At 42.4% G+C, this 116324-nt stretch overlaps 15 protein-coding genes, 4 long non-coding RNA genes and 1 other non-coding gene across 36 annotated transcripts in view; 8 read left to right on the top strand and 12 right to left on the bottom strand.

Annotated features, from left to right (window-relative positions):
* nagpa (N-acetylglucosamine-1-phosphodiester alpha-N-acetylglucosaminidase) overlaps window positions 1-447 on the bottom strand; it is a 6428-nt gene extending 5981 nt beyond the window's left edge. The window contains exon 1 of one of the 2 annotated variants that reach the window (XM_052066820.1): window positions 256-447. In XM_052066820.1, the coding sequence (XP_051922780.1) occupies window positions 256-344 (89 nt within the window). In that variant the 5' untranslated portion in view covers window positions 345-447. The remainder of the gene's footprint in view (window positions 1-255) is intronic. The other variant, XM_052066821.1, reaches the window with a different exon arrangement.
* A 626-nt stretch (window positions 448-1073) lies between these two features.
* On the top strand, window positions 1074-7031 carry ndufaf6 (NADH:ubiquinone oxidoreductase complex assembly factor 6). 4 transcript variants are annotated; one of them, XM_052064540.1, is made up of 10 exons: window positions 1074-1214; window positions 1295-1416; window positions 2102-2201; window positions 2456-2578; window positions 3063-3119; window positions 3367-3469; window positions 3548-3681; window positions 4101-4202; window positions 5448-5504; window positions 6505-7031. In XM_052064540.1, the coding sequence occupies exons 4-10, from the start codon at window positions 2492-2494 to the stop codon at window positions 6631-6633; spliced, it is 669 nt and encodes a 222-aa protein (XP_051920500.1). In that variant the 5' UTR covers window positions 1074-1214; window positions 1295-1416; window positions 2102-2201; window positions 2456-2491; the 3' UTR covers window positions 6634-7031. The 4 variants fall into 4 exon arrangements, with proteins under 4 accessions (XP_051920500.1, XP_051920501.1, XP_051920499.1 ...); XM_052064541.1 differs by lacking the exon at window positions 2102-2201; XM_052064539.1 differs by having other exon boundaries at window positions 1074-1416.
* On the bottom strand, window positions 4659-5441 carry LOC127600223 (uncharacterized). The gene is made up of 2 exons (XR_007962294.1): window positions 5041-5441; window positions 4659-4756 (listed from the first exon to the last, which is right to left on the bottom strand). It is a non-coding gene; the product is annotated as an uncharacterized LOC127600223 (long non-coding RNA).
* A 2992-nt stretch (window positions 7032-10023) lies between the features above and the next one.
* On the bottom strand, window positions 10024-15121 carry LOC127600220 (beta-2 adrenergic receptor). Its single transcript, XM_052064538.1, has 2 exons — window positions 15050-15121; window positions 10024-11394 (listed from the first exon to the last, which is right to left on the bottom strand). The coding sequence occupies exon 2, from the start codon at window positions 11358-11360 to the stop codon at window positions 10326-10328; it is 1035 nt and encodes a 344-aa protein (XP_051920498.1). The 5' UTR covers window positions 11361-11394; window positions 15050-15121; the 3' UTR covers window positions 10024-10325.
* A 5109-nt stretch (window positions 15122-20230) lies between these two features.
* Window positions 20231-24285, top strand: plekhf2 (pleckstrin homology domain containing, family F (with FYVE domain) member 2). Its single transcript, XM_052066371.1, has 2 exons — window positions 20231-20422; window positions 23193-24285. Exon 2 carries the CDS (start codon window positions 23204-23206, stop codon window positions 23930-23932), a length of 729 nt encoding a protein of 242 aa, XP_051922331.1. The 5' UTR covers window positions 20231-20422; window positions 23193-23203; the 3' UTR covers window positions 23933-24285.
* Window positions 24286-26608: 2323 nt separating this feature from the next.
* Window positions 26609-32719, bottom strand: LOC127601254 (WD repeat-containing protein 73-like). 3 transcript variants are annotated; one of them, XM_052066362.1, is made up of 8 exons: window positions 32577-32719; window positions 31928-31995; window positions 28859-28947; window positions 28607-28695; window positions 28457-28524; window positions 28199-28360; window positions 27745-28092; window positions 26609-27259 (listed from the first exon to the last, which is right to left on the bottom strand). In XM_052066362.1, the coding sequence occupies exons 1-8, from the start codon at window positions 32633-32635 to the stop codon at window positions 27024-27026; spliced, it is 1119 nt and encodes a 372-aa protein (XP_051922322.1). In that variant the 5' UTR covers window positions 32636-32719; the 3' UTR covers window positions 26609-27023. The 3 variants fall into 3 exon arrangements, 2 of the variants coding, with proteins under 2 accessions (XP_051922322.1, XP_051922321.1); XR_007962513.1 differs by lacking the exons at window positions 26609-27259; window positions 27745-28092; window positions 28199-28360; ... (1 more) ...; window positions 28607-28695; window positions 28859-28947 and adding an exon at window positions 29519-29634 and having other exon boundaries at window positions 29667-31995; window positions 32577-32673; XM_052066361.1 differs by lacking the exons at window positions 26609-27259; window positions 27745-28092; window positions 28199-28360; ... (1 more) ...; window positions 28607-28695; window positions 28859-28947 and having other exon boundaries at window positions 29519-31995; window positions 32577-32673.
* A 1740-nt stretch (window positions 32720-34459) lies between these two features.
* Window positions 34460-45342, bottom strand: LOC127601213 (uncharacterized). Its single transcript, XM_052066276.1, has 12 exons — window positions 45265-45342; window positions 45075-45199; window positions 43683-43920; window positions 42490-42611; window positions 41813-41876; window positions 40465-40619; window positions 35932-36095; window positions 35686-35779; window positions 35344-35405; window positions 35194-35259; window positions 35014-35109; window positions 34460-34679 (listed from the first exon to the last, which is right to left on the bottom strand). Exons 1-12 carry the CDS (start codon window positions 45302-45304, stop codon window positions 34520-34522), a joined length of 1386 nt encoding a protein of 461 aa, XP_051922236.1. The 5' UTR covers window positions 45305-45342; the 3' UTR covers window positions 34460-34519.
* trnas-aga (transfer RNA serine (anticodon AGA)) lies at window positions 36693-36774 on the bottom strand. Its single transcript has one exon. It is a non-coding gene; the product is annotated as a tRNA-Ser (tRNA).
* LOC127601263 (uncharacterized) lies at window positions 38622-39463 on the bottom strand. Its single transcript, XR_007962517.1, has 2 exons — window positions 39356-39463; window positions 38622-39231 (listed from the first exon to the last, which is right to left on the bottom strand). It is a non-coding gene; the product is annotated as an uncharacterized LOC127601263 (long non-coding RNA).
* Window positions 39181-39763, top strand: LOC127601261 (uncharacterized). The gene is made up of 2 exons (XR_007962515.1): window positions 39181-39319; window positions 39734-39763. It is a non-coding gene; the product is annotated as an uncharacterized LOC127601261 (long non-coding RNA).
* Window positions 45343-45831: 489 nt separating the features above from the next.
* Window positions 45832-60747, bottom strand: zgc:113232 (uncharacterized protein LOC541546 homolog). Of its 2 annotated transcripts, none has more exons than XM_052066347.1 (27): window positions 60647-60747; window positions 59543-59830; window positions 57828-57912; window positions 57676-57741; window positions 57039-57202; window positions 55718-55855; window positions 55584-55637; window positions 55439-55492; window positions 55165-55218; window positions 54980-55033; window positions 53831-53884; window positions 53697-53750; window positions 52876-52929; window positions 52703-52756; window positions 52429-52473; window positions 50735-50788; window positions 50351-50404; window positions 50223-50276; window positions 49887-49958; window positions 49750-49785; window positions 49481-49525; window positions 49373-49405; window positions 48668-48814; window positions 48338-48514; window positions 47370-47460; window positions 47201-47278; window positions 45832-46912 (listed from the first exon to the last, which is right to left on the bottom strand). In XM_052066347.1, exons 2-27 carry the CDS (start codon window positions 59561-59563, stop codon window positions 46713-46715), a joined length of 1992 nt encoding a protein of 663 aa, XP_051922307.1. In that variant the 5' UTR covers window positions 59564-59830; window positions 60647-60747; the 3' UTR covers window positions 45832-46712. The 2 variants fall into 2 exon arrangements, with proteins under 2 accessions (XP_051922307.1, XP_051922308.1); XM_052066348.1 differs by having other exon boundaries at window positions 55718-55843.
* Window positions 48397-48896, top strand: LOC127601262 (uncharacterized). Its single transcript, XR_007962516.1, has 2 exons — window positions 48397-48535; window positions 48661-48896. It is a non-coding gene; the product is annotated as an uncharacterized LOC127601262 (long non-coding RNA).
* On the bottom strand, window positions 60647-66011 carry snrnp48 (small nuclear ribonucleoprotein 48 (U11/U12)). 5 transcript variants are annotated; one of them, XM_052066364.1, is made up of 9 exons: window positions 65695-66011; window positions 65082-65195; window positions 64950-65010; window positions 64791-64871; window positions 63575-63757; window positions 62492-62613; window positions 62105-62421; window positions 61916-62016; window positions 60647-60747 (listed from the first exon to the last, which is right to left on the bottom strand). In XM_052066364.1, the coding sequence occupies exons 1-8, from the start codon at window positions 65836-65838 to the stop codon at window positions 61929-61931; spliced, it is 1110 nt and encodes a 369-aa protein (XP_051922324.1). In that variant the 5' UTR covers window positions 65839-66011; the 3' UTR covers window positions 60647-60747; window positions 61916-61928. The 5 variants fall into 5 exon arrangements, 4 of the variants coding, with proteins under 4 accessions (XP_051922324.1, XP_051922326.1, XP_051922325.1 ...); XR_007962514.1 differs by lacking the exon at window positions 60647-60747 and adding an exon at window positions 60772-61727 and having other exon boundaries at window positions 61841-62016; XM_052066366.1 differs by lacking the exon at window positions 60647-60747 and having other exon boundaries at window positions 60772-62016; window positions 62105-62221; window positions 62300-62421.
* A 55-nt stretch (window positions 66012-66066) lies between these two features.
* On the top strand, window positions 66067-69579 carry sri (sorcin). The gene is made up of 8 exons (XM_052066372.1): window positions 66067-66393; window positions 67190-67234; window positions 67310-67379; window positions 67734-67777; window positions 67854-68001; window positions 68266-68379; window positions 68468-68526; window positions 68801-69579. The coding sequence occupies exons 1-8, from the start codon at window positions 66355-66357 to the stop codon at window positions 68825-68827; spliced, it is 546 nt and encodes a 181-aa protein (XP_051922332.1). The 5' UTR covers window positions 66067-66354; the 3' UTR covers window positions 68828-69579.
* On the bottom strand, window positions 69417-76506 carry LOC127601248 (atrial natriuretic peptide-converting enzyme-like). Of its 2 annotated transcripts, XM_052066346.1 has the most exons (11): window positions 76234-76371; window positions 75978-76126; window positions 74849-75220; window positions 73602-73970; window positions 73085-73438; window positions 72380-72397; window positions 71941-72004; window positions 71824-71867; window positions 71552-71702; window positions 70651-70764; window positions 69417-70418 (listed from the first exon to the last, which is right to left on the bottom strand). In XM_052066346.1, exons 3-11 carry the CDS (start codon window positions 75119-75121, stop codon window positions 70210-70212), a joined length of 1596 nt encoding a protein of 531 aa, XP_051922306.1. In that variant the 5' UTR covers window positions 75122-75220; window positions 75978-76126; window positions 76234-76371; the 3' UTR covers window positions 69417-70209. The 2 variants fall into 2 exon arrangements, with proteins under 2 accessions (XP_051922306.1, XP_051922305.1); XM_052066345.1 differs by having other exon boundaries at window positions 75978-76506.
* A 243-nt stretch (window positions 76507-76749) lies between these two features.
* mettl25b (methyltransferase like 25B) lies at window positions 76750-81050 on the bottom strand. Of its 2 annotated transcripts, none has more exons than XM_052066359.1 (8): window positions 80557-81050; window positions 80350-80468; window positions 79685-79832; window positions 79537-79599; window positions 79302-79442; window positions 78523-79175; window positions 77041-77225; window positions 76750-76973 (listed from the first exon to the last, which is right to left on the bottom strand). In XM_052066359.1, the coding sequence occupies exons 1-8, from the start codon at window positions 80665-80667 to the stop codon at window positions 76888-76890; spliced, it is 1506 nt and encodes a 501-aa protein (XP_051922319.1). In that variant the 5' UTR covers window positions 80668-81050; the 3' UTR covers window positions 76750-76887. The 2 variants fall into 2 exon arrangements, with proteins under 2 accessions (XP_051922319.1, XP_051922317.1); XM_052066357.1 differs by having other exon boundaries at window positions 76753-76973; window positions 79685-79901.
* Window positions 81051-81092: 42 nt separating this feature from the next.
* Window positions 81093-83917, top strand: isg20l2 (interferon stimulated exonuclease gene 20-like 2). 2 transcript variants are annotated; one of them, XM_052066368.1, is made up of 4 exons: window positions 81093-81233; window positions 81984-82592; window positions 83071-83271; window positions 83354-83917. In XM_052066368.1, the coding sequence occupies exons 2-4, from the start codon at window positions 82020-82022 to the stop codon at window positions 83501-83503; spliced, it is 924 nt and encodes a 307-aa protein (XP_051922328.1). In that variant the 5' UTR covers window positions 81093-81233; window positions 81984-82019; the 3' UTR covers window positions 83504-83917. The 2 variants fall into 2 exon arrangements, with proteins under 2 accessions (XP_051922328.1, XP_051922329.1); XM_052066369.1 differs by having other exon boundaries at window positions 81150-81233; window positions 81959-82592.
* A 381-nt stretch (window positions 83918-84298) lies between these two features.
* Window positions 84299-93997, top strand: bcan (brevican). Of its 3 annotated transcripts, XM_052066342.1 has the most exons (15): window positions 84299-84443; window positions 86418-86497; window positions 87653-87882; window positions 87961-88051; window positions 88128-88305; window positions 88753-88880; window positions 88964-89230; window positions 89471-89854; window positions 90103-90708; window positions 91077-91181; window positions 91244-91402; window positions 92596-92678; window positions 92751-92895; window positions 93407-93589; window positions 93690-93997. In XM_052066342.1, the coding sequence occupies exons 1-15, from the start codon at window positions 84379-84381 to the stop codon at window positions 93800-93802; spliced, it is 2817 nt and encodes a 938-aa protein (XP_051922302.1). In that variant the 5' UTR covers window positions 84299-84378; the 3' UTR covers window positions 93803-93997. The 3 variants fall into 3 exon arrangements, with proteins under 3 accessions (XP_051922302.1, XP_051922303.1, XP_051922301.1); XM_052066343.1 differs by having other exon boundaries at window positions 87653-88051; window positions 90220-90708; XM_052066341.1 differs by having other exon boundaries at window positions 87653-88051.
* Window positions 93998-94148: 151 nt separating this feature from the next.
* On the bottom strand, window positions 94149-98048 carry hapln2 (hyaluronan and proteoglycan link protein 2). The gene is made up of 6 exons (XM_052066367.1): window positions 97992-98048; window positions 97821-97899; window positions 97165-97548; window positions 96875-96991; window positions 95046-95228; window positions 94149-94758 (listed from the first exon to the last, which is right to left on the bottom strand). Exons 2-6 carry the CDS (start codon window positions 97879-97881, stop codon window positions 94481-94483), a joined length of 1023 nt encoding a protein of 340 aa, XP_051922327.1. The 5' UTR covers window positions 97882-97899; window positions 97992-98048; the 3' UTR covers window positions 94149-94480.
* Window positions 98049-104931: 6883 nt separating this feature from the next.
* Window positions 104932-115823, top strand: rhbg (Rh family B glycoprotein). The gene is made up of 10 exons (XM_052066360.1): window positions 104932-105271; window positions 108998-109184; window positions 109366-109516; window positions 109905-110052; window positions 110617-110783; window positions 111673-111810; window positions 112800-112933; window positions 113026-113147; window positions 113463-113536; window positions 115383-115823. The coding sequence occupies exons 1-10, from the start codon at window positions 105094-105096 to the stop codon at window positions 115458-115460; spliced, it is 1377 nt and encodes a 458-aa protein (XP_051922320.1). The 5' UTR covers window positions 104932-105093; the 3' UTR covers window positions 115461-115823.
* The last annotated feature ends 501 nt before the right edge of the window (window positions 115824-116324 follow it).

Raw genomic sequence — 116324 nt, 5'->3', positions numbered from 1 at the left:
GTCAAATATGTTGTAAAACAGTTCAAGTATTACGCAGAACTAAAAGACCACAAAAATGAGTCACGTGAGAGGAGTCGACCACGTGAAACTGGTTGAAAAATTCGGAAGTCGGCGACCGTCGAGAAAGATGAACAACAATTACGGAAATTCGTAGGGTGGTAATTCTTTTTTTAAGTACTCTATAGGACAGGATAACCAACAGGTGTTCTTTTAAACGCGAAAAAAATCCTTAGACTGGACAAGTAACTAACTTACCCGTCACCGGGACTTTGACTTGTCCACAGCGAGCCACAAAGAAACAAAAGTATCCCCAATAACCTTACGGATATCCGTCTGGATTCCATTAAGACTGAGGAGCTCCTCTCCTTAACTAAAGTGTCAGGGGGGGTTTCTCCTCTTGTCACGCAGCATTGCCACTTATTTTTTTTCCGAATCTAAAAGTAAATCGAGAGTAATCTTCCCGTGGTTTCCGGTCATGTCTTACAGAATAAAGTTGTATTGTGTCAGTGAACTGAATTATTATATTATTATTAATAATCATAATATGATAATTCCGTTAATAATAATAACATTATTATTATTGCTCTTTTTTCTCACGGTAATTGTTCTATTAGAAGAAGTGACCAAGGCACGTAATATTTTTCCATGAATACAGTGAATAAAATGTCTTATATTTTATAGCATTAAATTGTGTATTATTTTTTATGTACCGTACCAATCTCTTTGAAACTTAGCTTGTAGCCGACGTGTGCACGTTTTGAGCACGACGTCTCTTATCCACTGGATAAAGGACACTTTTGATTCTCTCCTCTTTCATCTCAAACTGCTTCAAACAACAATGCTGTGACGGAAAAGTGGTTAGGACTGCACGACTGTCTGTGTTTTATGTTATGTGTAGTGTTTATTATTTTACTTTATGTTAACTGTTTTGTTCAGCGCTTTGTTACATCTGCCGCTGTTGTATTGTATTGTATTGTACTGTAATACAATGTACTAAAATGTAATATAATATATATGTATATATACATAGTACACGACACTGTCACAGTTCAGTTCAGTATGCGTATGTTCAGTATGCGTATACATGTACGCCGAACACAACATGACATTACACAGTCTCGCCTTTGATGGCGGATAGCGGTATTGAGCTTACCAGTCATGTGCACCGACTGAAAAAAAACTTTTACTGAAGAAGAAAAGCCGGAAGTTAAAGGGTTAAAACATGGCAGCGAGCATCAGTTGTATAAAGCACAAAGTGTCGTGCGTTCAACCCTCGCTGATCTTCAACCTCCAGCGCAAGACGTCCCCGGCCAGTGCGTGTGCTCGACGGGTTGCGGAAATTCGGAGCGTGAGAGCCGCAGCGAGCGCCACTGCGGACATTCAACACAATGAGAGGTTCTGCTTGGAGCTGGTCAGGTGGGTTCACTCTCGGCTTGGGTGACAAGACAAGTTTGGGTGAAAGAGTTGGATACAAATACATACAGAAAAATCGGATGACATAAATGCCCCTTTTCGCGCTTTAATTTATTAAAAATGCTAAAACCAATTACCGCGCAACGTAAATATATGATATGAGGATTTTAAAAATGAATGGATGTATAAATATTTGGTTTAAAAAATAAAAGCCAGCGAGCCAATAGAACATACCTTGTTCTGAGCTGCAGCAGGAGAAAACTTGATCAACTGCTGCACTTAAACAAGAGCAATTTATTCTAAAGAAAGTACAATTAGAAAAAAAACGATTCACGCCGAATTATTTTGAGGCGGATTTTCTTGACTATTTTTATTTTAAATAGTAGGCCTGGCAAGATCAGTATATTTGGGCTGATCACCAATGAGCAGCTATTTAAATAACGGAGCAATGTTTCCATTTAAATATATACTGAGGCTTACTGTATTTACTTTTGATTTCTGTTTATAATCAACAAAACTCTTATTTTCCATTTTGGCCAATGTTTAATCATCTTTACAATGCTCCGACTGACCGAGATGCTAGGGTGAAACATCAATGACCTCTTTGCTTCCTTTTGTATCAATATTAATGCACTAGGCCCTCTTCTATCTCTCTCTATATATTTAACACGGCCTCCTCCCCCCTCAGGTCCAGGGACTACGAGGGCTTCGTGTGCTCCCTCCTCCTACCAGAGGCGGCGCGACGTTCCGCCTTGGCTTTGCGTGCCTTCAATGTGGAGCTAGCACAGGCAGGTCGTCCCATCAGCAAGAAAGGATGTTAGGGCAGTTTTGGGCTTGCTTTGGCACCATTGAGAATTGGGAACTCACTTTTCCCTGTTCGCCGCCATGTTGTTTGTGTAAACAGCGCGCATCAGCAAAGAAATACTTTGAACGATAGAAATTGTTACGTAGAAAAATTTGAAAATGAGGATTGTCCGTATCTTCGTGCAAATTAAATTACAAGATTTGTATATTTCATACGTGCATTTGTTTTCCTTACAAGGTGAAGGACTCCGTTTCCCAGAAATCTCTTGGTCTGATGCGGATGCAATTCTGGAAGACGGCCATTGAAGAAATCTACAGAGACAAACCACCCAACCAGCCAGTCAGCGTCGAGCTCTGGAGGGTAACTGGCGCAATCATTTGTCTTTTTAACATCTACTCCCGGGTCACTCGTGAAAGCACTTTGAGCATTTATTGGAAATCCATGTACTAGTATCCTCTTTGGTGTCGCTACTAAAACTATTTAACACACAAATAGAACAACTGTGTCTCACCAACAATGTATTTTTCTTCTACTCCTGCCAGTTACCACCTACTATCCTGCTCTAGTAACACTACTTGGCCAACTACTAGGCATATGTTCCGCACTAGTAGCCTGCTGAACCTTACCAATAGCACCAAAATACATACTCGTAGTCTTGCCTCACTAGAAACATGTACTTGACCTTCTAGTATGACCGACTCGTCTGCCTAAGTTGTCCTACTAGTATTCAGAACAGTCTCAGAATTTTATGAAATGACTTGTCCCATTTTTTTAAATACGATGCGTGTTCATATTTTAGTGCTTTTGAGATGCTGGTTGAGCCAGTGTGGATTCTGTTTTTCAGGCGGTGAAGAAACATAACCTGACCAAGAGATGGCTGACAAGGATCATAACAGAAAGAGTAAGGCTCCTTAGATCATACAAAAAAATATGTCATGGAACAAATGGGAGGCAGTAAGGTTTGTAATTCGAATCTTCCTGACTGGTGTGGAGGTTTCATGTTCTCCCTTTGCGCTGTTCTAAAGAATCTACCATATGGTGAGAGAAGGTGGGGGTGGAGTAGGGGGTGATCAGTGAACCACAATGCAACAGTGGAGCACCGCACGCAAAATGGATAGATTGGAATGAATTATGGCGTTCTATTTCAGGAAAAGGATCTGGATGACACGGGCTACCGAAATCTGCAGGAGCTGGAGTCATACGCCGAGAACACGCAGTCCTCACTCTTGTTTCTGCTACTTGAGTCTTTAGGTTAGAAGGTCCTCACAAGCACAACAAATAAGAGCTTTTTTTTTTTTAAATCATTTGCGCATTTGTTTCTTGCGGCAGGTGTGAAGGACGTCCACGCAGATCACGCGGCAAGTCACGTGGGCAAGGCGCACGGCATTGTGACGTGTCTGAGGGCGACCCCTCATCACAGCAGCCGGCGCAAAGTCTACTTGCCCATGGACATCTGCATGCTGGTGAGATACCTTGCTGGTGTGCTACTCCGTGCCTGGATTTGCACGAATGTACATCAGAGGTGGCAAAAAAAAGTACTTTTGCTCTGTACTTAAGTAGAAGTACAAATTCTCAAGTCTTAAGGGACCCTGGTCAAAGTAGGAGTGCTTGTGTTATTTCTGTTATTTTGACTTCAAAATGGCGCCGCGAGAGTGGCTGTCTTTCCAGCAGCTCCTATATTTTGTTGTTCTACTTCTTACTTTCATAACTTTGCTGCTGTGAATTGTGAATTTCTCCATTGTGAGACTAATAAAGGTTTTCTTGTTCTTCTTCTTCTGATACTGCCCTCTGTAATTAAAAAGTCAACCAAGTATATACTCTGAAATCTCCTCACAGTATAAAAAAAATGTTTTTGTTTTTTTGGGTCTTTCGTTATTTGCAGCACAGAGCATCCCAGGAGGACTTCATTCGCCGCAGCCAGGAGCAGAGCATACGGGACGTGGTGTACGACATCGCCAGTCAGGCTCACGTTCATCTGGAGCACGTCAGTGCACACTTGGCGCACAACGCAAGGCCACGCAACACAACAGAAACGAGCGGCTCGTCGTTTTGTGACGCTCATTCAAACTCCGTTTCATGAACGACCCAGGCTAAACTTGACTCCTCCCATACCTACAAAGCTTGTTTCTCAGTGGAGATGTATCACTTCAACATCCTTCCTTGACGCCAGTTACTATTTTCCTATTTAGCCTTTGCATTTGTTGCCATCTTGTCTTGTCTGAATGCGACAGCACAAAAAAAAAACATGAATACGCGAGAACACAAAGAGACGAATTTATAAAAAAGGAACCACTTTATGTATTTTTATCCCCATCGAGGAAGCATAACTTTGGTGCTGTGAATTGGGAATTTCTCCATTGCGAGACTATACTGTTATCGCTACGTGTTAAATACTATGAGTATGTTAACGCAGGTCAACAGCACGCCAGTCATTCATGCCTGCGCCAGGAAACTGAGCGTCTTGCTCCTTTATTTCGGTCTTCTTGACGGCGTACAGTGAACAACTGTGACATCAGCTCAATGAATTGTGGAGTGAAACTGAAATGAACAGATTTAAAACAAGCATTAATATTGTGTACACAAGTACAACACAAATCGTCAGGTGTTTAACAAAAGACATAAATACAGCTCACAATGTGACAAACAACGATAAACAATGCATTTTCGCAGCACCTTCGCATGCTAATTAGCTTGTTAGCACCGATTTAGCATCGTCGCTACGTCGTTAGCAGTACTCTGAGCTAGCGAGTTTCCAATAACAATTCAGGGAAAACAATCTCCGAAACACATTTCTAAATAACGATAAACACAAGCAGACTTACAGCCATTGCTTTCGAAGGTGAAACGAAAGGAATATAACTCAGGAGGACCAGTTGCGACGACCACGGTCAGGCTTTCTGTAATGACTCGTCTGATGAAACATGGCATCTGCTAACCACAATGCGCCGCGATAACTAAATGAATATTCTAAACAGAATTACTATTAATGAAATGGCCCGAAACTTTTACTGTGGGTAGAACAGAGACTAATAAAGGTTTTCTTATCTTATATTGCCTGACGTTCACGGGTCTTTTTGGAGGTGTGAACATTCTTCAGTAATTAGCAGCAGAGCATAAGCGTGAAGGTCATTCGAGTGGTCGCTTGCTGCTTCTGCAATCTCTCACACACATGATGAACAGAACAGCAGCTTGTGTTTTATTTTTGTTTCTGTCTCCCCCCGCCCGCCAGGCACGCTCGTTCGGCCCCAGCGTTCCGGCAGCTGCGACGCCGGCCTTCCTCCACACGGTAAGTTTTCTCACGGCAACTAATACACACATGAAACCTCCTCTCTCAGTTATGTGCTGAGATTCACTGCATCCGTCACAAGAGATCTTGGATCCGTGCAGGATGCGGAACAAACTTTAAAAATATATGCGCCAAACTTAAAATCTGACAAGACCACAGCATGCTATTCATTTCAAGGTCAAAAAGAGCACGTGTTTGTTTTTAATATGAGCAACAACAAAAAAAGGTCATGCTCGAGGGTTAATCAACCTCTTTGGTAGATGCCATAACAATAATCGTCGGGAGGGGGGGGGGGGTCTGTCTCATAGTTGTGAACTCAAACAATGTAACTCTATATAGCGGGGGTCCCTGATGGGTAGGCGGACACTTATGACACCCGAGTTTTTGTGCATGTACAAGCCATTTAATGGAATAGACTGTCCAACTATATTCAACAGCAAACAGCCGTTTCCTCGCTAAAGTGTTGATGCAGAGATGCAATCCCGTGCGGAATGCAGAAAGCGTGACTTCCTTTCTATTTGGCATGTAAAAAGCATGTGATTTTCACGCCGCAGTGGACCGCCGCATGTGGTTATTTTTTTGCATGTCCACGTGAGGAAACCTGCAAAGCGTGCGCTCTCAGCCTCTTAAAAAATTCATTTGGAATAATTGCGGGCTTGAGCGGGTGCCCTCCGAAGCATCAAGAAAATGCGTCAGAGTACAGAGAAATATGTGTACATTACACATGAAATGTTAAGAAAAAAATCGTGTCGCCGCTTCTCGGACAGAGTTGCAACGCTGGGAGTTTGACCGCCTCATCACCTGTTGCTAGGCAGAATTGGTAGAACTCGCTCATGGGGGATAAAGCGGTTGAGATGATGGATGGATAAACGTCCATGTGAAATTCTTTATTTTTACTAAGATTTGAATTTAATAGAGAGAGAAAAGGTGCTTAAAAAAGTCCTAAATACTTATTTATAAAACTGAAACTCTTCTTCTGTGGTGTATGCGTGCGATGCAGGTGGCGCTAGAGGACTTCCTACAGAGGCTGAGGAAGGCGAACTTTGACATCTTCCACCCGAGCCTGCAAAAAAGAAACCCCCTCCTCGCCATCCAACTCTACCTGCGCTCCTGGAAGAAGACCTACTGAAGGCCCTCGAAGGTCTTAATCGAGACTTTTGCGGAGGATCACAAACAGGAAGTTGACCTGGAGAAAGAGCAGACAGTTCGGGTGGATATAAAAAAGTATGCACACGCCTGTTCCAATGCCTGGTTTTTATGATGGAGTGGGCTTTTCCCGACAGTTTTTGTGAAGACGAGCGGAGTGAATATTTTGACTCTGAATGTGCGTCCCTAAATTTCAAGTTTGGGGCCACTGTGCTTCTAGTTTAAACAATGAAAAATAATCTTCTGGATCCCTGCTACAGTTCAGGATGGAGGTGTCACTTTGGGGCTGTGGAGAGAAATATGAGCAGTTTGAAATAACAAAACCTTCAGGCCTCTACTAGAAGGTACCAAAAAACACCCCCAATAAAAGCCGACAAGAACTGAGTTTTATCTGATTTGAGTGAGAGGGATTCAAGGCGGTGGCAGTTATTTGCTGACGCCCATTTAGCATGAATTTTAATGGGATTGGTTCATTCCGAACATGGCCACATCCCATTCGAAGCGGGCGTGCACACTTCAGGTTTTTTTTTTTTTTTTTAGCTTTCCTCCTGGAAAGAGCCGCAAAGTTGTAGTTCTCATTAATGGCAGAAAAAAAGGGGTTGGAAATGAAACTGGTCTCATGTTTTCAGATTCCAAAAACGTGGCATTTGAGCAATAAGGCATGTTGACTTTTTATATCCACGTCGGTAACAAAATATTGCTGCTTAGTTACTCTGGTTCAGACCTTATATAAAACAGTCGTCTGAGTCTTAAATTCAATTTTAGTCATTTGCATGGGCTGTCACCAGTGTTGTGTCCAAGGACCGGCAACCCGAGGCCAAGGCCAAGGACTTGACTCCGAGGCCAGAACAAAAAAGCATATGATATACAGTTAATTATGCTTTTAATTAATGTTTTAGTGCAGTAGTTTCTTAAATGTGAAGTAAATCAACACTCAACAGGCATGACATGGCACGGAAGACAAGTTGACTTTGCATAGAAGTCAATCACTGAGTGCAGAAAAAGCGGTAATCTCCGCAGTGATCATTTTACAGTTTACCGGCAGTGAGTCCCGTGGACCCGCCGATCAGAAAAGTATGAGTCCCATTATGCATTGAGAGAGTCCCAATTTCGAATTCTGAAATGGTCTACTTATTCAATTTCGTATGATAACACAAACAACAACATATACATACAATTATAAACAAATGTTGCAAAAATCTAAATAATTCAGGACCAGGCCTGAGGATTTCAGCTCTTTGAAGTGAACGATGAGTCGTTTTGAGCCGGAAAAAAAACGACCATGTATAGTAAGGCGTTTTTAGCTGAAAAAAAAACGACCGTGTTTAGTAAGGCGTTTTTAGCCGAAAAAAATTACCATGTATATAGTCACCCGTTTTTAGCCAAAAAACATGACCATTTGTAATAAGGCGTTTTTAGCCGGAAAAAAACAACCATGGATAGTAAGGCGTTTGAACCCCCAAAAAAGCCGACCATGTATAGTAAGGCGTTTTTCAACGAAAAAAATGACCATGTATAGTAAGGCGTTTTTAGCCGCAAAAAACGACCTTGTATAGCACGGCGTTTTTGGCCAAAAAAAACGACCATGGCCCGTCACTGTTTTGACTTCTTTACATCACTTTCCCCACTCTTATATGAAGTCAGCATGTGTTGCCGTGCGACTTGAATGACGTTATTCTTTCAGGATTCAGTAACTCCTTGAAAAGTGCAATGTCTGAGGAGGTATTCTTTTGTTTTATTGTTGTTTTTTTTAATCACAGACGAGAGCTGAGATGAAAGCTCATTAGTCCTAAAAGAATCCTTTTGCCTGCAGCATTTAGTATAATTGACACGATTGTTGTGAACACAGGCACACCAGCTGTGTGCTGCGCCTCACTGGCTGCGGCTCAGTTTTATTGACAGATGTCCTCTATAATGGCCAATTAAGCAACTTCTCACAGTTCACTGCTTGCCACTCCCACAAAGATTTTAATCAGGGAGGGTGAGTATCGATATCTAGCCAGTACTGGCCGAATTTCAAAGTTTTGGTTCATGGTGAAGTCTGCCGATACTACCCACCGATACTTAAGACAAACAATTGCAACATGGGCTGTGTCCAAATTCACAGGCTGCATTTTCGGCCGCATGAAGTCATTCTGGCAAGACTCGACCGCACGTGATGTCCAAATTCGCTAAGGTTTATGCGGTCCGCAAAAGGCTACATGAGGAGGAGCCTTCAAAGCCAACAAAGGACCCAGCGTGTGGATTGTCTTTCGAAAATTTAAAAACCACAAGCGGTCGAGTCATGCAGGAAGTGATGTCACGCGGCCGAAAAAAGCTGTAGTACTCAAGTACGGACTTGACACTTTTTGGGGGGTTGTCTCGGACTCCTTGACATTTCACATGAATGCACTGAATATTTATCAACTCAACGGAGTTCAACTATGATTTTTTTGAGAGCTTTTTTGTATTATTTTATGAAACTAAACATCCTCCTCCTTCAAAAAAAAAAACTTGAAATAAAGTTTGTCCGATTATATAGCCATCTGATTAGTTAACCTGACCGTGATCACCAAAGTCTTTTTCTTTCACTCATGTCAGCCAGCGGCAAGTTTATAAAATTTGGTTTGACGAACCATCAAGAACTGGCGTGAGCCAGAAGGTCTTCCAAAAACCGCGATATATTTATAAAATAGACGCACAAACCCACTGTGCCCCCATCGTCAGGTCTTCTTTTTCCATTTCACATTTTATCTGAAATGTGCAGCAAAAAAAACTGTCAAAGCAATTTTAACAAATATTTGTGAAATGATGACATTTAAAAAATGTCGGGAACTGTCAGGGTCAACCCGAAATCCTCGAAGAACTTGTCGGGTAAACTCAATTTGAAGTTTTTGAAAGCACATCTACTCGTCCAGTACTTTTTTTTAACTTGCAGTTCAATTCCAACCAACCAACAACTTTCTCAGTACTGCTTTCTGAGCACATGAGAAATTGATGTCAAAAGTTAGTTGGTGTGACACTTTTTATTGAGCTCAGATAAAGACCTTTTTCACAGACTTTCAGCACAGCTTCAACAGAGAACAAGACAAGGCTCCCTCCCACCCCCATAAAGGCTCATTTCATGCTCATATGAAAATGAACGTTCGGCGAATTAAACCTTTCCCCCCCAAAATGACTTTGACAGCAAACGTAGCGAAGCTGAAGGAAGTATAGAGCACTTTTGTTCTGAAGAAGGCTTAAGAGTCAGTTAGCATTCGGAAGGAACAGCGTTACGGGTTAGCGTCAAAGGTTGAGTCGCCGGGAATTGAGTAGGGTAAGGTGTGTTAGCTAAGGAAGCTACGAGCAGAGAATGATGCTAAATTTGAATAGCAACAACAATTTTAGCGTAGTCCGCAGGATATTGGTTAGGGTTAGCAAGGAATGGGGATGCTAGCTTGCGTTGGCGTTAGGAAAGGAGAAGGATAATGGGTTGGGTAAAAGTTCTTTCATTGAGGTAAAGGGGAGTTAAGTAATGGACCCAGGATAGGGCGAGGTTAGGTCAAAGAAAAGTTAAACCCAACCATCAACATATTTGCCGAACATCCAACAAACCGCTCAAAGCCACCATATGAAAAGCCGCACTTGTGTCATTTTCAAGACGTCACATTGAGCAGGCCACATGACAGACGAGTAGAAAATAAAAGAAAAAAAACCTCAAGTCTGTCTACAGCTGTTGTTGCCGTTTCTCAGCAGCAACTTCTGCGCGCACAGCCTGAACTTGTGATCACGCACGCTGTAAATGATTACGTTGCAGCAGCTATTGGTGGTCAAAATCCAGAAGGCAAAGAAGGAGAAGTTGCACCACTCGTTGCCCAGAACGTAACCCACCAGGAAGACCGCAATGGGTGTGAAGGAGGCGGTAAAGGCCACCGTCAGTGTCCCGATGGTCTTGGCCGCTTTGATGTCGGAGAAGGTGGGCTTGCTTGCTTTCTGGCATTCGGCCTCCGCCAGGTGCTTCCTGCGCTTGGAGTGCTGCCGAATGCTGGACAGCGAGATGATGTTGATGGCCACCGTGCCGCCCAGCAGGGTGAAGTCGAAGGCCGGGAAGATCAGCAGGATGTTCCAGGCCTGCGAAGGGAACTCGCCGATGGTTCCCAGCCCATAGTTGCACATGCGGCTGCAGGTGTTGTACTCCAGGACAATCTTTCGACTGAACACCAAGGGCGACACCGCTAGGAAGAAGCTCCCCAGCCAAGAGAGCACAATGAGGATGCTGGTCCGTTTGCGCGTGATCACCGAGTCCTTATGCAGTGGCCTCAGCACGGCGATGCTACGCTCTATCGTCATCAGGAAGATGGTGGTGATGGACACCAGCGTGCACCCCGCAAAGATGGGCCCGATGACGGAACAAGGGTGGAAACTCACCGACTGCGAGTTGTGAACTACCCACCGCGGCGCAGATTCGCCGGCCATGAGGTAGACTTCGGCGTAGACGGACACCGGCACCACGAAGGCACCCACCGCAAGGTCGGCCGCGGCCAGCGAGGCTTTCAGGTAGCCCTGCGGCGTGCGGAAGTGCTTGGTGCCCAAGATCACCGCCAGGGTCAGGAGGTTGCCGAAGAGGATGGCCAGGATCAGCAGCACCAGGAAGACCACCAAAAGGATTTTGTTCGCCATGGTGCAGCAGCACACGGTGCACTGCGCCTCCTCCCCACTGTCCGGCATGCTCGGCGGGCCGGGGTCGATCATTGGACAAACCCGGGCCAGATCTTCACATTAGCATCTGGAAGGTAAACACAAGGTATGGTCAACATTGTGGGTAAGGATGTCAGTTGGAATCAATATTTCTTACTAGTTTGGGTTCGAGTTATGGGTCCTCTTCAGTTTCTCATTTTTTGCTTAGGGACCCGGAAGTATTTGGAGGTAAGGTTGTTTGAGTTCTAAAACTGCTTAGGAGTAGTGCATCGGTGCGACCTTGAACCCACCGTTGGCATAGGTTGTGCCTGACCATCCTACACAAAAAGATGTTACCACTATTTCAGGTAGCAATATTTTAAGTAACGGGCTACTGACCAAATTTACTGACTCTTTGCAAAGAGATTACAGAACCAAATGATTGGAGAGTAAGTCCAGTTTAGGCTCCCAAGTAAAGTAACTAACTGTTGGTGACAACCGGATTGAAATTAAAAACGGACAATCAAAGCAACACCTTGTGTAGTCCTTCTTGGGAAGATAGTTCCACGCTCAAGAAAGTGCAATTGCATTTTTTATCTCTGAGACCAGATGACATTTTCCACAAAGGTTGAGGAAAAGTACGATGAAGAGATTTAGCTTTCTGAGTTTGGCCATAATTAATGTTAAGTTTCAAGTAGGGTTTCTGATTGGAGTTTAGATTTTGGGGTATAGTTTTACTGTTTACTGGCGAGGAAGATGGTGATGGGTTTGCGTTAGCGTTAGCAAGGAAGAGGTTTAGTATTTCGGTTCAGGGTAGCCTTACGGTTTAGGGTTTTTTTGGGGTGAGGGGAAGATGGTTATGGGTTTGCATTAGCAAGGAAGAGGTTTAGTATTTCGGTTCAGTGTAGCCTTACGGTTTAGGGTTTTTTTGGGGATGGGGGGAAGATGGTTATGGGTTTGCATTAGCGTTAGCAAGGAAGAGGTTTAGTACCGGTATTTCAGTTCAGTGTAGCCTTACGGTTTAGGGTTTTTTTAGGGGATGGGGGAAGATGGTTATGGGTTTGCATTAGTGTTAGCAAGGAAGAGGTTTAGTATTTCAGTTCAGGGTAGCCTTACAGTTTAGGGTTTTTTGGGGGGAGGAAGATGGTTATGTGTTTGCATTAGCGTTAGCAAGGAACACGTTTAGCATTTGGTTTCAGGGTAGCCTTACAGTTTCGTTTTTTTTTTCTTTTTTAGAAAGGGGAAGGGGGTAATGTGTTCAGGGATTACACAAAGAAGGGGAGAGAATTTGGAGGATTAGGGTTAGAAGTTACAGATGGGTTCAACCACATCAGTGATTTAGCCTACGATCTTAACTGATCCACGTTAGCAACATTTAGCCTAGAACAGAAAAACACGCTGACGACAACCACAACTTTTCCAGCTCATCAAACGTTGTTATTTGACATTGCAAAAGCATTTTGTTGAAAACCGAAGCTTTCAATATCAACAAAAGCAAAGTGATAAGGCTTCGGTATTGAAACAGATTGGGTTTATTTCTCTCTCCGGGGTGAATACGCCTTTCACTCTATCGAAGCAACACGCTTACAAGGTTGTCATTTGGTCATGGACAAGTAGCAGGCAGACAAGTAGGAGCTAAAAGAAAAAAAAAAATAATGAACCTCTTGTTTACTACAATGACCATGGCCAATGCTCAAAAGTAATTTTATTTAGCTTTCTGAAAATATTGAATTGTGGATCAAATTTTGACACTATGCTCTCATTTGATAGTATGAGGGGGAAAAAAATCTATTATTTAGAGTCGCCCATTTGTCTAGGGTACCTGCATGTCATTGGAGGTCATTTTGGTGAATTCCCTACCATAGAAGTTGGTCAAATTATGAGTCCTGGATTTTTATTTTTTTTTGCAATCATGTGGTAACGTCATGGGATTTTCTTTAAGTAAATAAGACTATTCTGTTGGCTCGTGTGAGACCAGAATAAAAGGGCTGGATGGATGGATGGATGATGATGTCACAATCTATGTGGCCAGCTGTAGTAGTAAACACAAGCCAGCTGACTGGGCCATTTTTTTTTTTTTAATCCGCACAGACATGAAGAAAAGAGGCATTGCGAAACCAGTATCACAGCCGTCAACATTTGACACCCCGGGCCACGGATAACGTTAGGTACACGTGTGCGATGTTATGATATCCTGCCACAGATTTATTTCGTTTTGTTTCATACAGTATTGTGGTTACCTTGGTGTCTGATATGCTCAATACAAATAAAATCGTGTTTTTTTTTTAATGTCCCCACTAACTAAAAATGTTAAATATAAAAATTTCCTTTGTAGATGTAACCAAAAAATAAAACTTGGGTTTGATTTTGCCTTGCTTTTGTGTATTGCTGGCATCAGGCCGAATCCTTCGATGTCACAATTTGGTATTTTTTTTCAAGATGTTTGTATCGCATCAACGACTACCAAGGATTACTTACTCCATGTCAGATTTTTTTTTTTTGTTGCTTTAAGTATTGGCAGTCTCAGGAGTAGCCAATAGCTAAAAATAAAGCTGGTATCGCCTATAGTATAGTAGCGTGACCTTAACGACCTCTTTCTTGTCTACAGTAGATGCTTCAAACTGTTCAAACTATACGAGAACCCCCCCACTCCCCCACCCCCGCTAGCCACCCTGTCATTGCTTATCTCTCAGTTTCACATTCATATCCTCAAGCGGCCAAGTATGGACACACACACAATCCCTGCGTCCATGTAACTCTTCATGCAGAAGGCTCGCTCATATCCAGCTAATCATCCTCCGCAGAGTGCCAGTGCAAATAGATGCATGGCAACAGTCGCACTCTTATGTTTGTTTACATGTGTGGCCCTACATTAACGATACTTACGGTTGATATAAAAAGTCTACACACCCCACTTCCAGGGCCAGGTTTTTCAAGGTACGAATGCAAGTTGAATCATTTCAAAACGTTTGACTCATAGCCATTAAATGAAGTGAAATGGTTGGTTGCATAAGTGTGCACACCCTCTCTTGACGGGGGATGTGGCCGTGTTCGGATTTAAAGGCATCAAATTCATAGTAAGCGGGAGTCAGTGCACACCTGCTACCATTTCAAGTGCCTCCAATTAACTCCAGATAAAGTTCAGCCGTTCTACGTTTTGACTGGTATTTGGATCTGTTCATAAATAAATAAATCAAACGGCACCCGCACTATTGTCGCATGGATGTCTCTGACAGTGTCGGCGCATCAGTTGAAATTGAGTGTTGATATTCGTAGACAGATTAAAAGGTTGCAAGAGTAATGGGTGCAAGACATTAAGATTTTCTCTTTTCAATTGTTTTTTTTTTTGCCTCTTTTTAAAACTGCTCAGAATTAAAAATAAATAAATCATATTCTATTGTACATTCCCGGTTTTGTTTTCTGTGTGCTTTTGTAAGGACAATAAGACATTTTGTGCAAAATTGTCTGAGAATAGTAAAAGAAATATTTCTTTTTAAAAATATTTATTATAATATTACATAAACTTGAATTTGTCACAGTTAAGGCCTTTTTTCTTTCATATTTATTTTACCAAGCCAAAATAGACACCAACATTTTACTATAAACATTAAAAATCACATACATGTGCAAGTAGTCCTGATGCGCAGGAATACAAAGCATCAGATAAGTGTACCAAAATATGATTCACTCCACCCGCCAATCCTCCTAAAAATATATCCATATAAAGAGAAAGAGCTGAGAAGTCCTTATAAATTATGCTCGACTTACTTTGTCAATTAGAGGAAGCCACTGGAAGCTGCTTCTTCTTGCCCCCAACGTAAAACCCCCCCCCACCCCCTGCACGCAGCCTCGCATGCACTCTCTCACTACATACACCCCCACTCCTAAAAAAAGAAATAAACACAACTCATCAGCTCACATCCATCTCGCTATTCTTGCACGCGGGCGAGGATGATGATGATGATGCATGATGCTCCGCTCGGCTTTATAGCGGTCTCCTCCTGCTCCTTCTATTGGTTGACTGTGAGGATGATGAGAGAGTAGCCCCTTCCCCCTGTCCTTCTCCAGCCCCCCCCCCCTCCGTCCATAGGAGGTCCACTGTACTGTCAACACTTTCCATTATGTTGACTCACACCGTTAAACAGTCCTGCAAGTCCATTGAGATGCATTAAGATGTTTACTCTGTCGTTATCCATTCATGGGAAGAAAAATTGCTCCTTCATTCAAATAATGTAGTGTGAGCGTGAGCCACCATGGAGAAATGAATTTCGATAAGACGAGTTGCGGTTCAGTCACAATAGGGTAAAAGTGGTAACATTTCAGCCAGAAATGGGTATACATAAGATATCCTTTTATTCGTCCCACACTGGGGAAATTTACAGCCTCCAGCAGCAAGAATGTATGAAGAAAGAAGAAAGAGAAAAAAAACAACAAACATCTTTCAATTAAATGCAATATGAACGCAAAATGGCTAAATCGCAGTACTATTTACAATTTTCCTTCACATCATTTAATTATTATTATTATCATGATTGTTATTTTTTATTCATCAGCCTGACAGCAGTCGGTAGGAACGAGCGTCGGTATCTCTCCTTCTTGCAGCGCGGGTGTAACAGTCTCTGGCTGAAGGAGCTACCAAGTGCTGTCAGGACGGCGGAAGTAAATCGTCTCGCGAAAATTACAATGGTACCCAAAAGTAAACCAAAACTTGAAATAGAAAAACCCAAGAATGTTGCACTGGCCATGATAAACTGGTACAGTACAAATGAAACTGTTCTACTCAGTGATAAATCTAGTGGAGAACATGTCATGACAGAGTTGGAGTTTCAATATAAAAGTAATCCAACAAAGGTAACACTGGAATGGAATACGTTCAGAGTCCAAATTGTCATAAAAAAAAGGGTAAAACTTCCATCCATCAATCCATTTTATTCTCACTAAGGTTGCGGGGCATGCTGGAGCCTATCCCAGCCGTCTTCGGACACCCTGAACCGGTTGCCAGCCAATCGCAGGGCACACAGAGACGAACAAACATCCGTGATCACACTCAAACCTGGGGGGGCAATTTTTTCAATTTCTATCAGACTGCCATGCATGTTTTTGTAATGTGGGAAGAAACCGGGGTACCCGGAGAAAACCCACGCAGGCACGTGGAGAACAACAACAACTGTCGTTCTCGTGGTATTAATTTAGTCACTGGTAGCCTTCCCATTTTAAGGCTAATGCCTGTCAATAAAATAGGTAGTGCATTTGGACCTGGCCGTTTTGTAAGGAGCACGCATGCTGAAAAAGTATGGCCACCGCTGTGGTAGTGTGTTAGTAAGAAGAAATTCAACAATGTTAGCGTGGTGTACTTTTACGACCGTTGTTGTTTTGGCAGCGATTCGCAAAGTGCGGTTCGGTGGCTCTCTCTCGTGGTACGCAAAGACACACCCATAGAAAGTTTCATTTTGTTTTATCTTCCTCTATGTAAAGATAAAACTGTGCCTAATGTTAGATTAGGTTTTTCAAGTCAAATTCAGTTGTATTTCATTTTGAACGACAATGCATTTGAATTGCAAAAATTGGCGAACCACCGTCACAGATGATGTCATCGACGCAAGAGTGTGTTGACAATCTTGGGAGTGAAAATTGAGCTTCAGCTGCTGACACGACACTTTAATCTGCATCCACTCACTCGTCAGCCTGCCGCCATGACTCCCGGATTAAGGATTACCCGGACGGCGCGCACTGGGAAACACGGGATTACACCCTGTGTGTGTGTGTGTGTGTGTGTGTGTGTGTGTGTGTGTGTGTGTGTCATTTCAATATACTTCATGCGTGAATCTAATTTTTTTCTAGAAAATAAATTGTACTTGTAAAAATGCAACTTTCTTCGAAGTAAAATTTTTTCTTCTAAGAACATATTTTTTTCTCTTAAATTCTTGAAAAAAAAATTCTGATTCTGTTATTCTGTTGGTGTGATCCGCCCCCCAACCCTTTTTTGTAATAGGACTACTCCTTTGTGTAGAAGCGCAAAAATCACAAGTGCCGTCATGTCTGTCCGCACTTTGTAATGAAGTACAAAAAAAATGGTCTTTCTTTGTCTTCTTCACAAGCCAAACAAACCCGTGGAGCTTGACAAAACCTTACAAATCACGATACTATACACACAAAGTTGGCTTGCAGCCTGACTTGTGACAATAGCGATGTCATTACCTGGAGCACACGACCCTTTAACAGGAAAATGTTGTAATTAAACTCACCAAAACTGTCACGTTGCGAGGTGATGGTAGACCCCAAAAAGCAGGCAGGAGGGGGGAGCAGGGTGTATTTGAAGAATTGTATTTAAAACAAAGAAAACTAAATCCAAAACACACAAAGTCCAAAGTATCAAACAAAAACCATGACTAAAGCTAAAACATAACAATGAACTAAAAATGACAGAAACCAAGAGCAAACAGCAACACAACTAATTACCAAATGACCAACAGGTGTGCAGCTGCCAGGGGAGCCCTACAGTGCCACCTGTTGGTCCCTAAACCGAATCATGACAAAAACGTGAAATTCATCTTATAATGAGTGAACCTCAACTGTAAATTAAATCGAATTAAAAGCAAAAATTAATTCAATCATTTATTTAACCCTTTCGGGTACAGCGGTTACTACATTTTAATTTTGATATGTAAAATATACCAAAAAACATTTTTTTAAATATTTGATTGAAAATATTCATTCATTCATTCCATCTTCCGAGCCGCTTGATCCTCACTAGGGTCGCGGGGGGTGCTGGAGCCTATCCCAGCTGTCTCTGGGCAGTAGGCGGGGGACACCCTGAATCGGTTGCCAGCCAATCGCAGGGCACACAGAAACGAACAACCATTCGCACTCACACTTACACCTAGGGACAATTTAGAGTGTTCAATCAGCCTGCCACGCATGTTTTTGGAATGTGGGAGGAAACCGGAGCACCCGGAGAAAACCCACGCAGGCCCGGGGAGAACATGCAAACTCCACACAGGAAGGCCAGAGCTGGAACCGAACCTCTGCACTGTGAAGCCGACGTGCTAACCACTGGACGACCGGGCCGCCCCAACTGTAAATTAAATCGAATTAAATGCAAAAATTAATTCAATCATTTATTTAACCCTGTCGGGTACAGCGATTACTACATTTTTATTTTGCTATGTAAAATATACCCAAAAACACTTTTAAAATATTTGATTGAAAATAAAAATTTCAAAATAAATATGCACAAAATTCATGTGCACATGCTGCTGCTGCTGATGGCGACAATGACATTGCTCCATTGCTTAGTTTGACTGTGGCGTGCTGATGGTGGAAAATATTGCAGCCCGGCCCGGCAACGGAGAGGAGCGGGGCGATGATGACACAGCGGCTTGCGTGGCACGAGCCGGCGTTCGATCACCGCACGCCACCCAAGAGCCTGGCGTTAATTCACTGTGACATCCTTTGCTTGTTGTCTGTGGGCCTCCCTCATCATCACCCCAGCTGGGTGAGTCCCTGGGGGGCCTGGGGGAGAGGTGGAGTGCGGCCAGGCTGGGGGAGCTGGACAGATGGGTGTGCGTGTGCGCGCGCGTGAGAGGCTCACGGTCCACTGGCTGGCCTCTGAGTCACGTTTGAGTGTGCAGTGATGTCATCTTTGTTTGGACTTGCGTGTCCAAGCAAGAAAGCTGGCGAGCGGAGGAGGGAGGGGGGAGTTGAATTGTGGGAGATGCTGCATCAGCTGCACATGTATGTGTCCATAAAGGCTGGATACATGATTAAAAAACACACACATAAACACACACACACATACTCCACACATACTCCTTAAAAACAAATCCGTTGTATGAAATTGTAACATTGATGAATAATGTTTTCAATGTGATTTCCATCATTTTTAACGCAGAATTTAATGCGCTTTGCAAAATTCAGGTGAGCTCGATTGGAATAGTTGCGCATTGCCATTGATTTCAATTTCATTGATTGGTTATGCATTATCTCTTGTGGTTTAAATCTGTTATCTTCGTCGAGCACGTGTTCTCTTTTAGCCCAGAAAAAGAAGGCAAGGGGAAAAGGGTTTGGTGAACGAGGAGACTAAAATCTTGCTAAATTTGACACAAGAACATAAAGCACCAAAGCTACCAGTTGTTGAAATATAACCCACCAAATTGTTGCACTGCTTTTCCATGCCGTGATAACGAGGTACTTGCTCAGCTATTGATCAATGTGTAAATCTAACTGTATTCATGGTCATCCATTAATTTCACTGGGGAATGATGAGGTGAGATACAAGTAGTCTGAGTTATGAGCCTGGTCACGGAACAAATTAAATTTGTATGTCAAGGCACCACTCGTATTTGGAATATCCATTCCTTTTGGATTATTTTCATGGAATGTGTGTTATTACAGGAAAAGTAAGGATTTGGGAAATTACGGAAATAATTCCCAATATATCCTAAATTAGATGAAAATTTTGAATTTTGAATGGTTTGGGTCGGTCCAAAAACGTAGAAGGAGTCGAAATTAGGAAAATAGCATCATAATTAAAAAGGCGTTTTGGGTGTTTGAAAACATTCATGCTTTTAAACACAATGAAATCTGAGTGTTATGCTTTCCGACCTTCAACTGTCACTTGAATGCGCCTGATGTAACTTGTATTCTGATTTCCGACCCTTGAGGGTCCATGAAGGCATCGCGTTGCTCGCCTGCTCTGTTGTTGTTGTTTTTTTTTCTAATCTTCCAGAAACATGAAAGGAGTCGATATTTGGAAAGTAGCATCATAATTAAAACAAATGTGGTTTTGGTGCTTAAAAACATATTCGTGCTGTTAACCACAGTAAAATTAGATTGCTATGCTTTCCGACCTTCAACTGTCACTTGAATGCGCCTGATCTAACTTGTAATTTGATTTCCGACCCTCGACAGCCCTTGAAGGCACCGCGTTGCTCGGCTGCTCGGTTGTTGTGTTGTTTTTTTGTAACCTTCCAAACAGGCGGCGGCTTGCTGTGATGCATTTGTGATTGCTCGGCTCCTCTTTTATTGACACTTTCTGATGGGACCCGTTGCCTTAATTGCTCCACCAGCCGCATACATTTCGTTTTAATTGTCATCGGATAACAACGAGACAGAGAGAGAGTGAAGAAGAGAGTCTGGTACGTACTTTGGAAAAAGTGTGACTTGAATGTAATGTTTACTAGCTTAGCCGATTAGCGTTGACTTTCTCACCCGAGAGCGAGTGTCAATGTATCCAACTTGTGAACTTTGAACGTTCGATAACTCTCCCGGAGGAAAACAAGAACGGATCGATAGATTTTAGGTTTGTGTTGAAAAGATAAAGTGGAAAAAAAAGTTTACTTCAAACCGCGATGGAATGGAAGAGCTAACTTTCTGTCGAAGCTAGGCTAGCCGAACGTTAGCAACAGTTGGTCTCATTTGGAATTAAACGTATTAAGTTAATTTTCGTTGAACAAATATGTCAGTTTAAATTAGAAAAGTTGCATTCGGGCTGGTTTAAGAGCGATTGTTGTGAAATACTGAATTGGAAGTTTAATCACAATTGAGGACAGCGTGGTACGCTAGTGGTTAGCGGGTCTGCCTCACGGCTTTCAGGATCGGGGTTCGAATCTCTGCTTCATGTGCGGAATCGGCTTCACGTAAGACTCTAAATTGTCCATTGGTGAAAATGCCAGTGTGAATATTTATGTTTATGTGGTCTGACAATTAGGGCTTATTTCAGACTCTATTTTGATGTCATACGTGAGTTAAGAGGCCATCGATTGGCTGGAGAACGGCCAAACTTCGTTTTTGATAAACCTCAAACGACTTCCTTTCTGGAATATTCTGTGTTTTATTGTTTAAAATATGAACATGCTTTAGGAGTGTAGCGAAAGTGTGATCGAGACGCCTCATGAGTCGTCTTCCTCTTTCAAAAGGGAAGTTAGTTGCATCTGATTGAGTTGCAAGAAAGAAAAGTTGTACCTCCCCCCAGGGAGCTTGGCTGGCTGACAGGCAGGGGCTGCTAAGCTACTTAGCACCCACAAACATGCCTCTTACAAAGAGCTTTACACTCAACACATCCTCTGCAATCGCCTTCTATTACTTCCCAACGAGTCGGCTTTTGACTTTTTCCGACGTCACAACCAGGAGTGACAAAATAAATATGATGGACTGAACAGCAGAGAGCGGGCAAACGCCCAACATGGCCTCTAGTTGGTTGATTGGCTGTCTCATAAGGGAGGCAGTGATGCTTGCTGTGTTCGGGCGCGGGGCAACAGTGCGTGTTTCCTCCTTTCTGTTCATCCGCAATAAAGTCATAAAAGAACCAAACACCATGAATGATTTTTTGTGATAAAGAAGTATATGTTGCAATGACAAGAGACAAATGAGAGTTGTTGAAATAAAGGTGGCTGCCTGTACACTTAGGGGAATGTGTTACCAAGGCCACAGTTAAGTTGCAGTTTCTGTACTATGGACGAAGGGTGACGCGCGCCATGTAATCTGCAGCCATTTATACACCCTGCCATATTGGATTATGATTACACAAGGAGCAGCGGTGCTGGAAAAAGGAAAAGGGAGTGTTGGGGGGTGGGGGGTGGCGGCAGATGATCAGGTCGATCATTGAAGCGCGCCTCGCCCTCCTCACCTGCGGTCCCGACACTTTCACAGCGCGTCGAGCTGACTTTCCCTCCGACTGTCTGGTGAACAAAAACTCATTGTTTTGCCGTTGTAAAACGACCTCGTTCGAATGATATCTTTTGTTAATTAAATGCCTTAATGCGGCTTTTTGTCACCGTCCTGGATTTATTCATATGAGTTTGAATACAGTGTGAAAGTATTCACAAAGCTTTTTTGGCATGTCGCATCGCAAAATTTGAAAAAATAAATAAATAAATCACGCCCTCAAAATTCGACATGCAACACACCCAATTTATCGGATGAACAAAACAGAAAAATTAAATTACTCATCCTGTGTGTGTGTGTGTGTGTGTGTGTGTGTGTGTGTGTGTGTGTGTGTGTGTGTGTGTGTGTGTGTGTGTGTGTGTGTGTGTGTGTGTGTGTGTGTGTGTGTGTGTGTGTGTGTGTGTGTGTGTGTGTGTGTGTGTGAGAACGTGTGAAAGAACCAGGGCAAAAGTGGTGCTTTTCCCTTCCTGTCATATTGAGGCACAGAAAAACAAGGGTGGATTTCAACGAGATCCTTGATTCAATCCGCAACGATCCGAAGACGTGTACGGACGTGCGTCGAACCAATCGGACAACTTGATTGTTGATCTGTGTTACAACTTGACGTGAATTAAAAGAAAGAGAGGGGAAGGGTGGAACGCTCACGGCCGTGAAGAAAAAGAAGACAAAATGGTTCGGCTGAAACATGCCTCGAATCTCAACGTTGATCGGTAGAGCGCATGAAAGTGATTTTCAGGCTCTTTTAAAAAGTTTGGTCAAGCTCCGTCTGTGGAGCTGATGGAGATTTGAGTTCTACGTCCGGGCGACGACGAAAACTCAGTTGCCTCATCATTCTTGCGAACCGCGTAAATGAGATTAACATTTCTTAGGAAGTGGACAAAATCTCAAAGAGGAGGTTCTCTTGCAATCACCCTAGAAAAATGCGACCAAAATGTTTGCTTCAAACCCAAAATGGCACAAATTGCCTTTTTGAGGTGTTGCTTCTTGTTTTTGTTTTTTTTGTTGGACGTGCCTGCCAAAAGTAATTTTGAGGGCTGAATTTTGGGCTCTCTGCCACCACCCTAGTCAAGCATGAACTTTCATCGGGAAAATTCCGTTCCCGAAGCCACATGAAAATGTTCAGGCCTGTTTATCATGAATTGAGCCACCCAAAAAAAATCTCAAAGACACACCAAGTGTGCCTTGACGGTTTGAAATCGCCAATTTTGCGTCATATCCTAACGTGATTTAATGTGGGCGCAGGCCGGGCCAAGATGGTGGACCGCCTGGCCAACAGCGAGGCCAACTCCAAGCGGATCTCGGTGGTGGAGGGCTGCTTCGGCGCGGCGGGCCAACCCCTGGCCATCCCGGGCCGCGTGCTGATCGGCGAGGGCGTACTCACCAAGCTGTGCCGCAAGAAACCCAAAGCGCGCCAGTTCTTCCTCTTCAACGACATCCTGGTCTACGGCAACATCGTGCTGCAGAAGAAGAAGTACAACAAGCAGCACATCATCCCGCTGGAGAGCATCACCATCGACACGGTGCCCGACGAGGGCGAGCTGCGCAACGGCTGGCTCATCAAGACGCCCACCAAATCCTTCGCCGTCTACGCCGCCACCGCCACCGAGAAATCCGAGTGGATGAATCACATCGGCAAGTGCGTCCAGGAGCTGCTCCAGAAGAGCGGCAAGGCGCCCGCCGGCGAGCACGCCGCCGTCTGGGTGCCCGACTCGGAGGCGGCCGTCTGCATGCGCTGCCAGAAGGTCAAGTTCACGCCCGTCAGCCGCCGCCACCACTGCCGCAAGTGCGGCTTCGTGGTGTGCGGGCCGTGTTCCGAGAAGAAGTACCTGCTGCCCAGCCAGTCATCCAAGCCCGTACGCGTCTGCCAATTCTGCTACGGCCAGCTGGTGGCCGGCGGACGCTCCGACACAGTCTGCGGCCGCGCCGGGGATTTCCGCGACGTCTCGGACGAGGACGACGACGATGACGACAGCAGCGACTGAGGATGGGGGGGGCGCCTCTCACCCCGCACTGACTCCGTTTTGAACTGAGACTCTTGCTTGCTCGCCATGTGCGGTTACCCCCGTCACGCGATGAGGAGGGTGAGGTCAAAGTCATATACTATGAGAATAAAGGAGAAAAAAGGAATTTGTTCAAGTCAAATGATTATTTTATTGGGCGGGGGGGGGGGGGGGGGGGGGTCCTGCATTTTGAGGAAAAATATATTGAATGTAAATTTTCCCAGAAAAAAAATTGCATTTCTTTCACGAAAGTCATTCTCGAGAGCAGCTATTTTTTCCCCTGAGAACTATTTTTTTTGGAGAATAATTAAGAAAAGAATAAAGTGAAGTATTTTCCCAAATTGGAAAAGTCATTTCATTTTTGTTGACCCAAAAGAATTTTAAAAAACATATTTTTTCAAGAGAGTTCTATATTTGAAAAGTTGCATTTCTATTCAGGAAAGCCGTTTTAAAATGGCTAACTCACTCAAAATATTTTTTTAAAATGTGAATGAAATATTTTGAATAAATATCTTTTTTGTCCCAAATCATTTTTTGGGGGGGGGGGGGTGACATTTTTCCAACTTTTTTTATGGACAGATTTTTTAAAAATCACGCTCTTTCGTCGAATAAAATTAAAAAAAAAACTCTTAAAATAATTATTTTCATGAAAATCATGTGTGTGTGTGTGGGAGGTGTTTTTCCTGAGCAAAAATATCTGATAAGTCAGTTTTGGGAAAAATTTGATTGTTCAAGATGTCCTCTTGATTTAAACTCTTTTCCCAACCCCCACCCAGCCCCCAAGTTTTTCAAGGGAAAAAAGATCTTTGACGATTGTTTTACGAGAAAATCTGTTTGTTTGTTTTTGGAATGAAAAAAAAAAACAGTATTGCAAAAACTCAAGCCGTGACCTGATTCTCAAAACAATAACTTTTCCTTGTAGTCAGTTTTTGCTTTTCAGTATTTCCTGTCTATTTTCTACAAGATGATGATGTCATGTGGTTGCTTAACTCGAGGGGCAAACACACATGTGCCTCCACCTTCGTGCCTCATCCAACACACTAAAATGCCCCCTCACTCAGAGGGGAAAAAAATGTGGTGCTCGCAAAACGTTGTCTGTAGCAACAGTTTCCATGGCGACACCCAGGGTTTTACAATGAACCCTTTTTTTTTTTGAACGCCAGCCAGCCAACGTGGCTGGTGACTCTCAAGTTACCCGCGAGTCCGAAACTTCTTCGAGTGGGCATAGGAGGCACCGTAACGGGACTTGACGGGCCAACCTCAAGTCTATTTGACTGACACAATTGCTTCGCGTATCACCAGCCGAGCGGGCCGCTCAGTTTTTATCGACACCGCCCAAAATGAGTTTGAAACCACGTTTGGCGGGTGTCAATTTTGAACCGTTTTTACTTGGGCACAAGCTGGTCTGTTTTTTTGTGGCTACTTCATGAATGACTAATCAAACGAATGTACGTAATTTGTGTGTGGTTATGCGTAGTGAATTTTTAATCACCCGTCTGTGTTATCAAGGAGTACCGGGGCCCCACTTAAAAAAAAAAAAATCGCACTACATATCGTAATCTTCTGAGGATTAAGTTAGCTGTTTCGCAGTCGTCTTTTACATTTTATATGTAACGCAATACGACAACACTTATATTGCTTTGTTTTTTTTTTCTTCACGATTTACAAAAAACACACTTTAGATTTGAATTTAAACTACATTTTAAAAAGGCGGTTTATTGTAAAATGTTGCCTTTTTTCATAGAAAAAAGACGAAAATCTAATTTGCTTTTTCTTTACAAGTCAGACTTTATACTTTTAAACTTCTTATTCTTTGGATTGGATTTTTTCCCCTTAAAACAGCTTTATTCGAATGAATTTACAACTTTTGTTGAGCAAAATCTCAGTTTTATTCCTTTAAAAGTCAGGAATTTCTAATAATGACATTTCCATATTCTACACTTAGCCCCCTCCAATGTTTTTTTTTAAATAGAACCTAATTTGCTCAAAATACTGACAATTGTCAGACTGGTTACTCTTAAAAATACGACCTCGATCTCAATTACTTTTTCCCAATGCGAGACTTTTTCTACATCAAATTGACGCTCTAAAAAAAGTAGATCTTAAAAAATATTTTCTTGAAATGTTGAGAAAAAAAATATTTTTGAAAAATCTTTAAAAAGAGTATTTTTGGAACTTTTTTTTCCCCTCAACAAATGTGGCTGTAATATGTTGCACTCAAACAAAATGAGAGATTTGAATACAGTTTAACAAGAAAAGATTTTTTTTTCAGTGATGAGATGCATCTTGTTGATACTTGGGTACTTATCACTCCTGTGTAAAAAAGTTGTCAATCTGTTACATGTTTTAAAGGGCCACGATAGCAATTCAAATCCACTTGTTAATGAGTGCTTTTATGTTGATCTTTTTTTGTTTGTGAGATGATGCATTGTCAAGTTGATACACTAACTGCTGGCGTGCTTCCTTGAATGCTGCACCAATGAAATTTCACGGAGCTTCAAAACATGGCTGATTTTACTTGGAATTGTTTTTGTTTTTCCGATCAGAATGTAAATTGAGATGAATGATCGATCACTACTAGTCTATTAATTCTTGTACGAGTGAGCGACAGTGCTATGGGCTCTCCTTGTGTAAAACAACAAAAAAATATGTAAAATCTCAATGTTGCTTGCTTGACTTTTATTGCAATTGTTTCATTACACTTGAATATAAAACCAATTTTGCCACTATTAGAAACTAATAATTATTTTTATTGGAATTAAAAAAAAAATCAACTCAGCACTTTTTACACATACAAGTTTTTTATAACAGTAAAATAATCTGGACTTGCAATGCTGCCTACTCGATGTGGCGAGAAGTGAAGCCACCGGCGGCCATCTTACATTGCCACGCATTAAGCTCGCCAAACTTGAATACATTGATTTTGCTGCGCCGTTTTCACATAATTTTTATTTTTTTTGTCTCTGTGGTGAAAATGTCCGTGTGTGGTCAAAGTTTGTACTAAAATAAGTCTGGGAGAATCTTAAAATCCACATCCGCAAGAGGCGACTGTCAGTCCAGGTTATGATATATATCACCTAGCGTCCGATCGATGGATCCAATCCCACACGTGCAGCGAAGCGTCGACCGCGGCCGACACGAGTGTCCTTGTCTCTTTGGGATGCCAAAGGAGACAATTGACAGCAACAGCGCCGCCCTCACCCCGCTGAGAACACACGGCGTGGCCGCGGTGCTCAAAAAGCGGATGGGAATCACGGGGTTCCGACTGCCACGAGGATGTGTCGTAGATTTGGACCGCACCGCTGAAACCTGAAAATAATCAAATAGACGGACGAGTTTTTACGGACGCTGATCATGTGACGTCACATTTGTATTCGGTTTTCTATATCATGACTTCGGACGACTGGTTCCAAACAGGGAGGGACGTTTGTCACACAACTAGACATCAGGACATCGATGACCGATAACACTAACTTTACTTCCTTTGGTCTTGGAATGCTGCATTCGAGGAAGGTGGGAAATTGGAATACTCTCCCTCAGATTGCCCCAGGTGCAACCTCAAAGCGTGCAAAGCGAGTAGAAAACAAAGATGGCCGATTCCAACAAATTTGTTTGTTGTTCTGGTTCATTGTAGAGCATTTTGACCTCCAGCAAACTTTCCTAACTCAGTTATAAACTAGGGACCCACATGATGCTTCACATGGTTATAGAATAGACATAAAAACACAAAGAAACGCAAGAATAAAAATAATAACGTTTAAAGGCACTTGATCCCCAGAGTGTTACGTGCTGACCTGACACAGCGACGATGTCGTCCAGCGCCGGCGCCCACAACACATTGACGTGATGTGGTTCGCGATGCGGCGCGCCCGCCGCTAGCCGAGCCTGACGCGCGATGCTCGCCGGGCTCCTCGGGTCTGACACCGCCGCCCACCCGGATGAGGACACGCGGATCAGCCCACCGCGCCCCGACACGTCCGTCCACCACATGTCAGAATCAGGCGTGGAGGGAGCGGGCGCCAGTTGAGGAGGAGACGATGTCCGGGTATCCACAGTGAGAATGTCGCCGTTGGCGCAGGCGGCCAAGAAGACGGCATTGCTCACAAAGTGCAAACTGGTGAGACGCTCCTCACAGGTTGACGCTGTTCGGACCAAAGTAAACAGAAAAGGATCACGGAGCGATTGCTATTGTCACAAAGAAAATAACACACACTCTCGACACAATTAACCAGCCTTCCAAAGGTTTACCGAGCTGGTAGAGCGTCTGTCCTGTGGTCAGTTGCGTCAGCCTGACGTCACCGCCCCGAGACCCGTGAAGAACCTCCGGCTGCGGTGAGATTCGGGCCGCCATCTTCACGCCACCCGGGCTTCCCGCCGAACCTTGGACGCTCGACACCTTTGTTATGATGTCTGACGCATGCAAAACCAGCGTCAGCTAACGGTTAACTCATGCTAACGGCTAAATCATGCTAACTCTGAAGAGTTTGGGGGACATAAGGTACGCACCGCTGTCATCACCCCCGAGGTTCCACACCTGAAGGTCTGAGGTCAGTTCGTCGTTGGTCACAATAAGCCTTTCAAAATAAAACGAGCAAAAAAAATGAGTTTTTTTTAAACTGAAGACAGGAAATGCTGAAGTTGGGACTTTTTGCTTACCTTGTTCCTGGGATGTGTTTGAGGACGCCGACTGGATCGGGGGAAAATCCACCGTGGAGCACTTTGAAATCCCGCTCGGCACAGAGACCCTGAACGCATCATCATACAAACACATGAATTAACACCACACACAAAAAAAACACGAAAATTAAAAGCAATTTTAGCAAAAAAGCAGAAACACCCTTTTTTTTTAAATTAAAAAAATACCCTACAGGTCACAGGCAGCATTCTAACTGCTATTGGTTTATTTACCTTTTTTTCTTCGGCAAAGAGCTTTTGGGGCAAAGAGAGCTCCAAAATTTCATTTTTTGAGGACTTGTTGTAACCTGTCACACAGATGGCTGTAGACAAAAAAAATGGACAATGTTGTTATAATTTGAATCATGTGGGTGGAGTTTGTATAAAACTATCACGTGAAGCCCCTGCAGGGGAAAATCAAAATCATTTCAGGTATAGAGCACCCCCGTGTGCCCCAATTTACCACTACAACAACAAATGGCTGGCGTCGGGCTAACCCTCATGTCAAAATTTGGTGAGTTTTATACTTATAATAATACATTTTATTTATAAGCGCATTTCAAGACACCCAAGGACACTTTACACTAAAAACAAAAACAGCTTATATATAAGTCTTTGTTTTGAGGGGAAAAAAAAAGATTCTTCCAGAAAAGTTAAGAAAAAAAGTGGAATAATTATGGTGAATCTTGCATAAATACAACTGGAGTAACACAAAATAAAAATAGAATTTTCCAGATCATCTTCTGATTTAAAAAATTATATATATATATATATACACACACACACACATATAGAAATTGTCCCAAAACGTTATCCTCCAGAACTTTAAATTTAAATAATCTTCTTGTGAATCTTCCCAATACAAGGACATTTGAAGAAAATAGTCTAAAAACGTCTGGTTAAAGAAAATTTTATTTTCTCTTTTTTGTTGTTTTGTTCGAAAGACAATACAAACAAAAACAGTAAGGCTATTCACGCATTGGGATTTCAAAAAGTAAGACGGTCATTTTCTGTAATCACAGGACTCGTGGTCCACATTAACTTTTTTTCACAAGGAGAATAATAGCACCAGAAATTTTAGGGTTGTGCATTCCACTCATTTCTATTATTTTATTGGACCTGGACGTTATAATCATTATCTTTTAAAAAAAAGCCAACATAAATAATCTGTTCCAGGGTCCCAAAACTTTTTTTATTCACTGTAGGAAAACATTTCAAATCACGTGTGGCACATTCCTAACTGTCATCCAGACATCAAAAATAAATTTGCCATCGGCTAACAAAATTAAAACAAATACAAACTACTCACCCTTTACAGACATGTAAATAAAAATGACATGTAATCATTTCTGTATGTTTATATTGTCTGTCTACAAGTTTTGCCTGTCCATTTGTGTTGGGCGAGTTGTGACTTAAAGGGTCCGAATGCCGCAACATGGATGTTATTCACCAGCTACCATGTTCTGCATTTACCTCACCATAAACCGATAGCATAATGCAAAACTGGTTTGGTTATTTTAAATATGCAATGTACATTTCTTTGTTTTGATACGAAACTTCAAACAGATGGTAGCATGAAGAGAGCTGATCAAATCAATCAATACATGATTTTGATAATCGATGAAATGTTTACAGTCCTTGTTTAATTTAAAGTTATCCAAATTCGGGCAATCCCATCCTAGAGTCAAAATACGACATTTGCAAACATCTGCTTTTACTTCGGAAAACAATGATCAATGTTTGTGCTTATTTTCTGACAGGTAACAAACCACACCAGTGAATCCGACAATTTTTTTTCCATGTGCTGCATTGTCACTTGGTAAATAAAGTCCTATTTTTCAACCAAATGATGGAAATTTGATTGATTGATGAATGATTTATGAAGACAATTGCTAGTTGCAGCCCTTGTGGTAAGCTGTGATGAAGTCACAACAAAACAGGAATTGGTTGTTCCTACTCCACCAGAGCAACTCCCCAAGCTGGGTCGGAGGGTGGCTGGGGCAGGATCCAGTCCGTCGGGATTGTCGTCCCGTCGCAATGATCATCCGGCACCAGGAAGACGTCCCATTGTTGCCGTACGTGAAGCAAAGCGTGGAGGGAAGACTCTGCGAGGCTGTAGTACTCTGTAAAGGGCCGCAGGGCGTCAGCAACAGGCGTCTCTTCGCCGAAAAGCATGGTGTCCATTTTGTGCTTTTGCCGCCTCTCCCTGTCCTTCCTGAGAGCCCGCCGCTCTTCCTCTTGCACGCTGTCCAGCATCACCGTCAGCGCCTTCTCCTCTGCCGTGTAGATATGCGTCCTGGCCTTGATGACGCGCCGCAACCCGTCCAGTTGGCGCTGGAACGCCACATCCTCGTCCCCCCCGGTGCTCACGCCCCTGCGGGAGGCGGCGTCCTTACGCAGACGCCGCAGTTTCTCCAGCGAGCGCAGGACGTCCTGCATGCGCTTGATGTCGCTCTGCTTCTTGCGCACCTCGCACAAGACCGAGTCGGCCGCCAGCTTCAGCTCGCGCTCCTTCTTCTCCTCCTCCGCCCGGTGGATTTGTCGCAGCCGCCACTTGTCCACGGCACTCTCCTTCTCAGCTCGCCGCATCTCCCGCTCGGCTCGGAAAAGCTCTGCTTTTTGCCTGCTTTTCAGCCGCCGCTCTTGCACCCGAGCCACATGCCGCTTTTTAGCTTCTAATCCATCGGCCAGACACGACAGTTTATCCTGGAGGTCTTGTTTTAGACGCATGGCGGCTTCGTAAGTGGTGGCCCAGGCGGCGCCGTCCTCATTGAGGTTGTTTGTGAGGTTTTGGCAGAACTCGGACATCCGGGAAACGAGACCAGCGGCATCGCTTAGAACGTCTCCGAAATCTGGATTAGATTGAGGCTGCTTCGTTTGAGCGTCTTCCTTAGTCTCGCTGGATCTTCTTTTTAAGAAATGACTAAGCCACTGTTCATCCTGCTTCCTTTGGAGAGTTTTTTCATCCACGGGAGACTCGGGACAAATCTCACTTGGTGCCTGGAAGTCAGTATTTGGCGGATGCCAGTGATAATTCTGCACTACTGGAGGATACGTCGGAAGCGGAGGTGGAATATTGGGGAAGTAGCCCAAAGGAGGAGGTTGCGGAGGTGGGAAAGCACAGGGGAATCCGGGAGGAAGATGACTGGAGGGTATTTCGTACCCATAGTTGCTTGGCATGCTTCCGCCGGTGGGGTAGTTGCCAGGATTTGGGTGATTCCCAGGCACACCGGAGCCATACGTCCAGTCCATTTTATTTTTCTAACAATGATCGAAAAGGCTTTCGCAAATGGATTTACTCACTTTTCCCTGACGTCCACTCGATGACTCGGGTGGGAAACTCCAGCTGATACACATAAAGGTCCCTGTACCTGCACAAAACAAACAGACAAGACAGGCTTTACATTTATACCGTCCATCAGATATATTCTTTCAAAAAGACAATTTCCCCACTGTGGCACGAATTAAAAACATCCAATTCAATGACATTTGCTTCGAGAGGCGACTTAAATTATTGCGTAAAGCAAATGGCATCGGCAAAGGCTGGCCAACATACGAAATAGATGCATTTAAAACACGAGTTGATCTTATAAGAAGTGTAATATAGAAGAAAATAGTCAGGATAAATAGAAGTTTCTCAAATTTAGAGTAATTCCGAATGGAGTTCAAGCTGTAAAGTCGCAGGCGTCCGCCAGGCTACGAATCGCTCACGAAAGAGGCAAGACACAAATAAGAAATGGATTAGGTTAGAATTTAGGGCGTCTTTAATTAAACGTGCTGAAACATAAGAAATCGTAGTGGTAGATCGATGCTTTCCCAGCAGAGTTCCGACAACGCCGCAGACGCCCTCATGCTAATTTCTTCGTATTTCCTAGCAGTGTTCGTTACTTAAGGTAAAAAAAAAACACGCTAGCTCTTAAAGGCCGGCAAGCAAACATTATAAATGACTTACGTTTTCAACGATTCGATAAACCAGTCATCTATAAGCTCATCAAATTCGTTATCTTCCATCTCTTTCCTCGTGTTAATTTTTGTTAACCTTTTTCCGGTTCGCCTTTACGTTACAGCGCCACCAAATGGACTGGAGGACGAACAAGAAAACGCACTGACTGAGGAATAAAAAACTGAAACCGAAACCCTTGGACATTGTACATATATAGAATAGAGCAGATTTTGTTAGGGGTAACATTTCGCTTCGTTTTTCCTAAAAGTATTTACTGACTGTCAATAATGTATCTTTATCCACCTGTCCATACCGGTTAGTGAAGTGTAGTGAAAGGCCGAAAATTTTAATCCTCTTCTACCAGATCTAAGAGCGGAGAGTTGAGTCTGCACTTGTTATTGTCATTCATACAACAGAAAAACGACATGGCATGTATATGATAAGTTATTTTATGAGTTAATTGAGTAGATATGGTTATTATTTTAATATACTGCATATACCTCCTGTAGCAATTTTGGCTCAATAAAGGTTGTAACACTGGAAAATTGATGTTCAATTTGTCACACAATGTATTTCACCTTCTCAGGAACCTATCCTGACAATATATGGCTCTATAAAGATAAAAATGTAATGTTCTTAATCATTTCAACAAGGCAAATTCAATGAGAATCTTGTGGGATCATTAAAAATGTCAAATGACAAAAAGATGGAATAATTATGACTTGTATTTTATGAAATGCATCTTATGTCACAGCTACTGTTTTATTGACAATATTGGGTTAGAGAAGCAGCACGATGGAGTTTGTCGACTCGGTCGACTGATTCAAGTGATTCAAGCTGGGATATGGAGCCCGAGTAGGCAGCCTTCGGCAAGTGCTCTTCAAGAGCCTTGCTTTTTTGTTCTTTTTTGCTGTTTTTGTCTTTTGTTTTGTCACATGTTGTTTGTTGTTTCATTGTGTGGACCTGATATGGACTGTTTTCAGCGCTTTTTGGCCACGACATTCGTCAAAGGAGCAGTATCTGTGCTTGGTGGTTGCGCCTTCTCGGCAGCACGCCTGTACCAGCACAGATTTTGATTGGGAGGAATGTCGGCGCCATTGACTGTCGGTGCTGGATAGACCTGGGGCGCTTGTGTTTTTTGCGCCAGTAATGGGCAGCATTTTTCACAACCCCGATTTGTTCAGTGGCTATGTCAGCGCTGTTGGACAGTTGGCGTTGGTGCGGCTGGATGGATGGCCGCTGAAGTTGAGGATGAGGAGAGAGGAGCGTTGGGGAAGAGCGCAGATGCGTATTTGGAACCGTGAGTTGCCGCTTGGAATTGAAATGGATTTCCATGGGACAGGAGAAGTGAACCAATCTCTTTTTTCGTCAATGGATGCTACAGCTTCTTGTTGACTTTGAAACTTAGCTTGTAGCCGACGTGTGCACATTTTGAGCATGACGTCTCTGATCCACTGGTTAAAGGACACTTTGATTCTCTCCTCTTTCATCTCAAACCGCTTCAAACAACAAAGAGTGTGACGGAAAAGTGGTTAGGACTGCACGACTGTCCGTGTTTTATGTTATGTGTTGTGTTTATTATTTTACTTTATGTTAACTGTTTTGTAAAGCGCTTTGTTACAGCTGCCGCTGTTGTGAAAGCGCTATATAAATCAGCATGTATTGTATTGTGTATTGTAAGTGTTTAGAAAGTGTTCATATTATACATTACAATATAACGTTTGCGAAACAGCATATCATAATAATCCGATCCGGACAGGACGTGTTGCCGTGTTGATAATAAACAACTCAACAAAAGTTAGGAAGAGTCACAAAAGGAAAAAAAAGTAGATGTTTTTGTATGTTCCCCCCAAAAGGTGAATTTTGCTGTTCAGATATTTGTTAGAGGACAGCAAGGTGTGTACATCTTTATTTATTTATTTATTTATTTGCGAGTAGTGTATGAAGACGGTTTAGTCCGGGTGTCTTGCGCACACCCATCTAAGATGTGGCTTCAGCAACACGTCCGTGGCGTCTGAGGCAGTAAACCAGCTACACTGGCAAGCGTACGCCCGGAGGCCTCTTCGCTTCCTCAGCTTAGCTCCCAATTTCCTGCAGTCGGGCATGTTGTTCCTGCATGCACATATGAAAAGTATATTGAATAATACTGCACACCACAGTATGTCAAGTTTGAACATTAACACTGGGGGGAAAAAAGTACTTCATGTTTTCAAGTAAAATGCATTGCAAATGCAAATTAAATAAATGTCATCATAATCAAATTATGCTTGTGTCTTTTCTGCACGGTTTTTGAATAAATAGATGGATTTTTTAAAATCATGGATTTAAAAAAAAATCTAATTCACTGATGAAATGAAAAAAAAATTACAGACAGATTAATACATTATTAAAATAGACGGTAGTTGCAGAGGCACCACTGTCGATGAAAAGTGTGGTTTAGACTCACCTGAAGAAAAGGTAATCGCATGACGAGTCCCACTCGCAGTTGTCAAACGTCAACACCCGGAAGTCGCAGGAGGTGCACCTCAGCTGGTCACACGACCTGCCCGCACACGTCCAGTGGTCATTGCAATGTGTTTTAAATTGCATTAAAGCTCGGTATTGAAGAAAAATTGAATTTTGGCACCTCTTGGATGCGGCCGTTCCCACTCCTTTTGCCACGGCACTTCCTCCAAGGTAAATAGGACAGCACCTGGATGAATGCATGGAGGGAGGGAAGGGCTGGGGCATTAAACCGGAGGAGTTTCAGAATATTTGGGCCGCTCATTTAGCTCACTTTCTTCCTCCAGGCTGAGAATGAATCTGGTCGTCCCGATGTCTTTTGGGAAGTGGCGCCGTCTGACATTAAACGAGCAAAAATAGATTAAACCAAGTCAATTAACATTCAGAATCTTAAAACTGACATTATTATGTTTTTGCTTTAGCCATAATACCCCAGGGATCGACAATTATAGATTTTTTTTACAGCGTGCAGTGGAGGATTTGCAAGGGATCGTGCAAATGAAAATATTTTTAAAAATACTGTGACATTTATAGAAACAAGATTATTTTACTCAAGTGTTCAGTTGAGTCGTGGCTCGGTCGTCTGATGGAAACATTTTAATCCCAAAGTATTCACCTTATCCTGAGGTGCATTACTGAGGTCTTCCTCCTGTAATTCCTCCAGGAGAGCATCAATGTCCTCAGTGATGCTGTTTTTATTCTGCCCACATCTGGTGGCACAAGGTATACTAATTCAGCTATGAAAGACTCGCCGTTATAAAATAACATCAATAAACTGAGCCACATAGGAAAGCTACACTTATAGAACGTCAGGAAAATGCCATCTCAGCTCATTAGCTTTAGCAACATTAACTTGGTATACCCAACATTCCGACGCTCGCCAGAGTCTTTACCGCACTTTCCCTCGTTCATGGAGCTCGCCAGGCTGACGGAAATGTTGCGACAAAACTTCTTTTCCACCTCGTCTAACAGCTCATCCAGATCGTCATCCATGGCGGCTTTAGCTCCATTAGCGCTACAAGCTAACTAAATCGCTCTTACGACAACATTTGATGTTGCTAAGTAACGTGGTGGTAAACCGGACATCCACAGGCAATCCTTCGAAGTAAATGATTTTACTATTCTTTTATTTTGACTAAAAAAATTCAAATTCAAACAACCCTCTTATCTTCAAATGATATATATTTTCAATTCATTAAAGGCTTATTTATTGGGTTTGTACTTGCGGTTTAAAGTACAACAATTTTACCGTTTTCATATACTTTGAAAATTCAAAAGAAAGTACAATCGTACCAGTTTAAGGACGACACTTTAAGTGCTTCATCACACTGCAGAAATGCGCAATCAACCCTTCAAGAAAAATAATGCCACTATTGTGATGTAACTTGTGTCAACTCATATGAAAACAATAAAAGAACTTAAGAAATGATCATTACCAATTTATTAATAGTTACTGTATGTTTTTTTGTATTAAACAGTACATTAACGGAAACAACAAATGACAATGGTTAAAATATCCGATTAATAATAAAACATTTTTGGAAAAAAACCTTACAAATAAATATGTAAGCGTAGGAAAAACAAATTAGAAACACAAAGTAATTGCGTAAAATACTAAATATGCGTTGTCGGCAGGATTCGAACCTGCGCGGGGAGACCCCAATGGATTTCTAGTCCATCGCCTTAACCACTCGGCCACGACAACATATAGATACACCAACTCATTATTTAGTTTATCTAATCATTTCCGTTGGCTTTGATTAACCAAAAAAAGTAAAATCGGAGGACGGGCAAATTCCACTACATTAAAATGATCCGTAAATTTAACATTTTCCACATCAATTTTTAATATAAGGTAAAATGACTTATGAGACATTTTAACCAGTGAAGTGAAACAAGGAAGTGAATGTCATAACGTTTTTCTGTTTCAATTTGAGCCATCGCAAAAAAACAAAGGGAACTATCAAAAACCACACCCTCGGTATGATTTTTTTTTTTTTTTGTAAATTATGTCTGAGAAACATGCCACCGATTAGTTTTGATATCTCGGAATAATAAATGACAACAAACAAAAGTGGAAAGAATAGAAAAAAAATCAATAAAATAAAAATGAGAATCTTAATTTTGCTCTTCGTCAATTAATTTCACACGTGAGATTTGGGGATTTATTTTACATGTCTTTATTGTTCTACAGAAGGAAGGAAGGTAGGATATTAATTATTTTACCAGATCCTGTTTCACAATACATAGTTACTAGAGCTGTCAAACGATTAAAATATTTAATCTAATTAAAAATGCAACTGTCATAATTAACTCAAATGAACTAAAAAAATTAATCTTGATTACTCACACATTTTTTATCGTTTCTGAATTTCCTTTTACATTTTTTGTCCTATTTTTCCCCATTTTAATGCTCTCAACTTGGAATCATGAATCAGTTTTCTATGTGCCAAATGCAAATATTTACTGAAATAACAATTTCAATTTTACATGAACATTTTTCACTTGGAGCAGTTGTTCACATAATCTCTCACACAATATTACTGTCCATCAACAACAGTGAAAAAAAAAATTAGTCACACAACAGCTGCGTTAACAGCTTTTTTAATGAAATCAAAACAGAGCAATATAACATTATAAAGTGCACATCTAAGGTACACTAGTACTCAGCCTATAGTGGAATTAAACCATGGTTGCATACTTCGTTTTTCTCAAGTTTGCTTTGAACACAGCAGTCTGTTTCTGTATGTTTGTTGGAGAATAACGAGACACCAGTGTTCGTTCTGTGCCGCTGTATTCAAAACTGCTGGCCGTACAAACAAGCGCAAGCACTTCCCCCGTGCTGCTGGGGCAACCATCATTCTGCTGGGGCAAACCATTCACTCCCCCTAACACAGTCAGGCTATGTTGATTATGTTGGTCCTTCTTGCGCGGAAGTCTCTCTACGGTTTTTGTGTCTACCTCATTTTGGATGACTACACTTGGTTCAATGACAACACTGGAGACGTTTGATTTTCGCTAGGTCGCTACTAGAGCAGCGCACTGTCACTGTCAGACAAACACAAGAGAAGCTCCACCCGCTCCATTTATATGGACACGGAAAGCTGTAACTTCAGTTACAACTTCAGTCACACGTACATATAGGCATAGTATGTTAATTATGTTAATTAGGGGCGGGCAGTCCTTCCCCTCATGTAAAAATCTGAAACAAAGAAAGTCAAGCAAAGTTCGATCTTGGCATTTTGACAAAGTACAGACAATATCTGCTGGTCCACAAATCTTGAGATTAGGGTTCCTCTTCGAAGGCACTTGACAGCCTTCAGGGACTTTTACGAGGTCAACAATGTTCTACTACTCCTTCTAGTAATAATTCCTTAACAATGATACACAGAGAGAGAAGAACAGGTAACTTTGGTCTTGTCAGTGGACCAATCTGGCAACTTTTTAAAAGTAAACTCTCCATTCATAAACTCTTTAAGTATCCGTTTTCGGCGTCTCGCGCTGCAATGGGTGGCAAAACAGACATGGGCGTGGACTTCTGCAGCGCACTTGTTGTTTTGTTTCTGGTGTATTTATAGAGCACCGTAACATCCGCTTGTGACGTGTGCCGCATTAATCTCGTGAGAAAAAAATTAATCTGTTAAAATTCATTTAAATTAATACAATACAATACATGCTGATTTATATAGCGCTTTCAAAACAGTGGCAGCTGTAACAAAGCGCTTAACAAATCAGTTAACAAAGTAAAATGCCAATAAAAAAAGCACTAAACCGACAGCTCTAATAGTTACCCATCCATTCTTCTATATTATGATGGACTTTATACAATACATGCTGATTTATATATATCCTCACAAGGGTCGCGGGGGGGTTGCTAGAGCCTATCCCAGCTGTCTTCGGACAATAGGCGGGTTACACCCTGAACCGGTTTCCTGACAAACACAGGGCACACATAGACGAACAAGCATTTGCGCTCACATCACCAAGAGCGCAATATAGAGTCTTCCACTAACCTGCCCTGCATATTTTTGGAACGTGGGAGGAAATCGAAGTACCTGGAGAAAACCCACGCAGGCATGGGGAGAACATGCAAACTCCACACAGGAAGGCAGACCCCCACATACTCGTAGTTTGACAACTGCAGAATCTCCCAGTCTCACATCTTTTTTTAAAATCAATTTTTTTGCGTTTTACTTTTTTTTTTGCAGGGGGAGCTAATCCTCATGTTTTGTGGAAAACACATATTGAAGGTGGACTCCCACATACTCGCAGTATCCCAATCGCACATCTTTTTTTTAAATATTTTTTTTAAATCCATTTTTTTGCGTTTTACTTTTTTTTTGCAGGTGGAGCTAATCCTCATGTTTTGTGGAAAACACATATTGAAGGTGGACTCCCACATACTCGCAGTATCCCAATCGCACATCTTTTTTTTTAAATATTTTTTTTAAACTATTTTTTTGCGTTTTACTTTTTTTTTTGCAGAGGGAGCTAATCCTCATGTTTTGTGGAAAACACATATTGAAGGTGGACTCCCACATACTCGCAGTTTGGCATGCACAGAATCACCGGTCATTTTTTAAATATTTTTTTTGTCTGTTTTTTTAACACTTTTTGGGGGGGGGGGGCTAATATTCGGGTTTCGTGGGAAACGTATATTGAAGGTGGACCCCCACATACTCGCAGTTTGGCATCCATGGAATCACCATTTTTTTTCCCAAAATTTTTTAAAATCTATTTTTTCTTGTTTTAGTGTTTTAAACATTTTTTTTTGCTAATCCTCATGTTTTGTGGTAAACAGATTTAAGGTGGACTTCCACATTATTGCAGTTTTAGCATTCATGGAATCACCAAGTCACATTTTTCTTTCAACACCTTTTTAATAAATGTTTTTTCTTTTTTGTTGCTTTTTTTTTTCCAGTGGGACCTCACCAGGAGGCATTCCTAATCAGATACCCGAGCCACCTCATCTGGCTCCTCGCAAAGATGGAGAGAAGCGGCTCAAGTCTGAGCCCCTCCCGGATGACCGAGCATCTCACCTTATTTTTAAGGCAGAGCCTGGACACCCTGCAGAGGAAACTCATTTTGGCCATTTATCTTGGCGATCTCTTTTTTTTTTTTCTTCTGTCTTCTTTCTACCTACATTCTTGCTGCTGGAGGCTCTAAATTTCCCCAGTGTGGGACAAATAAAAGATATCTTATCTTATCTTCTTTCAGTCACATATCTCGTGACCATAGGTGCGGATAGGAATGCGGATCGACCGTTAAAATTGAGAGCTTCGCCTTTTGGCCCAGCTCCTTCTTTACCACAACAAAATCAGCATCAACAGTAGACGCCGCACTGAACCGCCTATTCGATCTCCCGCTCCCTCCTGCCCTCACTCGTGAACAAGACCGCAAGATACTTGAATTCCTTCATCCTCGACCCCGCAGAGGGCATAGATTTGAAGGTGTTGATGATCATCCCAAACGCATCACACTCGGCTGCGAACTGCTCCAGTTCAAGTCGGGGATCCCGGCTCCAAGAAGCCAACAGTGCCACTTCATTGGCTAAAAGCAGAGAAGCAAGTGAGGCAACAAACCGAACCCCCTCAATGCCTCGGTTGCGCTGAGAAATTCTGTCCATAAAAGGTAATGTTTTTGGTGGTAAACGCACACTGGATGTTTATCACCACTTTTTGAGGAAGCCAGGGTGTTTTTAACCCTTTCATGCATCCTGTAACACTAGCTGTCCACTGTCGTAACCGCTGTCCCTGAAAGAGTTTAAAAAAGTATATTTTTTCTCATTTCACGCTTTTTGTTTTTCTTTTTGACACTTTAATGTCACTACATTCGGTCATCTATCTATTATACTTGATCCTCGTGTTCTCAACTCATTTTAATGGCATTTATAGAGCACTTTCAAGCACTTTGTTGCTTATTCTCTGTTGTTAAATTCATTTTAGTCACATAAGTCGTTTTCAGATCCGGGCCTCAGCCTTCCTGTGAAGTGTTTGCATATTTTATTCATGCCTGCGTGGGTTTTCTCCAGCTACTCTGGATTTCCTTCCACATTCCAAAAACATGTTTGGTAGGTTAATTGATTATTCTCGATCAGGGGTGCCCAACCTTTTTTGACCGACCTCCACGATCAACCCGTTACCTCACAGGCGTTCATACGCACGCACTTACACACGCATGCCCTGATGAGCGAAACAGAAAACTAAAGTCGACGCAAGAGTTTGTAGTTTTGTGAAAAGGACATCGCTGCCTACCTTCGTCGAAAGACTCGAAACCCGGCGCGGAAGCATGGGATGCACTGTTGCGGCATGTTCATTTTAACCCTGGAGAACAAACGGGGGCAAATTTGGCCCTAATCGTAAATTAGGATTAAAGCATTAAATGTGCAATAGCGAGACTGCTAATAACATGCAATAAAAAATATCATTAATAACACGCACATAGACATTCGACACCTTTTTTTTTTTCCCTCAACACCCCTCTCCAGTCCCTGAACTGCCATCCGTCGCGATCAACGTATTGGGCACCCCTGCTCTACATTGTCTCTCTCGGTGTGTTTGTGAGTGTGAATGGGTGTTTGTCTACATGTGACCTGCAATTGCCTGGCAACCCATTCAGGGTGCACCCCGCCTACTGCTCCGGGGCGGCTCCAGCACGCCTGCCGGGACCCTCTTGAGGATAAGCGGCCGGGAGAAGGGATGGATGCTTGGATGTTTCGGGACATGGGCAGACTCATGTGGGGCCCAGTCGCGCTTCGACAGCTTTCCAGCCTTTTTTTTGGTCCTGCCGGTGCTTTCTCAAAAGGCACTGTGGGGATAGGAAATAGTGTTCTTATTTCTTCATTAGAAATGCACATAAACATGAAAAACAACGAGAAGCTAGATGAGCCCGTAACAGTTGAAGATAGACTATACATAAAAAAAAAATACAAATAAATCAAAAAGCTTCACGACGCCCACACACTTTCAACACATTTTAACATATTAACTCGCACTGAAAATGACATCAACAAAAAACACTTTTTAAGGTATGAGCACCTGTTCGCTCTCACTCGCGAAATGGGAGACCATCTCACCTCTTTGAGGAAATGAAAAGACCCCATAAACGATGCCCGGTGTACGTGCTTCAACTTGTTTGCCCCTCATAGCTGAAGTTGACTGTAAAACCGACACATAGGACTCGAAGACGAGTACACGTTGTCTATTTCAACACTAAGATGTTCTCATTTTTTTTTTTAATGGATCTGCTTACAAATCATGTGAAACGCTACAGACGGGCCTGCGGAAATTAAAATAGATCAGAAAACAACTGCTACTGTGACACACACTAAGCAGCAACACATTATTGTCGAAATTCCTGGCGGTGTTTTTTTTTTGTGTGCGTGTGTGTGTTACGCATTTTTTGTGTGTGTGAGACTTACATAAGACAGCAGGGAGCAAAAGAGTGTCAGGGTCAGTAGTGCAGAAAGCAAAATGACCCATTCAATATTAATTTTCAGGAGTCCAATGGGTAATCCAATGGGTAATCTGGCTCCGGGGCAATCTGCAAATGGTCAAAAAAATAAGTGCAATGTTCAGTATTATAATAATAATATATAAATAAATATATATATATTATAAATAATATAATAATAGTAATAATACATTTTATTTATAAGCGCCTTTCAAGACACCCAAGGACACTTTACAATAACAAAAAAAACACAACAATACGGGTTGAGCAGCGGGAGCCAAAACGCGCCAGCGTTCACTCAACCCGAAGGTCAAAAAGAAAGCACAGGGGAGGGAGGAGGGAGGGAGGGAGAAAAAAACCCACACTCAAACTACCCTCATGTTGAGGATAATTTGAGTGAGGCAAAAAAAAACTCCAGCATAAGCATATGACAGTTACAACAGGTCACAAGACATAAACAATGAAGACGCTGAATCAAGGGAATGTATGAGGAAGCGGGTAATGGTGGTAATTCTCCGCTTCCTCCAAGGATCTCGGGTGTACCCAGCAGCAAAAGTCCCCGAGGGGCAAGTAGGTTCCCCACTGCCTGCTCTTCTCATGAAGAAAATGTTGTCGATGGCATCGAGAGACCAGCCAACCAATTCCATGTTTGTTTTTAGGATGAAAATACGACAGGAGGCTAGGAAAAGTCAGACATGAGACAGCACAAGGACTGAGTCGCAAGCAGGGAAGGGTGGGGTGGGGTGGGGTGGGGTGGGGTGGGAGGGACAGCGCAGAAAGCAAAAAGCGTCCGCCTTCGTCAAGAGCCAAGCAAGAATGAATATTCTCATGGATAGTCAAGTGACTTCTACGTGTTTTGATCATACATAAAGAAAAGCTACAGAAATTAATCTTTTTTTTTTTAGAGTTTGCCCAAAAGTTCCCCCCCCCCCCGCATGACACTCACGACGGAAACTGAAGCTGGGATTCCCCTGTTCATTTTTAGATTTTTTTTTGACTGTACAATTTTAATAAAGAGCTGACATGTGACTGTGGCTCCCCTTGCCCACTTGCAAGGGCATATCACAGTAATTGAATCGCTGCAGAAGTCGACCAAATGGCGACTTGTACATTCAAAATTAGGGACAGCGGTACAAGTCGAATGTTTCCAGTAAGTCGCACCTGACAGCTTGAGGACCACCTCTCCATCTAGATTTCTTTCCCCAACGGGTGCGTACAGGCGGCATTTGTACGCGACGTTGTCACGGCACGTGACGTTGGGCAGCAGGATGTCGTTGGTGTCGTTGTTGAGGATCACTTCCCGCGTCAGGCTCGCATAGCGCTCGACCGCGCCGTTGGGCAGATCGCGCAACACCAGGCCGCGGCGTTGCGGCGTGGGTGGGTTGCCGCGCAGCTCCATCTGTCACATCGACACAGTTCGGAGATTGATGTATACGTAGGCTAGGTTTTTTTTTTTTTTAAACAACAGCCCCCCTGACTGACATCCCACCCTGCTAATAGAAACGTGTGTCGCAGGCTATGACGCAAATATTCGTTGACGTTTAATATTTCGACACATTTTTAAAGCATCGGAAAACGTTGATAATGTTTGTCTTCTGACAGAAACCATACTAAACCAAAAATAATGTATTTCCTACACATATTTTTCCATTTTCAGACATTTTTGAAGAAGCTCTAGGGAGCCACAGGAGGGCTATGGGGTTTTGATTACATGATCAATACTACTGTCATATTTGTTGGATGAATGTAGCCATTTTCCACAAAAATTGGTGAATCTAAATGTATTCCTTTTTTTTTTCATTTTTATTCTTTGCGAAATATTGACTTCATTTTATGATTTTAGTCAACAATTTTACATTTAAGATTTTTAAGTGAGACAGACTCCAGCACGCCTGATTCAAACGAGCTGCTCATCAGCAAGCGCTGTTGAAGCCTGCAATGATCATGATCAATTGAATCAGGTGTGTCGGAATAGGGAAAGCTCTAAAACAGGCAGGACATGGCTCTTAGGGAACCGGACGTCCCTACCACTGTGCTAACAAGTTGCCCACGGTCCCGCCCAACAATACAATAATGTTTGGGAAATGTTTAATTTAGAGGGAACTTATTCAGGGTGTATCCCACCTTCTGTCCGAAGACAGCTGAGATAGGCTGGCCATCGTCCTGCCCGTTTTCGCTCCTGGCTGCAACACACCCTACTCAAATGATCAGCTCATCAGCCAGTTCTGAAGCAGCATTAGAACAATCCCGATTATTTGAATCAGGTGTGTTGCAACAGGGAGACTTGGAAAACATGCAGGGCAGAGGCCCTTCCAGGACCTGAGTTTGACACCTGTGCTTTAGGTTTAGCGGATTTGCGGATTTAAAAATGGGTGGATCCGACTGCGTCCAATGTTTGAACATAGGCAGCTGTTTTTTTTTTTAGACGCCCACTGGAGGCGATTTCCGGTAATAGCACACACACACACTGGAGAACCAAAGTGAAAGCAAAACAATGGTAAACAACGGAAATGAACATGAAAAATAGTCCAACAGTCAATACACGCCATTTACCTTGTGCCAGCTAACAGTCAAGTATTGTACCCCTGGTTTGACTTGGGCTGTGCACGGCAATGAGCAATCTTCACCCAAGACACCCTGAACAACGCGCACTTCCTCGCTCCGAACCCAGACGCCATCTAGTCGGAATAATACGTTACAGTCGTATATCAAACAAATTCGTATTGTATTTCAAAATACTCACTGAGTGACAGTAGGAGGAAGGACATTGGAATTGCGCACATTGTTGACGGTGAAGAGGGGCTATCTGACTGGTAGTGACGACACCGTAAGATTTCGACACGACACCAAATCGAACTCTTCTCTAACTCCTCCCCCTTCTCTAAACTGCAGCGTGTGTGTGTGCGTGTAACCCTCCCCTTCCGGCTCCCATTGAGGAGAGGTCGGCTCCCAATGAGGTGAGGCCGGCTCCCAAAGAGGTGAGGCCGGCTCCCAATGAGGTGAGAGCCGGCTCCCACCGTTCACTTCAAAGAGCCGAATCTCTCGGTGCCGGCTCGTTCGCGAACGACAAATCACTAGAGAAGAGACACACACACACAGCAGCACACGAAGCAGCACGCGAACAAGAACAACGAGACGAGAGAGCTACTTAGCGAAAAATACAACACGGTGGAAAGCGGAAAGGTGAGAAAATGGATAGGAAACGCAGTGAAATTTTGACTCATTTCAATTTAATTGATAGTTCAAAGGCAGCGTGTAGACTGTGTGTTCACCTCTTTCCATCTTAAGAAAGTCAAAATCCCCCAAAATATAATGTCTTGATGGTATTTATTTAAAAATGTATTTATTGTTTTTCAACCCAACCAACGGCTCTTGGTACATCTCAAAGCACGGAATTAGCAATAAACTTCACATTAAATGAAATTTTGAACAGTTTAAAAACACGGATGGTTGATTCCTTTGAATTTGTGTGAAAAAAACAACAACCATGTATGATGATCAATCAATGCTGTGACAAGAAAATGATAAGGACATGGACAAGACAAAACAGCAATTTATCTGAAACACTTCAGAGCACAGAATATGTATTTGAGATATTTTACATCATATTTACACGACATCCTTTATTTACGTACCGTGCATACAGAAAATATTCACAACACTTCCCCTTTTTCCACATTTTGTTATGTCCCAGCTCCAACCTGATTGAAGTATTAGAGAGCAAACTGGCCAAAGTGTGCCAGGCATGTAGCATCAAAATGTTTTGAAGCTGTAACTGCTAACAAAGATGCAACCGTGTTTTTTTTTTGTTTTGTTTTGTTTTTTACTTTGGGCACATTCACATATATTCATGAAAAAAATAGGTTGAGTATGTAGAGGTTTGTGTAATCCATTTTGGAATAAAGATGCAAAATAACAAAATGAGGATAAAGTTATGTCTTGTAAATACTTCCCAATGGCACTGAATGCTCATTTGCTTTAGTTTTTACAGATCAGAATCTAAAATTGAAACTGAACGAAACGTTTGAAGACCTTAGACCCAACTAAGAAAATGGAGACCAAACAGAATGTTCCTGGAGCAAAGTGTCCCTTGGGTCTGTACTCGGCCCACTGACGTTTTCATCAGCTTGAAGTTTAAATAATGCAAAATGATGGTGACAAAGTGACTCTCCCACTAAGGTAATGTTTAATTTAGGAGCTGCGAGGTCCCTTAACCAGACCCTGCTCTTTGCGCATCACTGGTGCGTGGATGCTGCAGTCCCGAGCCTCGCAGAAACCTGGAACCCCGGCGATTCCCATCATCCCGGTGATGCCCATTGGACCCGGGAATCCGCGCGCACCGCGCGGGCCCTCCATGCCGTTTTTGGCTACGCCAGGCTCACCAGGAAAACCTGAGGAAATAAGAACAATGGACATGAACTTCTGCAAAACAAACAAAACCTCTACTTTAAAGTGTTCAGCATATCTCTTGTTGATGTCACGGGACCAATTTTAATAACAAAAACATTTATTTAAATTGGAAAATAATTCATTTCATGTCAAAATAATTGGCATTGTATAATTTCCCAAAGCACACCTGATGATGTCTTACTAATGTGCCACAAGGCACACGGATTTATTCACAACCATGCTGCCCCTTACTGCTTCTGTTAGTCGGAACAATGAAAACGTGGTCTCACCAGGGGCTCCTTGTGGTCCATCAAGTCCCGGGAAGCCTTTTCCCGGATCACCCGAATTTCCTTTCGGACCCTTTTTGCCTGCTCAGAAAGGTCAACCCCATCAACTACCACACATCAATTAAAAATGTATTTTTAGAAAACGAGTAAAGAAAAAATACTGAGTGCAAACCTCGTTCACCCTGCGCTCCTTTCTCTCCCTCCAGGCCTTGGTCTCCCTGAACACCGCGGGCTCCCTTGGATCCAGCTCTGCCCGCTTTGCCCTATAAGAGATGGAGGGTGGGAAGTGCGTTAAACATGTAATATTTTTATAATGAAGACTGTAAGAAAAAGCAATACGTAATTCTTTGCAATCTAATATTACATGTAGTATTGTCCTAAAATGTATTTTCTTTTTATCATGGGTTTGTAATGGCCCCATTTTATGATACCTTTATGATACCAAGTATTTATTCATTCTATTTTTTTTCTTCTTAATTTTGTGCACTTTAATGGATGACATTTGCGGGGTAACTTCGATACGATCTCTGAGCCGCTCAAAATGCTAGTAGTGAATTTTGCGATCCATGTCAACTTTGAAATAAAACCTCATGCTAAATGCTCTCCTCTCAAATGCATTGGTTGTCAAAATACATACATCAAAAAAGAACTACAACCAAGATATACATTCATTCATTCATTCATCATCCGAGCCGCTTGATCCTCACTAGAGTCGCGGGGGGTGCTGGAGCCTATCCCAGCCGACTTCGGGCAGTAGGCGGGGGACACCCTGAATCGGTTGCCAGCCAATCACAGGGCACACAGAGACGGACAACCATCCACGCTCACACTCATACCTAGGGACAATTTAGAGTGTTCAATCAGCCTGCCATGCATGTTTTTGGGAATGTGGGAGGAAACCGGAGTACCCGGAGAAAACCCACGCAGGCCCGGGGAGAACATGCAAACTCCACACAGGGAGGCCGGAGCTGGAATCGAACCCGGTACCTCTGCACTGTGAAGCCGACGTGCTAACCACTGGACTACCGGGCCGCCCCCAAGATATACAATAAATGTATATCCATCCATCCATCCATCCATCCATCCATCCGTCCGTCATCCTGTATATGCCATGCAGAGCTCAAAGCCGGCCGGTCTCACCGTTTTGCCGGCTGGTCCCGCAGGTCCTTTGGCTCCGGGGGGTCCGATGAGTGTGCGGTTGTTGATGGGACATCCTTGCGTGCACTTAGCACGGATGGAGGGGGCGTACTGCGAGAGCTGAGCAGTGACCACACTGCGGCACAGCTGCAGCACCTGCTCGTCCGACAGCCCGGGACCCTGAAGGCAACATTTGGTCACGTATGCTAACCCCAAACCCCATTTTCCATCTTAATGATAATTCCCGTTTCCTATTTTTTTACCACCCAGAAATATTCTGGTCGCCTCTTATTTACGAGCATTCTGAAACAGTCGATATCAAACAGGACTCACGATGGGACCTTGAATTCCTTTGGATCCGGCTAGGCCTCTGGCGCCAGGGTCTCCGAGAGGGCCGCGGGTACCTCGGCTTCCCGGGATACCGGGAGGACCCGCGGGGCCGGGATTGCCGGCCCGACCGACCGCACCTTTGGGACCACGCTGGGCAGACGAAGGAGACAAAAGACAATTGTGCAGTGACAAAAATAAATGAATAAACGATACATATATTTTCCGCCAAAAAGCTCGTACAGGCTGGACGAGTCGAAGTTACTGTGATGCTTCAAAAAAAGCAACACTTGCCCTAAATAATCGAGTTGTGGGGAAGCCAACCCCGCAGATTTTCTTGACACAAATACGTTCAATGTGCCTCCAACACGGCATTTGGATTAATATCGCGTGAGGAGAGCAGTGGCAGAGGGCGGCACAATATAAAAACTTCGAGCAGCTTTTCGAACATGACATTCGTCGAAAAAAAAAAAAAGAAAAAAAGCAGAATGTCTTTGACTTCTTGTTTGGATTTTGTTGAACTTTGAAAAAAAAGCAGAATGTCTTTTACTTCTCATTTGGATTTTGTTGAACTTTAAAATGGGGACATCCTTTGTGGCATTAACAAAGGTCACTACAGTGGACAGCTTATCATGTTATCAGGTTACAGGGGGCGTGAAAGGATTTAGGGTTTTTTTTTCGTGCGCGTGTGTGTGTGTTTGACAAACACACCTCTCCTTTGTCTCCACGATCGGCAAGCGCACCCTGAATGGAGAAAACAAAGTCACTCAAGAGCGATATGTAAATACTGTATGTCAAACGCGCTGAAAAACGGGTTACCTTTTGTCCTTTCGGGCCCTTTATCCCTCTTCTACCCTTTGCACCCTTCCATGTGAAAATAAAAGGAAATACAGTCACTGAGGAAATAATAAGGAAGCAAAGCCAGCAGAATTTCCAGCAGGAAGTTGACATGCAAACAAGAATTATGAGAACATTGAACGCAAATGGGTGTTTTGAAAGGCGCTTATAAATAAAATGTATTCTTCTTCTTCTTCTTATTATTATTATTATTACTATAAATAGAACTTGATCGGACGGTCTGCTCTCACCATTTCACCATCCGGTCCGGTCTCGCCTTTGGGCCCCTACACACAATACAACACACATGCACAAGTGTACATACTTCATTGATAAGTTCTGTTGAGATTTGTGGTTGTCAGTGTTGTTGTGTGAAGTGAGCACTCACAAGGGGTCCCTGGAGTCCCATTGGTCCTGGCTTGCCGGGTATCCCGGCATCTCCTTGCTCACCTCTAGGACCCTGATCAAAGAAAGGACCATTTTTAAAAATTCATCTGTGAATATGATGACTAATGACCAAAAGTGAAAACAAAGTGAACATTTGGATCAAGCTGGTGCACCTACAAAAACTAAATGTTGAGTTAAAAATATTTGTGCACTAATCGGTAGGACAAATCGTATGAGAACTTTAACATGTACGAAATGATGCATCAATTCCATAAACGGTAAAGATGCGCTGACTTGGGCTCAGGAATCTAAAATGTGTGCCGCGGCGCTCACTCACCACAGGGCCCACTCTGCCTTGTGGTCCTCGAATGCCGCGCTCGCCTTTGCTGCCCTGCAACGGTCAAAAACAACCGCGTCAGCCTCGCGCTCAACCTCGGTGAGAGTGGCTAAAAATGGCGGTGTCACCTTGGCGCCGAAGGAACCTGGCTCTCCCATCAGGCCTGGGACACCTATGGGACCCTGAGGAGATCAACGTGAAGATTCAGATGAGAAGCTGATTGGGTAAATTGTACCAGGGTTGAACACATTTTTTTTAATGGGCTGGAAAATGTAAATGTAAATGGTTCATTTCACATTTTACGCAGACACGCATAGAATTAAAAATATATTTTAAAAAAATAAAAAACAGACAAAACACATTTGAATTAACTACTTTCAGAGTGAAAAAATAATAATCAGGTAACGCAATGCAAATTTGACAGCACTCTTGGTAATGGAAATGGCTGGCGGTCAGAATATAGAAGGGAGAGAGTTGTGCTTTGCCCGCCCTAAATTTAATGACACACTTACATCTTCTCCAGGGTCACCATCGCCGCCCGGAATGCCGCCAAGACCTTTGGTACCCTGCCAAAGAGATAATATCCTGTGTTTTCATTTGAAATTTTAATTATTGTACAGTCAGGGTCCCTCACTGCACTCAGGTCCCCATGGAGTTAATTATTTGATTCTGTGGGAACTATTTCAGCTTTTTTTCCAGGACCAAAAAGATACATCTAAGGGTTCAAAATATTTGAAGGTATCATCCCTCTAACCAGAGCGTTATATTTTTGTACATTTCAAGCGTGTCCAAAGTACATTTTGGGTGTGGTGGCAAAAAAGTTTGTTCAGTGAAGTCAACTGAAAAATTAAGTGAAAACAGAGGTGGAGACTATTTACAAGAAATTCTTCAGTCTGTCTCGGTATCATTTTCAACGTGATGTGAAACCAGCATTCAAAGATCTCAAATTCATTTGGGGAGTTTCTGGGTGGTGTGACTAAACAACAGTTTAGTCATGTCCTGACTAAGGATGAACGTGAAACCTCAACTGACACCAATGACAAGAAAACTAGAAAGAGATTGGCGGACTTCCAGTGTGGGCGAGTTTACAATAACTGTGGGCTGATGTCATGATGACTGAACCCAAACATGCTGGAAAATTGTTTTCTTTATCACTGGTATATTCAGAAAAATTCAAATACATGGACAGTGGTACCTCTAATTACAAAATTAATTGGTTCTGGAAGAAATGTCTTAACTTGAACATTTTGTAAATAGAATAAATGCCCAAATGTGTTCCAAGCCCCCCACCCTCCAAAAAAATCAGATATACCGGTAAATGTTTTCTAAAGCATCAATATATGGAACAAATACATGTTCCAATTAGATTATTGCACAATAATGTAAAAAATAAATAATACAAATGATGGTCATTTAACTTTTAAATGTCCTCATCGTTTTTTGCCCTCATGTTCTCTCTTAGAGGTGGGTTTTGCCTGGCATTTTGGAAAGAACTGATCCAAGGACGTTTGGTGTTGTCAGCTTTGAAAAAAAATCCTTCGAAAAAGTCCAAGGCAAACATCAGCAGAGTGAGCGATCACCCGACTGGTGAACATCTTTTCTGGGCGATTCACATTTTCGTAAAATTATCAGAAAACACCTCATGGCCCAACCAGGACGCTGCATAAACACAGATCTATGTACTGATTTAACTACACAAACAGACACAAACGGTAGAGGTCCCCTCTTAGCCAATGGGATGCCAGGATGATGCTCGATAATAGCCAATGGCAGAGCAGCTATGAGCATGTTGCGTTCACGAAACTCGGAGCTGCGAGTAGCAGGACAGATTGTATTTTTACCTTTCGTAAATTGAAATGTATTTAATAACAAGAAGCAATATTTTCCTGTTGAGGTGTTTCGTAACTTGAACATTTTGTATGAGGAGAGGTAAGTAAGTCATAAGTACAGTAGAGGTAACACTGTACAGGATAACATTTATTCATACATTTTAATACATACATAAATTCTATTGAACTGTGTACAGTTCTTTTGTGAAACATTTATTTTGTGTAATGAAACACTTTTTTGCTGCTGTAGACTGCAAATTTTCCCAGTGTGGGACAAATAAAAGTTATCTTATGTTATATTTGATATCATATCCTGTATTAAACAGTTTAAACATTAACAACATGCAATAAATGACAAGGACAAATGATAAATGTACCTTTGGTCCGCTTGGCCCGCGCCCACCCGGCTGGCCATGATAACCCTGATGGAGACAAACAAGGAATATTCAGACAGAAAAGTTTTTTAAAAAATTGACAGTAAGTTATTTAAATATATGCATACATTAAAAATAAAGAACTACAGTGGTGAGGAGGAGTCCGGTAAACGAAGCTGCTCGCAATTTTGTAGCTGTATCTGATTCTATACAAGTGGTTTAAATGCGGGTGAAATTAGACATGGTATAAACAGAGGACATGTGCGAGGTGTCCTACATTGTATCCTCTGTCGCCAATGTCTCCTGGGAATCCAGGTGCTCCAGTCTGACCCTGCGGGATGAGACAAGACGTTGAGAACTCAACACCGATATCTCCTGGCCAAGAGCTTTTACATGCCGCTTCATCATACTTCCTCTGACATAAACTTCAATCGTTCATTTTCCAATTACCTTGTGTCCATCTGGTCCTTGAACTCCCACTTTGCCCTCTTCACCCACGGACCCCTGGTTAGAGAAACAAAAACAAAACACACATGATATCATGCATGACAAGTCAAGGTTGAGTTTGCAGTTTTCAAGCTGTTAGCAAGGTTTGAATGCAGCCTCACTTTATTTCCCGCCTTTGCAGCCCTGCGCACATGCCCTGACATTTTTTCCCCATTGAACACAATCTATTCTAATTTTAAACAAAATAATGTGGAATTTTTTTCCCCACATTATTTGGTAAGAAGAAACATGTACTATGTCCTGTTTCAATAAATAAATGTTGAAATTCTTTTCGGTTTTAATTCTTGAACAGACCCGTGGGCTATTCATTTGTCCTTGGGGCTAACGATTACCCGTTGGCCCAGTTTTTTTTTGGGGGGGGGGGGGGGGATGGGCAATGCACACTAATCAGCAAAACGCATCACTGCCTCCTCCACTCATACTGAAACGAACTTGCTCTCTGCTGGCTCAGAAGGAGAAAAAAAAAGTAAATTGAAGGCAATTCATTTCAAATAGGTGGCTTGTTTACTCAACTCTGCAAGCAGCCAGTCATACCTTGTCTTACTTAGAAGTCCCCTCAAAAAAAGAGAAGAGCTCATTACCCAGGACAGCTAGTAGACTCATGGGAGTTCAGGGTTCAAAACAAAATGGGTGAAACCGCAACTAGTGGTTATTGAAAGCTTGACTTTTTAAAACCACGGTAAACCGTCAAAGCAATAATTGGCCCGCGCCTAGTTGGCAGGTTGCCTTATTTACGTTTGGAAAGTTCTACATCAGATTTTTACCTTGGGACCTTGACCTCCTCTAGATCCCGGCGAGCCAGCATCACCGCGAGAACCCTAAGAAAACAAAATAACAACCTTTGACTTTGGATTTTAAAATCAAATTGATTGATTTTTTTTGGACTGTGTTTCCGTACAGTGTTACCGGTCCCTCCGACTCCTCCTCGCGGTCCCTCCATGCCGGAATCGCCCTACAAACAGGAAGCCTCATGTCACCATGTGAGCCCAGACGGTCAAAATTGTGATGCTGTCGTTTGTCCAGCGTTCGTGTAGCGCTCCGGCACTTTAAGAAACCCTTCAGGCGATTTTAGTCTGCGTTTCTTTTCGAAAGTAACACAGAATGATGCACAGTGAACATTTTCGGGGGGTTCAGGTGCCCTTGAATGGACCTTGTGCTTTTTAGCCCGTTACAATTTGCCAGTAACTAAACCACCACATGTAACTGTTGTTCTTTCACATGTTGAACCCTTTCAGGGACAGCGGTTACTACAGTGGACAGCTTATCATGTTATCAGATTACAGTGTAAAAGGGTTCAAATGAGTCACCGTACTGCCCAAATAAATAAACTATACTGTAAAAATATTCAGAGTTCCTTCTTTGAGTCGTCCTCATATCTTGATTTGGATTTGGGAAGGAGTCCTATTGGGGATTCCCTCTTTTGATTTTCTAGTCAATGGCAGTTACACCTTGGAAGGGCGTGACAGCCACCCCAACTGAAACTCGAGACGTTCTTGGCTTTTGAACTTCAGCACTTGCGAAAATAACGAACATCTCGAAAAACGGTTGGACTTCCCCCACCCGCTCGACCAGAGAGTGGGCGTTTGGAAATGTCAATCAAGAAACAAAGCGGTGCTATCACGGCTCAATCAGCAGGAAGCCAAACCCTGCCAGCCTTACATGCTGAAAGAGAAAAGCGTGTTGTAATTTCCTTGAAGCCTGTTCTAGTTGTGATTCCCTTTTTTTTTTTCTTTTTGTGGAACCTAACTCAGTTATTTGAGAAAAAAAATCCTACTTTTTGCATACATTTGCGTTCTTTATGTAACATTTTGTATTTGAAGCTCATATACATATATAAGATTGATAGAAGCAATTCGATTTTGGATGGGCGTCGTATTTTTTTTTTTTTTCACAATTCACAGCGAGGCTTGGTCTGTTCACGCTGGGGACAAAACACAAAATGGCCGTGGAAGTGAAGTTTGTCCAAGTGAAGTTGACATACTTCCGCTGCAGGTTGAATAGCTCTATGAGCTTTTTGCGTAACCTCATCAAGATCAATGAGTTTTACCTTCAGACCCGGATCTCCGCGCTCACCCCGGTCGCCTATAAGTCCTGGTTCTCCCTAGTAAAAAAAACAAAAACAAAAACAAAAGAAAAAAACAAGAACAATGTCAACATTAATTAATTAATCTATTGTATGATTTACTCTCTCATATTTGATCACAAACCGGTCTCTTCCGACTCTTTACTCACCATACCGCCCAAGAAACCCGAACCTCCATCTTCGCCTTCGGGTCCGGGATCACCCTGAAATCAAAAGTCAAACACAGATACAAACAAACAAATCTCCAAATTTTGCTGTTTTAATTACAAAAAAAAAAAAAAGAAGAAGAAAGGCAAGATGAACTGATTTTGTTTTTGAATGTAATTCAACTTATCACTTGACTTTCCAATCCATTCATTATCAGGTATGGTTGTCATGGCAATATCATCTTTACGTCTCCATCAGTCATTTTGAGTCCCTCACCACAGGGCCAGCGTCTCCTCTTCGGCCTTGTACTCCTTTTGTTCCTTTATAACCCTAAAAACACAAGTCGGTGGTTTATTTTTCCATGTTTTGTTTCCTTTAGAACGTCATTTGGAATTTGTCATTGGTATGTTGATGATGTCACCTCTCTGCCTTGCTGCCCTGGCGCTCCCATTTTACCCTGCATGCCTCGCAAGCCCTGACGGGAAGTGAGGGGACCCGGTAAGTTGTTTGACAGAAGAAGAAGGCTCTATCAGGACCGTTTTGACTCGTGGGTACCTTGGGTCCAGCGAACCCGGCGAATCCCGGCTCTCCGGGTTCACAGTCACACTCGGTGGGACCCTCCTCGCCGAGGGCCGTGTCGCCACCAGACTCCTCTGAGGATCCGCCGTCAGGTCCCCGGTGCTTGAACGGAACCTGAAACGGTGACATGATTGAGACATCTGACATCTTTTTTATTGACTACGTCGACTGACCTTGTGTGTGACTATTGACAATGTATGACGACGGCTATCTTGTCTATGTCTGCTGATATTTCATCCATCCGTCCATCCATTAATTTTCTGATTCAATTATCCTCCCAATGTGTGCTGGAGCCTATCCCAGCTGTCTTCGGACAGTGGTCGGGGTACACCCTGAACTCGTTGCTAGTCAATCACAGGGCACACATAGACAAACCACCATCCGCGCCCACACTCATACCTCGGAACAATTTCGAGTGTTCAATCAGCCTGCCATGCATGTTTTTGGAATGTGGGAGGAAACCAGAGCACCCGGAGAAAACCCACGCAGGCCCGAGGAGAACACGGAAACTCCACACAGGATGGCCGGAGTAATCGAACTCTGCACCTCTGCTGATATTTCTTTTTAAAATTATGAATCGATTGTGGGGATATAGATACCGGTCTCTAGTTTACTTATCAACATGTATTTTTTTAATAAATCTTGGTACTGTATCAAGAGCATATCCACCTCTATTTTACTTGCCAACAAGTTTTAAATATTGCTATTGACAATACCAGTCTCGAGTTCAACTCTCAACGTATGATTCATAAAAATATTGGTATAAGCCATAAGAGCTTCTAATTTTCTCATCTCATCTCATCTTCCGTACCGCTTGATCCTCACTAGGGTCGCGGGGGGTGCTGGAGCCTATCCCAGCCGTCTTCGGGCAGTAGGCGGGGGACACCCTGAATCGGTTGCCAGCCAATCGCAGGGCACACAGAGACAAACAACCATCCACACCCACACTCACACCTAGGGACAATTTAGAGTAATTTTCTTTTTTTTTTAATTGGAAGCAATGCCGATATCACCGATACTGGCCTTTATTTTATTTGTTCATTTATTTATTTAGTTAGTGATTAATGTTGGTAGCTGCTTACATCAGCCTCTATTTTAATACGCAAAAGGTTGTTCAAAATATTGGGATCGATATCGTCAACGGCAGCAGCCTCCGCTTTGAGAATCAACACATTTTCAGGAAAAAAAAAAGTTGTTTAGTCGGGTGCTAGGGGCATGAAATTTAATTCCCGATCCATATTCTGTATCTGGTTCTGCTGGCCCTACAAGCTACACCACTGCCTTGATGCGCACCCACCTTCCTCCGACCCAGCTTGTCCTCCTTGGCGTAGTGTGACTCCGTGGGGGTGACGTAAGGGTAAGCGTCCTCGGTGATCATGGTGACCTGGGTGGGGGCGGGCCCGTAAGGGTCGTAGTCATCCTCCTCGGGATTCTGGTCCTCGTCGTAGCCATGGGAAGACTCTAGTGGAAATGACGATGTTTGTTAGTGTGAAGTTTCACTCACCAGTGGCAACTCTGCTGCTGCCCCGTTCACACAGAAGACCTGCAAAATAGCCGCGTCAAAGCCATAACAGAAGATTCGGCATTGAACCGCCTTTGCCCATTTAGAACCCAGAGAAACATCCTACTGAGGCGCGATTTTTTAATTCTGCCTAGCAACAGGCATCAAGAGGCATAACGAGGAAAAATAATGATAGGAATTCTGTTCATCAGTTTTCAGGAGTCAGCTGTATGAAAAAAAAATGTAATTTATGTTTCACAAAGCATTATTACTAGTGCTACATTATGGCTTTTGAAAGTGAAATGTGTTCAAAAAAGCCAGGCTTATCCTCTAAGGGCGGGAAATAATATTTGGTCTAATTTCACATCAATTCCTCTTTCGTATCGTCAAAACACATATGACTTTGGTCCATCTTAAAAGTCATGGAACCGACCTGGCTGCGGGGGCCTCAAGTGGTCATAGGGGTCCAGGATCGAGCCCTCAAAGGTGTGATCCTCACCTGCACATTTAAGCCACATATACATGATGAGTTGATTCATCGCACGTATCCAAAACGTGATATCCATCAAAGGCATTGGCCCAGACCCGAGTGGTTTCCGGAATATTCCTCCTGGCAGAGAGCGCAGGCGGCGCACAGCATTAGGACAAGCAGCGTCCGGGGCCAGGATGCCTGGAAACAAATGCATGTCAAAACAACAAATTATCCCTTATGATTAACCCTGCATTGCAGTAGACAGTTTATCAGGTTACATGGCTCACGAAAGGGTTCATGTACCAAATATGGTCTAAGTTACTGTGAGAAACATTGGGCAAGACCAAGAGTTGCCTTTCGAATTGATTCAAGGTAAGGAAGATGAAGATTTGAAAACTGGAAAACGTGGGGACAAACAAGTCCAGCAAGGCAACCTACTATCGTAGAATCGCCATCTTGCGATTTATTTTTTAGGTGAGTGTTATTGTTACTAAATTCTAAAAAAAAAAAATCTGAATTCTTTTCGTATCAATAATTTCACCCATTAATTTTACTGAGCTCTTTCCTTCTTTTTCCTTGTAGGCTATCCTACAAGCGGCTCACGTGAGGAGCTGGCTGTTCAACGAATCACATCCAGTAAAGGGGCGGGGCTAGTTTGCATGCGAGTGCAAAATGGCAATAAATAAATAAAAATTGCCACTTCGTTCATCACTTCAGCCAGAGACTGTTACACCCGCGCTGCAAGAAGGAGAGATACCGACGCTCGTTCCTACCGACTGCTGTCAGGCTGATGAATAAAAAATAACAATCATAATAATAATAATAATTAAAGTATGTGAAGGAAAATTGTAAATAGTACTGAGATTTATCCATTGTGTTCATATTGTATTTAATTGAAAGATGTTTGTTGTTTTTTTTTTCTCTTTCTCCTTTCTTCTTTCTACATACATTCTTGCTGCTGGAGGCTGTAAATTTCCCCAGTGTGGGACGAATAAAGGATATCTTATCTTATCTGTTGTTTCGTCAAACGTGTGTCTGATTTGTCTTTTTTTTGTCGTCTTTAAACATTTTTAAAAACTGCATTATAACTCGGTTGATTTTCTTTTTTTTTTAATCCGTGATGCAGAACGTTTCCGTATTCTTGAACATTTAATTACTGATGGGAGGAAGCACAAGTTAAAAGGCAAGAGATTCACCTTCAATCTTTGTTATTTAAAAAAAAATAATAATAATTCTAAATATAAGCATAAAAACATTTTTTGGATGTTGAAGAGTGATTTGGAACCGACACAGATGACCCGACTGGACCCCAAGGCCTGCGAGGTGACAGCATTAAGCAGTCTTCTTGTTTTCTTTTCCATCAAACTTTTGAGATGATGGAATCAGCCCATTTTACTTTGGGTTTTGCATTTTTTTTTCAACCTGAAAATGTTGTTCAAACCACATTCTTTAGCCTACTTTAGCAGCGATTCTCCACCTGTAGCATATCTGATATTTAATGTATAAACACATGTTGGCAGGCAGAGAAATAAGCGAACGATCTGATTCTGATGTTATAGTTTGCTTTTATGAGCCCATTTTCATACCACAGATTGTTCCTCTTAGAGTACCAAAAAAAGTGCTCAGAAATTATGGTAAAGAAGATTTTGCTTGTTTTTCAACTATACATGGGTCTGGAAAAAAATGAGCCCATTAAAAATTTGTATCACTTCAAGAAAGAACAATCCAAACGATCCCTTTGTGATCTTTCGCAACCCCATTCGACCCTTCCTCTCTTCTCCTCTTTGATGTCCGCCGGGCCATGGCAAGGCCGGATCATCACGCTCACCTTGTCACTGGAGGCTCCCATGGTGCTGCGCCGATTAAGTCCTCTCGTAACACTCCACACCGCCGACAGGAACAAAACACCCAAAACAAAGCAGCGACGATGTCCGGCTCGGTTGGTCCTCACAGCATGGTTCGCCCGGGACGGTTGCCCTCCTGGATGCTCGAGTCTCTGGCTCTCTGCAGGAGCCCGTCAGGTTCCCAGGAGGCTGGCGGGACCCTCACTGGCCATTCTCATCCAATACGTCTTCTTCTCAACAGGGTGAGAAATACCTGACGCAGAGTCCAGCATCTGCAAAGTAGGAGAGGACGGGGGGGGGGGAAGCTTGAGGTCATGCGGGCATACGCAGCCAGAAGGATAGATCGAGAATAAATACGTCATTGGGACTGTGGGCATATTTTGCAAATGAAAATTTGCAGGTAAATTGAAACGTTTTCAACCAAATCATGCAGAAAATGACCATAAAAATAACTCATTTTAACCCTTTCATGCATCCTGTAAACCAGGTGTGTCAAAATCATTTCACATTGTGGTCCACATACGGACTCGGTAGATGTCAAGTGGGCCGAACCATTAACATTATACCATACTGTGCTATGAATCACCAAAATATCATCTCTTTCCTTTGTTTTGGTCTCAAGATGCATTGATTGGCGCTTTCATATCATTTGGTCTATCTCAGTGCCAGTCTGAGACTGCTGTTTTCTTCCCCCGATCAAAACAATGTTGTCATCTACTGGGATAATCCACGAATTGCATTTTATTTAAAATATTCATTCTGTGTCTTTAATACTTTTTTCACTTTTAAATTATCCTGCGGGCCGGATTGAACCTCCTTGGGGGCCGGTTCTGGCCCGCAGGCCGTATGTTTGATACCATGCTGTAAACTGATAACATGATAAGGTGTCCACTGTAGTAACTGCTGTGCCTGAAAGGGTTAATACAATATAGAATGCCATATTCTTGCACTGCATCATTTGCAGCTCTCAGAACTGTCCCAAATGTTTCGCATGTATTTATTTTAGCTGTATGAAAAGTGGTGTATCGTTTATTTTATAAATGTCAAGACGCAATTAGAAAGGGAGTGAAATAAAAGAGTAGGGTGACCTTTGGGCCTTCTCTGGTGTTGCAAGCTCGTCCAACATTCCGTGGCTTGAGTCGACAAAATCCTGCCAGCCAATAAGGAGGTGAGGAGGGCTGAGTCGACCCTGACAAACAGAAAGAGAGAGCAGCAGTGTTCACATTTGTATTTTCCTTTTCAGTTCTGTACGCACATGAAAATTATTTAAAAGATAAATTAGGCTTTGAAATGTGATTCGACCCCCACAAATTACTTTGTGTGTGTGCATTTCCACTTTTTGGGTGGGAGGGGAAATATAATATGACTACCAGGCAATCCAATTTACAAACTCTGCATAGATATTCATTCATCTTCCGAGCCGCTTGATCCTCACTAGTGTCGCGGGGGTGCTGGAGCCTATCCCAGCTGCCACCCTGAATCGGTTGCTAGCCAATCGCAGGGCACACAGAAACGAACAACCATTCGCACTCACACTCACACCTTGGGACAATTTAGAGTGTTCAATCAGCCTACCACGCATGTTTTTGGAATGTGGGAGGAAACCGGAGCACCCGGAGAAAACCCACGCAGGCCCGGGGAGAGCATGCAAACTCCACACAGGGAGGCCGGAGCTGGAATCGAACCCGGTACCTCTGCACTGTGAAGCCGACGTGCTAACGACTGGACTACCGGGCCGCCCTGCATAGATATGCAACAATAAATACATTTTATGAAGATGGAAAAAAAAATAAGAATAAAAAAAGTAAAAGATTACTCATTCACATTTAAAAATTCACAATATAAAATATCCACGAGTTACTCTTTATTTCTGAATGAATAGTAATTATCGGTGTACATTTCTACACTAGACTGACATTTCCTGTAAAAAAATATATATATATATTGGGATTTAATTTTGAGATTTACATTCATAAATGTGAAACTTTCCAAACAAAACATACAAATGAATGCACAATTTTTGTCTTTTGATTAAAAAAAAAAAAAGTCTCCCCCCCCCCATCAAATCTAATCCTCCTTGTTTTTTTGTATATAGTTTGAGTCCATTCCAAAATGCAGCACTCATGAATTACATTTTCAAGTTTGGTGTTCCAAAAAGAGCACTAAGAGGGGTTCGATAGGAACAACACATTGAACTCACACAAATGACATTCGCAAACATAACCTGACGTAGTACCGGCACTAACCCAAATTTATTTGCTATTTACAAGTACTTAGAATAAACTTCAAATATCACAAATAAATGGTTACAGTTGAGCAAAAAAAGTGCCATATTTATGTTGCACAACTTTATTGACATGAGTTATCTGGTCAGGTACTGTCACTCCTCCCTCTCTCATCTTTCCTTTTCTTTTTCTTCTTCTTGCTGTCATGGTGTTTGTCCGGGGAGCGGGAAACCCTGCGCAGATTCAGACGGTTAGGATTCATCAAAAACGACTCGGAACTCTCACGTAATGCTAACTCGCAGGAAAACAAACAAACGTCACCTTTTCCTTTTCTTCTTCTTGCTTTCTCTCTCACGGCTCTTCTCGCGGCTACGGCGGTGTCTGGTATGCGATCGGCGGGACTCCGAGGACAAGGATCGCCGTTCATCCAGCCGACGTCTGCCGGACGCAAATACCCGAGGCACAAAATGAAAACGCGGAGCATCACCTTTAGCGTGAAAAGAAGATGAGTAGAACCTTTGGGATGTTCTTTCTCTGGCCTCATCCTGGTCTTCTTTTTCCTTGTCCTCCTCTTCATGCTCATCCTTCCACTGTCTGGCCAGCTCCTCTGAGTGGACCTGGATGACTTCTCGGATAACCTGTGAGGCGATGCGATTGTTATAGCCTCATGAAAACAACTTCCGACTGCACCCCCTTGGGCGCTCGTACTTCGGTGTAGGACTTCTTGGTGATGTGGACGTTCTTGGCGCGGTAGGACTGCCGCCGCCTCTTGTAGTCCCGCATCTCCGCCATTAGCTCCAGATGTGTCTTTGGCTCATTCTGTTCGTCGGCTGCACACAAACATAGTTATTTTGGACAAGGATTCAACCTCTTACGGAATGACTCATTTCCACAGATGGCAAAAGTACTCACAATGGACTTAAGTAGTAGAAGTACGGACATTTGGTAAAAGTAAAAGTACTGATTCGCCACAAAGTTAAAAAAAACAACAATTTTTTTTTGGAAACGTACTTAAGTATATTTCAATAACACAACATGGAGCTCCTCATTTCATTCCAACACAGTTCCTAGGGACCACAATGGTCTAAAGCGGTACTTTGGTATAAGTAAAGCTCATCAACTCATTTCAATTTAGTTCTTTGGCACGAAGATGGCAGGAAACTACGGCTGTTGTCTAAATAAAGGTCCTTAACTCACATCGTGAGGGGGCGTGGTATTTTTTTTAGCAAACGATGGGTGATAAGTTAAAAAATATATATATCTGAATCGAAGAAAATCTTCATCCTTCTCCCATTTACACTGAAGATTTTTGAACACCAAGAGCCGTTGCTTTGCAGGCTGGCACAAGGCCACGCATTCAGCACAAAACATTGTTGGAGTCAACAACATGAACATTTCTTTTAAATACTCAAATTCATGAAAAATATCTTGCCACATCGAATGCATTTCATCATTGTGAATGTTGGCAAAGTGATTCAAGTTCATGTCGCCACTGTCCCCATATTTCTCTCCGTTTTAAGTCCCCAATAACTCAATTGGTTCATCAAATTCTATACTGGGGTTGACCTGAAGTCTCTCTATTCACATCTTAATGTTGCGTCGCCATCAATGGATGTTAAAAAAGTAACAAGCCAATTTTGGAAAGTAAGGAGTAGAATGGACCTGTTTCCAAATGCCGGTTGGTAATTTTTTTTTCTAATGTGTTCAGGCAAGTAACCATTCAAGTATAGACACCCGAAAAATCGACTTACGTGCAATAACTAAGTATTTGTATTTCAGCTTCTGTCTCACCCTTTTTCAGCTTGGACACCAGATCTACATAAAGCTCCTCGTTGCCCGAGGCGGCGACGGCCTTCTCTTGGTTGAGGACGCCGATCACGTGGTCGTAAAGCGCCAGCCGGTCGGCCACGGTGAGGTCGCACACGGCTCGCTTGTGATTCTGCGGCACGTCCACGGGCTGGTAGGAGTAATGACCTGATGGATCACCAGAGATCAATTACACAATCACACACACACACACACACACACAGATTTTCTCATGGCACACATCTTTCATGGGCGAATAATGTGCAACAGGAAAGTGGGTGGGAATCCCTGGACTTGGTGAAGTGCTGACTCCCTGAGTGAAAATCCAATTTTTATGACTACTCACTTTAAGGTGGGAGAATTATGGTTAAATGAGCCAGAGTTGAGTTGAGTAGTGGCTTTAAGCAGGCTCTGTTCATTTGCAGAGTCTGCATATTTCTTCAATAAGACCACATAAGGTGGCTAAAATTGCAGCGAATAGATTATTATTATTATTATTTTTAAAGCAGTCGCGAAAGGGGCCGGAAGAGTCACTAGGTTGGCAACATTGAGTAGTAAGTATCCCTTGCTTCATTGCTCATCGGTGGTTAGAAAGGATATGATTTTGATATAATAATGCACACACAAATGACTGTACCCGGGGATGCGGATTGAACAAAGTGGATGACACACAAGCATAAAAAAAAGTTGTAAGATGTATATGAGCGTTACTTCATCACCAGCATTTTAAGTGCTCTGCTGCCCTCGTGTGGTCACTGGTGGCAAAACAAAGGAGTCCCCTTGGTAGGGATTTCAAGGTCGGCCGACGGTCAAGGTTTGATAGGTCCATTGATCCGATGACTGACTAGCAGTTAATTTATCAAAAAAATGAATGCTTTTCAATGTAAAAAAAAAATATTCACGAGGATACTAAAGTAAAAGTCTTTGGGTAATTGAGGCTCGCCCGAAGCTTTTTATAATTGCCTTCGAATTCCACAAGATGGTGGCAAAGCACTGCTTCGAGATTGGACAGATCTATGGGCTCACTGAATAAACCTCCTTCCTTCACTCACTACAAAATCAATCCTTGTCACCAAAGCTATACTTTATTTACTGAGCCAGCCTTCTAAAAGAGGCGACCTGCGCTGGTTGGTGGAATCAAGAGTGAAACTATGCTTTTAATAACCAAGAGGTCCAATTTTGAACAAAACAAGGTCAGTACCTTGCCAGAAGACGCCCTCCATCTTCATGAGCGGGGCAGCAGCTCTGGCCTGAAGGATCACCTGATTCTGAAGGCTTTTGTCTGCGGGAAGACAACGGCTCATGATAATTACGTCACAAACACCATTAATATGATCTCCTTCGGGAAGTCATCACTCACCCATTGTAAAGCTACGGATACTGGTGTTGGTGTAAGATGGGGAAGGGTCACACATCTCTGCCTGTAAGACAGCAAATGTTCTTTTCCTGCACGGAAACACAAGTGAAAGTCGAACGACTAAAATGGCGTCACCTGCTCTTCTGAAGAATAGCCCATCTTGGTAAGATAACATGAAGCTTTGTGTCTCTCCATGCTGCGCACAGGGACACGATGGCCGGGATCGTAGGGACACAGTTCCATTGGCTCCTGGTTTTAAAAAAAAAATAGAAATTACATCACATGAAAAAATAACATCTAAGAAAATTATTGCTTTCTGGCTAGTTATTCCTCTTAGTTGTATCCCCATGGCTGAATTTAGCATGATAGAATCATCCCCTGGCATCTGGATTTTGGCCTGTTTAGTGTTTTTTCCCCTCACATCTTCCCTCCTGCTCTTTTTTTTGGGGGGTGCGGGGGGAGTGGCGGTGAATGTAGTTTTGGTTGCTGTGGTGGTAGAGGATTCAACATCCACCGAAAGGTCCAAAGGAGAACCATTTCCGTTGAGGTGTTTTACCTGTTTTCATTACATTTTCGATCATCCTGATTAAATTACCATTGTACATTTCTATGTGTTTTTGGTGGGCGGATGAAGTGTTTAGACCAGAAGATGCCTTTGATATTTATTAACTATTGCTTCCTTTGAGGCTTTATAAATCACCTGATGTCTCTTTTGTCGATTTGGCTGATTCTGTTATGTTAAGATTACCTTGTGCTGTTCGTTGTCCTGCGACCATCCCAGTGCGTCGTACATGTCTTGTATCTGCTTCTGGCAATTTTCAGTAAACTCTACTAATTCCTGTAAGCGATCCATTCGCTCCTGCATGGGTGTAATTTTCAAAGACTGCGACATTTCAGTGGCTGTAGGTCCAGATATACGCAATCAAAATCATCGATGTTTCGTTCCTACTGCTTTACTACGAACTCCATATTTCCCAGGAATGACGTCAGAATTTCTTCGTTGTGGGTTTTACAATCATACCGGATTGTTCAGCACGCCCTCTACAGGAAAGTTCCTCAATTATATGTCAGGTGGTCAGTCTCGGCCAATCAGAATGCCACAGAGTGGATAGGCGATCTTCCAATAAATTGTTATTTTTTTCTGTCTTTCGAGACACCTCTTGTCTACCGATTAACATTTTCGACCTTCAAAACTGTTTGGACATTTTATCGGAGTTGTTAATCAATTGTTTCACCGTGATTCTCTGCTGACACGCCCTCGAATACGAAAAGGCACGCTAGTTTATGATTGGTGGGCACTTGCGCGCTGACAAAACAGGAAACTAGTTTAAGAGGAGATAAACTGGTCGAATAACCTTTGTACACTTACGATTGTCTGCATTTGAAATCGTCTTCGACAAGGTAAAAAATGGCTTACGCGGGATATGGCGCCGCCCCGGGAGGAATGGTAAGAAGGGCGAGGATTCAAATAAGCGTTGCCCAGAAAAATGCTTCGGCCCCGGGGCTTGTACGAGTCCTGTGCAACAGGGGCACGGAAGGGGAGCGAGATTCGATTGATGAAAAAAAACAATGTACAAATTACAACGTTACTGCACAACTGACTTAATCGATATTTTACCGTAATCAATCATCTAAATGGCTAGACATGAGCACGAGTCATGCTAGTCTCTACGGAAGTGTAGTATTAATGTTTTAGAAATGTTTTTTTCAGAGGTTTTGCACCCATTTTCACATAACATAGTTTTACCACATAACAAATGGTTAATGATTGTAAATTTACTTCCAGCAAGGCGTCAAATTAACTCTTTGATCTTTGGTTTTGTTAAGTGTGGGTTTTTCTTTCCTCCCCATGGATTGAAATGTATATAGGCTACAGGAGTAACGATACTGTACCTACAAAGTCTTTAAATAAACTTTAAGACTTTTTCAGTATTTGTATTTATATCTCATTCAATCAACCTTAAAGCATTTTTAAGATCCTATTTTTTATTTTATTTTTTTGTAATTGTAGAAACCGTAAAATGTTCCCCCCACTAGTATCTGTTTTGATTTGTATTTATTTCTTGAACGAACACAAATTTTTTTGTGGTATCTTTTTTTCAACAAACCTCAAAAATGTTTTCCCCTATTTATTATATTTTGATTCACTGTAAAAATGTGTTCTCAGTATTTAGAATACCACTTTACATGTTTCAGCATTACACTGTAAAGTTTTTCAAATATAATGTTTTGCCACTCTGCAGCAGCAGGATCCTCTCTATGGATACTTTGTGGCTGTCGCAGGGCAGGTGAGTGTAAATTCAAATTAATCACAAGAGGATATATGTCAAAGAGATCATGTCCCCCATGTGTGGTTTTGATAGGACGGCCAGATCTCCTCTGATGAGCTGCAACGATGCCTCACTCAGTCCGGCATCTCTGGCACTTATCAACGTAAGAAAAATTTAGAAATGGGCACCATTTTTGTCTGATACTGTATCATAGACATGAGGTTCGCATGTTTGCATTAAACAGATCTTAGGTTCTGCTTTCTAATCTTCGCTCCGGCCATCCTGTGCGGAGTTTGCACGCTCATGCACATTCCCGACAAAAGCATGTTAGATTAAATTACGTCCATTTATTAGTGTGAAGGCTCGTTTGTCTACATGTGCCCTGACATTGACTGGCAACCACTCCATTGTTTGTCTATCACTCCAAGTTAGCTCCTTGCAATCCTAATGAATGATAAGCCCTCTCGAAAACAAATGGATGAATTAGTTCTTTTTTTTTTTTTTTTGTTTAACCCAGCCTTCAACATAGACACCTGCAGACTGATGATCAACATGCTGGACGTATCCTTACTAAGTGAAACACTTTTTCCTGAGCTAAAAGGAACTGTGGCAGGGGTCCTTGACAGGCGCGTGTCAGCGAGATATGTCAGGTACCATGGGCTTCGCTGAGTTCAAAGACCTGTGGCAGGCGCTCAATGCCTGGAAGAACATTTTCATGTCCTTTGATCGCGACCGCAGTGGTACGGTGGAGGCTCAGGAAATGCAACAAGCCATTAAATCTCTGGGTACGTGACACATTGAGAACAATGATAGCAGCTGTTTGTTTTTTTTTGTTTTTTGTTTTTTTGTGGCCAGCGGGGGCTTGCGAATAAATGAGATCAACACTATACAGTACTTACAAAAATGTTAGAAGCTTTTCTGCCCCCTATGCCAAAATATGTAAAGAATGTAATACAATGTAACAAATACAAGGAAAAAAATACTCAATGTTGAGTTGTACATAATATATCATTTACTCTGTCCCTTGTTAATATTTACTGTGTGTGTAGGTTACAATTTGAGCCCTAACGCTCTGAACATGATAATGAAGCGCTACAGTGTCAACGGAAGAATCCCCTTTGATGATTTTGTGAGCTGTTGTGTTCGACTCCGTGGGTTGACCGGTGAGTGCAAAAATAATAATAATAATAATTGGATCGTATTTGAATTCCTTGGATACAAAACTGGCCTGAATATTTGTTTATTCTCCAGATCATTTCCAACGCCGTGACACATCTCGAAATGGCAGCGCCAACTTCCATTATGACGACGTAAGTGCGCCGTTTTGTCATTTGAACGTGGGCTGGATTTCCATTGCAGCTTCAAATTGTAAAACACCTGCTGAAAATATGAACTACAGCAACATAATAAGAATATGTGATAGAACTGGGGGTGGGGGGGGGTGATCCTTTAAAATTGTTTCAATATTGTAGATTTCCATTGTAGACTTGGGTGATGTAAATGTGATCAACGGAGCATACAGAACATCCAATGTTTAAATACTTGCCCCTATGAAGAATGACGGCAACCTTTGTCTCTGTCCAGTTTATCCAGGTGACCATGAGCATGTGAGGAAGGACTTGTGGAGGGGGATGCCTTTTTTATATACATTTTTTTTATTCTGATGTATTTTGTTTCAACAGTGGAACCTTCAAATTCTGTAATTCTGCCTTTTTCTAACTTGACAACTTCATTACATTCCCAGAATGACCAAAAACAACCAGTAGCAGTGGCTTTGTGCACAAACTGCACATTTTAAAACCACATTTTAGGCAAGTCGTCATCATGACAGTACTTCCTGGTTTTATATACATTTAACTTTATGAGACGGTTTGACTCTGGCATAGTTTAAGTCAACATATATTCTTTCCCTGCATATTTGCAATACTGGAATTCACAGGTTTTTAGGGGAAACTATTTTTCACTGATATCACTCACTGACTTTGTGTCCGGTCAAGGCCACGTCTCATGCAAAAGTAGTGCTTCAGCTCCACCTCATGACATCAAATCGCAATTCTAAATCTCATTTTAATGGATTTTGAATTGTGAGAAATTATATAAATTCTGACTGGGATATGATGTACAATGAAACATGTTTGATTTAAGAGGTTCCGCTGTGTAATCAATATTTGTGTAACACCACTATTTTTTTCACTCACGATTAACATTAACGCATTACTGAGCACCATCAATGTATTTTTACATTGTTTATCAAGATTTACACTCATTTATGTATTAAATTGTAATGTAGAAAAGGTGCTATGAAACTTGTCGGTTCAAGTTGGTCCTCAGACGACAGCAGATTTCATGAACTGGAAGGCAAATTAAATAGATTGATATAAAAACAAATACTTGTAACATGGAGTATTACAAGTCAGAGTGATGCATGAAAAAAAGAACATTTGTTTAACTGATGCATTGGCTAGTTGAGGGAAACATTAGGTTACAAACACACTACATCAGGTACACAATCGAATTTGATCCGCGTGCGTGCTAACTCAAAATCTGCACCTGTAAAGATGTTGTTTCATGAATACGTCTCAAAGTCCACATATAGAACAGAAATGTCAATTAATATTTAAGCTAAAGTTAGAGGTAACTACGAGAGCTAACAGTGGTCTTAAAGTTTTAACGATAAGTAGCGATAGAAGCTAACATTGGAAGGTATTATTTGAAGTAATGTTGGATGCTAACTACGGAAGTTACCTTTGGAAGCTTCATTTATGGGGATCTTTGGAAGCTAATTTAAGATTGTAATGCCAGAAACAACATTGGAAGAGAATCTCTGAGAATAATATTTGAAGCTATAGTTAATTGTAATGTTGAAGTGTTGGAATCTAATGTTGAAGCCAACCTTGGAATCTAAAACTGAAAACTTGCATTACATTGGAAGCCAACTTTGGAATCTGTCGGAAGCTTTCATTCGAAGCCAACATTGAAAGCTAACATCGGTGCTAACTTTGGTCTCGCCGAGCGCTAACGTAGCGGTAACATTGGAAGCTAACATCAGAAGTGGACATATCAAGTGAAGACGATCTTTGGAAAGGATCTTTGACTTGTGTATCTAATGCGGTGTCTTGTGAGAGTAAACACACCTGTTTGAAAGAGAAGCTGGCCACTTGGCAGTCACATGGCAAACTGAGGAGGTGCGTTTGGAAACGACCTGTTGGAATATTAAAAACGTACATCAATATATAATTGTAAAAGTGTATTAAATTTTAGCAATAAATGTGATGAACCCCTCGCTGTATCTTGTGTATGCATGTTGTGTAAGAAATAAAATGTTAACCAGGGATTTCCCTGTGTTCAGAATTGTGTGGCAGCCTTGTGACGTAACATTGAACTTGTGTCAGTTTATGTTGAATTCTTTTCAAGTAAAAAAGTCACTCTGTTACCTTTCAGGATTTGCATTCGCGTGAGCAAAGCAATGAAGCTGTCATAGTCCAGTGACCCTTGGGTGTTGTACTCCAACCACAGTGTCCTTAAGCTGTCCTTATCCAACTCGAACCCTGCATTAAATGCAGAAACGGGGTACTCCATTGTTTAGATTGGTGTCTCGCAAGGGTCACAACTTGAGCTTCTCTTGTTTTAAAACAAAGCTGTGTAAGTGGCTGTTGCAAAGTTTCAAAAAATTTATAGTCCTACTGGACATAAAAAAAAAAGGTTTGAACAATTTGCCTTGTGAATACTACGGTGTCCCTGAAAGTGACAACACCGCAAAATAGATTTTTTTCAAAATTATTTTTTTAATTAAAAATGTAAACATATAATTCACATACATTACATACATGCACTGAAATTGTACATTTACTCAACCTAAAGTATTTTATTCAATTAACAGAATAACATTATTTTTACTTTCTTAAATACCGTATTTTCAAAGAAACCAACTTATATAAATGGGTCTAAATGTAGTTTTTTAAAAACATTTTGTACTTCAACACAAACAAGTGAAAATACATTTACGTTTAAATAAACATTTTAAGATTAAGAATTGTTTTTTATATTTCACAGAAACAATGGCATTTTATAATTCAGATAAATGCATTGATATATTTTAGATTTTATTTTTCAAAAGTACAAATATAATGTAGATGTTTTTTGTATTTCAAATCAATGCATTTCTAAATGTATATCCATTTCTATTAAAATTTTTTGAGTAAATCCAGATGAATGTATTTCTAATATGCTTTACATTTTGATTTGTTTATTTATTTACCGAAAGGCAACACGATGAAAAACTCATTCGTAACTAATGAATCATTGGTTTGTGCATATCTAAATAAAAAGCATTACCCCGCAAGGTAAGGGCCTCGTTCATGTTCACTTGAGTGAAAGAAGGCGGCTGCCTCTTCTCGTAGCTGTCCAGGAAGTCCCGTCTGGCGGCTGCCACATAGTGGTCCAGCTGGAAGAACTCAGCGACGTCCAGATCACCAGATTTGTCTGCCTGAGATGCTCGGTTCAGGAACGTCAGGGCGCACACTTAGACAGACATTACCACAAACGCACGACCACACACTTGAAGGATTACACACGCACATCCAGACACACACACTTGAGAAGGATACATCTGCCAGTGTCACGAGCAAGCGCGCAGTCCTGAGGGTCAGCGCTATGTTTGGGAAGATAAACACCACCATGAGTGTAAAAAGAAAGCAATGTTAAAGTAGAAAATCTGAACTGACATTTTCCGCGAACCGAGTGGCCTCCAGCCTGCAGCCTGGCCACCAGGCCCTCAGCATTCAACATCTGTTGTGATCACACACAGAAATTGATGAGAAATATGATCAACCTTCTTTCACCTCACCGCGGGTGACCCTCAACATTGCAAATTATGTACTAAATCATGCTGACAGATGTTTCTAACAATAATTATGCTAAGTGCCCCATTAATTTTGAAGAACATTTTTGTCCCAATACTTTTGTCCAAACTCCTCATTCCTTCAATTTGGTGTTTCAACACTTCTGTCCAAACGTAGATTTTCGCTTTTAACTTTCTGTAGGTGTCCTTTAACTTTTGCCTGATCACCACATTTGTTCTCTATCTCTCCCAATAAAACTTGAGTCACAACTGTGTGTACCAAATGTTTTGCTTGTGTGTATTTGACGTGTGTTTGTGTTTACCTCTGACCTGTTGTCCTCCTGCCAAAGAGAGAGAAGAAAACGATTAAGAATCATATCATTATCATAAATAAGAGCGATATTATTTGGAGCGTTGTGTAATCAGCCCACGTCAGTTCTGTTGTATGATTTCGGTGCAATTTTTAAAAATCTATTTATGGTACTCATTATGGTGCCGCAAGGAGAAGTTTAACAATAGGTGATTAATAATCGATGACATTGACAGAAATGAGACCATACAGTAATATCGTAATTCAATAGAATGTAAGGAATTCAAAGACTTTTTACATCAAAATGTCATGCTTTAATTCAATAAACATTAGGCGTTATGTGTCTTGGCCACAAGAGGGCAGTATAACACACAGGGTCCTCCCCAAAAGTATTAGAACGGCAAGGTCCATTCATTTGTTTTTGTAGTACTGTACACTGAATCCAAGTTTCAGATCAATAAAATCATTTGATCTCAAACCCACATTTCTGCAGTCTGCAGCACATAAAGGAATTGATCTTGCCGTTCCAATACTTTTGGAGGAGATTGTACAAAAAAAAAATACGTTGGTTAAAGGTTTATAACTAGAGTAATGTGGCTGACAGTTTCATGAACACATCTTTGGCCTTTGTCTTTATGTGTTAGCATTAACTCCTAAAAGCTAGGGTACTCATAAGTCTGGGTACCACTGTATAAAATATAATGACACATATACATACGCTGACACAGGCATGTAGCGGGAAGGCGTCACAGTGCAGCTCTTGGGGCCAGGAGACTCCGTACCGTCCCAAGCGCGATTCGCAGCTGTCGCGGGCCTTCTGGCAGAAGCTGCGGCAGGGGCGGCGGACCTGGCCGTACGAGCACCGCGGGGCGTAAGCGGCGCACAGGAAGGGGCGGATGTTGGCCGAGCAGGCGGTCTGCGCGACGGAGTGGAAGAAGGACATCTTGGCGGCGGCGTCGCGCTGGCTGGCGTGGCCCAGCTGGTTGGGAGTCAGGGTCTGGTTGTAGGATAGGCCTTGACACATGGGGATGGTGAGGGGCTCGCAGATACCGCCGCCCTCACCCACGCCAAACTGCAAAGAACGTGCAAAATATATCATTCATGTCTTGTGCTGGGTATGTTACCGTTCATTTTAAGCTTGTCTTCTAAATTTGACACACAGACAATGTGTTTAGAAACAAAATCCTTGTTTAGACGCTTCAGAAGAAAGAAAAAGCCCAACTTCTGTTTCTTACGTGCTGGCATGACGCAGTGGTGAAAGCATCGCATTTGAGCGAATCGGGCCAAACGTAGCCAAATTCTCTGAGCAGCGGCTCGCAGCTGGAGCGGACGAGCTCGCACAAGGTCCTGCAAGGCAACCGGGCTTTTCCCGACTTGCATTCAGGGGTCAGGACAGAGCACAGGAAGGTCTTGAGGTGGGGTGAGCATCCCAGGTTGACCAAGCTGTAGTAAGCGTTGACCTGCACGCTGACGTCCTCCTGTGTCTTGTGACCCAGAATATTGGGCATGATGGTCTCTGTGTACGGGAGATCTTTGCACAGAGGCTCCCTGATGCTCTCGCACGTTCCTGTCGTCGGCATCGTCTCAGGAATGGTGTCGGGTTCCTGCATGGAGGTATTCACATGCCCATTTTATTGGGAACAGGTTGTCTATGTATGCCGTTGTTTTATGCTCTGTTTGTATCTGTTGTTGCTCCAAGTTTATTAATACAGCAGGTTTGTAGGTATATAATTAACGGAAAACCTATGCTAATTCCCGTTAGCCCGGTTATGGTGTATCTAATTAAATATTAGCAGACGTGTGCACATTTTCAGCATGATGTCTCTGATCCACTGGTGAAAGGACACTTTGATCCTCTCCTCTTTCATCTATAACTGCTTCAGACAACAAAGTGTATGCAGAAATGTGGTGAAGATTGCACGACTGTCTCTGTCCTATGTGTTGTCTTGTGTTATTTTTGTTATTTTGACTTCAAAATGGCGCCGCGAGAGTGGCTGCCTTTCCAGCAGCTCCTATTTTTTTGTTGTTCTACTTCTTCCTTTCATAACTTTGCTGCTGTGAATCTGGAATTTCTCCATTGCGAGACTAATAAAGGTTTTCTTAATCTTAATCTTAATCTTATGATAGCAAACTTTATCTTAGATGACAAAAAAAACATGGCCTAGTGAAATGAACATTTTTGGGGTTTAAATATACAATGTTCAATTCTGTTTTTGTAATGTCAACTGACAGTGACGATAAAACAGCTCATTCGTCAGTACAGTGAAAACTCATTTACTGCAGATGCGGTCCCCACCCATGGCTGGTGAAATATTTGCAATATCGAGAGACCATAAAAAATACACTCTTCAATTTAGTTAGCATAGTCGCAATATAGAGGCGCAGCATGCTCATACAATGAAGTTGTGCAACTTTAAACTTTGACTTTTTGAGTGGATGAAAGGCAGTTCAGCCGCGACCCAACTACTCCGTTTCTCCTTACCTGCTCACAGGAATATGTCGAAAATTTTTCACAATTCAGACTTTCCGGCCAGAGGAAGCCAAACTTGTTCATCAGGGATTCGCATCCGGCGCGGGCCTGCTCGCACTGAGTTCTGCACGGAGGCCAAGGATTTCCCGCCCTGCACTCGGGAACGTAGACGGAGCACAGGAAGGACTTGAGCTGTGGCGAGCACTGGACCTTGACCAGAGGGAAGAACTGGTGCGCCTCCAGGCCTGCTTCATCCTGTGTGGCATGACCCAATGCGTTGGGCATGATCGTCTGGCTGTACCGTAGGTTTTTGCACAAAGGAACTGTGATGGTCTGACATGCTCTGGCTGGATCGGCAAGAGAGGACGATGGTTGTTGTTGAGTCTGAAAGCGTACAAACATCGTTTGGATTGCTGCCCACTTTTAAATTGAGACAATAGCACTCTTGGTGAAATTTAGGGGAAAAAAAAACGAGTGTCACAAATCGAGGTCAGAGAAGATGGACTTCTCTATATAACAGGACGCAGAATCGGTCTCAAGGATCCGTGCGCTAAATTGAACAGGAAGTTGGGAATTTTGGTTGGAAGCAGCCAAATCAGCTGCTTCCAACCAAAATTCAGGTGCACCATCCCGTAAAGTAAAAACGAATACATATAAATATATATTTTTTTCTTTTACCTGTCACCAGCTTTATTCGTAGCGTGAAATTGGGTGGAGACATCGATCACAACAGGTCACATGAAAAACTCTGGGTGAAATTCAGAGTTTGTACTTTTGACAAACGCCTATGAGGGAATTCACCTGTTGGAGTTGCAAATAATTTTGTAAATCTGACTCGCCACCCCAAAAAAAAAAAAAGTTACATCATGGTCCTGATAAAAGTTACAAAAGGTGAGTTACCCATAGCAGTTTCACCACACAAAATAAAATTGGGTGGACACAACATGACACACACAAGACAAATTTCCTTGGTGGATTATTTGATAAAATCTTCAATAAAATGCAGAATCGTTAAAGCACCAAGGCTCGAAATTACTCGAGTCATTTCCTGCACAGAAGTGGATCTGTGCACGTGGCCCATGTAACACATCTAAAAGCAATGAAGTGCGACAACTGTAACTAAATAATATTGGTGACTAACCTGCACACAGTTGGATTCAGGCAAAGCATCACACTGCAGCTTGCTCGGCCAGGCCAGCCGTTTGGCTCTGAGGGTGGCATCACACTCGCTCTTCACCTTGTGGCACAAGGCCCTGCACGGCTTCGCGCGGGCGTCGTCATCCGAGCATTCTGGGAAGGCCACGCGGCACAGGAGAACGGCGGCGTTTGGTGAGCAGCCCGACTCCACGATCTGACTCAATTGCTGTACGCTAAAGCCCTGCACGCCGGCCGGGTACCGGCTGGTGCCGTAGCCCACGTTTCGGCAGAAAGAGGCGGTCAGCGGCCGGCAGCTGAGATGATCGTCCTTGGCGCCGAACGTCCTGCATAGAGAGGGTAGAACCAACGTCACTAGGAACAAACGCAACATGGTTGTCGTCCTTGATGGTCAGCTCGAAAAATACAAAGTCAACGCAAATGTTGTTCAACACTAGAACATAATTACTCTGTTGGTGGACTTCAACCCGCTTGCAACATCGACTTAGCATCGCGCGCCTGTGTTTGTATTGGGGGGCTAAAGGTGGTAGTGGTTGGGGGGAGGTAGGGGTTTTCACCAATGAACGTAAAACAACCCATGACAGATTCACAACCCCAAACTTGTTTTTTTTTTTTTTTTTTTGTTGCTTGGACGACAGCAGCCATGCTTAAGCTCGACACGACAGGAAGTCTGTCAAGTTTTACCATGTAAATAAAATCTGTTGGTCTATTCTGTTTTAGGTCAGTAATGAAGCTTTGTAATGAATCACAAGTTTTCCGTCTGTGTGATTTATTTACATCCATTGCAAGATTAAAAAAAAAAAGTCCACAGCCCACAGTCTTATGTCGTTTAAAAACCTCCAAAAAGTGAGGCTATTAGCTTGAAGTCCTCATCCTGTACAGTCCTTTGAAGACTTTTATTCCGGAGTCTTCTGAGCCACGAGCACAAAATTCCTCGGAGAAAATTTTGGGTCGAAAAGAGGAACCAACTGACTGTGCAACCCTGCGGAGACAGAACCATTAGTCGGAACTTGATTGTCGACAGACCCGTTTAGGCGGCTGCGGCTCACCGTTCTCCTGCAGGTAGATGATGCGGTCCAACAGCACCAGCGTCTCCACCACGGGGGCCAGCAACAGCGCCAGGCTGAAGAAAACCACCACCCGGCGCTCCTGTGCTAGCATTGCGTCCAAGCGCCCCTTGTCCAAAAGCAGGGAAGGGGGCAGGCCCACCCGGGCCAGACCTAAGTGGGCATACCTGGAAAAACATTGTTGTAATTATATTCATTCATTCATTCATTCATTCATTCATTCATCTTCCTAACCGCTTGATCCTCACTAGGGTCGCGGGGGGTGCTGGAGCCTATCCCAGCTGTCTCCGGGCAGTAGGCGGGGTACACCCTGAATCGGTTGCCAGCCAATTGCAGGGCACACAGAAACGAACAACCATTCGCACTCACACTCACACCTAGGGACAATTTAGAGTGTTCAATCAGCCTGCCATGCATATTTTTGGAATGTGGGAGGAAACCGGAGCACCCGGAGAAAACCCACGCAGGCCCGGGGGAGAACATGCAAACTCCACACAGGGAGGCCGGAGCTGGAATCGAACCCGGTACCTCTGCACTGTGAAGCCGACGTGCTAACCACTGGACTACCGGGCCGCCCTGTAATTATATTTAAGAGCTTTATTTCAATCAAATTAACATTGGTGTTAATTTAAAAGATTGTGATGTATCATTCATTACATTTTTATTAAATTCAGGGTGGCACGGTGTCCACTGGTTAGCACGTCCGCCTCATAGTGAAGAGGCGCACGGTTCGATTCTAGGCCCCGGCTTTCCTGTGGGGAGTTTGCGTATTCTACTCGAGCCTGCATGGGTTTTCTCCTGGTACTCCAGTTTCCTCCCACATTCCCAAAACATGCATGGTAGGGTAACAGAACACTGTAAATTGTCCTTAGGTGTGAGTGTGAGCATGAATGGTTGTTTGTCTATGTGTGCTCTGTGAATGGCTGGCAACCAGTACTGCCCGAAGACAGCTGGGATAGGTTCCATCTGGATGGATAATTAAATTCCAAATTCTTTGTGCGTCAGATTGATGGGATAGGCTCCAGCATGTCCACGACCCTCATGAGGATAAATGGTTCAGATGGATGTTGGGAGTGTACCAAATGTTTGTACAGTGATCCCTCGCTACTTCGCGGTTCGTTTATCGGGTATTTTTTCAAACATATTAAAAAATATGTATTAAATATATATTTTTTTTACATATACATGGAGTTGAGTAGTGTATATGTTGCTCTATGTGACTTGCTGTTGTTTTGCAGTTTCTCGCGGACCGTTTGTGGACTTTAACAAGATTTTTTTTTACCTGTTTATGCTAATTGGACGCTACTTCGCGGATTTTCATTTATCGTAGGTGGTTTTGGTCCCCATTAACTCATTCAGTACCAGCCAATTATGGAACAAGTCTGAAATGACGTTTAAAAACGTCTTTGGGAGTGATTGAGTTAACCGTGATAAACGAAAGATTACTGTCGATGGTCGACTCACTCATTGAAGGTCAGCAAGTGGGCTTTTTTCAGCGTCTGTATTCCCGCCCTGCGCAGATCGGGCCTGCTGTCCGTGATGAAGACTTCCAGTGCGGCGCGGTAGCAATGTGTCCTCAGCAGCGCGCTTTCCTCGCGCAGCCTCACCACGTAGTCCTCCATGGCGTGACAGGCCCCCTCCCGTGCCTTGTAGGACAGCTGGTGTCCAGGCAGCCCTCGCACGTGCACGCTCATCGGGTAGCCAAAATCCCGGACACGGGGTTCGGGGTCTAACTGTGACGTATTGGGGTGTCTGAGCACGCCTGGAGGGGCGGGCTGTTCTTTGGTGGTGAGCTTCATGTAGCAGCACGACACAGACGTGATGGCGCGTATGTGAGGACATTGGACGAAATGGCGGAGGAGAGTGGGGCTGAGGTCCCCACACGCATGCAGACTAGTGAGGACCATTTCTCGCTGGACGTCTCCCTCGAGGACTGCTGCATCTGCAGTGTGCTCAGGGGACCGGAGTCTCTTTTTACAAGGCGCAAACGAATCTTCGCCATCAGCGGGGTCTATGCCCAGCTGCTGCATGAAGACCTCCCAGGATGCCTTTGGGTCCACCCAACCTGCCACATGGCGAGGACACGCCTGTGATGACGACGGCTCAGAGGCAAACTTCTAATTAGAACAAAGAAGGACAGAGCATTTGAGATGCCAGGTTACTTGATGAGAAGTCTAAATGCTAATTCGTAGCGAATTGAATGCTAAGATTTGACAATTTATTTCATTTTTGATTTAAATTACCTTTTTTTTCCGTCTCTCTTTGTCCAAGGCACACAGCAGCTGTCCATCAAACTTAGTTGCCATGGCAACAAGGGCAGGGTCGGCCTCAATGGCGGTCACTGACAAGCCAAGCCCGAACGACAGATAGCGAGTCAGGTGACCCTGTCGCCGGAGAGAGGAAGAATGTTGACTTAACGTCAGGATTTTCATTATTTTATAGTTTACATACAGTATTCATTTTATGATGTCACATTACCTGTCCAGAACCAACATCCACCACTCGATTGCACTCAGTCTGTTCACAAAGTTTCTTAACCAACTGAAATGCAATCAAATAATTTGAATGAATCACTTTTTAATGACGATTGACATCCTGCTTACAATCAATGACAGTTCTTGTGTACCGTGCCCAGCTTGCGGATCTCGTGTTGCTTCTTGGGCTTGACGTGCTTGCGGAAGGCGTGTGTCAGCAACGAACTCTGGTTCTGGTTCTCCTGAAACTCTTCGGGTTTGGCCTGAGCGTCCGGGCGGGTTTGTGACCGCCGGGAACTTCTGGGAAAGGCAAGGGAATGAGCGGTTGCCCGGAAAGCCAAGAGGGACAGAGGCCACACACTCGGATACCTGAAGAAGACGTGGATCGAACCAGATGACAAGAATAAAAACGGTTTTGTTGTGTTTATGCAAACTACATCATGCATTCAAAGTACATACAAAACCTGATTTGATTTGTGGCGAGTTGCTTTTACTGAAAAACTGTCTTCACAAGGGTCATAAAGGCCAAGAAATCTAGCTCCAAGCCTGGCCTATATGCTAACAGGAGCCACAAACGGCAGGTGCATTACACTGAACCCGCCCCGAAAACTGATTGAGTTCAAGTGGTGTGATAAGTGTGTCATAATAGCAATAGAAATAGTAGTAATACTGAGATAGGTTGCTAAGAAGGGCTGTTATTTGCTCACACCTTGTGCGTTACAGTCCTTGTTTGTCTTTGAGAAATTCTCAGCCAAGACAGTGAGGTTAGAGTCTACTAAAGTGTCTTTTTGTATGACGCATACAGTATGGTGTGTACCTCCGGTGTCCATGTCCCGCATCTATCAGCAGCTCTGCTATTTGGTAATAGGACAAATGCTGCAGAACAGACTGCCAGCTGACAGGCAATTTGTGCCACAAATCTTCAGTGAAGAACTCCTTTAATAAACACAATATGAAGAAGCCGGTGAGAGGAGATAAAGGGGAGCTTTGAAGAGTTACATTATATCAGACAAATGTTACTCACAATGATATATGACTCGGACAAATATGTATACTGTGATAAAAATGAAGTGATTCTCTTGGCGAGCTCTTTCTGTTCCTGTGCGGAAAGACTTAGATTTGAACTGTCCCACATTTTGTTGTGATGTTGTCGCTTCACTCAAACATGCAAATCCGAAGCTCGCGAAAAGCTAACCACACACACGAGCCATTCTTGGATTAAACGCGAGTTAAAATATCGAGTGCGCGAACCCACACGTCTCGTTAAGTATTCGTAGACATCTCTGAATGATATAACGTTGTTTATCCAGTCACGGTGACGACAATCACGCGGAGTTTATGTGTTTTTAGCCGCTAGCTGCCAAGTTAACTTTCCAAATGAACACTGGAGCGTTCAATGGCCTACGGTAAATTTGAGAGGTTTTACCCTTTAAGCATAGGTGTCAAACTCAGGTCCTGGAGGGCCGCTCCCCTGCATGTTTTACAAGTCTCCCTGTTGCAACACATTCAAATTTGATTCAAATGAACAGGTTCAATGTCAGGCTTGCGCAGAGCTTGTTGATGATCTGATCATTTGAATCAGGTATGTTGCAACAGGGAGCTGTAGTCCTTGAAAACTAATTTTCCCTGAAGGCAGCACAACCCGGTAGTAGATAATATTTGTCATTTGTTCAAAACGCCGGTTTCCACAATATGCTACAGGTCTGTTTTTTTCTTTTCTTTATACACAGTCGAAGTTGATATTTCATTAATGTCAAAAACATGTTATAGGCTGTCGTCAGATGTTATGTATGTGCTACGTGTGACGATTGATATTCCGTAAATGAGAGTAGTAGTATGCCCGTTAGCATTAGCTAGCATCGCCATGCTTACGTTGACGTCAAAATCGCAATTGCAACAATACTTACAAGGGATAATCTTTTGACGATTTTCAAACTTTAAATTGGAAAAGTTGTAAAAGGAAATGTAAAACAGTTAGGGGTCTCAAGAATGAATTTTTTACAGCATCGTATTTCTTACCTTGGTGAAATTGACTCATTTTAGGGGCACGCAGTGAGTCTGCCCTCACTCGCCTTATAAACTACTGGGCCAGTTATGACACCCCCACAAATGGTTCATAATATCCTATAAATGCCACAAGGTGGTGGCAAAGCACTACTTTTGTCAAAATGGAAGCTCCTCAAATCACATGTCACTCCATCAGATGACAGAAAAGCACTAGGTTTTTTTTTTATAAATGAAGCAGTACAACTCTTCAGCATAGTTTTTCTTGGTGTCAATGCACTATTTTGTCTAAATGAAGCTCCTCAATTGACTCCAATGTAGTTCCTTAAGCAAATGTATGAATGTCGAAAAGCTAATATTACTATGGGAGGATTGGGTGTATGATACCTTAAATAAATGTTTTGCACTTCTTTTTGTCACAGCTCATATCCTCTAAAATATTTTCAGCTTGAGTGTTCGTGAGCTGACCAAATAGCAGTCAAGATGTCAGACATCATGCTCAACGTGTGCCTGTCTGACTGTGACTATTCCTCATCCGGAGCAAAGACGAAAAAAAGGAAGCATCAAAACAAGACGGAACAACACAATGTGGCGCTCAAATTCAAGAAATTTAAAAGGAAGAAGTTCACAAAGACATCAGAACAAAGCATCATGTCCACACAACGTCCATCCTGTCATCCCACCACATCAAACAAGGTTCTACCTCATGCAGGGAGCTCCAATGAGCCTTCGTCACACCAGCAGCAGCCTTCGACCGCCATGAACGGCCACACCAAAGCACCCAAAAAAAAATTGAAACCAATTTCGGTCGGCAAGTCCCAATCATCCGGCATACCCTGCAAGTACCTTGCCATTGACTGCGAGATGGTGGGCACAGGTCCCAAAGGAAGCGTCAACCAGCTAGGACGTTGCAGCATTGTGTCCTACGAGGGCGACGTGGTGTATGACAAGTTCGTTAAGCCCTCGGTTCCTGTCACCGACTACCGCACGCGATGGAGTGGCATTCGCGCCAAGGACCTCGTGAAAGCCACACCCTACAAGCAGGCCAGAAAGGAGGTGACCAATACGTAATTTCCTCAATGATTGAATGTTAGTGTCCTAATACTTTTGACCAACCTCCACATTTTTTTCACTTTTTACATCCTGTTGGTGTCCAAAATGTTTTGTGCAAAATAATAATACATTTTATTTATAAGCGCCTTTCAAGACACCCAAGGACACTTTACAATAACAAAAAACAGAAAACAATCCTTTGTCTTCCTTCTTTAGTTATACTTTTATCCCAACTCCAGATTTTCTTTCACTTTTAACTTCCTCTTGCCATCTCAGTTGTTCTGCGTCGAACGTATTACCCAAAGGAAAAAGAAACACCATTGTTTGTAATTGACCAGATTTTGCACACCTCATAGCCCTACGGGGTTTATATTCAATTGACATTTCCTTCATGTATACAATATGCACCCTTATAATAGCCATGCATACTATTATGTCATGTTTTTAGTGTTTTAACACGTTCCTCGATCCCACTCGACAGATCCTGAAGCTTCTGGCGGGCAAGGTAGTGATCGGCCACGCTGTCCACAACGACTTCAAAGTCCTGCAATACTCGCACCCGGCCGGCTTGACGCGGGACACGTCGCGCATCCCGCTGCTCAACCGGCGGGCTGGCTTTGAGGAGAAAGCGTGCGCTTCACTCAAGAGGCTCACCAAGGCCATTTTCAATCGTGAGATCCAGGTCAGAATCTCACAAAATCAATCACTTACAAAAAAAAAAAAAAACAATGACTCAGCCCGGCGACCGATCCTTGCACCTTCAGATGGGGCGTGGCGGCCACTCGTCGGTAGAAGACGCACGGGCCACCATGGAGCTCTACAAACTGGTGGAGGACGAGTGGGAGAAGAAGTTGGCATTGGGAAATTGCTCCACCCACTCACTTGCTACTTTAACTTCCGCATTAGGAAAGTAAAGTAGATTAAGAGCTTGTCTGCTGCATTCACCGGAATACTTGATTTCAATATAATATGGATTCCTGCTGGGTGAACTTATTGAGAGCATGAATAATTGCCACATGCGGTGCCCAGCCATGGGAGCTAATTCACTTTTTATTAGCCTCATGCAGGAATTTGTTCATGTTGCACATTGTTATTCAAGTAGCTTATTCACAGCGAGGAGCCATCCGGACAAAACGTCATAAGATAAGATAAGATATCCCTTTATTTGTCCTGCAATGGGGAAATTACAGTCAGAATTCAGAAAGGAAAACGCTGGGTAGGGATGCCAGTTGACTTTTTCTTGCCTACAGACTGCCATTAAATGTCATCATTTCAATGTTATCACATTGAGGGCCACTCGGTCTGATTAAAAATCACTTTTGACTTCCTGCAGTTGTCCCGATATTTTTGTTCTAACTGAACAATTTATTTTTGTCACTACATAGATGTCGCAACGCCGCAGTTTTCCCAATTACTAACATCTGTATGTGTCCCACTGACTTTTTCAGTTCACCATAGTAGTACTTTGTCCAATTGACCCAATTCTTTTGGCCAAACTTAAGTTTTTGTTTGGATGCTTTTAACTTCCACCCAAATACTTTTGAGCAAACTCCATTTTTTCCCCCCACTTGTCTCAATACTTGGAGACTTTGAAGTATTTAAACAGATTAGGTGACCACCACATGTGTTCCCATGAGGCAGCGGTGGTGGCATTTTTCCAGACAGGCAGGGAAGGATGTAATGGAGGTGGTAAGGGTGAGGAGTTTGACTGGTCCTGGTTGTGCGGCCCCCTCTCAACCCCCCCCCCCCCCCCACCTCTCCTTTATCTCCTCTCACCGGAGCTGTCTGGATGGACAGAACCAGCCTCCCCAAATCTTTGACTCTGTATCTGGAGCTCCACCTGAACAAGATGAAGTAAGTACTCTTTTTGGTGATTATATCTGATAATAGTACTTGAGATACTTACAAAATATTGAGATGTGGTATTTTAGCAGTATATACATTCTGTACTAAGAGCATCATCACAATATGAGGATCCATTCATTGAGTTTGTTCTCTTCTGTTATGTTGTAAACTAAATTGACCACTTTGATGTATCATTAAAAAAATATTTTTTAATATACTGTATATGTACAGTATATACCCAAAAATCAATTGAAATGCATTGCCAGTGATGCAATTGGCAGAAATAAAATGTGTCCTAACGTATACATGGTTATTTTGTAGACGCGATTCATCTTCAAATTAGTATAAAAGTGTGGAAATCTTTAAACTGCAACGATGATCTCCAACCAGTCACTTACCAGGCCGCACAGACAAAGTAGGGGGGACAATTTATTTTAGTTTTTCCCTTTCCCATACAAAACATCATCAATGAATGGTTGCCGGTCCACAAAATATCTATACTACCATGGAAAGAGTCTCTGACGGGCCAAAGTCCTCTAACAACTGAACGAGAATACATTTTACTATTTCTGCTGTGTTATTCTCAGTGTGCCGGAAATGTCGCTGGTCAACATGACATATAAAAGATAAAACACTGAAAAAAAAATCAGCAAGAGGTTAAAGGAGATGATAGGCTAAATCAGCATTTTTTTATCCCCTCCACAGTGGGTTATTTGAAAATTACTTATCAGCATTTTATTTATCCCCTCCACAGTGGGTTATGTGAAAATTACTAAAATGTTTTACGCAATGTAGCTTTAATTGTTGTGACCATGTTTGCGATATACTTGCATTTCAACAAATTTTTGGCCATTCACTCAAAATTCAAAGACTCAAGGTAACTTTCCCACATGCTAATTCTGTTAGCTAGTTGGCTAGACGGCTCCTTAACTGTAACGCAATCCTATTCCACAACAAAGGTTGGAATTCTTAATTGTACAAGTGGAGTCACATATATCCCACCCCCCACACCGCTTTCGTCTTCACATGACAGTTCCTGGCAAAGTGTGATTGGCCTCTTGTTTCTCTTTTCTCCCTGACCAAAAAAAAAAAAGTCTATTGAGCCTGTTGTGATGTTTGTGCGTGCCTCCATGTTGCCTGGAGGCAACCTCTCTGCGACCACTCGGCCTCTTTTAGCATGCTTTGTTGGATCAAAAAGCAAAACTGACGTTATTTAGAAAAGTCATATTTAGCGAAATGTACATACATTTTAGGATTTGTCTATTTTCTTTGCCGTATCCCAACCATTTGATAGGTGCACTACTGCCACCAAATGATCTGAAGCTCGCCAAAAATCACGCCTATACTCTTCATTAGACGCGTGTCGCTGTTTATTTTAAATCATAATACTTCCAAAACAAAATAACATCTGTAGTACATTAGTAGTGGCCAAATTTGGGCACATTCACTTTTGTCAAAATAGTGTGTATTTTAATCATCAACAAAGAACAATCCAGCAAGAAAGTATCTATACAAAACTAATTACGCTGTATTTTAATACAGTAAATCAATGCAGTGGTGAAGGTTTAAAAAAAAAGGGTCCTAATGAATGTGTTAATGCGAACAAAGAACAAGTTGAGCTTCTTTTCAGGCCAAGAGAATAAATTAGGGGGAAAAACTACTGGGAAAACGTTCCTTAACCGGAAGTTTTCTGGGATAATGCTGAGTTCAAAGAACTAAACGACATTAAATCTGATGTTGTCAGTCACTCAGTAGGGCTGACTTTTCAGTTCACGCCTCCTGAGGACTTTTACGACCAATTAAAATTCATCGCACACACTGGGCTACTGAATTAAGATACAAAGATCGTATTGCTTTTGTGGTTTGTTGGTGTTTGTGAGTCCAACTATTATATCACCAATACATGTCAGGGTAAATATCAAATATTGGCGAACATGAAAACAACATTTTCATAAAAAATGTTTGCAATCTTGTTTTCTTCAGACAGGCGCGTCTCTCCGTCATGTTGGCCGCCCTCACTCTCCTTGTTCTACCACTGTCCTCGACCACCCAGCCCAATCCAGGTAAAATGACTTGAAGGAATCAATCCACAGAGTCAAAAAAGGCAACGTACATCACGCGCGGGCACATACACTATGACTTGCTCACAGTCCATGATAAAATGCTACAGTGCATAATGGGAAAATAGACATCTACAAATAATCCAAATAGTCAAAAAATATATTGCCCACAGCATGCAAAACAACAAAAAACAGAATGATTGGGATCGGAATAATCCTCACCATTCTGCAGGATGGAATTGAACACATCTTGAAATAATCCACAGAGTAAAAAAAAAAAAAACAATGCCATGGCTTGCATGACAACACATTATTAATGCAATGACTAATCTTCCGGCGGCCCGGTAGTCCAGTGGTTAGCACGTCAGCTTCACAGTGCAGAGGTACCGGGTTCGATTCCAGCTCCGGCCTCCCTGTGTGGAGTTTGCATGTTCTCCCCGGGCCTGCGTGGGTTTTCTCCGGGTACTCCGGTTTCCTCCCACATTCCAAAAATATGCAAGGCAGGCTGATTGGACACTCTAAATTGTCCCTAGGTGTGAGTGTGAGCGCGGATGGTTGTTCGTCTCTGTGTGCCCTGCGATTGGCTGGCAACCAATTCAGGGTGTCCCCCGCCTACTGCCCGGAGACGGCTGGGATGGGCTCCAGCACCCCCCGCGACCCTAGTGAGGATCAAGCGGTTAGGAAGATGAATGAATGAATGAATGAATGAATGAATGAATGACTAATCTTCCAGTTATTACACCACCTTGAACAATTTAAATTAACAGAGCAACTGGAAATAACTGTGAAAAAGAGTGAAAAAAAAGTCCACAGATGCTTGGCTATGCACGGCAATATAGACTTCTCAATCATGAATGTGATCATGTCTCTTGCCACTTAATCACCATTGCCGATAACTGCTACCTTGCACGATAGAAATAGAGCGACTGAAAATCATCCAGAGAGTTAAAAAAGTTCACACCATCCTCACTCGCTCGGTGCGCTGTAATGTCACATAAAAAATGCAATCACTCCTCTTTGGAACAACCACCTTGCATAGAAAGAATAAACAGCATATACAAATAATACAAATAGTTAAAAAAATAAACACCACGTTGCACAGTAAAAATAAGGACAAACATATGTAGTCCAAAAAAACAAACATGTTTTTCCTTGCAGATGACACAAACCTCCTACATGTGACCATCGCGTCCGGCCCAAAAACTACAGGCGAGCTGGGTGCCACACTGACATTGCCGTGTCTGGTGTCCCTGGCCCGTCCGCCACCCGGCCTGGTCACCAACGGCCGGTGCGCCGCCCTTTCTCTGCCTCGCGTCAGGTGGAGCTTGGTTGGCCACGACGATGATAAGGAGACCGAGATACTGGTGGCCCGTGGCGACAGCGTGCAGGTGAGCGAGGTCTATCGGGGCCGAGCCTCGCTACCGCATTACGCCGTCTCCCCCGTTAACCTGACGCTCCGGCTGGAGGGGCTAAGGCACAGTGACGCCGGCGAATACCAGTGCCATGTACAGCAGGGAGTCGACCACGGCCATGATGTCACCCAGGTCCAAGTCAAAGGTCAAATACAGGCTAAAGTAACCACGCTATAAAGCAAACAGAACTATTGAGGATAACCCAGTCAACCGATACGCAGGTTTGGTGTTCCATCATGGGGATCTGTCAAGAAGTCCCCATGCCTTCACCTTTGAGCGGGCCCGCGAGGCTTGTGTGGAGATCGGGGCCCAGATGGCCATGCCGGAGCAGCTTGAGGCGGCTTACCACGGCGGATATGAGCACTGCAACCCAGGTTGGCTCTCTGACCGCTCAGTTCGGTAAGTAGGAGGCAATTCCACTCTAAACCAGTTTGAAAACTGTTTAAAATCAGTTCAAAACCCGGTTGAAGCCATTTCAAAACCACTGTAAATTATGTGTTAAACCTATTTCAAGTAAGTACAACTACTTTGACAACGTATGAAATCGACGTCAAACCAATTTCAAGTTTTGACATAAAAGCAATTGGAATCGGTTTAGAACACGAAATCACTGAAATCTTGTGTAGTTCATTTGAAATCTGTGTAAAGCAAATATGAAATATGCGTCGAGCAATTTCAAATCGTTAAAAATGGAAAAACTAACCAATTTGAAATCAATTTAAAGTTGGTGCAAAATCAATTTGAAATCTAGTTTAAAGTTTTGAATCTGTGCAAAAGCATTTTGAAACCACTTTAAATGAGTGGAAATCACTTGGAAACCCATTTGACACCAGTCCCTCTTGTCAGGTATTCAGTACAGAAGCCAAGAGAGGACTGCTTGGGCATTATGCAAGGTCTTCCAGGAGTGAGGACCTTTGGAACGTTAGAACCTGAGCAGCTCTTTGATGTCTACTGCTTTGTGGGCCACACCGCAGGTCTTTATTCGATTGGATACTTTTCACATTCAAATGAAAATACGATTCCATGACAAATATTTCCACAAATCCATATCCACCAGGTGAGGTGTTCCATGGCTCGGCCCCCCGTGGTTTTACCTTTGGGGAGGCCAAAGCGTACTGCCTGAGTGAAGGTGCCGAGCTAGCCACCCTCGCCCAACTATATGCAGCCCGGAACGACGGACTGAGCCACTGTGGCTCAGGGTGGCTGAAGGACGGCAGCGTGCGCCAACCCATGGCCACCACTGGGGTGCGCTGTGGGGAGGAACCAGGAAACAAGACGGACTTCCCTGAAGCTCACAGTCGCCAAGACGTCTACTGCTTCAGAAGTATTTTTTTTTTTTAAAAAGCATTTCAAGTCTTTTCCCTCACAGTCATGTGATCTTTAATTTCCAGTTATTCATGACGACCATCACTTTGCACAAAATAAACAAGTGCATACTCTCCTTGTGTGGTCAAGACTGACAACAAATGTCTATTTTTCTCCAATGTCAATGATCTCTACACTTCATCTGCACTTTTTCCTCTCACCACTGAGCCAAAGCGTGTCACCCATCTTCTCTCCACAGCAGAAACAAACGCTGCAAGTGAGGAGGTTCAAACACTCCATTCTGTCACGCAAGGCCCGCTGAAGACAGAGTCCTGGACTACAGTTGATCCCCAGTTGGCGCCTGAGCTTTTCATGACAAAGGCAATGTTTGGATCAGAGGACCTCAGCAGCCCCTCGGAAGAACGTCAGAACACTTCTACTGCTGATACTAGTACCAGAAACATGGCTTTGACGTCATCTCACATTGAAGAAACAAGGTCCTTATCCACAGTGTCGCTCACTTTAGAGAACAACAAAACATTTGAAGATCATCCACAATCTGGAGAGGCGATCCGAATGGCCGACTCTTTGGTTACTACGGAAACCAAAGCCATCAGCTCCACTGAACCACCTTTGGAATCAAGTAAGTCAAACTGCTTCACACTTGTGTTGCATGGAGTCCACCATCTCCGTAAGATGTTGTACAAGATCAGGATTTTCCAACTACATTATAATCTCTTTTATGAGCAGTTGATAGGTGCCAGAAGTTGGAGGACTCTGTGCAACAGAGAAGTGAAGCATTTTTCAGAAACAATGTTCATACAGAAAAATATTAGTTGAACAATTTATAGTAAAGCAACTGCAGTTTAACAGAAGTGGTTATCTGGACAGGTGAAGCGCTTTCTGCTGTGGCGTCCGTCACGCCAGCGACACCTGTGATCCAGACAGTTGAGGTCGTCACAGTTACTGACTTCAGTTCTGACCGTACTCCCCCTGCCTTGACCTTAGCCTCTGGGATTCCATCTAGCGCCACATATACCTTCATCTCAGACAGTATGGGACACCTGGAAGCTGTTCAACATACCACAGACAAAGATGGAGACAAAGCTAAAACGGAAACCGCTGCCAAAGCATCCAATGACTGGTCGGGAGAAAGTCCAGAAGCAAAACCGAAATCTGCATCAAATTTGACGGATTCACCGGACCACCACACTGATCCCAGAACACCTCCTCCGTCGAAGAATATTTCCTCCCCACTGCAGGAGTCCGGATTCCTTATGGAGTCCAACCATCCACGTCCTGTTGCATTGAATGAAGCTACTCACACCACCCGAAGACCAGACGGAGGACAAGAGAAGACTGGAACTGATGTAGTCTCTGTTCAAAAATGTTCCGGGTGTCCCCTTAAAGATCAAACCATGGAGGCCGTAACCGATCCGACTGTGATCAGGAAAGAGCCCACATTGGCCATGGCTGCCAAACAGGAAGTCATCCAAGGTAACATGCTGTCAATGAAATGACATTTAAAAATTAATCAATAAACTAAATGTATTTTTTTAAAAAGAAAACTAAGTAAATAAATAAATATATCGAGGCAACAAAAATGCTGAACTGACACTGTACTGATTTTACTTTCTACAACCACCCAAAAAGAATATCCCTCATTTCGTGGATGCATGTCATTTTATGCATGAAGTAACGGCGCCCTCTAGTGGTAAAGTTCCTTAAATCCATAACCTTTGGATTTGAGACACTCAATGCCCACAAAATTGCAGTTTTTTTGTTCAGTTGCAACTGTAACAGAACACATAAAACACAGGAATCACCCTACCTAGTACGCTCTACTAATGAATTGTTCTTTGCAGACCTGTGCGGGCAGAGTCCATGCTTGAATGGCGGCACATGCCTAGATGGAGACACTCCCAAGTGCATCTGCCTGCCCGGTTACGGCGGCGCCTCCTGCCAGTCAGGTAAGGAAGGTCCTCCCCACCTGAATGTGAACATCTCACCCGTATTGCTTCTCACCCTGCAGATTTGAAGGCGTGTGAGGCCGGCTGGGAGAAGTTCCAAAGCTTTTGCTATCGTCATGTAAACACGCGGCAAAGCTGGGAGGGGGCAGAACAACACTGTCGGACCATTGGCGGACACCTCATGTCCATCATGACCCCTGAGGAGCAACATCACATCAATGGTAAAGGATGAATCGTTTTGTAAAGAGAGGCATTTAGGAGGTCATTTAAAATGGCCGCCTCAAACAAAATGGCTGACAGCGTCTTTTCGTGAGAAGCTTCTTTGGGACTTTTTCATCTTGACAAATTCCAAATTGCCAAGGGAAGACGGCAATATTCATATTGCGACATAAAACTGCTTTTGATACTGATTTTGAAAAAAATGCCTGGGTGCTGCCTAACCAATAAGGGTCCTTGGAAATGTCCCTAAGACGGATATTTCAAACCACAATGTCAGACTTCTTCTGTCTTTTGGGGAATAGCTTTTTGAGACTTTGTCACGGCTGTACTCATGATAGACAGGCCTACCAAAATTCATGTTGCTACGTGAAAATAGCTTAAGAGACAAATGTGCATTATGTAAGTGAAAGAGATAAACATGCCCTCCCGCATCCTTGACATAGAGCTTGATGTAGTAGATCGGTTCCATTCTTTAAATAAACACCAGATGCTTTTCTCTATCTGGAGAGAGAAATTCTACCTGGAAATCGGTTCGACACATCTTCCGCTTGCGCATTCCTCCGTTTCACGCTTCGCGACCTCCAAAGTGATGACGTTGTTTTGGAAGTGTTGTTGATGAGACACAACATCAGTCTTTAATGTTACTTGGATGTGGTCGGTGTTTGGTCTGTACCCCAGGAAACTCAAGATTGTATCTGACGTTCTGCTATGACTCAATTGTCACCATGGAGGTCTTAAGAGTTACTCAGGAAATTATCCTTTTTAAGAACTTTTGGTGTATTGCAACTGGTCACATGTTAGCTGAGTCTCAATAACCTTGTGAACTTGATAACATAGTATTGCTAATGCTCACTGACTGTCGATCCATACTCAGGTTGCTGTCCTGATCATGTTAGCATAGCAGTTGTTTTCTAGTTAGTCATTTGATCAAAGAAAAAAAATACCAACAAGGAAATACAGAATGAGAAATCTAAGAGGTCAGCAGGGGGAAAAAAAACAATTCTAGACTTAAGCTTCTGCACAGAACACTTGTACTTTGAAGTGCTTTCTCTATCCTGGTAGGAATTTTGCTAAATGCTAGCATGTGGACGTTAGCATTTTATCCACGCGCTGTACGCTGTATGTCAGCATACCAACTCGCAGCATGTTAGCATGATTCACTCTGTCATCCAAATTTTCATTATTTTGACCTTAGATAAATACAGAGAATATCAGTGGATCGGACTGAATGACAAAACCATCGAGGGAGACTTCCGCTGGTCCGACGGAAACCTTCTGGTGAGGACGTTTTCATCCATTGACTCTTTCCTGTAAGATCTGCCCGTGACGTAGATGTTCTTTCTGCCCAAGATCTACAACAACTGGAACAGAGGGCAGCCCGACAGTCACTTCCTGTCCGGCGAGGACTGTGCCGCCATGGTTTGGCACGATGGCGGGCGCTGGAGCGACGTGCCCTGCAACTATCATCTTTCTTTCACATGCAAGAAGGGCCTTTGTGAGTGGCTCTACTACAAAGAAATAAATTATTCGATGAACCAATTATTTAATTTAAATTGATAAATATAAATACAGATACAAAAATATCAGTTGGGAATGAAAAATAGTTTATTATATTCATGATTTAAAAAATTATTGACAATAAGTTCCTTCCGAATTATTCAAATCAATAATTAAATAATTACTAATATTAAATGTGTACTGAATATAAAATTCTTATCGATGTATCCATTATTTCTGTGATAGAAAAAAAACAAACTAACCAAATATTTAATTAGATAAATAGATACTAAATGTTTAAGATTAAAATTTATACGGGTGGTAAAAGTTTTTATTTTATGAATATATTATTTGCAATAAATAAATGAACGAATGCTATAATGAAATAAATGAAAGAAAAAAAATCTAATCAAAAATAGACTTTTGAATGAACAATGTTTAGGAAAAATAGCTAAAGGAAGATGGCAAATATTTTTATATTTTTACTGCTCATGCTTGTTGTCCACCAGCATCCTGTGGGGAGCCTCCTGCGGTTCCAAACGCCATGCCGTTTGGGAAGACGCGGACACACTATGAGACCTTCGCCAAGGTACGCTACCGCTGCCACGCGGGCTTCATGCAGAAGCTGAACCCCATTATCAGCTGCCTGCCTGACGGCCGCTGGGAGGAGCCCTTGATCATGTGCCTGCCAGGTAAACAACACTTTGGACAAGTACTAATGCTAATATTAGATGCACACACGCGCACACACATATATATATATCATGTCTGTTTCGGCTGCTTCACCTGCAGACCATCGGTTCAGTTCAACTGCTCGCCCCCTCTCCGAGGAGGTGGAAGAGGCCACCCCGGCGGTCACCACGGTTATCCACGCTCAAAGCAGCTCTCTGCTCTCAGCACATTAAGAAGAACGTCACATCTTCCAAACTGAAACTAACCTTAGGTTTCTGCCTAAAAGCGCTGTAACCCAAATGCTACGGTCGAGTTACATAAACGAGCAATTTTAGCATCGCTGTCATTGATGAACGGTGTTTGGGGTTTTTGTTCACGAAAAGCGGTCTATTTTATTAAAGCAAATATGGCGGAGCATTTGTGCTTTATTTCTTATTATCTCTGTGTGTTTTTATTTTACAACCAATGGGCAAGCAAAAAAAATATACTGAAAGTGTGTTTGTAAAATAATGTATTTGATATAATTTATACATACAAGTTTATATATTTTTAGATCGAAACATTATCACACACACACAGACAGACACACATATGTGTGTGAATATACGGCTACAGAATATTAATCATGTCTCAGCTTCAGAAAAGAGGTGAACTGTTTTCATATTATTGTAATTTTTTTTTTTACTTTACTTCCCCTTTAATGAATGAGATGATCTGAATAAAAACAAAAATCGGATTGATACATTTTGTGGAAACATTTTGAGCGTGATACAGCTTAAATGAATGCAACAAATCTTACAGGACACTTTCAAATGATTAGAATCATTATTAGGCTTCTGAAAAGGTGTAAATGCTCAATCGGCCGGATAATGAAATGGAGCAGCCCCCTGGTACGAGGAGAAGACTTCTGACTACCTATAGCAATAAGCTCCGTAAAGGTGTGATGTATTATTGGGAAACCCAAAAGAGCGCACTCCGGATTCGGGGATGCCGCCGCAGCGCGCCCTCGGAGTGCCAATGGGGAATCGCACGCTGCCGTCACGCAGCCAGCCGCCATCACATCGGTCATAGCCTCGGAAATGCCAGGCGGCGTACAGTTGTCCCACCAATGCCAGCTCGGCGCCCCGACGGCCACATGCCTGCCCGGCCTGCTCCAGAGAGAATGCGCCCGGGATGTAGAAGACGGAACCTGTAACAGCACATGAGGGAAAATAAGATAAGATAAGATATCTTTTATTCGTCCCACACTGGGGACATTTACAGCCTCCAGCAGCAAGAATGTATGTAGAAAGAAGAAAGGAGAAAAAGAGAAAAAAAACAACAAACATTGTTGGATTGTTTCCAAGGATGAAAGTAATTAACGTATGAAAAAACAAGTTTATTTATTTATGCTTGGCCAAGAAACAACGTTCTGAAAAAACCCCAACTTTTTTTCTTAAAATACATTTTCCGGGGGAAAAACACGTCTAAACTCACCTGCAGTCAAGGAGGTGAAACAGAATGCGTCGAAGCGGTCTCTGTTTTTGTCTTTGGGGGAGTAGCTGCGAATGCCTGGATGCCTTTGGGCCCCACAGGCTGGGCGAGGGCTGATGATGGGGTAGCGGACGCTTCCATCCTGGAGCCATCCCGCTTTGCACCAGTCCAAACCCTCCGTCCAGGCTGTACCAAATAACATGTAAACTCTATTCTTTCCATAAAAAAACCCTTTCACAGCGACTTTCCCAACAAACTGCCTCATCAGAGGTGAACCAATGATTTAGGTCATTGCTTTCAACCCAAACAACTATGACCTGTGAGTGTCAGGTTGGACAGTAGGCCGTGAGAAGTCGGCTTTGATGGCCACTGTGAAAGGGGCTAAACTTTGTAAAACAAGACATTGCCGTTGCAGCTTTCTGCATTCAGATAATTACGTTTGTGATGACGATTGCATTCAACACAAACACCCAAGCGGATTTCTGTTAGCATATGTTAGCATTAAAGGGTAAGTCGCCTCCAACAGTTTTTTAACGTGTTTGTTTTTGTTTGTTTGTTTTGTTTATTGAACATAAAACATATACAGTAATAATTTGATAGAAAATAAGGTAGATAAAAAAGTAAAAGGAAAGAAATCAGTCTTCATTCAACACAGTTATTATGTTCAAGGGAGTAGGATGAAGTAAAAAACTTATCTAGTCCTACCCCGTTATGTGTTTATATCTACTAAATCATTTTTATATCAATCAGAAAAGAAAAAGTAAGAAGAAGTCTCCATTAAGGCTCATACTTTACCCTTAATCGAGATATTTTCACAACTTTTGGTTTGTATCGGGATTATATACATCCTCACCCTGGCACTCTTGTGTCAATTTTCTCTTGTATTCATAATGGATATTTCAATACCTTTCTCTATTTATCAACTTAGTTCTGATTTATCATTATATTTAATGTTTAGAATTTATCATTTTAACTCTGATTGACGTAGGTTGTTTGTACTATTTTTTTGAATTTGTTTTTGAAATCAGCAAGCGATTTACTAATTTTTAGGTCAGTTTAGAGATTATTCCACATATTAACACCTTTGCTAGATACACTTCTTGGCTGGATGTTTGTTCTTGTTTTGAGTTTTTTGAATAAGTTGGTACCTCTTAATTCATAGTTGCTTTCTCGAATTTCAAAAAACTTCTGAATGTTTTGGCAGAGCAGGTTATTGTGTGCTTTGTACATTAATTGGGCGATTTTAAAGTCAACCAGGTCATAAAATTTCATCGTATTTAATTTGATAAATAGTGGATTTGTGGGTTCCGTATATTTTGATCTATTAATAATTCGAATTGCTTTTTTTTGTAGTTTGAGAATAGGGAGTGTAATGTTCTATGTGGCCCCACTGGTCCATATTGCAGTTGGGGCATATGGAAAAAGCAGCAAAATCTATTTCAGGCGGCGGCCATTTTGCCACCTGCTGTTGACTGAAAATGACATCACGGTATGTCAAAGCTCAGGTAACGACCGATCACGGCTCACCTGTTTCCTGAGTTTGGCCATGTGACATTCACAAGTTTTTGTTTATATTGTCTGTCTGCATATGTTGCTAGAATTTGTGTTTGAATATTAGTTCTTGAAAGTTAGCCTGCCTATGGCTTTTTCCATCAAGTGTTAGCATTAAGCTAGTTACGTGGTTTGGTTAGAATTCACCACGTGTTGTTTTCTGTTTAGTTTTACAGCAAACTACAACTTGTTGTCTAAATTCACTTCACATGAGAGGCTCTGGAAGGTAAGAACATGGGTTCAATGTGGGGGAAAAAACTGTAATATGCCATTAATAATACCTCGGTAGAGTTGCTCATAGGAGGCAAGAGTGCCGTCCTGTTCCTCACACGCCACTTCGGCCTCACGGAACGTCATCCTGTAACGGCCTTTATGACTCTGATACGGAAAAACCACACCTGAAGACAAGAAGCCCGTGACAATTAGTCAACAATAGAGGAAGCTCACCAGAGCTCTGGTCAGTGTTATGCAGTCAGAGTCTTTTTTTTTTTTAAACAAGCATTTTTGTTATTATTTCACACATACACACTGAAGGACCAGGTCCAAAACTCACTGCCCGCCACAGCCTTACCTTCAATCCTGAGCGTCACCACCACACTCTCATCCTCAATGTCGTTGATGAGCTCGCATCGGTATCTACCGCCGTCTCGCAGTTGCAGTCCGCCGAGCTGCAGGGAGGCATCCATGTTATGGGCCCACCGCAAGGATGCCCGGGGGCCGAGCCGGCCGTGCCGCCTGAAGGCATGAGCGTTGGAAATCATAACGATGTTCTCCGGGCCCACGTGTCCCAGTTCCAGCTTGGTCCACTTGACCTTGTAGTGGTCAGGTTTATTCTTCAGGATGCACGGTAACGTAACGTTCTCGCCCCGACGGCCGACAACCTCGGCGTAAACGGGCGGCTCAAGGAGGTACTTCAGCTTGGAGGGGGATGTCGAGGGGGATGGGATGTTATGAGCTATGAAGGAGAATTAAAGCAGACTTATTGCTTGTTACTATCCGCATCTGGAGCACTTTAATGTGAAATGCTATCACTGGGCGAACGGGAATTAACATTGTGATAATTATCAACCACCATTTTTTATATTGAAACGTAACCATGTCAGACAAAAGAAAAATAAGAATAATTGACAGCTTGTGTAATGTGCTCAATGTGATAGCTGGCGGCGCACACAGTACTAGCGGTAAGATAAATTCCTCCCAAATCTCATCTCATTCATCATCTTGTACCCGAGAGCAGAGTCACAGAGCAGGCCAGGCAGCTCACAAGAAGAACCAGGGAGGCACTCATGATGATGGAAAAGCCACGCTGGGTTCCTTCAAGTCACCTTTTGGCGCACAAACATTTGTTTTTTCTTTTACACAATAACAATGTTACAATTCGAGATTAACTCCAGGAACATATCTTACATGGTGAAGATTTCTGAAGAGGACTCTCGCTTAAGCCGATCTATTTGTGTCGAGCTTTCTCTTTGACAAATTTATCTTGGAGAAAGGGATAGCTGGGTGCATTAATACAGATACATCGACATTATATTTAAACACCACATTCATAAAAGCATAAGTGGAAGAAAATGGTGGATGGATAGATTAACAAACCATCTGCAAATCGTCATCTCAGTATAGATTTGATTTTCAAAAAACATGATCGTCTGACTTACCCCAAATACTTTGAGTCAAAAGTGGATTCCCTGTCGTCAATTCAAATTGTGTTCAGCACTCCTCACGTATGTCGGTACACTGTCTCGCCCTGTCTCTCGCTTTCTCCTCATGCTGGTCATGTGGTCAAGCGAGCATCATTGTCATGCTCCAGATGTTAATGACTACCAGGGCGGGTTCGCGGCTTTTCTGTTGTGTTGTTGTGCCACTCAAATCAGAATATTGTTGACGAACCATGAGACAACAGTCAGCTTTCTGACACCGCACAGCACTTTTAACACCATATTGCCTTGATAGATCCAGAACATAATCAAACACTCCCTTTTGAGTGTTTAATTTCATGTCTGTAAAAATATTGTAGAGCTGATGTGACTTGTCAGAAGTTCCAATTTTGTCTCTTCTAGGGCCATTCACCCAGAAGATCTGTGACCTGTCGATGTATAGTGTGGCAAAATCCAGTCTTATCAGACACTCAGTTTTGATTTGAGACTTGACTGAGGCAAAATAAATAGACATTTGCCCTTCATTGAATTCTTAGCAGGAGTAACTGGTGTTTTCTACACCATGCAATTGTGACATAACAGTTCATGTCCTATAGGAGGCTGAGCTTGCGGTTTATTGACATAGGTGGACAACAAGTGTGGACAACAAGCCTTCATGTGTGTGTGTGTGTGTGTGTGTGTGTGTGTGTGTGTGTGTGTGTGTGTGTGTGTGTGTGCACGTTCCAGCCTTTGGCAGCCAGTACTGAAGCTGGCATTCACGCATCTTTATTGGTCGCTCGGTCAGAGGAAGCTGTGTTGGCTCAGTGGCACAACGACCACATTGTGACACTTTCATTGTGAGTACACACACACACGCATATACTCACACATTCACACACATCTGAGGTGGACAAAAGAGGAAATAAAGGAGTCTTTTTTTGTGTAGCCTAACCATTGTTCTCTTGATCAATGAACCTCTTCATTGGCCTCCAATTAGTATTCATACTAAAACATTCTCCTGCACTCCATCTATCTATCTATCTATCTATCTATCTATCTATCTATCTATCTATCTATCTATCTATCTATCTATCTATCTATCTATCTATCTATCTATCTATCTATCTATCTATCTATCTATCTATCTATCTATCTATCTATCTATCTATCTATCTATCTATCTATCTATCTATCTATCTATCTATCTATCATCTAGTTAGCTAGCTAGTTACATAGATCGCTATCTAGCTACCTAGCTATGTAGCTATCGATCTATCATCTAGTTAGCTAGCTAGCTACATAGATCGCTATCTAGCTACCTAGCTATGTAGCTATCTATCCATCCATCCCATGAAAAAGTCCCACAATTATCTATCCCAATAATGTTTGGTGACAAGCAAAACAATTGAATGCTTTCCCACTCGGAGGCAGAAGTTCCGATTAACCTTTGCAACCCTTCAGACGGCAGAAAAAATATATTTGTGTTAAACGAAACAGGCCCAAATTCCACATCAAAACCAACTACCAAAGAAGAGTGACTTGCTGAATTCTGAAGGTGGCTGTAAATCCTGGAGCATGGATTTTTCCTGAGACTTGTGAACATTATTCAAATCCCTTTGAAGACGATAGCACAATTTAAACATTAAAAATACCCCATGAAGCAGATTTGTCATCTCTAGTTAGAAATGCGCACAACCCCGTCTAACATGCTACACTTTGAAGAAAAGATTCTGTTTGTTTTCTTTTGAATTCTGGATGAAATAAATCCCGTAGATGTAATTAAAATGTCAGTCGTTCTGTACCTCTCTGTGACTCTTCTAGTCTCTCTGTTGCAACCTGCTGATAGTCTGTGACATTGATCACCTCTAACTTCAACTTTAATGAGCAAAATCCTTGAAACCCCCTCGTGTCTCCTGAAGAGGGTACAAATTCCCAACACAAATGTCAATGATGGCAATTTCAAATTGCAGACAGAAAACCAATTAATGAATCTTTTACAGCGAGGCTTGCCCTGTGCGGCCTCACATATCACACATACCCGAAACAGCCTTTGACCATACAGCTCGCCTTTTGACATCATGAGACCAAAATGACAACTAACAAAAACCAAACAGGTTGCAACAGATACACACAGACAGGAGGAGTCACAGAAAGGCTTAGAATCGGACATCCTCGAAAATATTCACCTCCTGTGAATTTTGATGTTCAACTTCTTGTTTGAGAACATCAAGTCACGCAAAGAGTACTCAGACGTTGAACAAGAATTCAAAAGTTTCGAAAAGGGTTTTCGTGATCCTGGAATTGAGTCCAATCTTATACATTTTTTTGTGAGTACGGTGCAGTGTGTGCCGTAGCTCAATAGAGGTTGGGAAACACTATCTCAAACTATACTTTCAGTTCAACAAGAGGCCACAGTGGCGCTGCTGTGACACGTCGTGGCTCGAGGGGCCACTCGGGCGAAAGATGAGCGGGGCCGATAGGGCGACGCCTGGTCCCGTCCCGACGGATGGCGCACTGAAGCGGTGCATAACTCGAATGATGAAACGCGTGACAAGTGTATGAAATATTTAGTCATCTGACGGCCAATAAGTCAAACATTCTTTTCCCGGAGGAGGCCAGTAGAAATATTTTGCTGTCACCGTGCTGCTGAAAGCTTGAGGGCGCTCACCTGTCTCAGTGTTATTCTGTGTACGCTTACCCGTAGCGACATGCAGATCCTCTGCTTGTCTTGACATACCTGACACACGCATGAACACATGTACGCACATAAGCTAGAGGTCTACATGCGACGTGGACCCTCATTCGACGGAAGCACTTATTTTTCTCCCGTTAATTCCTCACAAATTTTCTTTAAAAAAAGGTGGAGCACATAAAGATATTACGGAAGTTACAAATGTGTTGTCAAAATAATATGATATCCAAGATTTTTTTTTTGAATGGGGGATTTTTAATCAAATGTACAGTTAGTAAATCTATTTGATCATGATGGAATAATATATTGGAAGGAATTGAAAAATCATTCAAAACTAAATAAGTGTACAACAGAAAGTATTAGTGATAAAACACTTAAAACTCAATATTTGTATTTTTTTATACGAGTGGAAATAAATATACCCAACCATTCATCCATTTTCTGATCCGCCTATCCTCACAAGGGTGGTGAGTGCTGGAGTCTATCCCAGCTGTCTTCGGGCAGTAGGCGGGGGACACCCTGAACTGGTTGTCAGCCAATCGCAGGGCACACATAGAAAAACGACCATTTGCGCTCAGAACCACAATTTAATTGAACCTGCCCTGCATATTTTTGGAACGTGGGAGGAAACCGGAGTACCCAGAGAAAACCCACGCGGGGCAGAACATACAAACTGTACACAGGATGGCTGGAATCGGACCCTGCACCTCTGCATTGTGTGGCGGACGTGCAAACCTGTTGACCACCGTGCCGCCCCTGTAAATAAATCAATACATTTAATTATAAAATAAAAGCGGTTCACAGGCACAATGTAAACATTTAACTGTGACCCCAAAAATAATCATTGAGTAAAATAATTAAGATTAAGAAAAAAAAAAGAAAAACCTTTATTAGTCTCGCAATGGAGAAATTCCAATTAAATGTAATATTGGTTCTACAGTCATTTTTTTTGTCTGTACTGCCCAATACATGCAAAGCATGTAGCTCCATAAGTATGCATGTAAGTGTGTGCGAGTGTGTGTGTGTGTGTGTGTGTGCGCAAAGCTCCATGAAAGCCTTGGGTTGTTTTGTGTTCTTTTACAGGAACATGCCCAGCAGGTTTGGACCTGCATTTCTCTTCTTTCTTTTTTTTTTTTTTGCATCATCTGGTGCCATTGAAACCTCAGATGAACAGATTGTCTTATCAGGACGGAGGCCCTGCAGCCGGCCCCTCTGGTACCGATGCGTTGATTATCCCTTGTACTCCACAAGCAGTCGGCGCACTTCAATTTTAGGATGTTGCATGAATAACACACTCAATACACACTGCGTACAGCATGTAAACTTCATCTATGGATCAAAAAGTAGTACAGAAAATAATTCAATCGAATGGAAAGAATCAAACAGTTTCTGCATCATGAATTGTCATTATGATTGTGTAACATCACTGTGACTTTGATGCTAGCCTGTCAGTGGAAATTTACTTCGTTTGTTAGCATGAAGCTAAATATCTGAAGCAAAGCTACGAGTTTTTTTTAAATGAACGACATGTATTTTGATGTTTAATTTGGCAGTAAACTTCAATTGGGAGTAGCGTAAAATAACTTGAAGGCTCTTTTTGGAAGACTTTTTGCCGTAGAATTTGCTAAACTGAAATCGACTGAATAATAGCTCATATCAAACCTAAATGAAAGTCCGTAGTAGTTTGGCAACTTTATTTCAATAACTATTATTTGTATCAATTCACTTGACAACCATAAATAGTGACTTCAATAAAATAAGTATCTCCAATTAACTGCAAATATGTACAGGGTTAGCAATTGTCCGCCATATGTAACCGTGATAAAACAGTACATACTGAAGAGCGACTGTTAACAATTATATCAAGGGCAAATCCTTGGCATTATCTCCAGGTATGATCTGTCATGTGACGCGAGTGAGTGGTATGCATCGTGTTAGAATGTGTGTATGTGTGTGTGTGTGTGAATGTGTATCATCACAAGACCAACACGAGGTGTCAGCTATGTGTGACCAGTTTACTCATTATCCACCAAACTTGTCAGTAACTAGATTAGCATTGAAAAAAACCACAATCAGGTAATTCTGCTTTATGGTATTCAAAGGGGGCGTGGCCCGGTATCCAGTGGTTAGCACGTCGGCCTCACAGTGCAGAGGTACCGGGTTCGATTCCAGCTCCGGCCTCCCTGTGTGGAGTTTGCATGTTCTCCCCGGGCCTGCGTGGGTTTTCTCCGGGTGCTCCGGTTTCCTCCCACATTCCAAAAACATGCTTGGCAGGCTGATTGAACACTCTAAATTGTAATCAGGAAGGCGCCTTAAAATGACCACATTCAATTGTAGAGGCCTCAAAAAAGGTCTTGACAATTCTTAAATTTCATGTGTGTCTTTAAATATGTCGAAAGAAGTTTAATTTGATCATTGTGCCTTTAATAGGTCTTAAGTCTAACATGTGAACAAAAAGGCCTTGGAAAATTCCCAAAAAGTCAATATACAGTACAGTCTCTATCCCACTGAGGGCTGAACATTTGCGACTCTTGGTAAGCTAGCAAAGGCGCATTCCACGTCAGTTCTTTAAAGATATTTTTAAAGCCAGTTTTTCTAAATTGAAAACTTTTTTTTGTGGAAGGGGATGTCAAATTAACAAATATGAATAATACCTTGCACATATTTTGCTACCTTTTTGAAGATAGTGAAGACTTTATGTCATGTTTCGGTTTGTGACCAACAGGTGGTGCTGTGGGGCTTTTCCCTGCAGCTGCACACCTGTTGGTCGTTAGGTAATTAGTTCCATAGAAGGACTCCCGCCCGACCATTCTTTGTCGGGTCATTGTTTGCTCTTGGCTACTGTCATGTTTGTTTGTTGCCGTTTGTGCTCTGCTGTCAGGTTTGTTTCGGTCATGTTTTGGTCACGGTTCTGTTTTAGCTTCAGTTGTGATTTTCGTTTGCTACTTTGGACTTAGTTTGTTTTGGATTTAGTTTTCTGAGTTTTAATACAATCTTTCAAGTACACTCTGCCTGCTTTTTGGGGCCCACCACCACCTCGCTCCGTGACGACTTTAAGAGGATCTGCGACAGGGAGTGCTGTGGATGTGGTCACAGCTGACTTCAATAATGGATAATCAAAGCCATTGATTCCTTTCAGTTACTTTGAATGTGGATTGCTCGTCACCCACTGTCCGCACTTGGAGACTTTGCTCCATGTTTTTCCACTCTCCAGATAATAGTTGACATTCCTACAAATCATAACAACATTCCTCCTTTACCCTGTGGGGGGAGATGAGGAGGCCGATATTGGTGTGAGTGACATTTCTTATCGAACCGCTGCTCTGCTATAGAAAAAAAAAGACACCCGTATGGATGTACAGTATGAAAAATGTTCATGATTTTTGTCTGCCTTTTTTTTTCTTTTTGTGCTCACATTTCTCAGTTAGCACTTTAGCCGAATAAGTCTTTCCTTTTATTTGAAGCGGTTGACATTGGAAGATGACGAAAGTAAGACGAATAAATATAAACCGTTTTTTGGTACGACTTAAGAGTTTCTACATCTAATTTATGATTTTATAAAGACTTTTTGGGGACACTCGCATCAATTGGAAGGTTTATAAAGGCGTAATATGAAGCACAAGACTGTTAAGGACTTCTTTTGATATATTGAAGATGTCCTTTTTGAAGCCCTTTCGGTCATTAGGTGGATGGAAAACAAAACAGACTTAAAAAACAAAACGACACTGTTTTTTTTTAAATGGAAACACGAATACACACATCCACAAGCGCTGAATGGCGAGTATGCGGCGGTCTAAGATTCTTTTGAAGACCACCTCAACCAAATAATCCACATAAAATCCTATCAATAAACATGAAGAATGTCTTATGTAAAGTTCGTGATAAAGTACTTTATTGCTTCCCCTGGAGGAGCTTCCAAATTAAACTTTACCTGGAGGTTTCTTGGAGGCGGGGCAAACAAGGTCTCCCGCCCCCTTGCCTCAGGAGGCGTTTCATTAAAAACGCACATGAAAGAGAAGCTCACTCATCTGCAAAGTATTTTTTCCCCCCACTCTTCACACGCATTTCAGTTTGGCAGTTCTGGCTGCAGCCACAGTTGTGTGTTTGCGTGACACCCAGCGGGTCCACATTTTTCCAACGGGTCCTTTCATCCAGGAGGGACACAGCAATCATGACGGATGCCTCCACCAACATGCGGCTGAAGCTGCCAATCGTCTGCTTCATCTTGCAGATCATCCTCATCATCCTCTTTGGCGTGCTGGTCCAGTACGACCACGAGGTGGATGCCAAGAAATGGCACAGCCACAACCACTCAGACTACGATAACGACTTCTACTACCGCTATCCCAGTGAGTCACCGCACTTCTTCATCAAAATTAGCGCACTCCTAGAAAAATCCCTTAGATGGGTCCGTAGTAAAAAAAAAAAAGTCATATCGTTGTCATATTGTTGTTTGTATGTGTTGCTGCTCTGTATGTATTGAAGTAATTTGGAAGGTGACATTACCCAGATGTTCATTTTTCTTAGCCCATCTATGGCGCTTCACATTTGCATGAACTCACTTTACAACAAGCAGCACATTGGCATACACCCATCCATCCATCCATCCATCCATTTTCAACATCGCTTATCTGGAACAGGGTCACTGGGAGTTACTGGAGCCTATCCCTACTGACTTTGGGCGGAGGGCACGTGACAACATGAACTGGTTGCCAGTCAGTCGCAGGGCACATGACCATTCACAGCCACATCCACACCGTCACTATCCGGTGGGTGTGGTTGGCATATCATGAAATAATATATATACAGGCTTCAAGTTGTTTATTGCCACTCCCAAGAAGACTGTCAAACTAAACCAAACAGAGAATTACACGTGTACTTAAATCAACAATGCGACTTTGCCTCAAGTCAACTTAACTTGATGGTGACAAACATGGAAAAACAAACAGACAAGCGAATGAATAGCAAAGATGTCACGGTGTTATAACCCTTTAAACAACGGATATTCAAACATCATATATGATGATACCCAGACGCATATATTCATTATCCTCTTTGAAGAACAACTAATATTACTGCAGTTTACAGAGGAGGAGTGACTGTCTCCATGTTCCCTATTTGCGTACACTTGTATTATGCGACCTCCAGGTGACCCAGACATGCATACCAGAAGGAGGAGCACAATGCTCATTGAGATGAAGAAAGAAAAGTGGCACGAACTGTTCTTTTCTTTTCATTTATTTATGCCATTACTGGAAGTTTTCATTGAGCATAATACTATACCGGGTTATTTTTCTCATTTAAAAATATCTCACAAGGTTTTTTTTCTTGATTTAAAACTCTCAAATAGCGCTTGTGACTTTAAAAAGACATTGATACAAAAAAAAAATCGCATTATTCAAATAATCACATGTATGACATGTGACATTGTTATTTTTTATTGTGGAAAATGCTAAGCGAGCAGCTCTCTGGTCTCTTGAAGTGGAATCGTATGTTTTCCAGATCCATTCATACATCAAAGCCTTATTTCCTCACTCCTCTAATACAAACAAGATGATCGATCCATTGTTTTTTTTCATTCTTTACATTTTTGGAGTTGAATTTTGAAAAGAGAAATTGTAATGATAAACAGATCCACATTTTGTAAGGGAAAGCAGCAATACCCTACAAACTGCAATGAAGATTTGAGCCTGACTGTGATAAATGAGACACTGTTGATAAAGATGTCCAACCCGTTCGACATTTGAAATAAATAAGGCTGAACCATGCAGAAAGCAAATGATTGAATGATCTCGAGTACAGTTGTGTTAAGAGTGGGTCGAAAGTGCAGCCTTTTGTTTTTGGAAGGGGCGTGGCCTATAACTGGAAGCGAATGAATGTGGCCCTGTCCGCCACTTCAATTATAAAACAGTCGAACGTGTCGGTCAAAGGTGAACGAGTGAGTGCTTGTCGCTTATCAGACTTTCCTGCCGGCGGGAATGATGAGAATGTCGAGAGACAAACACTTTCATCTTATCGCAGTCTTCATCTGCGGCGTTCTAACTTGCTAACCCAACTTACTCAACCTTCAACCTCATCACATGACGTTTCACAGGGCGCATATACATTACACATACAGTGCAAAAGTTCTGAAACAGAATCACAGTGGAAAAAAAGAGTCAAGCATCAACATATTTGGAAAGGTCTTTTAATTCAATTTTAAAATAATACAAACGAGTTTTAAAAAAATATAGAGAAAAAAGCAATAGATAATACATTTTTTTATAAATTAATTATAAAATGATACTGGTGTCAGTTTCTGTAGGCGCGAAACGCAGGACTACAGAGAATAACATTTAATCATTTTCAACAAAAACTAGGCTGTGCTGAAATACTTCTTGTTTCCATTCTTTCAAACTTAAGTTCCTAATAATAAAAGGTCCGGAAAATGGTGGGTGATTGTAATAAGCATTTGCCATGTGCCACTTTTTACCGGATAGAATCGCATTAAGAGTGAAATCCGCTCTTTGCACGTAACGCATTGGGGTCCTATCGATTGCGGTTAATACGGTTAGGTTTTAATGCGGCTTTTTTAAGAAGGCTTTTCAAAAAGCTCCCACGGAGACTACTTGCTATGCGACGATACTCAAAGTTTGGCAAAGACGTTGGAGAAATAGTAAGGTAGAAGTACAATCATTTCTACTTTAGCATGTGCAATGAGACGAGCACAGCGTAATTTGTGATTTTATATATATTTTTAATGTGTGCAGTTGTCCGTAGCCATGCTTTGTCGTTTCCCTTGATCTGTGCTTCTTTTCCAGAATGTCATTTGATAGTGTTTTGACTAGCAATATGCAATCTATGACTTTTTCGTGGCGACTGCCCTCACATAGTAGATAAGATCGAGTGTTGCCACAGCGGCGCCTTCCGTTTTTTTTTTTTTTTTTAATTTTACTAGCTGTCAGATGTTGCTTGCTGTGTTCACATGATCGGCGTGATTGCATCACCGCAGATAAGACGCCAGCATCATGCGAACTGAAAGGCATCTTATGATTCAGTTTTTTTTTGTGTACATGTCTTTGTAAATTCAAACAGGTAAAGGTGATAACAGGTTGCTTCACAATCTCATAATATACTGAGATTTGGTGAAGCAGTATGTGGCTCAGCATGTAGTTTTTCCTTGTGGGAAACCTTGCAATTTAGTTTTATTAAGTGGTGTCTCTTCATGCATATTGTTGCGAGGTTTGGGGCCACGAGGCCAACAGGGGGAGGCTGGCACCACTCACGAGTGTGTCTGTGCCAAGTAACCGTCGCCATGTCAACAGTGGCCATTGGGCATCTTATTATTGTTTTGCTGAAACGTACAGTTTCACTGTGTTGGTGTAGGAAAATGTTTTTCCCCATTTTTGTATGGTCATAATTTCAGTCACAGTAAAAAGTTCATGTTAGGGTTGCAAATTAGGGTTTCAAATCAGGGTTATGGTTTCAAAATAGGGTTTCAAGCCGAGGTTAATGATTGAAGTTACAGTTTCAAGTTAGGTTTACGATAATTTTAAAATAGGGTTTCAAACAAGGGTGATTAGATTAGTGTGTCAAATGTGGGTGGGGGATTTCAAGTTTGGGTTTCAAGACAAGCTTTCAAACAATGGTTATACTTTCAGATTTGGGTTTCAAGCAAAGGTTAGGGTTTTAAAGTACGGTCTCAGGCCATTTTTGAAGAATTTAAATTCAAGTTATGGTTTCAAAACAGGTTTGTAAAACAATATTAGGAGTTCAAGGTAGAGTTTCAAGAGAAAATACTGTAAATATTTGAAATTAGGTTTCGAAACAGTATTAGGGTTTTAAAAAGGATTACAGTTTCAAAGTCTCTAGATGTTTATTGTCACCTTTTTTAGATCCACATCCAGTTTGAAAAAAATGCTCTAACTTTATATGAGGATTCAGAAAGTCCTAAAAATGTTTTTCAAACATGCAAGGCAGTCATCATGAGAAACGATGTCATCTGCATAGAGATTAAATTAAAAAGTTAGTGGGCAGAGAAGCGAGCCCTGTACAACACTGGCCGGCATCAATTCACACCCAATGGGTTTCTACAGGTTTCCAAGATGTTCATGTGATGATCTTCGTTGGCTTCGGCTTCCTGATGACCTTCCTGCAGCGCTACGGCTTCAGCAGTGTGGGCTTCAATTTCCTGATAGCCGCCTTCGCGCTGCAATGGGCCACGCTGATGCAGGGATTCTTCCACGGCATGCACGGCGGAAAAATACACATCGGAGTCGAGAGGTAAGCTTTGATGCCAAGTTTTGTTTTTACTTCAACAAATTTACAGATACTTGTGTTAAAAGAAAAGACTGTTGTAAAAATAGAAGTACAGGCTGCAGCACTATTGTTTCACTACTTGTAAAACTTTCATCAGTACTTGGCTATTTAACCACCTCTGGATTTTTCCCACCATCTTTACCAGCATGATAAACGCAGATTTCTGCACCGGGTCCGTGTTGATCTCCTTTGGGGCGGTTCTGGGTAAAACCAGCCCCATTCAGCTTCTGGTGATGGCGGCGTTTGAGGTCACACTGTTTGCGGTGAATGAGTTCATCCTGCTCTCCCTTCTCGGGGTGAGTTCGGTACCGCTTCTATTGTGTACTACGTGATTCTCAACTATGGTCGCGACCCACTATGAAGAAATTGACGATGTTACAAATTCAGGTTCCAAGCCGGTTTCAAGTTAGGGTTTCAAAGAGTAGTTTCCAGAATTTAGTTTGAAAGGAGTTTCTAGTTTAACTTTTTTATTATGCTGCCCATTAAATTAGTTCAATACATGGCATTAGGATGTTTTATTTTGGAATGCTTTTTAATATTTTTCTATTTTACCAAAATTCTTCTATTTTCCTAACAACATTTTTAATACATTCATAAATACAATAAGTATTTGCATCAAAACACTTTTAGGTCTCAACCCAAAGATGAGAGTTGAAAATGCCTGAACCAGTCTTTCTTTCCCAGGCCAAGGATGCGGGCGGCTCCATGACCATCCACACATTCGGGGCCTACTTTGGCCTGATAGTTGCCCGAGTCCTTTACCGACCCAACCTGAACAAAAGCAAACATCGGAACAGCTCGGTGTACCACTCGGACCTCTTCGCCATGATCGGTAAAATCTAGAATATGTGACGGAAGGAAAAGTCATTCAAAATAAATCTAGCTGCGAAGTTAATGTAGCATACAGTTAGCAGTGTGAAGTGAAGATGGTGACATTAGAGAACAGAACAGCAACATTGTTAGCTTTTTGTTCATCCAAAAGACAAAAGGAGCGTATTGCTGGCCTTGTTGTATTATCTGGCTAATCTCCTCGTTCCTAGCATAACACACTCATAGCCACGTAGCATTATTTTAAAATATTACTAGGGCGAAGCAAGAGCTACTCAGTGTTACCGGCTTAGTCACTTTTGTAGAGTGCTATATCGAGCAGCCATCTAGCAACTATTTAAAAAAAAAAGACTAGCAAAAAATCTAGTGGTTGTCAATCTGTATAGGTGATCAGTGAATGTGGTGCATGAAGCAAAGGAAGACATTTACACCCACAAATTACCGACTATTTCATTAATAAACAATTTAACCCCACAAACTGCTGCCACTCTGTCGGAGCACGTCGCCACCAAATCCACCGAATGCCTAACACAGGCAATATAACATTTTTGTGATTGTTGTCTCGCAGGTACTATCTTCCTGTGGATGTTCTGGCCCAGCTTCAACTCGGCCATCACAGCCCACGGTGATGACCAGCACCGCACGGCCCTGAACACTTACTACTCACTGGCTGCGTGCACACTGTCCACTTACGGCATGTCTGCCCTCACCGCGCATGACGGAAAGCTTGACATGGTGAGAAAAATCGTCGGTGTAACGCGTGAGCTCGACGGGTTGTCAGCAGGAACGAAAAAAAAGGATAGTTGCGGGGCGCCGCGCTGTCGCTGATAGGAATCAGCATTCAGTGATCTAATTTGATAAAGCAGGTGACATAGTAGACGGGTGATATCTGGGCGGAGCTAATCTAAAGATGGCATCATTCATGTGTTTGTTTCCCATCATTGTTGTGTTTGTAATCTACTTCAGTACCACTTAAATGAAATATTGAGCGCGCCTAGACCATGACCAGTATTAAAATACAGTAGCTTCATCGGTCTAACTGTGCATGAAAATAATATTATTGCAAGTCACTGTCAGATTATGCACAGCATGAACATCAACACTGGGCATGCATGTAAAAATTGCATTAAAAGTTAAATACAACTGAACTGTGCCCGGGCAGGGATTATTTCGTGGACTACTTGAGTAGCGCACTTTGAGAATCAGTTGTGTAGTTAGTTAGGGTTTGAAGTGATGGTTATGGATTAAAGTTAAGGTTTCAAGACGGGGGTAGGGTTTTCAGTGAGGGATTCAAGTAGATGTTAAAATTGTGATTTCAAGTTGGGATGTAAAGCAGGGATTCAAGTTAGGGCTTTAAATTGGTAAATTAATAAGATATCCTTTATTTGTCCCACACTGAAGGAGCTACCAAGTGCTGTCAGGGCGGGATTAGGTTATAGGGTTCAAATTAGGGTTTCAAGTATAGGTTAGGGATCCAATTTTATCAGGTAACGGGGTGCATGAAAGGGTTATATTAAGGTTTCACAAAGGATTTCAAGACATGGTTATTGGTTTTCAATAAACGTGTATGGCTTCAAACAAGTGTAATGTGTTTTGTTTGTTTTTTATTCTCCTCCTGTCTTAGGTCCACATCCAAAATGCGGCCCTGGCCGGAGGCGTGGCTGCGGGCACGGCGGGGGAAATGATGCTCACGCCATTTGGCTCCATGATCGTGGGGTTCCTAGCTGGTATCATCTCCGTGCTAGGATACAAGTTCCTCTCGGTGAGAAACGTGTCAGCTTCTTTCAGGAGAGCAAATGAGAGCATTTTTTGGAGAACACTCACCGGACACAATATAGGGGTACACCCGCACAATCTGATGACATGTAAAAGTTGATTATTTTATTTGTACGAGGTCCTATTGGGAGCTGTTACTCACATTTTGAGTTATGAATTAAAGCCAAGATTCATATCAAATGACTGTTTGCAGGCAAGGGGTTGTGTTACAAATGAGAGTTCCAAGCCAGATTTCGGGTTTCAAATATGGATGTCTCGTCAAGTGTACGATTTGAAATTAGGGCTTCAAAGGAAAGCAAATGTTCGGGGTTTTCACGAGTTAGGGTTTTACAGAAGGGATTCAAACAGGGTTAGGGTAGCTAATTAGGCTTTCAAGCAAAGAGTAAGGTTTCAAATGAGGGTTTCTAGCCAGAGTTAGAATTTCAATTCAGCAGTAGGATAACTAATAAGGGTTCTCAACTACCAAGGTTATAGTTTCAGTTTTGGGTTTCAAGACGGGGGTCAAGTTTCAAACAATGGGGAGTATTTCAAAGATAGGGTTTTAAATTATTGGACCAAGCAAGAGTTAGGGTTTCAAATTAGGGCTTTAAAACGGTTCGGGGGGGGGGGGGGTGTTTATTGTTTCAAACAAGGACAATGGTTTCACACCAGTGATGATTTTCAAAATGGTCTTCAACATAATATTAGTGACAATATTAGTGTTTCAAAGTACGGTTTCAAACAGGGTTTAATGTTTCACATTATAGTCGGGTCAACAAGGTTTCATAAAGGGGTTAAGGTTTCAAAGTAGGCTTCCAATATGGAATCTGAAGTTGAGATTAGTGATTATTGCATAAATCTTGAAGTCACCATTCTTTTTTCTGATATTAGTCCATTACACGCAGTATTTTTTCTGTCCACTAGATAGGACTAACACGCCCTGTCAGTCATTTTGAAAAGGTACAGATTGCTGAGGTGTGCTTGGTATGCTTTCAGCCTATCTTGGAGGAGAAGCTGAAGATCCAGGACACGTGCGGCGTTCATAACCTGCATGGCATGCCCGGTATTCTGGGTGCCATCGTGGGAGCCGTCACCGCCGGCGTAGCTTCCACGGACACTTACGGAGACGGGTAACTCAAAACGGTTTTCTTGCTCCAACGTGGCGGGACGCTTGTTGACCGGATGAAGAGGTCACATGCGCGTGTACGTATGCTCCTGGCAGCATGGCTGACGTGTTCCCGGACGTGGCGACCGGCAACGTGGAGGCGTCGTTCCAGGGCATCCGGCAGGCTATCTCCTTGGCGGTCACCCTGGGAATGGCCCTGCTGGGGGGGCTCATCGTCGGTGGGCTCACATTTCCCTCGTCACTTGTGATTTCGAATTAGGATTCAAAGACATTGTTAGAGCTTTTAAATTAGGGTTTCAAAACAGGGTTAGAGTTCGAAATTTCATCTGTGCTATACAGCACATTTGACAATAAAGTTGTACTTCACGTGGCTGGCATTTTATTGGGCCAGTTATGAAATCTGCCTAGTAACAATTGACCAACCCTGATAAATCAAACCTTTGATTTGACCAGAAATAATAATCAATCAATTCTACTGATCCACGTTGATGTCGATTGACAACAACAATAATAATACCTCCTTCTTGTACCAGGGTTCATCATGAAGTTGCCAGTTTTTGGTGCTCCTCCTGACACACTTTGCTTTGAGGACAGTATCTACTGGGAGGTGAGTGGAAATGAACTACCGGTACTCTTTTTTTTTTTTTTTTTGGTTAAATAATCGGTTACAAAAAAATCTACTAAAATTATAAAAGATTTTATAAATGACTCAATGAGTCCTGTAAAACTAGTCGTGTACTAATAGTACAATAGCACAAGTGTTTACTACTAACATTTGATTGCATACTGGTGAGCCAAAAATTGGCACTAGTAGTGTAAATTGGTCATTAGTAGACACGATCACTATTGTCCTAAATTTACTAGTGAGGCACAAGAAAGAAAGTAACAACGTATGAAGCAGTTGCTTGCCAGCATTGTCATAAATTAGCCAGCAGGTGGCAGTGCTTCACCACAGTAGGTGGATTGAAAGCCGTTTGTGGGAGATTAGATGACGTCATGATAGTTACCCACAATCCATCGTGTGACACTATTCACAGAATGTGTTTGAATTGAACTCGACGCAGTATGAGCCACCGTGCTGCCCTAATTACATTTTATGGTTTGTAATCATTTGTTAAAATAATTACAAACTATTAATAAAAAACTTAAATACAGTAATATTTTTAAGTTGATCTAATATTTTCAGTTGTACGTTTTGTTTCAAATTGAAAATTATAGATGTATTTTCATGACACAATTAAAAATTGGTCAAGTCAACAGTATTTATAGAGCACTTTCAAACAGCCATCGCTGCATACAAAGTGCTGTACATGGAGCAATTTAACATGCACAATAAACAGTAAGACAAATCGTAATAAAGGTGGTAGAAAGCACCAATGAGTAAAACCAAGAACAAATCTAAGTCATACTGAGTCGAATGCCAAAGAATACAAGTGAGTTTTGAGGAGGGCTTTGAAGATGGGCAGCGAGGAGGCTTGCCGAATGTTCCGTGGGAGGTCATTCCAGAGAGAGGCACCAGCAACAGAAAAGGCTCGATCCCCTCTAAGCCTCCGTTTAGTTCTTGGTAATTCTAATAATGTCTGGTCCACAGACCTGAGGCGCCGGGCAGGTGTGTAGGGGCGGATGAGCTCAGAGAGGTAAGGTGGCGCGAGATTATTCAGAGATTTGAAAACAAAGAGGCGGATCTTGAAAATAACTCTAAAATGAATGGGGAGCCAGTGAAGGGATGCCAGAGTAGGAGTTATATGCTCCCTCTTACGAGTACCAGTCAAGAGGCGAGCAGCGGCATTCTGGACCAGCTGAAGGCGCTTAATGGAGGACTGGCTGACTCCAAAGTAAAGGGCATTGCAGTAATCCAGCCGGGATGTGACAAAGGCATGAATTACTGTCTCAAAGTGTTCATGTGAGAGGAGAGGTTTTATTTTGGCCAGCTGTCTAAGGTGAAAGAAGCTGGATTTAACAACGGCACCAATTTGCCGATCGAGTTTGAAATCACTGTCCAGTTTAAGGCCCAAGTTTGAGACGGTTGACTTAAGATAAGGAGACAGGGGGCCCAAGTCTACAGGATGGAATGTACAAGGGCCACTGGGACCAAACAATATCACCTCTGTCTTCTTTTCGTTGAATTTCAAGAAATTTGGTGCCATCCAGGTTTTGATTTCTTTTGATTTGTAATGCATAGTATTAATGTATGAATTGACATAAAAACATTCTGGATTATCATTACGAGTGTATATATTGAAATGCAATATACAGTATAAATTAGTCTGTTAAAAAAAACAACATAAAACCCAAACCAACAGTAATGACATTGATCACTACATATATGTTTGTATGTATGTATGCAGAGAGAGAGAGAGAGAGAGAGAGAGAGAGAGAGAGATTTATTTCAAAGTGTGCTTCATGCTTTCTAATTGTTGATAATTTATTTTTATCTTTATGGTCTGTTTCAGGTTCCCGGGGCCGAGGAGGGCCATGAGGACCAGCTGACCACCGTCATGTCTGCAGAGACCGAGAAACTCAACAGCTAAACACGCACGCATCGCACACACGCACACACACACACGTACACACACACACGCGCGCGCGCGGGAACGAACACAAAGTCAGTGGTGCAGTCCTCCACTTGTCAAAGTCTCGAAGAAGACAAGTAGAACATCAGCATCAGCATTCAACCGCCAGATGGCGCTGTGCTGCAGGGAAGTGAGCCTCTGATGACTGATGCGGGTCAATCAAAGTGGGCCACAGCTATTTAAATACTTACTGTTGAATTTCCACACCAAAGAGTTGCCAATTTTCTTTAAAATTTCCTTTTTTATACAAATATTTGTATTTCTCTATAGGTTGGGGGTTTCCTTTGATATCGTTGTTCCTATTAAACAAGTACAACCATTTTTGATTGGCCCTTAAGAGTTTTTTTTAGCCTCTGAATATTCCCATTTGTATTCCAGTGTGTTTTTTCACGCACAATATTGATATTTTTTTTTGGTCCAAATCAAACTTTTTCACATGTGATGATGGTTTCAATATATTCAATTTCACACATCTTGATGGAACAATGCGGTGAACCCCTAATTCTTGAGAGGGGATAGGATGTGAATCCACCAGCAATAGGTGACAATCTGTGACATAATGAGATATTTTTACATATCTCCTCTTACCGTGAACTTTTACAACTTCTTAGAAATGTTCATTAGATCTGTCAGAAAACTTCACTTTGAGGAAACGAGAACGACTTGCTCATTAATAAGATGTCAAGCAGGCTTGGTTCAAGCTGTTTAATGGCCACACCCAGATGAAACATGGGCAGGGTACACCCTGAACCGGTCGCCAGCCAATCGCAGGGCACACTGAGACAAACAAGCCTTTACGCTCACAATCACAGTTCGGGACAA

This window comes from Hippocampus zosterae, chromosome 5 (genome assembly GCF_025434085.1).
Source record: "Hippocampus zosterae strain Florida chromosome 5, ASM2543408v3, whole genome shotgun sequence".
NCBI lineage: Eukaryota > Metazoa > Chordata > Actinopteri > Syngnathiformes > Syngnathidae > Hippocampus > Hippocampus zosterae.
The sequence above is the reverse complement of the archived record's forward strand: the minus strand, read 5'-3'. Positions and strand labels throughout refer to the sequence as shown.

Coding starts and splice junctions, on each gene's coding strand:
- ndufaf6 (XM_052064539.1), top strand. CDS start 1,223: ATGGCAGCGAGCATCAGTTGTATAAAGCACAAAGTGTCGTGCGTTCAA. Junction 2,579..3,062: donor TCAGCGTCGAGCTCTGGAGG/GTAACTGGCGCA, acceptor TCTGTTTTTCAG/GCGGTGAAGAAACATAACCT. Junction 4,203..5,447: donor CTCACGTTCATCTGGAGCAC/GTCAGTGCACAC, acceptor CCCGCCCGCCAG/GCACGCTCGTTCGGCCCCAG.
- LOC127600220 (XM_052064538.1), bottom strand. CDS start 11,360: ATGATCGACCCCGGCCCGCCGAGCATGCCGGACAGTGGGGAGGAGGCG.
- plekhf2 (XM_052066371.1), top strand. CDS start 23,204: ATGGTGGACCGCCTGGCCAACAGCGAGGCCAACTCCAAGCGGATCTCG.
- LOC127601254 (XM_052066361.1), bottom strand. CDS start 31,876: ATGGACTGGACGTATGGCTCCGGTGTGCCTGGGAATCACCCAAATCCT.
- LOC127601213 (XM_052066276.1), bottom strand. CDS start 45,304: ATGTGCGCAATTCCAATGTCCTTCCTCCTACTGTCACTCA. Junction 42,612..43,682: donor GGTGGTCCTCAAGCTGTCAG/GTGCGACTTACT, acceptor GACCATTTGCAG/ATTGCCCCGGAGCCAGATTA. Junction 41,877..42,489: donor TTTGCTCCCTGCTGTCTTAT/GTAAGTCTCACA, acceptor CTATCCCCACAG/TGCCTTTTGAGAAAGCACCG.
- zgc:113232 (XM_052066347.1), bottom strand. CDS start 59,563: ATGGGAGCCTCCAGTGACAAG. Junction 53,885..54,979: donor GCGGAGATCCGGGTCTGAAG/GTAAAACTCATT, acceptor TCCTGTTTGTAG/GGCGATTCCGGCATGGAGGG. Junction 52,474..52,702: donor TTGGCGACAGAGGATACAAT/GTAGGACACCTC, acceptor TGTCTCCATCAG/GGTTATCATGGCCAGCCGGG.
- snrnp48 (XM_052066364.1), bottom strand. CDS start 65,838: ATGTCGCAGTCTTTGAAAATTACACCCATGCAGGAGCGAATGGATCGC. Junction 65,196..65,694: donor AGGACAACGAACAGCACAAG/GTAATCTTAACA, acceptor TTTTAAAACCAG/GAGCCAATGGAACTGTGTCC. Junction 62,614..63,574: donor GGTGTCCAAGCTGAAAAAGG/GTGAGACAGAAG, acceptor GTTTGTGTGCAG/CCGACGAACAGAATGAGCCA.
- sri (XM_052066372.1), top strand. CDS start 66,355: ATGGCTTACGCGGGATATGGCGCCGCCCCGGGAGGAATG. Junction 67,235..67,309: donor TTGTGGCTGTCGCAGGGCAG/GTGAGTGTAAAT, acceptor TGGTTTTGATAG/GACGGCCAGATCTCCTCTGA. Junction 67,778..67,853: donor TGATGATCAACATGCTGGAC/GTATCCTTACTA, acceptor GGCGCGTGTCAG/CGAGATATGTCAGGTACCAT.
- LOC127601248 (XM_052066345.1), bottom strand. CDS start 76,364: ATGTTGCGTTTGTTCCTAGTGACGTTGGTTCTACCCTCTCTATGCAGG. Junction 75,221..75,977: donor CTGAATCCAACTGTGTGCAG/GTTAGTCACCAA, acceptor GTACGCTTTCAG/ACTCAACAACAACCATCGTC. Junction 70,419..70,650: donor GCGAATGCAAATCCTGAAAG/GTAACAGAGTGA, acceptor ATATTCCAACAG/GTCGTTTCCAAACGCACCTC.
- mettl25b (XM_052066357.1), bottom strand. CDS start 80,667: ATGTGGGACAGTTCAAATCTAAGTCTTTCCGCACAGGAACAGAAAGAG. Junction 80,469..80,556: donor TGTCCGAGTCATATATCATT/GTGAGTAACATT, acceptor TGTTTATTAAAG/GAGTTCTTCACTGAAGATTT. Junction 79,600..79,684: donor AGATCCGCAAGCTGGGCACG/GTACACAAGAAC, acceptor ATTGCATTTCAG/TTGGTTAAGAAACTTTGTGA.
- isg20l2 (XM_052066368.1), top strand. CDS start 82,020: ATGTCAGACATCATGCTCAACGTGTGCCTGTCTGACTGTGACTATTCC. Junction 82,593..83,070: donor ACAAGCAGGCCAGAAAGGAG/GTGACCAATACG, acceptor CCCACTCGACAG/ATCCTGAAGCTTCTGGCGGG. Junction 83,272..83,353: donor TTTTCAATCGTGAGATCCAG/GTCAGAATCTCA, acceptor TTGCACCTTCAG/ATGGGGCGTGGCGGCCACTC.
- bcan (XM_052066341.1), top strand. CDS start 84,379: ATGGACAGAACCAGCCTCCCCAAATCTTTGACTCTGTATCTGGAGCTC. Junction 88,052..88,127: donor CACCCAGGTCCAAGTCAAAG/GTCAAATACAGG, acceptor ACCGATACGCAG/GTTTGGTGTTCCATCATGGG. Junction 89,231..89,470: donor AGACGTCTACTGCTTCAGAA/GTATTTTTTTTT, acceptor TTCTCTCCACAG/CAGAAACAAACGCTGCAAGT.
- hapln2 (XM_052066367.1), bottom strand. CDS start 97,881: ATGAGTGCCTCCCTGGTTCTTCTTGTGAGCTGCCTGGCCTGCTCTGTG. Junction 97,549..97,820: donor CTCTGTGACTCTGCTCTCGG/GTACAAGATGAT, acceptor TCTCCTTCATAG/CTCATAACATCCCATCCCCC. Junction 95,229..96,874: donor CTATGAGCAACTCTACCGAG/GTATTATTAATG, acceptor TATTTGGTACAG/CCTGGACGGAGGGTTTGGAC.
- rhbg (XM_052066360.1), top strand. CDS start 105,094: ATGACGGATGCCTCCACCAACATGCGGCTGAAGCTGCCAATCGTCTGC. Junction 109,185..109,365: donor ATACACATCGGAGTCGAGAG/GTAAGCTTTGAT, acceptor CATCTTTACCAG/CATGATAAACGCAGATTTCT. Junction 111,811..112,799: donor TAGGATACAAGTTCCTCTCG/GTGAGAAACGTG, acceptor GTATGCTTTCAG/CCTATCTTGGAGGAGAAGCT.